Source organism: Acomys russatus, chromosome 8 (genome assembly GCF_903995435.1).
Source record: "Acomys russatus chromosome 8, mAcoRus1.1, whole genome shotgun sequence".
NCBI classification, from domain to species: domain Eukaryota; kingdom Metazoa; phylum Chordata; class Mammalia; order Rodentia; family Muridae; genus Acomys; species Acomys russatus.
This window is the reverse complement of record NC_067144.1, coordinates 72,276,999-72,407,795: the sequence shown is the minus strand read 5'-3', so window position 1 is coordinate 72,407,795 and position 130,797 is coordinate 72,276,999. Positions and strand designations below refer to the sequence as shown.

At 51.2% G+C, this 130,797-nt stretch overlaps 2 protein-coding genes across 2 annotated transcripts; both read right to left on the bottom strand.

Moving 5' to 3' along the window:
- Positions 1 to 16,975: 16,975 nt before the first annotated feature.
- On the bottom strand, positions 16,976 to 118,202 carry Dop1b (DOP1 leucine zipper like protein B). The gene is made up of 37 exons (XM_051150281.1): positions 118,060 to 118,202; positions 114,716 to 114,880; positions 95,965 to 96,146; positions 93,553 to 93,723; positions 86,593 to 86,782; positions 85,234 to 85,332; positions 84,551 to 84,674; positions 76,345 to 76,454; positions 75,743 to 75,857; positions 72,409 to 72,529; positions 70,493 to 70,612; positions 66,862 to 66,964; positions 66,026 to 66,217; positions 63,880 to 64,558; positions 62,327 to 62,598; positions 61,724 to 61,876; positions 60,281 to 60,381; positions 59,618 to 59,808; positions 55,241 to 56,870; positions 54,364 to 54,469; positions 52,446 to 52,634; positions 49,158 to 49,280; positions 48,666 to 48,800; positions 45,301 to 45,356; positions 43,400 to 43,504; positions 43,240 to 43,306; positions 32,430 to 32,574; positions 28,612 to 28,694; positions 27,610 to 27,719; positions 27,371 to 27,517; positions 25,748 to 25,809; positions 24,528 to 24,656; positions 21,987 to 22,123; positions 20,614 to 20,666; positions 19,913 to 20,074; positions 18,660 to 18,789; positions 16,976 to 17,242 (listed from the first exon to the last, which is right to left on the bottom strand). The coding sequence occupies exons 2-37, from the start codon at positions 114,851 to 114,853 to the stop codon at positions 17,006 to 17,008; spliced, it is 6,867 nt and encodes a 2,288-aa protein (XP_051006238.1). The 5' UTR covers positions 114,854 to 114,880; positions 118,060 to 118,202; the 3' UTR covers positions 16,976 to 17,005.
- Positions 118,203 to 123,790: 5,588 nt separating this feature from the next.
- Positions 123,791 to 129,054, bottom strand: LOC127192928 (carbonyl reductase [NADPH] 3). Its single transcript, XM_051150287.1, has 3 exons — positions 128,382 to 129,054; positions 126,928 to 127,035; positions 123,791 to 124,266 (listed from the first exon to the last, which is right to left on the bottom strand). Exons 1-3 carry the CDS (start codon positions 128,668 to 128,670, stop codon positions 123,830 to 123,832), a joined length of 834 nt encoding a protein of 277 aa, XP_051006244.1. The 5' UTR covers positions 128,671 to 129,054; the 3' UTR covers positions 123,791 to 123,829.
- Between the last annotated feature and the right edge of the window lie 1,743 nt (positions 129,055 to 130,797).

Below are 130,797 nucleotides of genomic sequence, written 5' to 3'. Positions count from 1 at the left end.
AAGCCTACAGGAGACAATCTGGCCAGCTGCCAAGAAGAGCCCCACCAGAGATAGCGTTGTCTAGTGACTGACCCGAAGGGTCCCACCGGAGATAGAGTTGATAAGAGAGTGGGTTTTAGGGCCACATTCCTTCCTGCTCACTGGAGATAGGGTAACTAAGAAACCAGACCCTTCCCTGGACCAGTTAGTGAGCAAAGAGAACAAAGAAAGCTAAGCCATGGCGGTCTTGGCGCCTTTTTCTGTAGCCTGTCACCTTTATAGACATTAGACCTCTTGATGTCACTCAACCAATAGGCGCTTGCCAGGCTCGAACTCCCTGCTTTGGGTCACTGGGAGGGATAGGAACCTATAAATTTACCCTCAGCTCAGTGTTCGGGGCTCTTTCTGGATACCACTGCTTTGGTGACCGTCAGGGCCCGGCTGGAGCTGAAAAAAAAAATTAAAAGGTCCTCGTGTGTATTGCATTGGTATCGAGTCCTAGTGGTCTTTTTTGGGGGATCTCGCGATCTGGGTACAGCAGCCTATGCGTCGTTATGTGTGTAGGACATGTGTGAATGCAGACATGTGTGCCATGGACCCACATGGGGAGGCCAGGGACAACCCTTGGGACTTGGCTCTCTCCTTCTGCTTCAGAAGATGATTATCAGGCTTCTGTGGCAAGCACTACCCACCGAGCCATCTCTCCAGCCCCCGACTGAACAAGTCTAGAAGTGGTGGTGGTCATTCAGTTCCAGAGATGGCGAACTGATAGGACCTCACAGGGCTGGAGCAGGGCCTTCTTTAAGGGGAGTCGGGGGAGTTGTGCCCTCATGGCAGGTGCTGGGGTTATTTAGCCTTGTTTGGTGAGTTCAGGGCCCTGTAAGTGGGTCTTAGGTACAGTGGTCACTTTGTCCAGTGTTTTTCCCCTTGGTCCAGACCATCTTGTCTTTGTCCCCAAACCTCTGACCTAGCAGGCAGTCCTGGCCATTTTTGGTTTAGAGTTTTAACAGAATTGTGAACTGTTGTATCTGGCAGGAATCCGGAGTGAATGACACCTAAGCCGTGAAGTAGCCTTTTGTCAGTGACTGTCATCTGAGACTTTATGGGGCTGCTCCTGCTAAGGTTTCTCTGGGTCTTTCAAGATAGCCCCTAGGTCAGATAAGAGGCTTTAGAATGTGGAAATTGACTTGTTAAAGTTTCCTTTTGTGTAACAATAAAAAGTTCTAGGAAGCTGTGGGGGGTGGGGTGGGGGGGGTTGGTGGGGTTGAGGGGGGCGGTCCTTCAGAGGCTGAGCCTCCAGCTGCTGAGAAGCCTGAATTCATCCTGTGGTGGCTCTTACCTTATCCAATCATCCAGCGAAACCTGGAAAATGCAGGAACTGTCCCACCCATCAGGCAGGATGTCTTAACTGACCTACCCTGAAATCACAAAGTGGGTTCTGATGTCATTGAAGGAAAGCTGAGCAGCAGCGTAGATGAGCCTGCCAGTGAGAGTGAGAAAAAGCAGGCAAAAAAGCAAACGCTGCTGTCTGTGCCCTTTCATGTGGGCTGCCACCAGAAGGCGCGGCCCAGATTTAGTTAGGGTGCGTGTTCTCACCTCAATGAGCTAAGATGCAAATCCTCACAGCTGGCCCTGCTGCTTGGGTTTTGGTTGATTCTAGATGAGGTCTAGTTGGTGACATCAGCCATTACACACAGCACGAGATCTGCATTGTTTACCAATCTGAGAGCATGACTACACACTTATAACACGAACATCTTAATGAGTCTAGTAAGGTCCAGTTGCACCTCGGAGAAGCATGGGTGGAGACTGGGCGTGGTGGTGCATGCCTTTAGTCGCAGCCCTGGGAAGGCAGAGGCTGTGAGTTCGAGGCCAGCCTGGTCTACAAATCGAGTCCAGAACAGTCAGGGCTACAAGCAAAGGAATGGGTAGACCCTGCTGGTGTGGTTTATAAGAAGCCACCTGCACTTGACCCAGGGTAAGTTATAATCTGAATCCAAAGGGCACATTTGTACTTGACCATGTTACAAGTCAGTTCACCAGAGAAAATGGCTGGTGTTAGTGACAGTCGTTAAGATCAGAAGTGGGGCTTAACTGTGGGACTGGTTTCAATCCCTGCAACCTATGGGTGTTATCACCAAAAATAGAGACAAAACAGATCTGATATGGAGAGATTTTTTTAAGGGTCTGAAAATTGCTGAAAGAAGGTCCCAGACTTAAATAATATGTAAAAACAAAGTTTATTCTGCAGAAAAAGCCTGCATACAGGGGTCAGCCAACCATATAAAATGGCAGCCACCCCAGTCAAAGGTGCACAGACCTTTTTTTAGGGAACTAGGGGCCTTCTAAGAGGGTATGCAATCTTCTGATTTGAGTGACTGGTCACTCGAGTTATAATCCAGAGGCATTAGGCATATATGGTCATATTAGCAGCTGATTGACTCAGATCTTTCCCGGCGGGGTCTTTCTGGGACCAGTGGGTGGCTTCTGTCACCAACCTTTTAACAATGTCCAACCTTCTCAATTTATAGTGTATGGATGAGGTGGGGTGGGGGTGGGGTGCACAGGGAGACTGAGAGGAAGACAGGGAGACAGAGAGGGAGGGAGGGAGAAAAAGAGAGATGGAGGGAGAGAGAGGGGGAGGGAGAGAGGGAGGGAGAAATGGAGAGAGAGAGGTGGGTTGGTTGTTGGTCCTTTGGGGTTTTTGTTTGTTTGTTTCGAGATAGGGTTTCTCCTGTAGTCTTGGCTGTCCTAGACATACTTTGTAGAGCAGGGTGGGGGTTGGTCCTTTTTATATCTGGTGCACAGCTGAAGTACATCTGGCACACACACATGTCCACCATGTCAGAGGTTGCTAAGCAACCTGGAGGCAGGTTAGTGAGGCTGCCAAGTGCTAACAATGGAGGCTTGGGGTCCAGGCACAGCCGGCCCTGTTGACCTGTCAGGCTGAGGGTGGTTAAGGAACTGGTTTCACTTTTCTAGCATCCTGAACACCGAGAGGCTGGCTTCTGCTGACTCCAGGACCTTTGTCCCTGAGGTTATTAAAGGAATTCCTGGGGAAACTGGAGTTGCAGGCATTGCCACCTTGGGGAGCTGATATTTTGGAGGTACCAAGATGGGTCAGTTTGGGCCAATGGATGTTTTTTTTTTCTTTTCTTTTTTTGTTTGTTTGTTTGTTTGTTTGTTTTGGTTTTCGAGACAGGGTTTCTCTGTGTAGCCTTGGCCATCCTGGACTCACTTTGTAGACCAGGCTGGCCTCGAACTCACAGTGATCCGCCTGCCTCTGCCTCCCTAGTGCTGGGATTAAAGGTGTGTGCCACCACGCCCGGCCTGGTTTTTTTGGTTTTTTTTTTTTGTTTTTCTTTTCTGGGACTATAAAGGGATCACTGCACTCCTAAGCAGACTTGGTTTCACAACCACACTGAGCATATGGCTCCTGGCAGCTCAGGGAGCTGTCACCCAGGCAGGCACCATATTGCCGGCTCCATTTCCTCCCTGGGAAGCCGGCAGCCCCAGGGACATGCTTATTCTCTAGGTAAGCAAACCATCCTCCCCACCCCACCCCATCCCATCCCCCATCGGCCTCTGCCTGGAGGCTGGGTTCGATCTAAGAGGGTAAACTGGGCATGAGTCCTGGTCTTTAATTCCCATACCCAAGGGATTATACCACAATTACAGGGCCCAGTCTTTATCTTCAGGGATCTTCCCGTTTGTTTTTTGTTTGTTGTTTTTCTGAGACAGGGTTTCTCTGTTTAGCCTTGGCTGTCCTGGGTTTGCTTTGTAGACCAGGCTGGACCTGCTTGCCTCTGCCTCCCTCGACATTAAAGGCCTGTGCCATCATGCGTGGCTAGCCATCTGCTATTGTCCTCTGCAGCCTCCTTCAGCTAGGTGTGGTAGATCCCTGGGGTGACACTGGTGACATTCACTACTGTGGGAGTGATGACCACAGGGTATAGATCTTTCCAGAGTATGGGTCAGGGTCCTCTTTACCCATACAAGGTCTCCAGGCAGTACCTTGTGTGCAGGCTCAGATACAGAAGACCACTGTCAGAGCCCTGGAGGAGAGGCAATCCAAATCTAGAAATGAACTCTTGGAGGGGTGTCTTGGTGACCATTGGGGCTGTGTCTGTTTTGATAGGACAGGCTTCCATCTATTCAGAGAAGGTACACTGAAAACTAACAAATACTATATAGCTCCCAGTTCAAAGTTGCTATGAGGAACATAAATCTTTGTTTGTTTGTTTGTTTTGTTTTGTTTTTTTGAGACAGGATTTCTCTGTGTAGCCTTTCTCTGTGTAGCCTTGGCTGTCTTTGGCTCACATTGTAGACCAGGCTGGCCTGGAACTCATAGGGCTCCACCTGCCTCTGCCTCCTGAGTCCTGGGATTAAAGGTGTGTGCCACCACACACCTTTTTTTTTTTTTAAACCAATTAAGACTCAGAAGCCAGGCTGGAGAGATGGCTCAGAGGTTTAAGGGCACTGGCTGTTCTTCCAAAGGTCCTGAGTTCAACTCCCAGCAACCACATGGTGGCTCACAACCATCTATAATGAGATCTGGTGCCCTCTTCTGGCACATGTACAGGCAGAATACTGTATAAATAATAAATAAATCTTAAGAAAAATAAAAGACTCAGAAGCTATGGGTTCCTTTCTCTGGGAGGCTGGGCTGAAAATCTGGTCACAGAGTTCTCTTCAGCCTTCTGGAGGCTAGCTGAAGGCTCTGTCCTGAGAACCAGTCACGAAGGCGGCCTTCTGGGGAGGGAGGGAGCGCAGGGCAGCTGCGTACGCTCAGCCAGGTTGAGTCAATGGAAATCTGCATCCCTTCCAGAGGGAGAAGGGAGCCTCTGGCTTGTGAAAGGCCAGGTAGCCGACTACACTTGATCAAAATAAAGACAAAGAACTAGATTTTAATTCACTAAGCTTAATGGTAAAAGAAAGACAAGGACAGGGAGATATGGGGGGGCGGAAATGGGGGTGCGCGCAAACCTCCAACCTGGGGGGGGGGTGTTAAACTAAGCATACCTGAATAGCAGGAGACACTCCCAGGACACTTCCAGGGCACCTTTGATGTGTTTTTCTTCAAAGAGTCAGCTTTTGACACCTTTGGTGTGGGTTAGGGTCTGCAAGGAACTAGCTCTTTAATGTATTTGGGTCTGGCAGGTTATCATCAGCAGGGCCTCCGCTCACCTATGTCCAAGCACTAAGCTTACCAGGAGAGAGTGTCTCCTCCTGCAGATGAGGGCCCACAAGAAGCCAGGTGCTGGGATGAAAATCTGTGTAGCTCAGAGAAGCAGAGAAATCACCCACCTGACCTTCCTACTCAGCTCACGGCCCAAAGGAAAAACCAAAAAGCCCAAAGCCCAAAACTTGCTGGCTCAGCTGACAGCCCAGGAGGAAAAGCCAAACACTAGAAGCCAAAGAGCTTGCTAGCTCAAAGCTTAAAAGCCTCTTCTCAGGATAAACTCCTCAACTCAAAGGCCTTTCTACTCTTTAATTCCTATCAGCTGGTTTCTTGCTCCACCTCTTGACTGAGGCTTAACTTAACTAAATCCTGTGTACAGAAAAACTCTTGAATTAAAGGTGTGTGCTAGGGCTGGCTGAGCCACACCATAATCACCTGTTTGCAATAAACAGGAAATGGGGTTTTACAGTTCACAACCAGGGGCAATTGCCCACAAACAAGCCAGCCAACTGGCAGAAAGAGGATCCAGTCTTTTTGATGGGTAGGCCACTGGTCTCTTGCAGGTTCCAGTGCCTGGGCTTTCCCATTTAGGGCGTAGGGACAAAGTGGCATCCACCAGTAACTGAACAGACTCGTCTTGACGAGCTCCTGGGAGCGCTCTGGGGTGCAGCCATGGCCTGAGCTGTCCCTGCCCAAGGGAGGGACAGGGTGCCCTTCTTGACTGTTTTGATTGGGCATTTTTCCAGTGTTCCTTTTGTTTACAGTAAGCACATTGGTCCTTTTCTAGTCTCTTTCCCGCCGTCTCCGCCGTCTCCGGCTGGCTCCCTCTCTGGGAGTTCTTTATTGGTCTCTCTGGGCACTGTCCTGCTGCTTGGGTCAGTTGCTTGTTCTGTGCGTCTTCTACAGCAGTGGTTCTCAATCTGTGGGTCCAGATCTCTTTGGGACGGAATGATTCTTTCACAGATCACCAAGGCCACCAGAAAACACAGCTATTTACATTATGATTAGCAATAGAAATAATTTTAGGGTTGGGGGTCACCACAGTGTGAGAAACTATATTAAAGGGCTGCAGTATTGGGAAGGTGAGAACCACTGTTCTGCAAAATGATGGTTATCGTAAATCTTTTTGTTGGGGTTCAGACTCGGGTCAAGCGCCTGAGCTGCCTATTTAACACAATAAAGTGGACCTGCCCTCCATTTTCTCCCAGCATCCCTCAGTCCCTGCCTATTACAGGGCATGGCTGGCATGCCCTGCCCCCTATGCTGATCTTTCCAGCCCAGCTTCTTCTCACCCAGAGGCTCTTCACTATATATTCCCGACATTTTGTTTCTCTCTGTTTCCTCTCTGTCTCTCTCTCTCATCTCTCTCTCTCTCTCTTTCCCACCCCCACCCCCCACCCCTTTGTGTGTGGTGTAGCCCGTTCTTTCTCTTACCTTCCCCCTCCTCTCTGCCTCCCTCAGCACGGAGACTTCCCTGGTCTCATTCCTTGGGAGTGGTGAAACTACCCGAGAGCTGACCCCAACAAACCTGCCTTTATACCTTATTTTATTTTTTGATTTTTCAAGACAGGTTTTCTCTGTGTAGCCTTGGCTGTCCTGGAAATCTGTAGTCCAGGCTAGCCTCAAACTTACAGAGATCAGCCTGCTTCTACCTCCCACATGTTGGGATTAAAGGCATGTGCCAACCCTCCCCCCCTCCCTCCATCCCCTGGATTTGGCTTGAATTGGTGGGCTTGAATTGGCGGAGATAGCCTATGAGTTTTGAGAAATCTTCAATACTGGGACTTAGTCATACTTTCAAACCCTTCCAACTTCTGAAGCTTTTTCCTGATATATGGGGCTGACTGCTGTTTGGCTGGCTGCTTGCTGTTTTTCTGGAATATCTGGGTCTATTGGGATAAAGAACTGTAAGTCTTTTTTTTGTTTTGTTTTGTTTTTTGTTTTGTTTTTTCGAGACAGGGTTTCTCTGTGTACCCTTGGCCATCCTGGACTCACTTTGTAGACCAGGCTGGCCTCGAACTCACAGCGATCCGCCTGCCTCTGCCTCCTGAGTGCTGGGATTAAAGGCATGCGCCACCACACCCGGCAAGAACTGTAAGTCTTGCAGAGGCGCTCTGGGATCAGGGACAGTTCTTGGGACACCTGTGCTCTCACTCACCTCAGACAGATCGGAGAGTTTCTAGTGGCTGTCTTCAATCCTCCCAAAAGGGACTAGAGAAAACTATCCAGGGCCTCCTTACCTTAGTTGGTGTTGGGGTTCCCGGCAGGTCAGCTAGAAGGGACAATCTGTTCTATTTGGGCTGCACTGCCCTCAGGTACTCCCCCACCTAGCCCAAGGGTGGCTTCCCTACTCTCAAGCCAGATTCTGTCCAGCTCCTCAAAGGTGAAGAGGGCGGCCAGGAGCTGTTGACCATCATTCCTGGTCAGCTGGTGGCTGTAGAGGACAGCCTCAGGAAGGCTAATGATGGAGGGTTCAGGAAGCAATATTGATATTGAACCAAGGTATCAATATCAAATCACTATGTGTGTTCTGTAGCTGTTTGGCCCCTTGTAGGGTCCAGCTTGACTCAAGGCCAGTCAGTCTGTGCTGAGGGTCTAGCTTGACTCAAGGCCAGTCAGTCTGTGCTGAGGGTCCAGCTGTATCTAAAAATATTCCACTACCCTTACCCCTGGAATATACTTACCCCTCCTAGCTAGCCTGCTAAATTCTGCTTTTACAAAAAAGATATGAAAAGTACTTGCGCCTGCTTTTAGAGATCGGCAGCTTGAAAGAGCTGTCAGACCTCGATGCACATCCACTCAGTAAAATCCCTGTGTGTATTGCATCGACATCGGACTCCGTTTCTCTCTGGGGACTCTGGGTATAGACTAGAGATCTCTCTGGAGGTCCCAGTCTTACCACGAGAGCCTGAGTGTCTTCAGAGAACGGCGACTCTGAAGTTCCCCATTATACAGATCAACTGTCTGAAAGGAGGACATAACCCATGCATAGGCTTCGCCTTTTCCAAACCTACTTTATTTGGTGTTCTTTAATGCGTGTACCTCCCTTCCAACCCACCTACCCTAGATAGGAGAGATAGGAGGTTTATGGAACAGGAAAAGTAGACCTTGTTGAATTCAGTTCCTGGGAGCGATTCCCCTGGCGTCGTGGGCAGGATATCAACAGACCAGCAATTCTACCAAAGTTGCTTCTGGAACCTGGAACAGTAGCCGGAACCCAGAGCCCCGAAGCCCTGAAGCATTCTCTGGAGCAGTTCTCTCTAGGAGCATCTGGAAGTGGACCGATGAACAGCCAAACAATACCAAGACCCAAAAAAGGCCCTGCCTCCTGTTTTGGGTTTATATACAGTCTGTATTAGGGTGCGTTTCAGCTGGCAAAAACCAAGTCCCTATCCCCCACAAAGTGGATCGAATTTTTTTTTTTTAGTGGTTTGAATTCTAAGTGGATAAACATCACCTGTTCTCTCACAAGTCTGTTCCCCATCCCACACTTGGGATCAAAACAAAAACATGTTTACATCCACTACACCCATGAAAGATGGAGAGCTGGGAGCCTTCAGGCCTTGGGCCCAGCAGAGGTGACTCCCATAAGGGGTTAATGGAGGCTGCCTTTGCCCCAAGGAAATTTCTCCTGGAGCCCCCATAGCCTGAGCAACTCTGAGAGTGTAGAGGGAAGAGGGGGCCTGTCCCCAGGAGCAGAGGAAGGACAAGGACTAAGAGAGAAGGGGACAGACTAGTCGAACTTGAGAGACTACCCTAGCAGGGCAGGGGGCACTATTTCCCCACTCTCCAGGTACAGTCATGGCCTACCTGTGGTTCTCCTCTTCCCTGGGCACTGATGGAGGCAAAAGGAACAGAGAATGAGGCGAGATGCAGGGCCTGGCAGGCCATAGGGCAGCAGAGATCAAACCCCAGGGAACCGCTTCAGGAGCAAGTTCAACTTCACTCAGGGAGAACAAAGGCTGTATAGCCCTTGGGGAGTGCGTGGGGGCGGGAGGGGGGCTTCCAGGATAGACACTCATAATTGGTTAAAATCAGGCACTTTAAGGATGCTTGTTTTTACATTAGGAGGCACACTCCTATCATATGAGAGGGAACACAGTGCCTAATTATGCCATAGGCACAGGAAGGGAGAGCTATCAGCGAGCTGTGTCAAGGGCCATATATCAAGTGTGGTGAGGGGCATCTATGTCTAAAGACACTCTCCAGATGGGGTCAGGCAGAGAGCAGGAGGCCCTGCTGGGGAGAGGGAGGCCTTCATCTAGCTCAGAATGGCTATCCGGACTGGGAGGACTGCAACCCCAGAAAGCAGGGTCCTTCCAACACCTACCACAGCACACATGGGGAGGGGGGGGGGAATGTCAATTTCCTCCCAGAGGGCTGAGAGAACAGGTGGAGGTTTTAGGTTTCTCTGGCCAAGCCAAGAGGACTTTGTTCCTAACAAGAGGGCACTGGTTTAGAGTCAGGGAGGTGGGGCTTGCTGGGAGAAGGCCAGCGCTCAGTTCATCTCCCTGGTCTGCCAGCCCTTCCCGGAAGTGCCTCTGCACCTCAGCAGGGTCTCGGTATTGTTCACTCCCTTTTAGATCTGTCTCTCCAACCAAGAGAACAGACAGAGGTGACCACCACAGACTGAACCCTGGGAATCCAGCAACATCTGTCACGACCCCCTCCCCTCCAGTGGAGTCTGTGTGACAAACGATACTGCGCAACCCGAGGCGAAGACCCCCACCCAGGGAGAGCCTCCTGGAATGGGTCTGGTGTTCCTGCCAGGAGTAACCGGTTGCAGCTTTTTTCTTACTTATTTGTTTTGGCATGTTCTGCCTTTACTTTTATATCAGAACTTTTCAAAGGTAACTGTGTTGCCAGGAGACACCCTAACTTGGGACTGCAACCAAGGGTCATTCAGGTCATTTTACCACAAAGCTCCGTTCAATTTGTTAATAAAAACATGGCTAAGGATTAATCATAGTTTATATTATGACTTAGAAATAAAGTGTTTAAGAAAGCTCCAGGTAGTGACGAGAAGAGCTAAGAAAAAAACTGTCTTGACTCACAGATGTTTGGCATAATGAGAGAACACTGACCTTTGATGAAGGCACATGCGTATGATACCAATCTTATGACTTAAGAATAGTGATTCAAGATTGATGACAACATTATTACTCTACATCCTGTATTTTGAACTGTATGAAAAATATGTAACCACAAAAACACTCCCTGTTCCAAAAACTGTGTATAAGCCAGGCGTGGTGGCGCACGCCTTTAATCCCAGCACTCGGAAGGCAGAGGCAGGCGGATCGCTGTGAGTTCGAGGCCAGCCTGGTCTACAAAGTGAGTCCAGGATGGCCAAGGCTACACAGAGAAACCCTGTCTCAAAAAACAAAAACAAACAAACAAAAAAACAAAACCAAAAACCGTGTATAAAAACCTATCTTGCTTGCCTGAAAAACACACTTAGATTCAAACACTCCCCTGAGTTTGTCTCTGTCACTTTGCCTATCTTTGCCCTGAACTCCCTTTCCCAAGGACCTATATCTGACTGAGACAGCCTGCGGCAAATACTGCATGTGGATCCCAGCCTTCCCTAAGTGTCCTATGCAGAAGGTGTCAAACAAACAAACAAACAAACAAATAAAACTCATTTTCAGAGGGGACAGAGCCAAGGAACTCTCTGTAGTTTCCTGTTTAAGGTGGAGGCATTGGGAGCCTCTGAGTCTATAGGAGCAGAGAAGATCCTGGGGGCCTGGAGTGTCTCAGGATGGACGCTTCATAGAGACTGTCTCCCAGCACTGGGCTAGGGCATCTGAGGTGCGTCAGTCTCAGTACTCCTGACGGCACCTCTAGAATGTTGGAGGTAGTCCTCCAGAGACACTCCTTTATTTATTTATTTATTTTTCTTTCTTCTTCTTCTTCTTCTTCTTCTTCTTCTTTCTTCTTCTTCTTCTTCTTCTTCTTCTTCTTCTTCTTCTTCTTCTTCTTCTTCTTCTTTTGGTTTTTCAAGACGGGGTTTCTCTGTGTAGCCTTGGCTGTCCTGGACTCGATTTGTAGACCAGGCTGGCCTCGAACTCACAGAGATCCACCTGCCTCTGCTTCCCTGAGTGCTGGGATTAAAGGCATAAACACCCAGCTAAGTTACATTGTTTAAAGAGCATACTTTCCAACCCATTTGTAAAGATTAAATGAAGCTTACATTTTAAGAAAAAGCATCTTTGTTTGCTAACTTTTTTTTTTTTTCTTAACAAGAGTTTCCTTTCGCAAATGAAAGTGTTCCTATGGCTTCCTGAAGTATGTACCTCAGCTTCAGCCACATGTCAACAGGCTGAAACTCAGGGTCACAAACATTCTGACCCCAGAAAAGGATAGTGTGAATGTAAAAATGAAGGAAAGGGCACACGTGCACCTAGGTATGGTAGAGGATGAGGTTTAGCTTTTTACTTTAAAAAAAAAAAAAAAAAAAGATTTATTTATTTATTACATATACAGTGCTCTGCCTGCATGTATGCCTGCAGGCCAGAAGAGGGCATCAAATCACATAATAGATGGTTGTGAGCCACCATGTGGTTGCTGGGAATTGAACTCAGGAACTCAGGAAGAGCAGTCAGTGCTCTTAACCTCTGAGCCATCCCTCCAGTCCTGAGAAGGTTTATTATGTTTTATTTTGGAGACAGGGTTTTCCTGTGTAGCTCTGGCTATGGCCAACTAGGTCCCATGTTTAATGGCTTCTTCCTATTTTCCTTCCTTTTTCTCTGTGCCTCTGGAAGGCCTCCTCAGTGCTGTGGCCCCAGGACAGGCCGGTTTCCAGGAAGTCACAGCTGGGTGGGGCAGCCCAAGAAACCAAAATTTACAAGCTTTCGCTGCAGCAGGGGCTTCCTTCCTGTTCTGCTTTCTCAAAGCTGGGGCTGACACTGCTCTAGAGTCTGGAGGACTTTGGTTTTGATCCCTGGGCCTGCTTCCGAGCCTCAAGTCTTGAAAATGTTAACAAGACAGTAAAACCATGAGGTGCTGGGCACCCTGCCAGGTCCCGGTAGGAGGAAGCACTGCATGTCAATATGCGCAGCCTTCACTCACACCAACAGCCTTCAAGTTCTTTGTCTCCTAAGCTCTGGGCTTTAGAAGAACACCAAGAGTGTTTGTTGTCATTTGTGCCTGTCACCCTCGGCAAGCACCACCTCTCTCCCAAGACACCACTTGCCTAGTGCAGTGACTCCTCAGGTCAGTTCCATCACTCTTTCTGGGAGGGATGGAGCCAGAGCAGTTGACTTCAAGGTGGGTACAGAAACTCACTCAGTGGGATGAAAAAAAAAATCTCAAAGGGAGGCATCGGTAGACTGGAGATGTAGCTCAGTTGGCAGAGTGCTTGCTTAGCCTTGAGTCTGAGCCCCACACTGCATAAACACGACAGAACTGCAGATACCTGTGATCCCCGCTGGTAAGAGGTGGAGCGTCTGCCAGGCTAGGACACGCCAACCGCAGACGACCTGAGTCTACATTGCAACCGTCTGCGCCTTTGCACCAGGGAAGACGTACACTCACATCGCCTCTGAGATGCTTTCTTCTCTGGTCCCTGGGATGAGCCTACCCAGTGGGAGCCTGGTGACACATCCAGATGAAGTCACATTTGGTGTTTGCAGAAGTCAGTCGTTATGGATTCTTGTTAGGTCTCAGGTCCTCCTTACGCCTAGAGGTCAAGCTAGACTTTGAGCTTCTGGTAGTTAGAGAAAAGCCAGCATTCCTCAGGGGACATCCATCCCCCAAAAGAGTCCCTCTTCCTTCATACAGACCCGAGCTTTACCTTCCCTGAACTACCCTCTCTACTCTGCTCTCTGCTCTCCTCTCCCTCCCTCTCGCTCTCTGCTTTTGGACTCTTCCAGATCCTCTGGATATCTTCTTTCTCTTACCCACAATAAAAATCCAGCCTAATAGAGAGGTCATGTTGGCAGTCTCTCTTTAACGCGCCCCCTGCATACGATATCAAGAAGGGAAAAGCTGCTTTTTTTTTTTTTTTTTTTCTTTTCCCGAGACAGGGTTTCTCTGTGTAGCCCTGGCTGTCCTGGACTTGCTTTGTAGACCAGGCTGGCCTCGAACTCACAGAGATCCATCTGCCTCTGCTTCCCAAGTCCTGGGATTACAGGTGTGTGCCACCATGCCTACCTAGGGAAAATCTGCTTATGTCAGGCTTTCTATTGCTGTGATAAAACCAGGACCAGAAAGCAAGTTGGGAAAAAGAGTTTATTCTGCTTACACTTCCAAATCACTGTTCATCACCAAAGAAGTCAGGGCAGGAACTCAAGCAGGCAGGAACCTGGAGGCAGGAACTCAAGCAGGCAGGAACCTAGAGGCAGGAACTCAAGCTGGCAGGAACCTGGAGGCAGGAGCTCAAGCAGGGCAGGAACCTGGAGGCAGGAGCTGATGCAGAGGCTGTGGAGGATACTGCCTACCTGTTTGCCGCCCATGGCTTGCTCAACCTGCTTTTTTTTTTTTTTTAAGATTTATTTATTACATATACAGTGTTCTCCTTGCATGTACACCCGCACACCGGAAAAGGGCACCAGATCCTCCCTGGGGTTGCTGGGAATTGAACTCAGGACTTCTGGAAGAGCAAGCAGTGCTTTTAACCACTGAGCCATCTCTCCAGCCCTCAACCTGCTTTCTTATAGAACTGAAGACACCTGCCTGGTGTCTTCACAGGCACCACCCACAGTTGGCTGGGCCCTCCCCATCAATCACTAATTGAGAAAATGCCCTGCAGTTGGAAATTATGGAGGCATTTCCACAGCTCGGGTCAAGCTGACGTAAAGCTAGTCAGCACAGTGCTAAATTTAACATCAGAGTTGACATTCGTGGTCTAATAGAAACTGATGCAATGATATAAAGAAAGTATTGATTTTCTTTTCTTTTCTTTTCTTTTTCTTCTTTTTTTTGAGACAGGGTTTCTCTGTGAACCTTGGCTGTCCAGGACTCATTTTGTAGACTAGGCTGGCCTTGAACTCACAGTGATCTGCCTGCCTCTGTCATCTGAGTTCTGAGAACAGGCGTGTGCCACCATACCTGGTGCATTTCTTATATTTATTCATTGTGTGTGTAGGTGTGTATATGTATGTACACACACACACGTGCGTGGGCAGTCCCACCACTGCATACACATGAGGTCAGAGGACAGCTTTCGGGAGCCGGCTCTCTCCTTCCACCATCTGGATGCTAGAGAGTAACCTCAAGTCATCATGCTGGGCAGCAAGCAGCTTTCCCAGCGGAGCTGTCTCGCTGGCCCCAGCCCAGGGGTTTCTTTCTGTAGTGTGCCCTCATGTGTATCTGTGCATCACATGTGTATCTGTACCCAGGGAGACGTGAGAATGGTGCTAGATCCTCTGGAACAGCAAACAACCATTTGTAAGCCACCATGAGTGTGCTGGGAATTGAATCTACGTACAAGAGCCAAGGTGTCTCTTCCGCCTCTGTTTTTTGTTTTTTCTTTTTCCTTTTTGTTTTTTCCAGACAGGGTTTCTCTGTGAGGCCCTAGTGGTCCTGGACTTGCTTTGTAGACCAAGCTGGCCTTGAACTCTCAGAGATCCACCTGCCTCTGCCTCCTCGGTGCGGGGATTAAAGGTGTGCACCACCACGACCAGCCCAGTTTTTTCTTAAAACAGGTCTTCACACTTAATTCTTCTGCCTCAGCCTCACAAATGCTGGGTTTTAAGGGTAAGCCATCACCCCACCCTGTTTCCTGTGAGACTAAGTCTCACAGTAACTCACTATGTGGCTCAGGCTGCCAGTGATCCTCTGGCATGAACCCCGACACCTGATTTTTGCTAGAGGTTTTGACTGTGATGTGACACTGGTTATTAAGCAAGGTGGGGCTATTTCCTCATACTTTGAATCCTATGTACCTCCAAGGATAAGCAAGTGTGAGTCACATACCTTACAGTTTTATATTTACAGTCTTTAGCGACTGAAAAAAAATCCCCCCTCCCCCGAGACAGGGTTTATTTGTGTTACAACAACTCTGGTTGTCTTGGACTCAGTTTGTAGGCTGGCCTTGAACTCAGAGATCCGCCTGTCTCTACCTCCCAAGTGCTGGGATTAAAAGCGTGCATCACCATGTCGGGCTTAGATGTATTTCAGAGATATAATTTTCAACTTATTTAGGCAGACTAGAGGTCCTGGGAGCCACAGTCCTATGTTGAGACCAAGGACATAAATTATTTTTTTACTGAGGAGGAGGAGGAAGATATAAGGGAGCACAAGCAGGATGGCTCCGTGCGTAAGGGCGCCTGCTGCCAAGCCTGGTGGCTGGAGTTCAAGCCCATGAACCTACATGACACGCTGACCTTTAACTTACACACAGTGCTGGTAAAACTCACAGATCTTAGTGTACAGGAGGCCGAGGCTCTGATGTCTAGGAGAACAGCATGCCTCATGAAGTCTGGAGGGGACACTCTGCTCTTGCCTAAAAAGTGTCAGCAGGCAGGCGCATGGCACTCACTGGCAGAGTTAGACGTGGCTCCACGCCAGGACATAAGTAAGGCAGCTGGCAGAAGACAGTGAGGCTTGGGCGCGGGAGACCTGATGCCGCCAAGCCAAAAGGATTATTTTAATACACAGCAGCGTCAGCAGAGCGGCAGGAGATCTGACGGAGCAGACAGCAAAGGGAGCCGCCAGAGCACCAACTAGGGTTCCAACTGTCAGTGTCTGAAACCACGCGCTCCTTATACAAGTGTGATTTCAGTGGGCAAGACTCGAGCACACCACAGAGATGCACTGAGGTGCTCAGGCGGGCTAGCCCTTCCACTGAGGGCAGGCCTGCTACGGAACCGAGGGTGCGTGTGCCTGCACTTCCGGAGGGCTGCAGTTACAGGAGTCACATGCTCTGTGGATACCCAGCAAGCACTCTCCTGACACAGCTGTATCCCCACACTGGGCTATTACTTTTTTTTTTTAAGTTTCAAACAAACAAACAAACAAACAAAAAAATCAAATTATAGTACCAAAGCAAGTACTTTAAAGGCCATTTGTGTGAAATGTTAAAAGTAACAATTTTGATAACCTTACTAAAAAAAAAAAAACAACCAAACTTCTTAACTCCTTTAAGTTATGTGTACACTGAATTGCACGGTACAGAAGTCAAGGACAATTTTCAGAGTGGGGTCTTCCCTTCCAGCACGTGGGTGGTGGGGCTCACCTCAGATCACTGGGCTTGGAGGCAGGCTCCTGGACCCACAAAATCATCTTGTCAGTACCCCCTTCTTATTAACTTTAAAAATACATTTTATAGCCGGGCGTGGTGGCGCACGCCTTTAATCCCAGCACTCGGGAGGCAGAGGCAGGCGAATCGCTGTGAGTTCGAGGCCAGCCTGGTCTACAAAGTGAGTCCAGGATGGCCAAGGCTACACAGAGAGACCCTGTCTCGAAAAACCAAAAAAAAAAAAAAAAAAAAAAAAAAAAAAAAAAAAAACAACAACATTTTATTTGATTATCTCTGCCAGCCTGGCATCCTGCCAGCCCAATAAACAGCTTGCTTAAAGTTTTAGAGAAATAGCAGAGGCAGACCTACGCATTTACTTCAGTAAAGAAAAGGCCTTACTCTTTACACATGGCAGGCAGTCTTGCGTGGTTCAATGATATATTAATTTATTTCCATTACATAAACGGAGGAAGAAACACAAACTGGGACTGAACTATATTACAAGGCATTTAAGAGAGGCATGTTTGGCTGCTGAACAGAAAACACCTGAACGGTCTCTGAGGGTTGCAGCAGAGTTGGCTCTGGTCCTCAGCTCCCCTCCTCTTTACAGAGCACGCTGTGCTCATCAGCGGCGGGGAGCTGGGTGAAGAAGCTCTCCCAGGGCACTAACACTCTGGATGCTCTAGGAAGTCACACTCCACGCACTCCTCCAGGTGACGCAGGACCCGGGGGCTGTCTGTGACAGGGAACTCCGGCACACCTGCAGGCAGGTGGCTCTGGGTTTTGAAAGCACAGTTTAAGGTCTGGAAGAATGGCATCAGCTGCCGGATGCAGGAAATGGAATGTCGGCGCAAAAGAGGAAACTCTTTCTTCCTGGCAGTCTCATCAGAAGTGCCAGTTTCCTGCAAAAAGACCCAAAGCCACCCAAGTGACCTGGCTGGCACTGAGATGCCTACAGCACACAGCTGTACAGTGCACACATGCACAGCACACACCTGCATAGCACACACCTGCACAGCACACACCTGCACAGCACACACCTGTACTGCACACACCTGTACTGCACAGCACACACCTGCACAGCACACACCTGTACTGCACAGCACACACCTGCACAGCACACACCTGCATAGCACACACCTGTACTGCACAGCACACACCTGCACAGCACACACCTGTACTGCACAGCACACATCTGCACTGCATACACCTGCACAGCACACACCTGCACTGTACAGTGCACACCTGCACAGCACACACCTGCACTACACAGCACACACCTGCACAGCACACACCTGCACTACACAGCACACACCTGCACTACACAGCACACACCTGCACTACACAGCACACACCTGCACAGCGCACACCTGTACTGCACAGCGCACACCTGTACTGCACAGCACACACCTGTACTGCACAGCACACATCTGCACAGCACACACCTGTACTGCACAGCGCACACCTGTACTGCACAGCGCACACCTGTACTGCACAGCGCACACCTGCACAGCACACATCTGCACAGCACACATCTGTACTGCACAGCACACACCTGTACTGCACAGCACACACCTGTACTGTATAGCACACACCTGTACTACACAGCACACACCTGCACTGCACAGTGCACACATGCACAGCACACATCTACTGCACAGCGCACACCTGTGCAGTGCACACCTGCAGCAGGGCTGTCAGCCCATGGCCAGCACAATGATCCTGTCTGTCAGGCTTTATCCTTAGCTCAGTCCAGCTCCAGGCTCTTCCACTCCTCCTAGCAGGCTTCTCCTCTCCTTAGACCCAGAACCATAGAGCAATGTCGGGAGAAAGTCAGCTTCCACATCACTGTTACCTGGGAAGCCTTACTTCCCAGCAACTGAATGAGGTGTCATTGACACACAAGAAAATGAGGACGGAACTTATAACCATCCCAAGTCTTACACTAAGAGAAGATATTTTGAAACCCTTAAAAAAAAAAAAATCAAGCAACTTAAGGACTTTGTTACTACATTAATCTTAATAATAAGCTTAATAATAATAATAATAATAATAATTTTATTTATTATTACTATTTTTTTTGAGACAGAGTCTTATTTAGCCCAGGCTGGCCTTGAACTCACTATGTGCCCGATGACCCTCAACCTCTGATCCTTCTGCCTCTACTTCCCAAGTGCTGGGCTTACTGGTGTGCACCACTCGGCTCAGTTTCCGTAGTGCCGTGGATCCAACCCAGGGCACTGTGCATGCCAGGCCAGCACTCGACGCCTGAGCCACATATCTGGCCATCCACATTATTTTTAAAAGGCAGGCACTTACCCCATACTTTAGTCTCAGAAGTTCTAGAACCCTGACAGTGTGGGGCCTGCATTCTTGCTGACTCTCCTCCAGCTCGGACAGGAAGGCAGGGTTCTCAGTGTCCACTTCTGGGACAAAGGCCCATCTGTAACTGCGGAGAACAAACAAGGTCAGCACACTCAAGCGGAGCTCAGGGAAACTGTTGCTGCAGTTTGGCCAATGTAATTTACACTCAGTGCTTAATCTTCTCATAGATGCATGGATAGCTACAACTCCATCAGTTTCCAAGTTTTATTAACCCTCAAAGTCCTGCTTTCCTCAGCTGTTACTGCTCAGTCCCTAGGGCCCCTCTAACCTCCTTGCTGTCTGTACATTTCTCATTCGGGAAGTGCAGGCCTCTCAGAGGACAGCGTATTCTCAGGAGTCCACCGTGGTGCAGCCGACTGATGTCTCATTACACGGATAAACCGCATGCTGTCTGCCCATCTGTTGCTGACGGACGCAGGCTGTCTCCAGCTTTTGGCGACCATACATAATGTCACCATTCACAGTGGCCGCTTTTTTATGTTTGCAGCTAAATTGAACAGAACTGGTTTCCTCAGATCCGATATGGTTATGCAGAGCCTGGCAACTACCACTCAAAATCCACCTTTCCACTAGGCTCCCCTCCACCAGCAGGGGGCAGTGTACTCTCACTGCCCTAGAGCTGTGTCCTGAACCCCACTTCTGCCCCAGCAGCTGCTGCTCTCTGTTCCCCTTCCTATGGGGGTGTGTTTTCTAGAGTAGCTACAAATGGAATGATACAGTGTGTGGCCTTTTCAGCATGGCTTCTTCCACATGACAACAGTGGACAGAGAGAACGCACACCTGTTTCACCCATGGCTGCTCTCTCTGTTGGGCCAGGCATGAAACTCAATGCAGGAACAGCTGTGCATGCCTGTGGGAAACTTGTGCCAAACAGGCCAAGTGACCTGGAGCGGATACAGCCTTCACATCTAACCACAGCGGGCAACTCCAGCTAGAGAGGCGCGGTGAGGACCACAGTGACCCAGTTCACAGGCACTTGGGAGCGAAGGCCACCTCGGCAGACAGTACAAACACTGAGGCCCACGGAGACAATTCACAAATGTGACTGTGAGCCATGCCATGAAGCCACAGCTGGCTGGGGAAAGTCTGCTCAGTCTGCTCCAGACAGTGCACATGAAAGGAAAGTGACATGTCAACAGGGGCGAGAGCCGCAGACTCCAAAGGCTGTGCGGTCCCATCTGACTTACATCTGAAACAGTGGCATCTTGTCGGGTGGGAAGGAAAGCGCCGTGTCCAGGAATTTGCAAGCCGAGAGGTACATGGCGAGATCTCCCGGGGACATAGCTGCACCTGAAGGCCCGTTCCCATCAGCAGCTGGGACTTTCACTCTGTTTATTTTGTTGCTGTTTCTATAAATTCAAAGGGAAATTTTGGTTATACATTCATTCCCATCTTCTGTACTTCATTTGCTTAGGAAAAGTCCTTAAGATGCCTTTCCCTGCTGATGACTCGTCAGCACACGGGGCAGTGACGCCTGTTTGAGGGGGTGTGAAGGCAGGAGGACTCACTCAAAGTCATCCTCAGTTAGGAAGCCAATTTGGACACACTGATGATATATTAGCGCCTGTCTGAAAAACAGGAGGGTGCTGGAGAGCTGGCTCTGCAGCGGGGCCCTGGCTGCCCCTCTAGAGGACCTAGCTTCGGTTGCCAGCACCTACACTGGGAAGCTCACAGCTGCCTGTGACTGCAGTTCCGGGAGGTCTGATGCCCTCTGCAGGCTTCCTTTCACACTGCATGGGCATATGTGTCTATGAATACGCAAGCACACATGCACACACATACCCTCTGGGAAAGACATAGGAGACGTCTTCAGACTAGCTGGTGCGGAAGCCAGCTGCTGCGTCTACAGCCTCACCTCCCAGCATGCAGCGCAGAGCTCACCACTTACCTCGACTCATCTTCCTCTTTCAGATCTTCCTCAAGTTGTACAAATGTCTGGATCTTAGGAAGAAAATGTGCATTCCAGTTACTATTTGAGAGAGGTCACATTTACTTAAATTTATCCACCTATAGAAAACTAGCCGGCCAGGCACCTGGCGCACACCATTAACTGAGCACTCAGGAGGCAGAGGCAGGCGGATCTCTGAGTCTGAGGCCAGCCTGGTCTACAGAGAAAAAACTCTGTCTCCAAAAACCAAACCAAACCAAGCCAAGCACGTAGCAGATGGGAGGATGGAGCGTATGGGAGGACGGAGTGGACAGGAGGACTGAGCGGATGGGAGGACGGAGCGGACGGGAGGACGGGGCGGACGGGAGGATGGAGAGGACGAGAGGACGGAGCGGATGGGAGGATAGAGCAGAAAGGAGGACAGAGCGGATGGGAGGACAGGGAGGACAGAGCGGATGGGAGGACGGAGCGGATGGGAGGACGGAGCGGATGGGAGGATGGAGCGGATGGGAGGACAGAGCGGATGGGAGGACAGAGCGGATGGGAGGACAGGGAGGACAGAGCGGATGGGAGGATGGGAGGACGGAGCGGATGGGAGGACAGAGCGGGTGGGAGGCTGGAGCCCAGGTAAGTCCAGCAGGGGGGAGGCCCTGGGTTTGATCACCAACAGCACAAGTCAACAAGAGGAAAAGTAGCAAACAATATAAAATGGCACTTAGGTAATGGGGCAGACCACAGAGAAAGCATCCTTTAGTGAGAGAAACTATGTGCTACCAACCTGATTACAAACAATGTTTAGATAAAGTCAGATGCCCACAGAGTGGCATATTATATGACAATGAAAAAACATTTCTTCAGTTGGGTGTGGTAGTGCATGACTGTAATACCAGAACTCAGAGGCAGGGGCAGAGGCAGGGGCAGAGGCAGGGGCAGAGGCAGGGGCAGGGGCAGGGGCAGAGGCAGGTGGATCGCTATGAGTTCGTTGCTAGCTTGGCCTACAAATCAAGTATAGGACAGCCAAGGGCACACAGAGAAACCCAGTCTCAAACAAACAAACAAACAAACATACATATATTTTTTCAGGGCAGTGGTGGCACACACCTTTAATCTCAGTGTTCAGGAGGCAGAGGCAGATGGATCTCTGTAGTTAGAGGCCAGCCTGGTCTACAGAGTTAGTTACAGGACAGCCAGGGCTACATAGAGTGACCTTGCCTTGAAAAACCAAGAACCAAAACCACCCAAAATAATATAAATAAATAAATAAGAAGGAAGGAAGGAAGGAAGAAAGGAAGGAAGGAGGAAAAGAAGAAAGAAAAATCAATAGCATTTTTCAACATGCCAACCCTGCCTCACCCTGAGGCGGCTGCACTCACCAGTTCAGAGACCATGATTGGCCACAATGAGGTCAGGTGCTGGGGAGAGATTCTCAGCAGCAGGACTCTGAAAAAAAGAAACATCTGCGCAGCAACCATGGATGTCTGTCCAACTCTGAGGTTGTCTGTCAGGCGCTCTAGGGAAAGAAGATTTTAGAGAAGTCACACATAAAATCGTAACTGTGACATTTGACGACAACCCAGTATTCAAAGGAGTCCTGGCTGCACATGCCACATACCCCTGTCATCCCAGGTAGATGCGGGCCAGTCTGATCTACAGAGTGAGTTCCAGGCTAGCCAGGCTATAGAGTGACCTCTACTCCTTCTGTCTGTCTATCTGTCTGTCTCTGTCTCTTTTATTTGTTTGTTTGTTTGGTTTTTGAGACAGGGTTTCTCTCTGTAACCCTGGCTGTCCAGGACTTACTCTGTAGACCAGGCTGGCCTTGAACTCACAGAGATCCACCTGTCTCTGCCTTCCAAGTGCTGGGGTTAAAGGTGCCACTGTGCCTCGTTGCTGCTGCTTTCTCCTCTTCCTTCCTCCTAGTCATTTTTTTTTTTTTTTTTTGAGACAGTCTCTCTCTGTGTAACCTTGGCTGTCCTGGATTCCCTTTGTAGACAAAGCTGGCCTTGAACTCAGAGAGATCCCTCTGCTTCCGCTTCCCAGAGTGCTGGGATGTACACTACCATACCAAGCTACCCCATCTTTAAAAAATATAAAAAGGAGGGGAGGGCAGAGGATGTGGCTTGGTCAGTCCAGTGCTTGTCTAGCATGCATGGAGCCCTTGGTTTTTTCCTTTACACCATATAAAATAGGCATGGTTAGTACACACCTGTCATCCACAGAGAGCTGGAGGCCAGCCTGGACTATATGAGACTCTTGGGAGATGGGGGGAAGGTAACGAGAATGTGTTTGTGCCATAAACACACAACAAGGTCTTGCTATGTAGCCCAGGCTAGCCTTCACCACTGAGAGCCTGCTGCAGCCTTTTCAGCGTGCCGCTGTGCCTGCCTTTTCCACCTGTCCTCTAGATAGTGATGACTGATCACAGTCTCACTGCAGTCCCCACGCCATGAGTCTCATCTCACTGTCATGCAGCCGATGACCGGAGCACTGCACACCTTTCACAGTGGGAGCACCCGAGCTCAGCCTCTGTGCACCACAATCTCCTTCAGGGCTGCTTGACGCTGCTTTCAACCAGGAGGGAAGGACTCTAGCGGTAGAGTCCAGGCTGCCCTGTTAGGACAGCAGACACTCAGGGTCAAGGCACTGGCCGTGTGCTGCTTATCAGCAGCCTCTGATTTATAACCCTGATTAGAACGTGGCCCCCCCACTCCTTGTCATATACACTATGTTGAATCACGCAATATGAAGTTTCCCACCAGCACCATCCCCAAAAAATACTCCTTCTAAAGCTAACCTTTCCTTTGTTGTTGGATTTGCTCTGGAAATCATTCTAAAGAGGGTCCCCCTCTGTCTGCTCCCTCAACATCCCTCTCACAGCACCCTAGCTCTCATTTCTCCCGCCTCTAAAAAAGAAAAAAAAAAAGATTTGTTTTTATTCATTTTAACTCTGTGAGCTGAGTGAGGTGGCACACGCCTGAAATTCCAGCACTCGGGATGCAGAGACAAGCAGATCTTTGTGAGTTCAAGGCCAGGCTGGTCTACAAAGTGAGTCCAGGACAGCCAGGGCTACATGGAAACCTGTCTTGAAAATCAAAAAGTTTAATGTTGTGTATGTCTGTATGTGCACATCAGTGCAGGCACCCAAGAGGCCAGAAGAGGGCGCTGGATAACGCCAGAGTTGGAGTTGCAGGCAGGTGTTGGGTGCCTGATATAGGTGCTGGGAGCCAAGCTCGGGTCTCGTAGAAGAGCAGATGCTTCTTTTAGGTGCCAGCCGCCCCCTCTAGCCGCCACACTGTAACCGTCACACTACACGTGTGGTACCCATGTGTGGGTACGTGTGTGATATATAGATGAGGTTTGTGTTATCACACCACCTGGCTCTCATCCCCTCTCAGTGGAATGACTCCTCAGAGCTGGTTGCTCGAAATGCTCACCCCTGCTGGAGAGAGGCTGCTGTGCACTTTTATTTACTTTTTGGGGCAATATAATTAAGTTTTTGTCTACTGAATAGTACAGGCATGTATATATGCAGGCTCACATATCTAATCCTGCCATCATGGCACACTACAGTAAGAAGGTTTCCAACCTAAGCAAAGCACAGCTTCTGCACAGCACTTGCAGCCCCATGGGAAGAGGAAGAGTGCTCAGACTGACAGGCCTGGAGCACAGCACACACCTCCCACTTAGAGGTATTTAGCCCCACATGAGGGGGTTTGGTACCAGTAGGAGGGACAAGTTTGGTCTCTGTTATGCTCATTCTCAGGGCAGATGTGGCAAAAAGTCCCTCGCCACATCCAAGCCCTGGGCTTTCAGGGTTCCCAGAACTGTGAGCCAAGACTTTTCTGTTCATAAAACACCCAGCACAGCGGCTCCTGGCGCTAGCGGGCGGGGCAGGGCAGCCTGCGGCTGGCTCTTACCTTGTATCAGGGGAAGGTAGAGGTGGTACTGGTCGGGCTCACCGCTGAAGACGGCAAAGGCCTGACGCCGTAGCAGCATGGCCTTCTGCTCCGTGCCAGAGAAGAACTTGAGGGAACTGCTCTGCATGTCTGGAGAGTGAGCACACTCAGTCACTTGTGTGGGGACTGCGGGCGGGTGGGGGGGGGAGGGATAATGGGACTCAGTCTGTGACGCTCTCTCCTCCCTTGGAGGAGCCAGAGCCTTCTCTGACGACAGCAACCATAGCCATCTCAGCCAGGAAGGGCGGCTCAGGCCTATAATCCCCGAGAGGCTATGACACCAGGATTGCCAAGAGTTTGAAGCCAGTCTGGGCTACATAATGAGTTTCAGGAAGTCTGGGCCATAGAGCAAGACTCCTTCTCAAGGAAACAAAATGACAAAACCCAAATGACAAACCACCAAACCCAATTTGCCCCCCAAAACAAAACAAAAAAATTCCACTCATTTCATTAATGACACACAATGTTGGGGAGTCGGGAAAGACCAGGGGTGTAAAAACTGCCTTCTAAGCTGGGCAGTGCTGGCCTGGAATGTTGGCATTTGGAGGCCATGGTTGGAAGATTGAGAGTGTGAAGGCAGCCAGAGTTACAGAGCAAGACCCTGCCTGAAAAACTAGATGTATGCGCCAAGCGTGGTGGCGCACACTTATAACCCCAGCACTCGGGAGGCAGAGGCAGGAAGATCTCTGTGAGTTCGAGGTCGCCTGGTCTACAAAGTGAGTCCAGCATAGCCTAGGCCACACAGAGAAACCCTGTCTCGAAACACTAAACAAAAACTAGAGGTATGCTTAATAAACTAAGGCAGACTTAAGACCTTGAACAAAAGGCGTCAAGCTGTGGCCAAAAGCTTGCAGCAGCACCTTTACTCACAGCTGTGAAACATAGGGCAGCCGAGGCCAACAGACTGGGCTGGGGGACTAACGTAGTCCTCATAGTCCTCGGGAAATCCACACACCCTCAGCTCTGCACTCGGCATCTTACTTGTTTGACGTGCCAGGGCATGGTGGCGCACGCCCTTAATCCTAGCACTGGGGAGGCAGAGCCACACAGCTGTCTCTGAGTTCTATACCAAGTTCCAGAACAGGCAGGGCTACATAGAGAGACCCATTAAAAAAAATGTCTGATGTGGTAAAAGCTGATTACGAGGGCACCACAAGTGTGACGATTAGCTTGGAACTTACTCATTAAATCCTTGAACATTGTTTTCTCATGAGTCAGAAGATGGTCAATAATGGACTTCCAGCTGGGTAAGAAGAAAAGCAAAATTAAACATGCAATTGATGATAATTTGATTAAAAGCATCGAGAAAATAACATGTCCCTGTAAGAGCTACCAAAGCTGCTGTGAGGGCTGGAGAGATGGTTCCGCGGAAGGCACGTGCTGTGCAAACACGAGGACCTGGGCACAAACCCTGGTACGTGTGCAGCCGCCAGGCCTAGATGTTCACGCCTGCATCTGCAGCACTGTGGAGACGGGGGACCACGGGGCCTGCGACCCCAGCACTGTGGAGATGGGGGACCACGGGGCCTGCGACCCCAGCACTGTGGAGATGGGGACCATGGGGTTTTTTAAGGCCGGGCTGTGGTGGCACACTCCTTTAATCCTGGCACTTGGGAGGCAGAGACAGGTGGATCTCTGTGAGTTCCAGGCCAGCCTGGTCTACAGAGTAAGTTCCAGAATAGCCAGAGCTGTTACACAGAGAAATCCTGTCTTGAAAAAGGGGGTGGGGGAAGTGGGGGGGTTAAAGAGGCCTATTTGGGGCTGGAGAGGTGACTCATTGGTTAAGAGCACTGACTGCTCTTCCAGAGGTCCTGGGTTCAATTCTCAGCAATCACAGGATAGCTCACACCCATCCGTAATGCGATCTGATGCCCTCTTCTGTGAGGCAGGTCTACACATACAGCGTCATATACATAAAATAAGGAAATAAATATTAAAAGTAAATAAAGAGGCCTGTGTAAGGACTAGGAAGGTGGCCGAGTTGGTAAAATGCTTGCCACACACACACGAAGACCTGAGTTTGAATCTCAGTGTATGGCGGTGCCTGCCCATGACCCAGTGCTGGCAAGGTAGAGGCAGGGGGATTCCTCGGGCCTGCTGGACAGCCAGGTTTCAGTGAGGGACCCTGTCTAAAAAATAAGGTGGAGAGTGACTGAGAAAGGTACCTGAAGTGAGGCTGTAGCTTCCACCTGTGCACACACGCAGGCACGCATGCACACACACATGCACACATACCAGGAAACCTGGGCTGGAGGAGGCATTGAGCAAAAGGCACAGAACACCTTGCTCAGTGTCATGTGCTATCGATGTCCTATCTCCCTGCAGTGTCCACGTCCTGCCCTCCATCCTGTCAGAGTTCCTGAACCAGGAAGCCAGGCCGAGATACTACCCGAGCCTCTGTGGCCTCTAATCTCTACGCTGGTTGAGCATTTTATAGGTAAGATAAACAGGTTCCTGCCCCTTCCATCTTGTCCTTCACCAGGACAGGTTCTCCTGGTCTAGTTAGAGTCTCAGTGTCCTGAGGGACATAACATCCTGTCAGCACCAATGTGAGTGCCCACGAGGAGGACATGCAAAGAGCTGAGGTGACACCATCACTCCACCTTCACTTCAGCACCGAGGGCTGTGCAAACCCAAGCACCGAAGATTCAGAGCACATGGTTTGATGTTTGCTGGTTTTATTTTTCAAGACACACTTTCTGTGTAGCCTTGGCTGCCCCGCCTGGAACTCAGGGATCTGCCTGCCTCTGCCTCCGGCGGCCTGGGGTTAGAGAGCACATGCTTCTGGAAACAGCCTTTCTTACTGAACACAAGAAGTATCCATCTGAAAGAACGCGGGGTCTAAGAACAGGTCGAGTACTTCCTTCTTCCATGCCCGCTTGGTATAGGCATAGCCACTCAGGGAGCTCAGCAGCTGGGCGCCGGCTCGGAAGCTCGGAGCATTGTATGCACTAAGGGAAGAGAAGGGTCAGGGTCAAAGAGAACCACCCAGTTTACTTCTCAGAGGACATGTTTCTGCACGTGGGTGGGATGCTGACGTCACCTGTGATTGCGCAGGTAAGGAAAGACGTAGTACAGCAAACGGGAGATCAACGGCACTGCCTTCTCCTTCTCATCACTTCGATAAACCATGTCCAGGAGAGAAGCCAGAACCTAAAAGAAATGAGGCAGAAAACAAGAAACAGAGCTGAAGGGACAGCTCAGTGGTTAAGAGCACTTCCAGAGGACCCAGGTTCAATTCCCAGCACCCACATGGCAGCTCACAACTGTCTGTAACTCCACTTCCAGGGGATCCAACACCCTCAAACAGACATCCATGCAGGCGAGATACCAATGCACAGAAAAAAAAGAAAGAAAGAAAGAAAGAAAAAGAAAACAAGAGATGGCAAGTGGCGGTGGTGCATGCCTTTAATCCCAGCACTTGGGAGACAGAGGCAGGGGATCGCTGTGAGTTCAAAGACAGCCTGGTCTACATAGGATAGCCAGGGCTACATAGAGAAGCCCTGTCTCAAAAAACAAAACCAAAAAAAAAAAAAAAAAAAACCAAACAAACAAATACCTCCAGCACCATCACCCCCTAAACAAAGGAAACAAGAGATTTCTGAAATGGCCATCAAAATTTCCACTTCCTATTCTAACTTGATCTAGAAGGTCACCCAAAGGTCTGTGTGTGTTGGAGACTATGGTACTTCTCAAAGAGGCCTCACTGGGGGAGGAAGCTCCCAGACAGTGTGTCCTTGCTTCTTGACCACCATCAAGTGAGAGCTGTGTGCCTCCACATGCTCCCCACGAAGCTGGGCCTCACCATAGCCCAGAGTAATATAGCCAACCAGACTGGGTGGAACCTTCTAACAACGTGAGCCAAGCAGACTTTTCCTTCCTTTAGAATGAATTTCTCAGGCATTTGGTTGCAGCAATAGGAGGCTGACTAATACAAGGTCAGAAGGGTGGAGCCTACTTGGCATCCAACACGAATACGTGCCTTTAAAATGACTCAGGTCAGTAAGCTTTTCCACAAGGGACCACAGGTCAGGTGCGTGTTTACCTCTGCCAAGAGAGAGAGCGCTTGCACGCTGTAGATGGACGGGGCAGAAGCTGACACCATTGCCGAGGAGGCCACAGCAGCATCTGCTGACAGAAAGAGGATATGCTTAGCTCTGAGGGGAGTTACCACTTCCCTCCCCCAAGGCGCTTTCGCTCTAACTGCAGGCAGTACCGTCAGCACCTGCTTTAGTGTCTAACTCCAACCTCGAAGGATGGGCAAGGTGGGTTTCTATTCACTGCTGTGAGAACTAAAGATCATGACCAAAAGCAACCTGGGGAGGCGAAAGTTCCCTGCAGCTTACAGCTGTCATCAGCCATGAAGGGAAGTCAGGGCAGTCACCTGGAGGCAGGGCACAAAGCCGAGACTCTGGAGTAGGGCTGCTGACTGGCTTGCTCCCTGTGGCTTGCTCAGCCTGCTTGCTTACACAATTTTAGATCATTATCCCAGGATGGCACCAGCCCTCGTACATCAATCATGTCAGCTGGGGCGTGGTGGAGCACGCCTCTCATCTCAGCACTCCAGAGACAGAGGCAGGTAGATCTCTGTCAGTTCAAGGCCAGCCTAGTCTAGAGAGCAAGTTCCAGGATAGCCAGGGCTGTACAGAGAAATCCTGTCTCAAAAAACAACCCCCCCAAAACAAACAAACAAAACAAACAAACAAAACCCAACAACAAGAAAGAAAATGTCCTACAGACTTGCCTACAGCCAAATGGAGGCATTTTCTCAACTGGGGTTCCTCTTCCCAGCTGTCTCTAACTAGGACAAAGAACGTAAGTGTTTGGATCAAGTACCCCAGCACCAGCTCACTGCCTCCAAGCCCTTTGGGGGACTAGCCAGGGTTCTGGTCTCTAAGTCCCGAGTCCATCTTCCAACAGCGTTTTGGCTCAACTGGCAGTGAAGACATAAGCTGAGAGCAAGCGTCTACAATGGCTGTGCACTGGCGGCTGTTGGCTGAGCAGCAGGGATGTGGTATCTGGGTCAGTTAGGGCTAACTGGAGCCAGCAACCTCATCCCTTGCCGAACTGGCTAAGGAGTTCTTTGAGGTATCCCGTTCCTGTCCCATGCGATGCTTCCTAGCTGTTGAATAAATACAGAGGCAAGTCCATTGCTGTGTGACACACAGTCACACTAAGTCAGACAGACACAGGGACTGAGTCACACATGGCCTTCCGGCATGCACACACTCAGACGCACACACGGCCTTCAGGCAGGCACACACGCAGACTCACACACGGCCTTGGGCAGGCACACGTCCAGATGTACAGCACAGAAGATGGAAACACAAGAGCATGGCTCAGAGAAGTCAGAGCCGGACTCGCTCTCACTTAAGGGACTCCAAAGGGGAGTGCTCCTATTTCTTCTGTCACGTGACATGCATGCGTCACTGGTGACTCAGAGCTCATCATTAATGTGTCCAATCCACACAGCATAGGAGACCTCCCTGCCCTTTTATACCTTGTCCTTAAATAGTCACCTTGCTGTACACAGCTCTCTTGAATGCATCCTTCCTGTCGAATAAAATCGTCGTTGCCTGACACCCGCCCTCCCTTATACAGCCACTTGCTGACCTTTAATAGTCGATTAAACGTTACACTTTTTTTTTTTTTGAGAATTCTGTGCGAGGACCGTATTTACGCCATTTCTACCTCCCTGTGATGTCTCCTTAACAAAGGCTACTATAAGAAGGTCCAAACTGGTCAAAACACAGGCAGGAAGTGTTGGTGGAGTGCACAGTCCCAACTGCTACATCCGTGACAAAGCTCCTTCGCCTAAGGCTGGGGTGACGCGGTGGATGAGCAGGTGGAAAGACTGTAAGAAGCAGAGGACCGGAACACCTGCTGCACACATGCCTGGGGAGCTGTGCGCACAAAACCTCAACCATATGGTGGCCCCAAACCCTGCACAACCGCACCCTGGACGTGTCAGTCACACAGAGGGAACGTCTCCAGGCCCTACCCCTGGATGAGGAGCTACAAGCAACCCACAGCTGCCAGGAGAGGGAGAAACCGGGAACGAGCCACCTGCTATGTTATCCAGTCCCACGTGCTCAGCTCCGAACACACACACACACACACACACACACACACACACACACACGAGTGACAACCCAGTAGGGTGTGTAAAACAGTAACTGCAGAACAGGTGGTGGCGGGGCTGATCTGGAGACACTATGTATTCAAATGTTAATTGCTTGTTCCCCCAAGATCCTTACTGTCCCACGAGCAAATTCTTTTTTTTGTTTGTTTTGTTTTGTTTTGTTTTTTGAGACAAGGTCTCTCTGTGTAGCCTTGGCTGTCCTGGAGTCACTTTGTAGACCAGGCTGGCCTCGAACTCACAGCGATCCGCCTGCCTCTGCCTCCTGAGTGCTGGGATTACAGGCGTGCGCCACCACGCCCGGCTCCACGAGCAAATTCTTACGTATCCAAAATGATGTTCTATGACCCTTGCCTCCCAAATTATCCTTGATTGGCGGGCAAAGGTGCCTACAGCCCGGGCTGCGCAGAAGTGAGGGCTTGAGGGCTTGTGGGGCCGCAGGAGGACCACGAGGAGGAGAGGAAACCACGATCTGAATGTATTATCTGAAAAAATTATTTTTGATTAAAAAAACATATAAAACAGGCATGAGCAGGTGCAGTCACAGCTGACAAGCACATGGCTTCCGGGTTGGGGTGGACTGGGCCCATGAACAGGCTAAAGGCAGTGTGCTCAGATGTGGGCTTTCACTTTCCACGCCTCCCGAAGCTCTTCCCAGGATAACCGGCAGGGAAAAGCGGTGCATACTGGAGAGTACACCTGATGTTCTGATGTCTAAAGTGTGAGGTGATCATAATCAGGGTCATTAGCATCTCCCCTTCCCCACAGCATAGTGGTCAAAGCCTTAGCGGCCTGTGAGGATGGCTCCATGGAAAAGGCAGAGGGCCTTTACCTCAGCCGTATTCTGTCCCCCGCACTGTTCTCGGATGTGACTTCGTGCCTCCTGACAAAGATTTACCTTCAGTTTATAAGACATGTTTGTTCTTGATGGATGTCAGATCAGAGATATAGAACTCAGTCTGGTCAGTGTGCCCTGAGTCTGGATCTGGCCTTGTGCCTTGGTTTTGTGTTTTCCCAGATCTAATCTATGGTACGCGCCAGACAACTGTGTTTAAGCTGCTCTGTCCCGAGAGAGGGCTGCTTTGTCAGTAGTTAGTATGTGCTTTTACTGACATTATGTACTTGTTTTCCTGAACTCAAGCAAGCTTCCTTGAATCATTGCTTTCTTTGTCACACTCATGTAAAAAGCACACGGAAACTGACGTCATGCGGACCATGGCTTCAGACTGTAGTCCGCCCCGTTCTTTCAGGTCTTCAGATCTCAGGTCTCAAAGACACAGATCTGCATAGGTCGACAAGAGTCAATAGAAAACTTCTACTTAAAAACAAAACTCAGCCCGGCGTGGTGGCGCATGCCTTTATCCCAGCACTCAGGAGGCAGAGGCAGGGGGATCCCTGTGAGTTCGAGGCCAGCCTGATCTACAAAGTGAGTCCAGTACAGCCAGAGCTACACAGAGAGAAACCCTGTCTTGAACAAAACAAAACAAAAACAAAAACAAAACTCAGAGCCCAGTGCCTATAATCCTAGCACTCTGGGAGGCAAAGGCAGGAGGATCACTGTGAGTTTGAGGCCAGCCTGGTCTACAAAGCAAGTCCAGGACAGCCAAGGCTACACAGAGAAACCTTACCTCAAAAAACTAGAACCAAAACCAAAACCAACCTAAAACCCCAAACTCAGACCGCTGGCCGAGGCGTTTCTTCCCAACCCTGCTCCCCCCACGTACCGTGCACATCGTCTTCGGCGTCGGATTCGTCCAGAGCGACCTGAGGCTGGGCTTTCACCTCTAGGTTTCTGCTGAGCCAGCTGGTTTGCTCCAAGGAGGAGCCAGCAATGGTCCCTACAGCTTCCAGGATTTTTTGAGTGATTTCCTGGAAAGCCAGCAGAAGCAAACAGGACTTAGTTGAGGAGAAGGGAAGTTCAGGCGCACAGGAGGGTCCGATATAAACAGGCCACAGGCTACCGCATGAGCCAGTGCTGCGCCTTTAGACTCCCAGTGAGCCATGCCGTGAGGCAAAGAGCAGCTGGGATGGCAGATTTTAATAATAGGTTCTCTACCTAAAAGCATAAAGTATGAACGACATAATCACTATTGCGACTCTGAAGCTTTTTCCTTCACAGACTGTGCACACCTGTGTGTATTGTACACTTATGGTATGCTGATTCTGACCAGCCACACTTCAAGTCTGCACTTAGCATATGGGGCTAATGACTGCCGTTCGCGACCAGCTGACAGACACACAGCACAGAGCTCGGGAGTCAGCAGGACGGATGAAGAAGACCGACCTCCTGGTTCTCCTGGACCATGCTGTATGGCGGTGTAAAGTGAAAACTGCAGGACGCCGCCCTGTGTGCTAAGCTGTTGGGTTAGCCCTACCCGCCCAGCCGAGCACTCGTGCCCAACTCTGCTCACTGGCGTGGTGCCGACGCTCCCTCTGCCATCGTCCTCACGCGGAAGCAAGGCCACAGGAACCAACTGCATGCTGCCGTCCTGCCTCCCTTCCACTCCTGAGGAGGAGAGCCTTTGCAGTGGTTTCTACCCTTCAGCTTTGTTTTCCTCAGCCTCTCTCTGTCTGCAGAACCAGAGTCCTCAGCTCAGCTCACTGGGACACACACTCTATTTTATGGGATGAAGTGCAGCCCTATTCTACAACCACAATAAAGCCAATTAAGGTCTTTGTAAAGCAAGCTGTGTGCAGCAGAGCATGTTTGAACACTTGGTAGGCAGAGAGAATATTCAGTCAGGGACACAATGAGACTCTACCTTAAACAAGCATGTCTTTAAAATAAAGTGCTATATAGTCTTCTATTTGCATGAGAAATATATCTTTTAATAGTAATAAGAAGCACAAATAAATAAATAAGCTGGCTCTTTTGGGTGAAGCCATTTACATCTAGAAGTGTCACCAGACAGGAGGCTGGCCAGGGTCAGGGCAAGAGCACTGGGCAAACATGAGGGTCTAAGTTCAAAACTCCAGTGCCCACACAGGGGCCTGTGAGCCCAGCGTTGGCAGGGTGTAGACAGCTGGGCCTCGCTGGAGGCCAGTCCTGCTCCAGGTCCAGCGAGAGGTCCTGCCTCAAGGGAGTAAGGCAAGAGAGTGTCAGAAGAAGACACCAATAGCCTCCTCTGGCCTTTGAATGTGTGCACACGAACACACACACACACACACACACACACACACACACACAAACAATAGACTCCAAAAAGGAGAAATAAACAATAATGACAACAAAATTAAAAAGGAGAAACACAGCTAGGTGTGGTGGCGCACGCCTTTAATTCCGGCAGAGGCAGAGGCAGAGGCAGAGGCAGGTGGATCTCTCTGTGAGTTTGAGGCCAGCCCGGTTTACAGAGTGAGTTACAGGACAGGCAAGGCTACACAGAGAAACCCTGTCTTTCTGATGCCCTCTTCTGGCAGGCAGGTGCACATGCAGATAGAGCACTCATACATTAAATAAATAAATAAAATCTTAAAAATCCCCTATAACAACCCAAAAGCAACAAAGAGAGAAATCACACACACACACACACAGACACACACATGCACACGCAAACACACACTGGAGTTGTAGCTCAGTTGGCAGAGCACATCCTGGAGGACTGATGGGTGGAGGATCAGAAGTTCAAGGTCAGCCTCAGCCACACAGCACGCAGGGCCAGGCTGTGATACCTGGTACTGAGAGGGCCCCAATGGTTAAAAAGCCTAGGCTGGAGTCATGTAGCCTCCAGGAGCACCTGCCAATCCCAGTTAGAGTCACGTAGCCACAGACAGGACTCCCTTAGAAGCCCTTAAAGGAGTCGGCAAGCCCCCCCCTCAAAAAAGAAGGAAGATTTTAGGTCAGTAGCTAGACTCACAGAAAGCCCCAGTAGATACCACTACTGCACGTGTCACCAACGGAGAGCAGCTGTGCAAACATCTGAGAACTTAACCTTAGTGTCAAATGACGTTCCCAGAAGCAGCCGTGCCTACTTTATGGATTCCACAGGGCTGGTGAACTCCCCGTGATGGTGGACACTGGAACGCTGCAGATCTGCAGCTAATTCATTACCTCCTTCCATTTTGCTCTGACAAGGTCGCTGTTGGGTTTCAGACCACACCAAAGTAGACTGGCCTCCCAGGTTCTCCCAGCATCCCTTGGTCCCTACCTGCTGCAGGGCCTGGCTGACATACCTCACCCTCTACCCTGAACTTTCCAGCCCAGGGGCAGGTGCTTCCCTTCAATATATAGTCCAGATATTTTGGCTCCCCACCCTTTCTCTCCTCTCTCTGTATCTCTCCTCCTCTTCTCCCCCCGCCCCTCAAGCCCTCATGGCGGCCGAGAGGTGCTTCCAATAACCTACACTGACATGCTATAACTTCATCTTGCAGTGATCTCATCTGAGGTGTCAGCCAGTCACAGCATCTCTCCCATCTTGCCCCTCTGCGGCTCTGCATGAGCCTATTCATTCTTCCTCCAGATGCCAGTTGATGAACTGACATGGGCCTCAAACTACCCCTAAGCAATGGATTCCAAACCATAATGGCAGTAATGTCATCAGAACCAGACAGTGGCCCCCACTGAGGACAGCAATCCCTCCCACAGAACCAGTGCTGACACCACAGGCAGACCACACCCTAGCCAGGACAGCCATGAGCATCTCCTGCCTGGGCCTCCATTACTGCTCTACTTAACCCTGAGGTGCCTGCCAGGGCTCTGAGGACAACCTGGGGCTGTGGAGCCCTTCATTGGCCCTTTTGGCTCGTGTAGTGGGACCAGTGGCTGAGCTTAGCTGTACGGGGCTTCTAGTAGTCTCTTTTCTCATTGCTGTGACCAAACATCTGAAAAGGAACGACACCAGGTTTGGGTGGGGCTGTCAGCATAGAAGCAGTCCCCCAGCACGCCTTTTAGGGGCCTAGAAACCTCTGACGTCATCACCAGGTGTGGGCCCCATAAAAAGGACCTGACAGCTCTCCTCACCATCTGTCTGTCTCTCTGTCTCCCTCTCTCTCTGTTTCACTCACTCTGTCTCTCTGTCATGGGTACCCCTCTTTTCCCTCTTTCTTCCCTCCCCTTCCCCATAATAAGCCTTTATACCAGAACTGTTGTGGTGGCATTTCACCCCCACCCCCACCCCAGGGTTTCTCTGTGTCTGTGTAGCCCTGGCTGTGCTGAGCTCACTCTGTAGACCGGGCCTGCCTCTGCCTCCCTGAGTGCTGAGGTTACAGGCGTGCGTCACCACACCCGGCGTGCGGTGGCATCTTAATCATTATTATAACAGGGGTAACTCTGGCTTACAGTTTGAAGGACTAATTCTTACATGGCAGCCATGCGGAGTTAGATGGGCGTACTTCATTCACCTCAGGAAGCAGAGAGGAAAGCAGAACGCGCAGGCCTGGCCATGGAGCCCTAAGGCTCTGTCAGTGACACACTTCTTCAGGACAGGCTCCCACCCCTAATGGTTCCACCATCTTCTGAATGGCACCACCAGCCTCCAGGACCCCGTGTTCAAAGACACATCCACAAGGCTTCTGTCTGAAGTCACACTGTCACACTGAAGTCACACTGTCACACTGAAAGAAGCAGGAGAACCTCCGCTGGCACTGGTTGGGGACTGAGCCCTACAGATTTGGTTACTCTAATTTAAAAAACCGTTTTAGTTGTTAAAGCAAAAATTATACATTCCTGGACCAGGAGTGCTTTCCCAGCATGCACACGGCCCTGGATTCCAATTCCCTCTCCCCTCGCATTGTAAAGCAACCAACAAAATTAAAACCAGAGCTAGGCATGGTGGCGCACACCTTTAATCCCAGCACTCGGGAGGCAGAGGCAGGCAGATCTCTGAGTTCGAGGCCAGCCTGGTCTACAAAGTGAGTCCAGGACAGCCAAGGCTACACAGAGAAACACTGTCACAAAAAATGAAAACCAAAACTAATAACAAAAAGACCCCAGTTATGCCACAGTACTGTGTAAAGCCCTAAAAATTGGCATCTGCTTTTAAAAATGGTCTCTTCCAGCTTTGGTTTCCAGTAGTTGGGCCACGCTAGGAGCCAAAGTGGGTGGCCTCCAGAGCCCTGGGCTGTGCCAAGAGGCTTACCTCAGTAACTGGGCTCGCAGCTCAATCTCTGGGTGCATTTGAGGGCTGTGGCCCCACCCTTTCTAGAATGCACACCATTGCTCTGGTGTACCAAGGTGGAAGCAACTAGGAATGTCTCTCCACTTACTTTTAGCCAAATTGCAAGTAAATCCACTTACTGGTTTACATAAATATATTACTTCAGTTTTCTCTTAATGTGGGCAACCATGCTAACCCAAAGCCAGGCCTGATGGCTTCTGGGAAGACTCTGGTAACCATGAACAATTCTTGATGGTGTCACTTTAGAGTTGATGCTAGCGGCTCACTGGCCTTGGACAAAACGTTGTCAAGAGACAGAAAAGATGAACCGCCTAGCAGCTCAGTCAGCCACGCTGCCAGGAAGAGCCAGAGCCCAGCAAGCTGCGAGGCCACGGAAGAGGCCCTCAGCAACACCTGAGCCGCCCGCAGCCTGTGCAGTACGCACCAGGTTCTCAGTTTTCCCAGCTGCCACTCATGCTGGGGTGGGCTTTGGTGATGCCTTTGAGACACTTCTGTTCCTGTGAGTCCCCCAGTAAAATGCACTGTTTCCCCAGGTTGGACTTTGGAGGATCCTTCCTTTGATCTGTCATTGGTGGTTCCTATCTGGGATGTGTGTTCACTTCCTCAGGAAACAGTCACACAATAAACTGAATTCTAGAGGATTGTGGTTAAGTGGTATTTATTGGGTTTTCGTTGTTGTTGGTGGTGGTGGCATTAAAAACTAGTACCAACACCCCGGGTTATATAAAAGGACTTTGTTGTTGTTTTTGGTTTTCCAAGACAAAGTTTCTCTGCCTGCCTCTGCCTTCCGAGTGCCAAAATTAAAGGCATATGCTGCCACCACCAGACTAAAAGGACTCTTAACAGAGAATTCATTAAAATTTAAAAAATTTACTTTTATGTATATGAGCGTTTTGCCTACATGTATGTGTGTGCACCATGTGTGCCTGATTCCCATAGTGTTAGGATTTAGTGAAAGACTATTTCAGCAGGTCTGGGCCAAGGTATGCCACCAAGGTCACACCATGCAACAGATTTATTAGGGGAGGGGGATTGAAAGGCCATCTCAGAGTGGGACATTGAGGGCGGGGAGCACAGGAGAGAGAGAGAGAGAGAGTGATCAGGGATGATGGGGACTTTTTGAAGGGATTTGGCGACTGGTGATGATATAGCTTAGTGGTGATATTGAGCCACTCTGAAGACAGCTGTGGAAGTGCCTGCTTTCTCACCCACAGGGACAGAAAAGGGGATTACACTCCCTGGATCTGGAGCTACACATGGTTGAGCGATACCACGTGGGTCCTGACAACCAAACTTGGGTCCCCTGCAAGGACAACACGTGTTCTTGATCCGACTCTCCTACCCCCGACAGCACTCTATAGTGTATTCTGAGGGAGCTGAGCTTCGTCCCCAGAACCAGCCACACACTCCTTAGACGCTGACAGCGAGGAGAATTAGAAGGCTGCAGATGCAGCTCCTTTGGGTCAGTAGCAGCCAGTCACCTCCGCACCTCTGCCTGATTTAACATCCTTTAAACTCTCAGACAAAACCAGCCGAAAAGCCCAGCACTTCATTGGCGAGCCTCTGGCCTAGAGCGGAGGCGCTGGCTTGCCGGTCACCTGCCCCCCTGACTACTGAGCAGGCCTTGCTCTATGGCGGTCACGTTCTGTGACAGTCGAAGTCCATCAATTGCTTCTGGAGCTGGGATGTGTTATTCACAGCTACCGAAACCCATGCTTCGGGGCACGGCCACTCATATTTAGCTCAGAATAAACTCCAATTCCCTTTGCAGCGAGAGCTATGTTTTGCAGTGGCTACTTGTGTTACAGGGTAATTTAAATGTTAATTATGCCATGTCACAATTCTGCAGGAGGGTAACTTTTGTTCTACAATGCTGTCACTTTAAGTGGATTCCAAGGAAACATAAAAGCCACTTCTCTTTACTCTCTATCACCAGAAGAGACCAAAAATGACTGGTTCATCACATCAGTGATGTCTTCAGAGGTAGGGGAAAGCCGCCAAGACGGAAATACCCTACTAAAAACCAACCAACCAACCCGTGATCCAGTGCTCTCTGCGCGTTACTGATCACGCCACTAGGGGGAGACACTCACTAGCTTCCAGCTTTGGCTCCTGCGGTCCTCAGCACTGCTCTTTAAAGGTGCTTTGACCTTCTAGAGTGAGCAGCTTAGATCCTTATTAATTTCCTGAGAGACTCCAAGCGCCTATGTAGTGACAGCTACCAGGATGCCACCGAGTTCCAAACCGCTTGGGACTGAGGAGCGCACAAGAAACCAGGGCAATTGTAATGCAGGCCAGGTAACCAGGACCTGCTTTCCAAACGTGACTTTGCACTTGCAGCTACCTGGAGAAATGTGTTGGGAGGACCAGAGCTCAGCCGAGAGCCCTTGTCCCTGCCAGGAGAACAACTCTGTCCAGGCTACAGTGAGCGAGGTCACATGTAAGTGGCATGTACTATCTCCTGGCTTTTTTCCTGTCCTTTCTAAACCTGGCAGCTAGGTGTGGGGAGGGCAGAGGCAGGAGAATTTCTCTCCCCTTAGTTTTGGTCAAAACTATAAGTGAACTCAAGTATGTATGGCACTGTCTTCTTTTTGTGCAGGCAGTGGTAGGCTTCATAGCCTAGCCTTACAGCGAGGGCTCCAGAGGCAGCTCACTCACCACTCTGCAGGACAGGCTGCTACCACGCCCTCCCGGAAAGCAGGAAGAAGCCACAAACATCCTCGGGGAGTGTGAAATCACTCTGTGCTTAAGCTTCGACAGTGAGTAACCTCATGCTCAACAACAAGCTCCAGGGTTTCGCTGTTAATGTGTTTTGTCCCTCTACTCCTGTACAGAGAATAACTGATAACCGGGTTTCTCACGGTTTGATTTCTCGTCTCCCTTCATCTAGAAAAGCAACTTCTATTACTTGCCTGCTGGAACCCCTGGAACAACATGCTGCCTATTTTAAGGCAATGAAGAGCTTATAGATTCTCATTCTTATTTTAGTGTGATTTGCCTGCAAGTATATCTGTGTGCCAAATGTATGCAGTGCCACTGGTGGCCACAAGAGGGTGCCAGATCACACATGGAACTGGAGATACCACCGACAGTTGTGAGTTGCCATAGGGGTTCTCTGCAAGAGCAGCCAGGGCTCTTAATCACTGAGCCATCTCCTGATACGAAAGCGGGGAGATCAGAGTTCAAAGCTACTCTGGGCAACTTGGCAAGACACTGTCTCAAAATAAAATTTTTAAATGGTTGGCGATATAGCTCAGTTACACACCAGATGGCTAATGCATGGTTAACCCCCAGCACTACAGAAACAATGACACCAGCCCTAGCATGGCGGCACAGGCCTATGAGCCAAGCACGGGGAGACTGAGGCAAGAGGATTATGAGTTTAAAGCCAACCTGAGCTCCACAGCAAGACCATTTCTCAAAAACCAAGGGCTAGGAGGAAAGAGACCCAGATTAGATGTCCATCAGCAGAGAAGTGCATAGAGAAAAAGGCGGCACAATGGAATTTCATGCAGCCATAAGGAAAAATAAATGGCGATGTTTACAGGAAGATGGATGGAACTGGAAATCATGTTAGGTAAGTAAGACTGTGTTAGCACATAGGCGGCCCCCACTGGCTGCCTTCAGGGCCCTAGCAACCTCTGACATCATCACCTGCCTCTGCCAGATGCACACCAGGTGTGTGCCTGATAAGAGGGCCTGCCAGCCTCCCCAGCTCGCTCGCTTTCTTTCTGTCTTTAAAATTTTTGTTTTGTTTTGTTTTTTCAGACAGGGTTTCTCTGTGTAGCCTTGGCTGTCCTGGACTCACGCTGTAGACCAGGCTGGCCTTGAACTCACAGAGATCTACCTGCCTCTGCCTCCCAAGTGCTGGGGTTAAAGGTGTGCACCACCACCACCGGTTTCTCTTTCTATTACCCTCTCTTAAACCCTCTCACCGTCTCTCTGTCGTGGGTGACTCCCTCCTCTTCCTCTCCTCCTCCCTTTCCCACAATAAACCTCCTTTAGGGCTGGAGAGATGGCTTAGTGGTCTTCTCTTCCAGAGGTCTTGAGTTCAATTTCCAGCAACCACACAGTGGCTCAGAACCATCTATGATGGGATCTGATGCCGTCTTCTGTCATGTACAGGAAGACAGAGCATTCATGTACATAAATAAATCAATCTTTAAAAATATCAAAAAACCTCCTTTATACCAGATCTGTTGCATGGCTTATTAATCATTATTATAACACTCAGAAAACAAATATTGTGAATTTTCTATAAATGTATATGTACACTATGTGTATATGTGTGTGTGTCTGTGTGTGTGTGTGTAGGTCATGAAACCAGAATGTGATTGTGAGTGGGGCAGACACACTCTTCAGGGAGGTGGGAGACGCAAGGATGGTGGGAGACGCACAGGAGGAGAGCAGAAAGTGACTGACTGGATAGGAAGGGAAATGACCCGGAGTGAAATCTAATGACACAGATGTAAAAAGACACCATGATGAAACCACTGCTTTGCCCATTAACCTAAGATGATGATGAAGATGATAATAATAATAATAATAGCTGGTCATGGTGGCACACGCCTTTAATTCCAGCACTTTGGTGGCAGAGGCAGGTTGATCTCTGTAAGTTCAAGGCCATCCTGGTCTACAGAATGAGTCCAGCACAGCCAGGGCAACACAGAGAAACTCTGCCTTGAAAAAAACAAAATAAAAAAAGAGAAAACAGAGGGCTGAGATGGGGTCGGTGGTAGGACACTTTTCCAGTGCTTGCCAAGTGCAAAGCCCTGGGTTTCATCCCTAGAGCTGCAGAAGAATGACAAACCAAACCAAACCAACCAACCAAACAAACAAACCAAAACACCCTTTTTTACTTTTGCTCAGGCCATAGGTTTAAGTAGGATTTGATCTCCTTGATGGAGAATCCTGTGGAAAATTACCTAACTCTATTCTAGGACCAGAGACCAAGATGCCCCAGCTAACTTATCTTAGCTTCTGCTCAACTGCTTGCTTGTGCAAACCTCCCCTGCAGCTGCTAAATGAGCTAACAGGATGGGGGTGGGGTGGGAGCGTGTCACTGTGCCTGGGCAGCACAGTACAGCTGGCTCTAGGGGCATGGATGCTGGTGAGCCGGCCCGAGGGCATGAGAGAGGGAGAGCTGGCTCTCCGCCTTGCTGGCTGCAGCACTGGGTAACCTAGGCCAGGGAAGTGTTGAAGAGCTCCCCCTGCTGGGGTGGGCCGGGAAAGCTGGCAGGCTGACAAACTCAGCTCCCACCCAGCCCCAGATGCAGGGCTGAGCAGGCCCACCCTAACATCTAACCTGGCTACGATCTGCTGGAGCATGTAAGCAGGCCAGTCCTGTAGATGCAAAGCCGCGGTCTCTCCATGACACAGGGCAACAACAACAGGAAGCCAGAGACGCATCCCGGTGACAGTCCAGTACTGACAGAGCAGCAGGAGCCAGAGGCCTTGGACCAGACCAGTGACTCACGGCAACGAACATTTTCGAGGAAAGATTTAAGGACAGAGGGGTGGACTGTGACACACTGTGACGTGCTACAGCTGTTTGGGAGGTTGCGAGGGCGGAGGGCTGAGGAGATGAGGGGGGCTGATGTGCATGCTGTGACCTCACAGGGACTCAACACAAAGTAGCTCTGTTTTCACAAAGACCCGTGGTGTAAGTGCTTGGTGCTACACTGAGGTCCCCAACACCTGAGTGTAGCCCCAGCTGGTGGAATAAGGACGTTCAGTTGACTATATGAACTGTGTCTGGGTGGTCATCTCTGGTGACCTCTCTGTAACAGCTGGTTTTGTAGCTAAGGAGCCCTGAGCATCTGTGGTAAACCATAAAGAAAACAGCCAGACTCAAAGTGATGCTCTAAGTGTCGGGACTTTTTTTTTTTTTTTTTTTTGAGATGGAGTCTCACTAAGAAGCCGTGGAATTCACCATGTGTAGTAGAACTCACAGTGAGTCCCCTGCCTCAGCACTCACAGTGACACCCCCCCCCGCCTCAGCACCCCAGTTTTAACATTCCGGCCTCAAGTGCTGTGATTATGGGCATGAACTGCCATGCGGCTAAGCCTTACTGCTTCTAGTATTTTAGATTTTTTTTTTTTTTTTTTTTTTTTTATGAACACGCAATGCTTTTATATCGGGGCAAAGAAAGAGAAGGTTTTAAGGAAGGCTTCCTGGGAGGGAAAGGATTCCTGCTTCACAGATGGCAAGTGGGACGGCATCTTACAGACTCCTCAGCAGGTGGCTCTGTCTGACACAAGAAAAGCCCCGGCCCAAACCTGCCTCATGTCCGCTGATGGCAGAGACTCAGGACATGGGCAAAGCCAAGCTGCAATTCTGAGTAAGGTGTATTAGCAGCAGTGGCACGGCTAGCGCAGCGCTGTGGACTACCGCCCTTCTAGAACGTTCTCACATACACACCTGCAGGTCCCTTTGGTCCTTCCGGTTTTCCAGGTTGGGTGTTCTGGTCACGAAGTCATTCAGCATGCTGTTGAGAAAGTCAGCTTCTGGTCACAATGTTACGGCAACAAAAGGTGTTTCTGCGGAAGACACTGTCTGTGTGAATGTGGAGACTTCATACCTGAGCAGCAGAAAATACCCCGGGGGAGCCAGGTTCAGCTGCACAGACTCCTTCAAGACGGCCAGGAGCGATGGGAAGGTCTCCTGCAGGTCTGGTGTGGGGAGCCTGTTTGAAAGGCAAAAAACAGGGAACAACAACCTAAGTCTGGCACACGGAAGTGCGTTTGAGATGCTGGGAAGCAGATGGGTGGGCTGCAGGCGAGCAGCACAGCTGGCTCGCTGAGGCCTGCCTACTTCAGTCTATTACAGTCTTTGCAAGCTCGCTTTTAGCACTAGGGAAAGCATCTGCAATTAGGGTACCCGGAGCTCAGCCCCTGACATTTGGGGTACTCTGGGTTTCACTGTCTGTAAATAAAAGCCTCAGCCAGCTGGCCAGCTTTTTCCGTGTTGGCCATGCGTCACGGGTGGTTAAGATGCAGCAGGCAGGAAGGAAGCTGATGCCCGCCAGTGACCACTGCCAGGCCAGCTCTCATGTCAGGCCTCTCAGGCAGTGGGAAGGGTGCTGACAGCACGGCTGCGCAGGCAGCCACTGCAGCACAGTTTGCCAAAGCACAGATGCAGTCGGGAGGGCGCCCCGGGGCCCACACTCCAGCGCCTACCTCGCTGCCTTTTGTTCCACCTTGGTGACTCCTCCCCTGTAGCAGAGGGATGATGAAAACCTGCCCTGAAGCTGCCACTGAGGTCAGCGGGCGTCACAACAGTGTCTACCCACAGAGCGGCGTGACTAGCCCAGAGGACTGCAAAGATGCCTGTGAGCCAAGACTGCTTGTTTGAACTTAAAAGTCAACCCACTGGCCACTGGGATTACAGTCCTCAGTTTACCTTTCTGTGGCCACAGACTGTGAAGAGTGGGTGTTGCTGAGGTATCAACTGTATGAGCCAAGGGGACTGCACTGGGTCATCAGGGTTATTTATAGTGAACCCCTGCCCCCTTGTGGATCCCACCCCCACAGTCCCAATGGACAGGCTCATGTGTTTCAAACACATGGTCTCCAGATGGAGGCGCTGTTTGGGAAGGCTGTGGGATTTTGGGGGGTAGGAGTCAAGGCTGTCTGAGGGGAGCCTCCATCTCTCACTTACCCCAACACAGTGGCCCTACCCAGGCTGTGTCAGGGGTGTAGCTACAGACGCGCAGCCAAGCGCTCTTTGCACACTGGGGAGTCCCCTGCACACCAGCTACAGCCCAAACTGAGATTCAGCTCAGTAAACCCAACCAGACATCACCTGGCAAAAACTGCAGGAAGCCCTATGCAGCACTCAAAACCATTTCTCCTGTTTCTACAAGGGGCCTCTTACACTTTTCTAGTTAGGGATCTTTTAAAGTCAATCTCATATCAGCCCAAACCTTGTAAAGCTTAATGGTCCTCACACAAAGCCTCGCTGACATAAAGTATTCAATGGGTGGCACATAGGAGTTCTTTGTTTTTTTGTGACAGGGTTTCTCTGTGTAGCCTTGGCTATTCTGGACTCACTCTGTAGTCCAGGCTGGCCTCGAACTCAGGATCCACCTGCCTCTGCCTCCCTGTGTGCTGGGATTAAAGGCGTGCACAGGTCCTGCTGTAGCACGAAAATGTTTAAAATGTCAACTCAAGGCATGGCAGCACACGCCTTTAATCCCAGCACTCGGGGAGGCAGAGGTAGGCAGATCTTGAGTTCGAGGCCAGCCTGGTCTACAGAGTGAGTCCAGGACAGCCAAGGCTACACACAGAGAAACCCTGTCTCAAAAAACACCAAAGTCAGTTCAGCTCTTCAGAAAAACAGAAGTGCAGATACTGAGGCCACGCCCATGCCAGGGAAAAGTGAGGACACTTAAGACTCTGTGAGCTAAAGCCAAGTTGCTCCTCACAGTCCCTGAGGTGGCAGCACCTTGCAACGCAGGCAAGTGGGAGGAGAAGCCATTACCTCTGGATGAAGGCGTAGCAGAACTGCAGCACAGGGATGTCCACCAGGGGAGACTTCTGAAAAGGAAGGCAAGCCCAGTCACTGCAGGAAGGTAGGAAGGGAGACAGAAAAGAACTCAACAGGACTGTGGCTGCTAGGAGCCCGAACCGTCCCCACAAGCTCAGGCTGCGCACACTGCTCCCCAAATGAAGTACTTTTGGGGAGTCTGTGGGACCTTTGGGGGGTGGATGAGGCCTCTCACTGGGGGGGGGGGCGGAGCCCTTTGGAAGTCATACCCTAGTCCCTGGCTGGGCCTCCCTCATCTCTATTCTTGGTCTGCTGTGACATTAAGTCTCCACACATGCTCCTGGTGCCACCGTGATCTGAGCGGCCCCATGGTGTCTTCTCTACCACAGGGGATGGAGCCTTCAAAGCTATGAGCCAGATATGCATGTCTCCCCTTCCTCAAGCTGTCTGACTGCTCTGATAGGCACTGCGGCCAAGTGACGGGAAAATAACAGTTGACACTAATACAATGGAGGTCTGAGCCATGGAATCTTTTGTGTAAAACCTGCTGTGCACCACTAGCATACAGCAGGGCAACAGTGCCTGCGAGGGCCTGACTTCCCCAGACAGAGAGCTGGGGTGAGTGTGAACCCTAATACACGCGCAGCATGGCCTCCAGACAAGAGAAGGGACCAGCCCTCGGTGTAAGAGCTTGCCCTGCCTAGCTCAGACTTCCTTAAGTCCAAAGTAGCTGGAATTATAGGAAAAATGGTTCCAAATACACCTCTTCTGTTTTTCTTAGAAATCAAATTAAGACAACCAGAGAAACACCACACTTTAATTACAGCAAAACTCAGTTCCTTTTCACACTCTCCAGCCAAGAAGGTAGAGTTTCTATAGACTTTCACGTAACGTGAAGAAATGAAATCCTAAGAGGCTCCACCGGCTGCGAGCGCACGTGCTGTGTACAGGGCAGGTGCTTTCACACACGACCTGCCTGACAGGGGCTCCTTGAGGGCCTTGCCACCACTCCTGAGTACAAACAGGCAAAGGGTGAGCCTGCCCGTCAGTGCCCTCAATCCTGCTCCTCTCTCTGGCCAACCTGCTTTCATATCTAGGCACAAGAGCGGGAGACAACTGACAACCAAAGTCCTGGGAGGCCCAGAGGCAGGGCTCTAACAAACACGGAGGGGTCTGTGTCCCTGCGCCTTCCGCTCCGTAAGCACCTGGCTGATTCTGTCTCTGCCCCAAGTGTTCTTAGTGTGATCTTCCTTTTCTAGTTATTTTTCAACTTAGAATCTAGATGAAACAAACCGAAACAACACAATTTCAGTCTACTCTGCTTCCTACTCACGAGGGCGCAGTTCGTGTGTGACTAGACAGGGTCTTGGTAAGGGCTCGTTAGCCCGTTAGAGCTGTCAGGGGCTTCATGGTGCATTGCTGTCATCCCTGAGAACTAAAGGTGTCTTCTGTAAGCACCCGCAGACGGACACTGGCTGAGGAGGACGGTCCATAATGCTCCAGATGGAGAGCCCGCCATCTCTAGCAGGCACTGAAGGCAGCCTAAGGTCAGTGAGCCTGGAGCTGAGCTGCCAGCTGGATGCTCACCGACAGGGCCGGCAGCCCGCAGGTTCACAGAGACAACACCTGAGGTAGAGTACATAAGTCTAGCTCCAACCTGGTGGCTGCATCCATGAATTTTAATTATGCTGCTTGGTGACTTTTCTCTGTGGGACATATCCCTCAGGGTTATTTCAGTATGTCTTCCCAGAAATGTGCAACCACATTTGCCTCAGACTAGGTATTTTCTTATTTCTTTTTAAGCAGAGTCGATTTACAGCCACACTCTGAAGCCTTCTGCTTCTCTGCAGCTCATAGGCTCTCTTCTTCCTCTTCCTCTTCTTCTTTTTATTTTTTATTTTTGGATATTTATTTATTTATTATTATGTATACAGTGCTCTGCTTGCATGTACTCCTGCAAGCCAGAAGAGGACACCATATCACATTACAGATGGTTACGAGCCACCATGTGGTTGATGGGAATTGAACTCAGGAGCTTTGGAAGAGCAGGTGGCGCTCTTAACCACTGAGCCATCTCTCCAGCCCTTCTTCTTCTTTTTAAATTTATTCATTTATTTATTACATACAGTGTTCTACCTGCATGTAACTCATGCAGGACTGAAGAAGGCACCAGATCTCATTATGAATGGTTGTGAGCCATCATGTGGTTGTCGGGAATTGAACTCAGGACCTCTGGAAGAGCGGTCAGTGCCCTTAACCTCTGAGCCATCTCTCCAGCCCCACAGGCTCTCTTCTTCCCCGACTTTGGCTAAGTTCTGGCCTCAGTGTTTTAACTCGCCCTTGACGGATTCTCTCTATAGCCTTTACTGCCGAGATCTCTCTAACTTCTCTCTCTCACACAGGAAATTTGAGTCAACTCTGGCCAAAGCCCTGTCAGTCAGATGAGAGAGCCTGACTCGGGGTTGCCAAGAGAACCCACTGTTTATCCCTGAAGGTCTGTAACCACAGCTCCACACCTGCCTTCCTAGAACGCCCTCCCGCAAGAGCTAAGGACTGTCACTGCTCCCGCTGTCCCTGAGTGTGCGCCTTCTACTGTTTTGAAATATTTCTCAGGCTCTGTGGGAGGGTCAGGCCTAACTTCCATGAACAACAGAGAGCAATTCCAGATGGCCTAATCCCATAAACTGACCCCCTCCTGCCTGCTTCCACGGTAACCCCCACCTCCCCTGACTCATCTGGGCCCGTGCTCACTGTCCATGCCTAGCCGCTCTGTCCCTCAGTCACCAACACACACAGATCAGAAACAAGCCCAGCACCTCCCCCTGCGGCCCACAGTGTTGCTCAATCACAGAGTCTGGCTTTGTGTACTTTCCACACCTTTCATGCTGGCAGTTCCTAAAGGCAGGTGTTGTTTCCTCTTTCTAGAAGGTGCTAACAGTTGAGCACTAGGCACTGTGTGTGGCATCAGGGACAGGCAAGCTAACCTCAGGTAGCTCCCACTGAGAAACAGCAGCACCAGCACGCATCAGACCTCCTCCAATGTACAGTGACAGCCCTTCTGTACAACCCAACGAATTCTCTCTTGCTCTTGTTTTGGTTTTTGTTTTTTCAAGACAGGGTTTCTCTGTGTCTCCCTGGCTGTCCTGGACTCACTTTGTAGACCAGGCTGGCCTTGAACTCACAGCAATCTGCCTGTGCCTCCCAAGTGCTGGGGTTAAAAGTGTGTGCCATCACGCCCAGCACTCACTTGCTCTTGATGCCTGTGTTCCCTCTGGGTCACCGTTTATAGGAGACTCACTAGGAAGGGGGCCTGTCACCCGCCTGCGCATTCCCCAGAGCCTGCTCCCTGGGCACCTCACCTCATCCCCTTTGATCTGCAGTGGCCTCTTCACCACCTCCTTCACCAGCTGCAGCACCGAATCTGTCTGCAGGGTGCTGAGAGCACAGACCAGATCGACAAGGGTGTGCTGGGATGCGCTTGCCGTGGGGACAATCTGTCCAGAGGAAAAGACTTCCTTGAACGCTTATAGGGGAAAAACAAAACAAAACAAAGACAAAACGGCACATATACAGCCCTCCACAGTGGCTGCCCCTGAAGGAAGAAACCGGATGTCACTGTAGTATGTCCCTATGTGCATGTCTGTGTGAGCGCACGTGTGTGGGGATGCTGTGAGCTGTGGCACATGTGCTACAGTGCGCATGAGCAGGGCAGAGGACAACTGGCGGGAAACCAGTTCCCTCCTTCCACCTTATGGGCCACAGGGGCAGGGGGTGGGAGGGGGACTCAGGGCATCAGCAGTAGGCATGGCCCGCACCGTACCTTCCCACCGCGCCCCCCACCTTCAACCCACCTTCGTCTTGCTGTGTCGCCGTGCCTGCTTTCTGCTCCACACCGTAGCAACCGCAGCTATCAGCTGAACCCCTAGATGGCCTGTCAAGGGGTTCAGCAAGTCTAAGATTTTTTGTCTTATGGTCTGGTAAACAGAAAAACAAATGTTAATTGCAAAGTAAAAGGTCTTCACTGAGTGGCATTGGGGCTCTTACCTGATGACACTTTGGTGACCCCCACAGTAAGAACTGACTCAGAACTCCAGTAGTGTGCATCACAGCTTAGGGCACTGGGAGATGAGCCCTCTTGTAAGCACGGGATGTGAGGGGGACCATGCTACCCCTGGCACAAGGAAGGCACCATGAGTGCTTGTGTACACACCTGTATGTGTACCTGTGTGTGCCCCTATGAGTGTGTGCACCTGTGGATGTGCCTGTTCGTGTGCATTCCTCTGCAGCACTGGAGACAGGCCCCAGGGTCTGAGCATGCTCAGCAGGTGCATTCCCACTGAGCTGCTCTCTCCCACAAGGAAATCCCATGGAAATGTTTATCTGTGGCAGCTGGGAGAAAGCTTAGGGTCATTAGGAAAGTTAATTTTCAATTTTTTAAAAATTTACAGATGTATTTATTCAACAAACACGTTAGCCAAACATCATGTTAGTCTTAACAGAGTTCAAAATCTTGACTTTCAGCAAGGCCCATAATTTCTAGTTTGGACAGGAACCTGGGGTTCCCTGCTTTTAAGGCCCAGGGCACATTTATTGGAGTACATAAACACATCAGTCCCACGTACAGGGTCATAATTTCATCATTGCAATCTGCCTTTTCCCCCACCATGTCAGCTGTAGTGTTACCTGGTAAAGTGAGCCGTGCCAAGGCATTTAAAGGAGGGTGCTTTTTTTTTTTTTTTTTTTTTTTTTTTTTTTTTTTTTAATTTTAGACAGAGTTTCTGTGTGTAGCTCCGGCTGTTGTCCTAGACACCCTTTGTAGGCCGGGCTGGCCTTGAACTCACAGAGGTCCGCCTGCCTCTGCCTCCGGAGTGCTGGGATTAAAGGCGTGTATCACCTTGCCCGGCCCTAATTTTCAAGTTTTAAAAGTATGTGGCGGCCACCTGTGGGAAAGATTAAGCTTTGTCACAGGTGGAAGCAATCTTGGCGGGCTTTACCCTTGGGGTACCCCATGAATACCTTGTGACAGACTGAGTGGAGCCATCCTGGGTCTGGAATTCAGGAAGCAGACCTGGGAACCCCAACTGGGCTACTGTTATTTTAATTGACTCTCAACGGGAGAAGGAGACCGCCCTTCTTATGTGACTCAGGCAGGTGAGGAGGAGAGAACAACAGGTTCAGCCCAGGCTTGGGCGCGTGTGGAGCAGCGAACAGGCCGGATCAGCACGCAGGCCAGAGAGACACCTAAGGACCCATCCTGTGGAATGGATACTGGAAGGTTCACTCTTTTGTCCCTTTAACCTTTTCTCCTTCTTGTGTAAGCTAGTTGGGTTGTATAATAAAGTTTAATTGTCAAAAAACAGAGCCAACAGCCACCAAATTGTTAAGCAATTCAGGATAAAGCTGGAACCTCATCCTAGCCATCTCTATAAACTCTGCCTTTGGCTTCTCCAGATTCTTGTAAGCAGCCACTCCCTGCCCCACAGACTCTGCTCTGGTTCAGCCCTCCTACCCTGGCCTCAGATCTGCCACTCTGCCCGGTACTGCACCCTCCCTGACATCACACACCAGCCAGTGTTCTGCTGAGCACTATCAGACCACACTGCCTCTCCTGAGAGTGTGCCGCCCTCTTCTCATCACTGGCCTCTGTCATGAGGGCAGGGCTTGGTCTAGCTGGCCCAGCACGAGCGGGGTCTGGTGCGAGGCAGATGCCACTGAGCACTGTGTCCTCACTGCTCGATTGCTCCACAGCAGAAGACAAAGCCTTTACCTTTACGGTAATCAGTGCACCTGCCCATGAGGCAGGAGAGCCAAGCAACAGCCTCCGCTTACAGACACGGAAGCTGAGGCCCACATAGAATGAATGAGGGCTACCAAGGGTTTCCTGGACCTGATAGGAGCAGGTTTCCATAAACAGCATGAGCCAGCACAGACATCCCTCCTGGACTCAGTTTTCCTGCAGAGATGTCACTACCTGTTCACCGTGAAAGGGCGCCAGTGACAGAGCAAAGCAATGATGTCCAGCTTGGTAAACCTAAGAGCTTGTTTAAGATAGAGTCTCACTATGTAGCCTGGAAGTTACTATGGCGACCAAGCTTAAACTCCAAGTCTCCCACCTGCCTCTACCTGCTGAGTGCTGGGGTTAATGGTGTGTGCTACCATGCCCAGCTTATAATCTTTTAAGAGTTCATTAACTCTGATTTTTACTTATAATTAGTATGAGAGAGATGTGTGAGATACGTGTGTGTGCACGTGGGATGACCCACAGGGACGTGGGTAATTTACACCACAGGAGAAAGGCCTCCTCAGGGAGGGGCGGAGCTCCACATGTTTACAGCTGGCTCTCTTATGCACTTTCTCTCTCCCCCCTCCCCACCTCAGAATGCCAGCATCTCAAGGGACCTCCTGGAGGTTGGCGGAATGTACTTTGATGCTAATTACTGCTTGCTGTCTTTTAATGTATCCCAAATATTGCTGTGTAACCTTGCCTAAAAACTTACTCCGTTTGACCAATAAAAAGCTGATACACCTAGGCAAGCAAGTGGGATGGGCGTGGCTAAGGTTCATAGGCTTTTGAAGACCAAGAGGATCTTGGGAGAAAAGACACATGATGAGGAGGGCTGGAGGAGAATTGCCATGGGATAGGAAAAGAGCCCTGTGGGCCCAGAGGAGGGACTCTCAAGTTGCTCACGGGAAAAGATGGAGAGCGAGGACTTTGGGATTATGGGTAGGTAGTAGCCCAAGCAGAAATTCTTAGAAGCTGAAGGAATGGGAGGGAGATTGGGAGCTGTTGGAGGGCAGCTTAGGAGGTAACATCCACTTGGCCTGGGTAAATGCTCATTCTAAAACAAATGAGGTGTCTGTGTTTTCATGACTGTAAAAGCGCGTTAGGTAATACCGCCACAGCCGGGCGTGGGGCGCACACCTGTAACCCCAGCACTTGGGAGGCAGAGGCAGGCGGATCCAGCTGCCTCCCAACTTGCAGCAATATTGTTTGTGCTGGGACCATGGGTGTGTGTCACTGTGCCTGGCTTACAGAGGGACAGAAGAAATGGTGAAGCCAGCGGGGAAAGCAGCACAGCCGGCTCAGCTGGCACTCAGGCAGCCGCACTCTGACAGACCCACAAGAGGCCCCTCCTCACCTTGGTGGTTTTAAAGTAGACGGAGGAGGATCCTTTCGTGGCTCCCAGGAGGTCCACGGGTCTCTTCTGGGTTTCCTCCTTCTTGAGAACATTCCAGATGAGGGCCATGGTGTTCACAATCCGAGGCAGCTCTTCCAAAATGGCATTCTTGGCATTTCTCAGGTTGACCGGGTCACTTATGGCAGCAGTCTGCAAGTTCAAATGGGCACACAAGGCTCACTGCACCAGCAAGTCCCCTTTCACCTGGGAGGACACTGCTGTTGCAACTTAGCGTGGGTCACCACCCATGCGGTAGTCTGGAAGTGACATTTGTCCCTATATGAGTCAACCTACTGCTTGTTTTTAGAGAAAGAAAACACTTCAAACTATAACTTTTTTTTTTTTTTTTTTTTTTTTTTGAGACAGCATCTTCCTATTGTGTAGCTCTGGCTGTCCTGGAACTCACTCTGTAGACCAGGCTGGCCTCGAACTCACCAGAGATCAACCTGCCTCTGCTTTTGGAGTACTAGGATTAAAAACTGAGATTTTTTTCAAATCAATCAAAACAGTAGTTGTACTTTAATATTATGTTTTGGTTTTTTCTTTTTTCTTTCTTTCTTTCTATTATTATTATTATTATTATTATTATTATTATTATTATTATTATTATTATTATTATTATTATTTTGGTTTTTTGAGACAGGGTTTCTCTGTGTATCTTGGCTGTCCTGGACTCACTTTGTAGACCAGGTTGGCCTCGAACTCACAGCGATCCTCCTGCCTCTGCCTTCCAAGTGCTGGGATTAAAGGCATGCACCACCATGTCTGGTTTTGTTTTGTTTTTTAAGAGCAGGTCTTTAAAAAAGAAAGGGGGGGGGGGTTGGTGAGAGTCTTATGTACTCCAGACTGGTCTCACACTTGCTACTTCACCAAAGATGACTCAATTCCTGATCCCTTCCCTCCACTGCTAAGTGCTGCGGGGCTACAGGCATTTACCACTAGGCCCAGCTTTTGTCTTAAGACTTAGCTAGACAGTATGGAGCAGCCACCTCAGGTTTCACCACATCAGGAGGTTAAAAAAAACAATACTTAGACTAAGGTGAGTGCAGGGTAAGGAAGACGGGCCAGTGAATACCAAGGTTGTTTGCTGTGCAAGCTTGAGGGCCCGAGCTCATGTCCGCACATGCTCATAAAAAGCAGGGCACAGCTGTGGATGCCTTGAGTAATTTCAGTGTCAGAGAGGACAGGTGGACCCTGGGAGCTCACCAGCCAGCTGGCCGGGCTAACCAAAGCAGACAGCTTCTGCTTCAGTGAGAGCTGTCTTAAGGCAAAAGGACGGAGTGCTCTTCTGGTCTCCATATGCACGTACACAGGCTCGCAAATGTCCCTGTGCATGCGCACGCGCGCACACACACACACACACACACACACACACACTCATCATATAAGCCTAAAATCAATCTGCTTTACATTTTACCTCTACTGCCAGCTGGGAACAGTGGGCAAAAGCTGAAGGTAGAGCCGGGCATGGTGGCGTACATGTTTACTCTTCAATCCCAGCACTCAGGAAGCAGAGGCAAGAGGATCACTGTGAGTTCGAGGCCAGCCTAGTCTACAAAGTGAGTCCAGGACAGCCAAGGCTATACAGAAAAACTCTTGTCTTGAAAAACCAAAAAAAAAAAAAAAGGCTGAAAGTATTCACCTACTTTTATTTCCTGTGTTTATATGCCTATGTGTGCATACACATTTGCATAGTTTGCATATCTGCATAACAAACATGCAGAATTCATACATATTTGTGCTCTCATTTGAATATCTTACATATATTTGCATGTCATTTGCATCATTCATATATTATTATACACTTAACACAGTCACAGCCTAGTACAGATAAACAAAACAAGCCGTTTGCAGCAGACTCAGGGGAAAGAAAATGTACCTTTTTGTGTTGGATGGGCTGTTCCAAAAGACAAAAATGGCTAATGGTTGTCAGACCTTCCAGAAGAGTAAGCGGGTAATCTGGAGAAATGTTTTCCTTTTTTGTGCTGTGGAGAAGAAATGAGAAACTGTTAAGATAATGGGTGGGGGGCAGGTGACGAATGGGGGGCAGGTGACGGGCGGGGGCAGGTGACGGGCGGGGGCCAGGTGATGGGTGGTGGGCAGGTGATGGCCTGAGTTGATTCCTGGAGCCCACTTAGAAGGTAATAACTGATTCCCAAGTTATCCTTTATAAATGTTAGAAAATATTAAAAAATGAGACGCTAGTTTTGAGAATTTTGAAGAACATGAGGCCATGAAGGGTTTCCACGAACGCAGAGAGATGTCATTATGTTTGATGGACCAGGGCTCCTGAAGTGAATGCACAGGTGTCTTTGGTGGTACTTCACGTTTACAAAGTCAATACTGAAAACTGGTTCAAGGTGCGTTAGCATCTCTCTGAAGCTGACTCTGGTTTGCTTATCTCTGTTTGGCAGCACTAAGCTTAGTAAAACAACTGTCCACTCGGAAACGGGCTAAGCAGCTGTGTGGAGTTTACACAGTTCTGTTGTGACACAGGGCTAGCACGGAGTACAAAACCCAGCACATAGCCAAGGATGGCCTGGGGTTTGAGGCAGTTGTGTGGGCTGAACGCATGGGTTTATAAATGCTACCAGGGGAACACTCTACCCGACGATGTGGGGTTAAAGCCAGGTTATGTAAACATGTACAGTCCTGCTGCCCACACTCACCGGCCTTCTGACGGGCTTGGATTACCTTCCAACTGGTAGCCCTGGCTACACAGGCATTCGCCTCGAGAAGCGTCAACGTCAGCATACCTGAGCGCCAACTTGACAGATTCGCTTTCATACTGCTTGGCCAGATCATCCAAATTTTTGCAAATCTGGATAACGAAGGGCGTCACCGTCCAGCCCAGAGACCTTCCAAAGTAGGGCAAGGAGTGCGTGACCAGGCTCACCCAGGCAGGGTGCATGCCGTAGCCATAGGCGGGCTGCAGACCTCTCACCACAGCTGAGACCAGGAGGCCCTGGGAGGTGAGGGGGTGGGGCTGCACGTACTGCATGGCCCCGATGGCCTGCTGGAAGTCCAGGGCCTTCTGCCACTCCCGGGCCAGGGCCGCCTGACTCTCGCCCTCCTCCTGCCCCTGGCCCAGGTGGTGCTCCAGGGTGATGAGTGCCTGCAGGAGCTTCAGCAGCTCGATCTGCAGCGGGTGCTCGCTCCAGATCTGGTCCTGCCCCAGGTTGATAAGGCTCTCCTCAAAGAGGCTGTCCTCCATCGGCGCCCTGCCCCTGTCAGCGGTGGCCAGGCCATAGCGCTTCTGGCTGGTGTACATGGACGCCGACAGCGAGAGCAGGACGAACTCCTGCACCTTGCATCTCTGCAGCAGGCTGTGGATAAACTCCACGTTCTTCCCTTCCGAGGACTTGGCCGTCAAGACGAGCTGTGTGGTGATTCTGATCAGAACCTGCACACTCTTGACCTGCACGTCTCGGTTGCCTAGGATGTCCCTGTGGCAGACCTTCAGGTAGCAGGGATAGTAAGAGCGCAGGAAGCTCAGGCACAGGTAGGTAACAAGCTCAATCAGCAGGGAGTGGGGGCACACGTTGGGGGCCTGGGTCTGCAGCTTGCCGTAAAAGCTCTGGCCGATGAGTGCCTCCTGGTGGCGTGCAAGGAGGTTGGAGATGAGGTTGAGGTGCGCGGTGGAGCTGGTGTCGATGCCGGTCTTGGACACAGCCTCGATGAACTCCTTGGGGTTGGTCTTGAGCACGGCCTCCAGCACGGAGAAGGCATAGAGGACCCGCTGGGAGTCGTAGGGCTGCAAGTACAGCAGGATGTGCTTGAACAAGGCCTCGAGTGTCTCCTGCCTCTCCCTCTGCTGCCTCAGCAGCCTCGACGTGGTGATGTCCTGGAGCTCCACGTCGGCCTCCTCGTCACTGGAGAGCGACTCGGAGGCCTGTGTCTTGTCTGAGTCGGCTCGCACCAGGCTCAGCTTGGCGCTGGACTTGAGGCTCTCTGGCTGGAAAGCCGCCAGCAAGGCTGCTCGCTTGGAGTACGCCCTGGCCCCGATGGGAATGGGTGCGCAGCAGTTCTCCCCGTGGCTCAGGTCCTGTGGCTCGTGGGAGGGGGATGAGAAAGTGGATGTGTTTTCGCTGTCAGTGTGGCCGGAGCTCGTGTCCGCAGACTCTGTGTGCTCGCTGCTGTCTGGGCCCCTGGAGGCCACCCTGTCTGGAAGGTCCACATAGTAGGGCAGGTCTTCCTCGCTCAGGTCACTTCTTGCAAGGCATCTCTCCGGTTCCTTCTCTACCTCCGCCCAGATGGCTTCTCGGTCCACTGTGGTGAACTGGCCGAGAGGCGGGTGCTCCTCGGAGGCGCCTTCTTGCAGCTCAGATGCCCCACACGCCTCTTTGAATGCAGGCTTCTTCCTGTTAAACCAACGGTGCAAGTCCTCTGGAAGTGACAAAACGACAAAAGACTTAAGACCAGAATGGCCAGATGACCAAGTAGCTCTGAGGTGATCTTTGGCTTAAAGCAGACAATGCTCCCTGGAGCTGCACTGGAGTCTAGAGTACATCATGGGCAAAACACAGACAGAGAAACATAAATATGCCCTGTAACTGGGAGGGCAGCTCAGTCGGGCATGTCAGCGTAGAGGGCAGAGGGCCCTGGGTTTGAGCTCTGGCAGCGTGTAAAGCGTGTATTGGCACACATGGGCATGTCAGCTCTTTGGAATATTCAGGAGACTGTCAAGTTTAGCTATACTGTTATGTAACAACATTTGGGTTTGTTTTTATCTTGAGACAAAGTCTTGTCACACAGCTCAGCCTGTCCTCAAAACAACAATACCCCTGAAGGCTGGGGCCCGAGTCATGAGCCAATAGCTGTTGTATACTTCTTATTTGTTTTCATCACAAATTTTGGGAGAAGGCACTTTGAAAAACTAGAAATGAGTTTGCCCCAGGACTTCCCTCTTCAGAAATGCATTCCACAGAAACATCAGCAGGTCCCAAAGCTCTGAGGGCGGGGCATGTCCTGAGTGGACACGTGGAGAAGACAGAAAGTGAGCCAAGACCCACAGCACGGTGTGGCAACCTGGCCAGGTACATGCCCGCCACAGGCTGCTCCTGGGTTCCGAAGCGTGTATCTATATGCGTGGATCCCTCTGTCCCAGCCCACCAAGAGCTGCAGTCACAGGTGTAACCCACTATGCCTAGCCACTATATATTTTAAAAAATTAGTCACAATAACACTTCTGCAATGAGAAAATATACAGCACTTTAAAATATCAATTCTTTTTAAAAGAGGTGAAAAATCAAAAGATTTTGTGAAAATTCTTGGTTAAGTAGCTTTCAACATGTCTATGCCATGAGCACAGCAAGGTCAGCAGAGGAAGAAAAGCAGAAGTGAGAGACAGACAGCCTGCTAGTGCACAGACCACAGCAGCATAGATGGACGGACAGACAGCCTGCTAGTGCACAGACCACAGCAGCACAGACAGACGGACAGACAGCCTGCAAGTGCACAGACCACAGACAGATGGATAGCCTGCAAGTGCACAGACCACAGCAGCACAGACAGACAGAGAACCTGCAAGTGCACAGACCACAGACAGACGGACAGCCTGCAGTGCACAGACCACAGCAGCACAGACAGACGGACAGACAGCCTGCAAGTGCACAGACCACAGCAGCACAGACAGACAGACAGCCTGCAAGTGCACAGACCACAGCAGTACAGACGGACAGACAGCCTCCAAGTGGACAGACCACAGCAGCACAGACAGACGGACAGCCTGCAAGTGCACAGACCACAGCAGCACAGACAGACGGATAGCCTGAAAGTGCACAGACCACAGCAGCACAGACGGACAAACAGCCTGCAAGTGCACAGACCACAGCAGCACAGATGGAACTGGTGCAGATGGCCGACTTCCCTTTCTTTTACTCTTTTGTACTTGCAGCGGGCAGACTGCATTAGCACCAGGCAGAAAACAGGAAGTAGTGAGGCAGTGGAGACAGAATCCAAAGAACCAGAGTGGGAAATCTTTCTGAAGGAGGAGGGGCAGGCACCAGCCAGCAAGACAGCCTTATGTGCCACAAAGCCGATGACCTGAGTCCCATCCTTGGAACCTGCACAGTGAAAGGAAAGCTCCGGTTCCTGCAAGCTGTCCTCTGACCTCTGCACGATGCCCTGGCATGTATGTGTCCATACAAGTGTGTGTGGGGGGGAGAGGGGGCACACATACTCACACACACAAACATGTAAAACAAAAGACAAAAGGAATACTACAACAAAGCACACCACGGAGAAGGTGTGGCTTCTGTTTCTCTAAGCGCCCTTTCTTAGGATGAACACTTCAGGCGGCCAGCTTTCCCTAAGGACCACCAGCAGTCACGTGTCCTTTCCCTCCACCCACCTCAGGGTGGCACTGTTTCTCTCTCTAAGACTAGGATGAACATTCCACACAAATGTTGACATTTTTAGTCTCCAGAGCCCACCCCAGATTTGGGGTGCACATCTGTGCAGAGTGCCACTGGGGACCTTGTTCACCACGGTGCTCACACACAGGCACCGCGCACCTTCTAGGTAAGGGAGGGGCTCGCTTTCGGGGTGCTGTGAGGGTGTTCTAACTGTGCACTAGAGACACCTGTGGGTTGTTTTCTATGATGACGCAATCAAGAACCCCTGTGCTTATTTAAATATGGGCTGCTAACGAGAAAATATTTCAATGAAAAATAACAAGTACATATCGTGACAGGGTGGAATGTGGTTTTTTTTAAAAACGTGTATGTACACTGTGGAGTGGTCAAACTGCTGATATAGCTCACCATTTCTTTTACAGTGACTAATATCTAGAATTCACTGTCACGGAGGTGAAGCAAGAACAGAGGTGGCTGCCAGAGGCCAGGCTGGGAGCAGGAGGACATGCTGGCCAGAGGTATGAAGGCTATTTCCTCAGAAGGGTAAATTTTTAGTGCGTATTGGACAGCAGAGTGACCACAGCTGGCAATGATACATTGTGTATTTCAAGTATTTCCTTTTACAACAAACTACTGACCTTGCAGTAAAAACGGCAGCCATACCTACACGCTCAAGTGCTTGTTGCCCCTGTGGACATGCAGCTGTGTGATGGGTGCCTGTCCCCTCTTTCCCCCCGACCCCTCCTCCCCTCCCCCTCAATCTGTGTAGCTGCTCACCAGCTGAGTTCTCCTGCTTGAGGCAGTGGATGGACGTCCTCTGGGTTTTGGGCTGGAGCAACAGCAGGAGCATGGGTTCCAGGATGCGTGCCACGTCCCCGAGGGAGAGTGCGCGTACCAGCCAGCCCTGGGCTGCGGCGCTGATGGCACCATCTGTGCAGGCCAAGCTATCCAGTACGACAAACAGGGACCTGCGGGTGGAAAGACGCCACTAAGTCCCCATTCTGCCAGCCCTGCATGTCTGGCATCATGGCCTATGCCAACACAGACACCCCAAGGCGCTTCACCGTGCTGCCTCACAGACCCAAGTGTGCACAGGCTGCATGGCTGTGGCACGTGGCAGAGAGGAGGCAGAGTACGATAAAGAATACATCTTAAGCGTGCAGTTAATGATGCACTATGGGAAACTGAGCGGAGGTGAGGCTGGGTGGGGCTTCCTCATCTCCGCAGAAGAGTCTCTCGCTCTGGGCTAACTGAAACTAGAGGGCCGTGGATGCCACGGCCTGCGCAGCGTGAGGTCAAGAAAGGATTCACGGCTCCCACATGTCATCCCCGCTTTGAGTTTCACTGTTGTCACCCCCTCCTGAGCCCAGCACATGACTAGGAGTCTCTGCAAAGCTCCCTAGGCTGAGGACGGTGGGTCACAATAAAGAACTGCCTCACCTGTCAAAGGAGCGGTTGTGGGACGTCACACGACTACCCTGGATCTCTCGTGTCAGGTGCCAGATCACAGAAAATCTAAACAGAGCTTCCAACCTCGTCCCCTTGATTAAGAAATAAATGGGAGGAACTGGTTTCATCCTGATTCTGTATCAGGAACTATAAGGCATTCATTCATTCATTCATTCATTCATTTATTCATGCTGGTGGCTGAGCCCTTGAATACTCCAAGCAACTGGCCTACCCAGCCATCTTTCAACTTTGTTTTATTTATTTTCCATTTCTGACACAGGGTCTGACTAAGCTGTGCAGGCTGGCCTTGAACCTGGGCTCCCCCTTGCTCCAGCCCCTCATGAAAGAAGGGACCAGGCTCAGCTCCAAGCTTCATATAATTCATGAATACAGGGCCAGAGTGATGGTCCAGTGGGCCGTAAATGCTTGCTGCCAAGCTTGGGAACTTGAGTTCAATATCTGGGACTGGCATGGGTAGGAAAAATAATTGACTCCTCCAAGCTGTCCTTTGACCTCCACATGGGTGCTGTGGCGTACACACACATGCGCAAATAAATGTAGAAAACGTTTAAATAACGAACGCAGTCGCCAGAGCAGAAAACAATGGCGGCCACAATGCTGCACCTTCCCGTGAGTTTCAGCCGGAAAAGGAAACACTGCATTCTCTTGCTTCCCTTGCTCTTCCTGCACAGCCCTGGCTGTCCTGGAACTCACGGACATGCTCCTGCCTCTGCCTCTCAAGTACAGGGACTAAAGGTGAAGTCCGCAGTTAAGATTTGGCACCAGGGCTGGAGAGATGGCTCGGCCGTGAAGAGCACTTGTGCAGGACCCAGGTGGTTTACTTCCTAGCACCTACACGGCGTTCATGACCATCCACAGCTCCGGTTCAGGGGCGTCCCGTGCCCTGTCCTGGCCTCTAAGAGCACCAGGCACACACAGAGCACACAGAGATCCACGAGTGCAAGCAAAACATACACGTAAAAAAGTAAATCTCTTTAAAAAGGGCTTGCATTATTAGCCAGTGTCCAGAAGCACACCCAAATCCCGTGGCCCAAGGAAAACACAGACACAGTTTCTTCACATCCCCTGGGAACGTCAGGCCTGTGGGACTTACAGAACAAGGACCCTCAATTGGCAGAAGATGACTTTGTACGACTATTAGTCTTACAAACAGCGCCAAAGGCTTGCAGGTCCTGCCTCTGGGGAATCAGGGCATGTTTCCATGGTGAGCTTCAATGTGGACACGACTGCATTTTCAGGACCCGAAAACAATGGCTCAGGCTCCCAGGGGTCTCCCAGCCCTGGGCCTCTGCTCATCAGGACATCCGCTGAGCCCAGAAGAGACTGAGTACGTGCAGTCTGCCTTGGGCATGTGGGGTGGGGCAGGCTCAGCAGCCAGTTGGCCCCCGCAGAGGACACAGGTGCAGGGCTCACCTTGTCAGGGTCCAGCAGGGCATGGCAGATGATGTCCTCACAGATGTTGGCCGTCGGGGCCAGGCAGTGCAGGCGGTAGAACAGCTCTACGCAGGTGATGTGGTGTTCACGCGTCTCCTTGTTCAGCTGGTCCCAGAGCACACGGGCCACCCTCTGCAGGGAGAAGGGCGCGGGGTGTGCTCGAGCAGAGTTAACACCCGCGCCTTCCCTCCTACGTGCACCTGGCCCCACAGCCTGCCTTCTATTTATATTTGCTACCTCAGACCCTTTAACACCCACTGTCATGTCACCAAGACACAGCAGTGACCAAGTGAAAACCCACCCGGAGCTGCTCATCCAAGACGCCTCAACTGCATGCATCAGAGTTGGTAATGTGAAAGCTACACGCTGAGAGAGACCATAGGCCACTGACCCTGCCTGCTGAGGGGTACACACTGTGAGGGGCTGGGATCTAGAGACAAAACAGACAGTCCCAGGTCCCTCTAACCCACCCCCAGTTGCCACTGGAACTGCACAGGCCCTGTGCCAGTCAGTAATTCCAGTCTTACACAGGTCGGAGGAAAAAGCCATCAGCCTGCATGCACACCTTCCCAGGGGGTATACCTGATAGAAGTCTGTCTTTTCTGCAATGACTTTCAGTACCGCCGGGGCGATGGGAGGAACCGTCACCATCTGTAACTTGCCAAAAAACGGGTTGTTCCCAGAGGTTTTGTAGCGCTTCATCTTGTCTTCAATGACGAGAGCGAGGGACTGGGAGTGGTTTATGACTTCCAGCAGTGTGGCAATGGCGATGTTCTGGAGGGAGCTGTCCTTCACGCAGCAGCAAATCGTCATGAGGGATTTCAGCCAGGACGGGAAACTGCAATCGCTGGCTCCTAAAAGGATGCCGGCCAGAGAACAGAAGCAAGCGGGTGAGACTGGTTCCCGGCAGGTGCCATGGCACCCACTCTGGGTGATGACAGGAGTCACCCGGACAGCAGTGTGTTCATCTGTAGCCAAACTACAGGGGTGAGATGGACTTGGGGAGGTCTTCCTACACAAAATCAGGGTGGCCCTCTGTTATGGTCTGGACCTGGACTGTCCTGATAGGCTCATGTCGGAACAACAGAATTCCCAGCTGGTGGCACTGAGCTAGAAAGTTTTGAAAGTTTTGAAGGCAGGCCAGTAGGATGTGGGTCTGCTAAGGCCTGAGGCTGCCTCTGCTGTCCGTCTCCCTCCCTCCTGATCTGATCTGCCACCTCATGTCCTCCCATTACTGTAGGTAGAGCTGTCCCAGCTGCTGTCCCTTCCCTGGTACCAGAGACAAACTCCAGAAATGCTCAGCTAAAACAAAGTTCTCTTCCATTAGGTTGTGTCTGTCAGATAACTTGTCACAGTTAAAAAAAAAAAAAAAAAAAAAAAAAGCTACACATCTCTAGTCCTCTGAGGTTGGCGTCCTCAGTAGAGGAGGAGTCTGTGTGCAGACAGACAGATGGATGCAGCTGGGATCCAAAGACAGCTGGCCACAGCAGGAGCTTGGAAGATACTGGAAGGGTCATACCCAGTCTCAGACAGATGGGGTGTGGCTCTGCTGACATCTTGACCTATGAGGCAGTAAGTTTCTGCGGTTTAAGCCATTCAGCTTTGTGATAGCCGTCACGGCAGACAGACAGCTATGTCTCTACCAACACCGGGTACCCTGTGTGAGTGACAGCTCTGAGAGGGCCAGGCAGGTTACAGGCACAGACCCAGGGAACCCACCAGCCATGGAAAAACGGGTGAGAAGCAGTACACAAAGCCGGTCAGCTACCAAGACACGGATGCAGCCGGCTACAGAACAGAAGGGAATGGGATCATGGATGCAGCCCGATACAGAAGAGAAGGGAATGGGATGGCTGGTACAAATTCCCTACCCAAAGGCTTGTCGTCCAACGTGTGTCTGATCCCTGGCTTTTCAGATTTGGGGATGTCTGCAGAGTTTACTGGGTGATTTTCCCTCATCTAAAATGACCCGGAATCATGCTTCAGTGTTGGAAGGTTTGGATTTCTGAGTGTTCAGACTGGAGGTTTTTTCTTGTCCCCTTCTGGGCAGGCATGACTATAGGCAGCTAAACATCAAGTCTCTATCACAGGACTCCCTACTGACTGACCACACCCTGGGAGGGCCACCCTCTCACCTGGGGTCTGGAAGAGCACCTCACACAGCTGCTCGGTCTCCTCCTCAGACAGATACACAGGGAAGGTGGCGCAGTCCAGCAGCAGATGGCAGGCGGCGGCGAAGGCCTCCCTACAGTTCTCCTTGGGGCCCAGCAGCTCTATGGCCACCTCGTCAATGTCCCACTCTGTCTCTGCATTCCTCCGTGGGCTGGTGGGCACAGATGACAGCGACTCTGAGCTTTTTGTCTTAAAGGGAGACCCGCGTGCTGTAAACAAGTCTGAAAGCATCTGTTTAAACTGGGGCACAGTGACAGGTGTGGGACTCCACGGGCTCTTCCTGCCGGAGAGGTCGATGCTCTGTGTCTGGCCTTTGCTGCTCTTCTCTGCGGGCTCTCCAGGCTTGCTCTCCTCCCCAGACACTGTCAGCGACGCTGCGAAAATGCTCTTGCTGGCCAAGCTGGCGATGAGCTCCTGGGTGCAGAGGGACGTCCTCTGCATGCTCCCGTCCTTCTTCCAAATGTCGTCTCTTTCCGCAGACACCCGAGGCACCCTGAGGTGCTCAGAGAGCTCTGGCGACGAGGCGCTGAGCCCAATGCCACTGTCCTCAGACTTCAGCGGGGGGAAAGAAGGCTCCTCCTCACCTGCAACTATGGCCTTCGTTTCCAGAACGATGTTGCTGCTTTCTCCTTTCACTGGACTCTGAAAGATAAGGAAACCCCACATCTCGTGCCTTTTGGCTCCTCCAGTGATTTGGTTTCCAGATCTGAAGTTTGTCTCTTTAGATTCTGGCCGTTCCTGCCCTGTCCGCCTCCCCCTCCCTCTGTAATGGCCGGCTTGGAAACACACTTACACTGGCCACTCACTAGTTACCTCTAGCAGTGGTCAACTTTGGGCTAAAACCAGGAACTTTCAAAGCTGGGCGTGGCGGCGCACACCTTTAATCCCAGCACTCAGGAGGCAGAAGCAGGAGGATCTCTCTGAATTCAAAGCCAGCCTGGTCTACACAGAGAAACCCCTGTTTTGAAACAAACAAAAACCCCAACCAACTAACCAACCAACCAACCAAACCGGGAGCTGTTCACCCCTTACACTCACTTTCTAGTGAAATCTAAGAAGGGAACAGCCACTCTGGTGTGGGCCTGAGCTCTCCTCAGAGTTGTCCGCCCCCACGCTGTCCACCTATCTGTGTACAGCCTTAACAACTTCTCTAAGAACTCTCACCCCTAAAGCAATCTGCCTCGGTGCTCCGCTCTAGCCCCAAAGCCTGTGCGGCTGCAGTGGCAGCATCTCTCAAAGTTTCAAAGAAGCAACCAGGCCACTTCAGTTGCAGCCTCCTGACAAAACTGCCTCCTCAGGAGACACCGGCACCTAGCTGCTGGCTACGTGAGGACGCTGTCTGCAGATACCTCAATCATGGAAACGGAGAGCAACGTAACCATTCAGTCATGGGAGGCACGCAGAAACCTACAAGGTAGATACTGCTATATACCAGGAAAGCAATGGTGTCCCATGATACAGCCAGAGAAAAAGGGACAGCCATCACAGTGCAGGCTATGATGATGTGCCCCCGAGACAGGTGCTGGAGCCCCGACTCCCAGGGCCTGTGGTGGGGCCTTACTTGAGCAAAGGCTCTTAGCAGTTGATAAGTGGGGAGGTGGGGAGGCATCTGGTGGCCTAAATCCAAACAGGGGGTGTTCTCATTTTAAAAAGGGGGATTTAGGTATGGACTGCACATATGCAGACCACCATGTGCATGTCAATGCAGAGATGGGTGGGGGTGGTAAAAAACGTGACAAGCCTTAAGTACCACAGATGGCCAACAAGTCCAGGAGAAGGTTGCAAAGGGGTCTGGGGCGGATTGTTTATTCACATTGTAGTGTGAGAAAACAAGCCTGAGCTCCAAATTGAGAAAGTTGACTTCTGTTATTTAATCCACTTTGTCAATTTGGGGCATACTCGGATGACTGAGTCAAGTCACATGCATACAAACTCACAACGAAAGGTCTGCCTGTGCTTGTTAGCACTGTCTCACCATTCATGGTGGCTCTGTGACAATCAGGGTCCTGAGCACAGTGCCTGCACATCCTCTTGTCCATGTCGCCGTCCCTGCTAATTACCTCCCCCCTCCTCGGAGGCATCGCAAAGGCCTTGATCGGGGGCACATACCGAGTTCCCACTGGCGGGCGCCATATCTAGGTAGGAGGGCGGCATCTGGACCTTGCTGAGCACCTTGAAGCACGTCTTCAAGGCATGTGTGAGCTCAGGTAAGCTCAGGGTCTCCACCTCCTCAGCAAGAGGCTCCAGCAGGCAGCCAAGCAGCTGTGGGAGGTACTGTGTCTGCACCTCGGAGTAGAGTTCCTGCAAAGCAGAAGCTCCAGTGACTCGCCATGGCTGGCTACGTAGGGAAGAGCAAGTGCCCCAGACTGCTCTGGACTTCAGAGTCTTAGTCTCCATTCATCCCAAGGATGAACACTCTTTCATCTGCTTTTACCTTCCCCTGGATAAAATACTGAAACTGCCATGGGCATTCTACATTAAGCAGCAAATCTGTTCCCTGACGCCTCTAAACCTGTAGCCCCAGTGCATCATCTGGTTTCCATACCTTAGCCTACTTACTACCAGGCCCAGAAGTTAACTCCTTTAAATAAAACAGCAAAAATAAGCCGGGCCTGGTGGGAGACACTTTTAAGCCCAACACTCATGACTAAAGAAACCCTGTTTTGAAAAACAAAACCAAAACAGAAAAAACAACAAATAAACAAGCTAGCAACCACGTAAGAAGCGTGGGAGCACAACTCGGTGGCAAGTGTGCACCTAGGATGCAGGAGGCCCTGGGTTGGGTCTCATGGTGAAAAAGAAATGTGAGATTATGCCTAGCTACACTAGAGACAGTCTTGTGCAGGCAGCACCACTCTCCCATAACGGCAGGGCTAACAAAACCAACTGACAGCACTAAGACGCGCTCAGAGAACAAGTCAGGAGCAAACACACAGTGAACTTACCAATGGGATAACATCCAGGAGGAACACGAGGAGGGTGCAGAGCTCTGAGATGGTGGGGGGAGGGCTGACACTGTCCCTGGTCGCAGTGGTCTGTTTCAATGGTCTACAGTATCCATGGGAGAGAAAATTAACCCTCTCTTCCACAGTCACAGAAAACATCGCTTCTTTGTCTTTGCTTTTTTTTTTTTTTTCCCTGAGACAGGGTTTCTCTGTGTAGGCCTGGCTGTCCTGGAACTCACTCTGTAGACCAGGCTGGCCTCGAACTCAGAGATCTGCCTGCCTCTGCCTCCGCCTCAGGAGTGCTGGGATTGAAGGCTGTTTTTGTTTTTGAGACAGGACCTCACTAGAGTAGCCCGGAGGAGCTGGGATTCCCAGTATGAGCCAGCACAGCTGCTCAATTTCAAACATGTGATGATTTCCACCAATTATTCTGTTTTCAATGCAGCACAAGCAGCTTTTGTGGGTGTGACACCTCGGTGTGGTGACAGACTGCCTAATGTGGAGTTGTATTAGTGAGTGTCCTGCTTGACTAGGTCTGTGAGGCAAACTGCTTCTGACTGGATCTTCATCTGTTCTGGTGTGAACTCACCAGTGATGTTGCCACGTGTGCCTGAATCCCCAGAACCAAACCAAATGCCCACATGCGAGGCTGCTTCTGGGTTTTGTTTGTTTGTTTTTGCAACAAGTTCTTACTACACAGGCCTGGCTGACACAAAACTTGGTATGTAGACCAGGCTTGCTTAGAAATCACAGAGATCCACCTGCTTCTACCTCCTGATTGCTAGGGTTAAAGGTGAGCCACCATTCCCGGCACATGCATATGTGACCCATGAGGTCACAGGCTCTGAGCTGTGTGACCTCTGGAAAAGCACAGCCAGCTCCGCTGACAGATCTCCTACTGGGTTTGTTTCTGAATTAGCAGGTGGCGCTGTCTGTGGAGGCCACATCACGCAGCCCAGTGAGGGGGCAGAACAGCACTGAAGGCAATGAGAGCTTACAGCCTCCTTCCAATTCAGTCTGATTTATGCTTGTGGTTCAAGATGTGGGCTCTCAGCTTCCTGTCCTGCCAGCACGGCTGTGTGTGTAATCCTGCCAGATGCGGCACTGTGTGTGTAACCCTGCCAGATGCAGCACTGTGTGTGTGTAACCCTGGCAGATGCGGCACTGTGTGTGTGTAACCCTGCCAGATGCAGCACTGTGTGTGTGTAACCCTGCCAGATGCAGCACTGTGTGTGTGTAACCCTGGCAGATGCGGCACTGTGTGTGTGTAACCCTGCCAGATGCAGCACTGTGTGTGTGTAACCCTGGCAGATGCGGCACTGTGTGTGTAATCCTGGCAGATGCAGCACTGTGTGTGTGTAACCCTGCCAGATGCAGCACTGTGTGTGTGTAACCCTGCCAGATGCGGCACTGTGTGTGTGTAACCCTGCCAGATGCAGCACTGTGTGTGTGTAACCCTGCCAGATGCAGCACTGTGTGTGTGTAACCCTGCCAGATGCAGCACTGTGTGTGTGTAACCCTGCCAGATGCAGCACTGTGTGTGTAATCCTGCCAGATGCGGCACTGTGTGTGTAATCCTGGCAGATGCAGCACTGTGTGTGTGTAATCCTGGCAGATGCAGCACTGTGTGTGTAATCCTGCCAGATGCAGCACTGTGTGTGTGTAACCCTGCCAGATGCAGCACTGTGTGTGTAACCCTGCCAGATGCAGCACTGTGTGTGTGTAACCCTGCCAGATGCAGCACTGTGTGTGTGTAATCCTGCCAGATGCAGCACTGTGTGTGTGTAACCCTGCCAGATGCATTATGTATGTAATCCCAATGTTCCTACAGGGAGAAGGGAGGTGGAGACAGCAGCATCTAGAAGCTCATGGGCCAGTGAGCTTGGAGGAAAGAGCAGCAGCCAACACAAAACAGCAGCACAAGTGGAAAAGAGGACCAACCAAGTGTACTCCTGACAGCCACACAGTCACTGTGATATTGGCGTGCAAGAGCGTGCACACACGCACATGTATGTAAACTCACAATATCAATAAAATAACTAGCCCAGGCCAGAGATACAGCCTCGAATCCCAAATACCTAAGAGGCTGAAGCAGGAGAGTAGCAAGTTCAAGGCCAATTGGGACAATTTAGTGAGACCCTATCAAAAAGTAAAACAAGCCAAGAATGGCAGCACATGCCTTTAGTCCCAGAACTCAGGAAGCAGAGGCAGGGGTATTTCTGTGAGTTTGAGGCCAGTCTTGTCTACAAACAGAGTTCTAGGACAACCAGGGTTATTACACAGAGGAATCCTGTCTCAAAAAAAATCTAAAAAACAAACAAACAAACAAAAAACTCCCAGCATTCATGAGGTAGAGGCTTTCTCTCAGCTTCCTGTCCTGCCAGCACGGCTGTGTGTGTAATCCTGCCAGATGCGGCACTGTGTGTGTGTTAATCCTGCCAGATGCGGCACTGTGTGCGTGTAATCCTGCCAGATGTGAGTTCAAGGCCAGCCTGGTCTACAGAGTGAGTTCCACGCCAGCTAGGGCTGTATAGTGAGACCCTGCTTCATAACAAACAGCATCAGGGCAGGGGTGTGGCTTAGTGGCAGAGTGGCTCTGTGAGGGACATAAGCCCTTGAAGCTCATCCTCAGGCTGAAGACAGAACACAGCACCAAGTCAAGCTGACCTCAGCTCACTCTGCCCTGCGCAGATCGGGGTGCGATGACAATCACCTCGGTAGAGGGGTGTGCCATGTGCGCCTGGTCTCAGGGGTGCAGAGGAGCAGTAAGCCCCCCAGGTCAGCCACGCCTGGGTCCTGATCTTGGCTGTTATTGATCTGCTGTGCAGTGCTGGACAAGGCCCTTCTTGTCCCTGGGCCCTTGCTGCCAATCAGATCACACATGTCAACACTGTGCCTGCTTCTCAAGAGCATGCCCCAAGAGTTCACACCAGGCTCTGTAGCGCAGGACACATGTGGCCACAGTTTACATGGGAAGCCTCCGTCATAGCCCTAACCTCTGAAGTGGGAGTCGGGGCCCACGTAGGATTCACCACCAGATTAGCAGCGGCACAAAGCTCATCACAATAGTTTAAAACGCAAGTGCTTTGAACCGTCACACGCTGACTTCAGACAGGATTTAAGACTGGAGCGTCCAAGTTCAGCAGTGGAGACTGTGCCTAAGCACCGGAGAGCTGCGTGAGGAGTGTGAAAGAACATGGCAGGGCTTTCTAAAGTTAGACTTAGGAATAAGAAAGTGGCCAGGATCCTGTGACACAGATGGTCTCTGTACTAGTAGAGTCCTATATGACTTCCTTCCAGCCCTGCGTCCATTGGACTCTGAGGCACAGGACCCTGGCCCTCCATGCAGCCAGAGGACTACCCGCCTGCTCCCCCGCTCCACATCAACCTTATTGGCACAGTCACCTGAATCACACATGGTCTGCATCACCGACACACTCACCTGAATCACACACAGTGTCCTCATCACTGGCACACTCACCTGAATCACACACAGTGTCCTCATCACCGGCACACTCACCTGAATCACACATGGTCTGCATTACTGGCACACTCACCTGAACCTCACACAGTCCTCATCACCGGCACACTCACCTGAATCACACACAGTCCTCATCACTGGCACACTCACCTGAAACATTCCTCAAAACACCGCGCCATGTAATCCCACAGGAAGTCTGTGCTGAGCGATGAGAACAGCAAGTTGACCGTCTTCACAATCTCGGAGGCGTGTCTGTTTTCTTTGATTGTGCTGCACGCAGCGGACAGAAAACAGCTAGACACAGTGATGGAGGACCGCGCTCCAGCCTCCACGGGCTCTGTTCCCGGCCTCTGACAGACTTGGAAACGCTTCCACAATACCCCTCCTCTTAGTAACAACTTTTAGAACATTTTTCGTCTACTCTGTGATAGCCTCATGACATATGAATGCACCACGATCAAAACTACTCCGGCCCCTCCTGTCCCTAACACGTCCCCTCCCACCTTCGTGTCTTCTTTTTTTCCCTCTTTCCTTTTTGTAAATAACCGCTGAGTCCACTTGTCACCACCAGCATGAGTGTGGGCAACCCGCCAGCAGCCATGACCCTGAAGAAGCCCACTCCCAGCTAAACAGTGTTCTCACTGACGGATCCACCCTCTTAGAAATGAAGTGAGAGTCAGAGTGGAAAGAATATGACTTTCTGCACTGGTCCCCATCCCTGACTGCAGGTTCAGCAAGTATTTACTTTTTCTGATGCTGGATGCCAAACCTGGGGCCTGGGACATAGCAGCCAAGTGTTCCACCACTGAGCTGCATCGCTAATGTTTTAAATGCGCTCCTGTGGCTAAGCGAAGCACTCTAGGGAATGACACGGGCATCCTCCTGTGGGTGAGCAAGGATACATGACCTCTTCAAAACAGGGAAAGCTGGAGACTACATGTCAGGTAATGTCATTCCATCAGAATTTATCAAAGACAAGTCCCTGATGAGGGGGCTCAGGCTCCACAGGACACAGTGGAGGGCTAGTCACAGCTGTACAGGACACAGTGGAGGGCTAGTCACAGCTGTACTTAAGACGCCGTGCGACTCCGTCTCTGGGCTGGGAGGTGGGGACACGTTTAAACCGGTAGGAGGGATCTGGGAAGTAGTGGGAACCTTTTATGTTTCCTTGAAGGATGGAAGGATTATGAAAGACAATGTCTTTGGTTTTTTAATTTTGTTTTGTTTTTGATAGCTTCAAACATTAGGCTATTCTACAAAAAAAGAAAGACAGAAAGAAAGAAAGGAAGGAAGGAAGGAAGGAAGGAAGGAAGGAAGGAAGGAAGGAAGGAAGGAAGGAAGGTAGGTTTCTCTGTGTAGCCCTGGCTGTCCTGGACTCACATTGTAGACCAGGCTGGCCTTGAACTCACAGAGCTCTGCCTGCCTCTGCCTCCCGAGTGCTGGTTTACTGGCATGCGCCATCACGACCACCTTCCCTCTTATTTCTTTGAGAGAGGAAAAAAAACTACCACAACACACTCCTCAGGACATTTACCACAAATAAAACAGAAAAATAACAATCTAGGCAGAAAGCAAATGTTTATGGGTGAAGTGTAAAGAGGTAGCTTGCTTTATTTATTTATTTATTTATTCATTTATTGACAAGGCCTCAAGTGGCCCAGGCTGGCCTTAAACTCACTATGCAGCCAACGATGACCTTGAACAAATGGTTCAATCTGCCTAATGTCTCCCAAAGACACCCCCTTCTGGCCCCTTGGCCCAGCCCTCAGCATCTTGCCTTCATCTCTCTGAACTTCCTCTGCCCCTTCTCCTTGGGCCTCACCCCTCATGCGCAGTAGATCAAGCAGCCTTTGCTGAATGACTCTCACGCTGGACCAGGGACACCCCTAGCACAGGCTCGGGAGACGGACTGGACCACGCTCTCCTCACATTCCTGAGGAAGGAGCTGCCATGGGTGCTCTGACTGTGGTCTGCCCGCCTCTCTAGCACTTCATGATCCATAGTGAAGAACAGAGGGGAAGGACCACAGAGGAAGGCGTGTGCGTGCAGAGGCCGTGTGCGCTTACCTTGTTAGCAGATTCCCACTCTGAGTGTAGCTGAGCTTAAGGTCAGGGCCAAGGACATTGTGGCAGTAAGAATAAAAGGCCCTGATGACTTCCAGAAACAAATTCTCAACCACTTGAGGTCCTGAAATCAATAGAAAACAGTTACAGAAGGACTAATAATATACTTAAATGCTGTTTGTTTTGAGACATGGTCTCTAGCCCAGGCTAGCCTCAAACTCTCTGCATAGCCAAGGATTACCATGAACTTCTGATCCTCCTGTCTCTGCTTCCTAAGTGCTGGGAAAAACAGACTCTTGCTACCAGGCCCAGTTTGTGCAATAAGAGGTGGGTGGAATCTACTGCTGTCTGCATGCTAGGCAGGCTTTCTACCAATGGAGCCATGTCCCCGACCCTGACCTTCAGATTTTAAGCCACTAGCAGGACACACGTAAGACACAGGCCTGGCCTCCACACACCTGGCCTCCACACACAGGCTGTTAGGATGCACAGGTGCAGCCAACGGTGAGGACACCAGCAGCAGGAACAACGTCTGGGGAAACAGCCGGCGCGACTGCATAGTTCACTATGTGTGAGACACAGACCAGACCCTTCCCACAGCCACACGAGCAGGGGCTGCGCGGCCATCCCTGACAACATAGTGACAGATCATGAGGGAGCTGAGCAGGTTGCCCACGCTAACTTCCACTGGGTGAAGACCGTTGTTTTTGTTTTTGTTTTCCGAGACAGGGTTTTTCTGTATCACCCTGGCTGTCCTGGACTCACTTCATAGACCAGGCTGGCCTCGAACTCAGAGATCCACCTGCCTCTGGCTCTCAAGTGCTGGGATTAAAGGCATGCGCCACCACGCCTGGCTCGGGTGAAGGCAGTTGAACGATACATGTCCCAAACCTGTGAACTGCTTACACAAACATCACTCAGTAGAAACAGCCACAGAGAAGAGCAACTTCTGAGCTCTCAGCTCTTTCAACCAAGATACCAACTCAGGACAATGTCAATCCTGAGACGCTGATGAAGAGCCGATGGACTGCGCCCCCGGCACATCAGCACAGCTTCCTGGCCCACTGGGTAGAGCACAGGGCAGGGGTTTTCAAAGCTGACTTCTTGTGAGCAGGCCCACTCTCAGCAAAGGAAAACTCTGCCTTTTTGCTGTGCAAATGGCAACAGCACATTCATGTTTCGTGAGTTTGTTTTTCAGTGCTGTGACCCTCACTAAGCAACTGCTCTACCGCTGACCTACTCTCTGAGCCCCACGTTCACTTTATCTTTGACGCTTTTCATAGAATCACAATACATCTTTGAGAGAACTGTTTCGTGTGTGTGTGTGTGTGTGTGTGTGTGTGTTTTATCTACTGGAAGGGTGCCGGACGCTCCCCACCACAGGCAGTTTTGCAGCCCTCTTCCATGGAGGAGACAAGACAAGGCTAAAGGGCAGCTGCAGAAGAATGGACAGGACCCAGGACACAGTGAGTGAACACTGTGCTCCACTTCCGTGTAGTCAAGTCCTGCCTACCTATGCGCACCTGAGGGTATGTCCCTCAGACAACTAAGCCATCAGAGAGCAAACTCAACAACCATTCTGCATGAAGATAAATGCCCTCCCTCTTCTGGCAAGTATGACTGTGCTGTGGCTAATGGCGCTGTTCTTGGCTCTCCACTGGACAGCCGTGACACAGAGCACACCGGGCAGTTTGAATACCTCCCCAAGACACACAGCAGGTGCCAGCGCTAACACCACTGACTCACTTCTTAGGCTGAGGCTTGACTTCCTGGAGATGGAGTTATGTCCATGTACAGAGAAATCTACTTTGAGGCACTGTTGGTGGCTGGAGGTGGGAGGGGAGGGAAAGAGAACCCGAGGCCAGCAAGGTACATTTAGGAAGAGAGGCTCACACTGTGGGCTGGTTAGAGCAACAGGGGCTGCACGCCTCAGCAAAGATCTTATCTGCTACAGGACCCGCATCTCAGGGCAGCCGTGCTCAGCACTCTCCCGCAGCAGCTCTTCCTGGAAGGGAAGGCTTGGGCACAGGGGTGGGTGTGGGTGTGGGTGGGGGTGGAGTGGGGGTAGGGTGGAGGTGGCCTCCCTCTGTGAAGTGGGTGTCACAAGAGGCTCCACCTCTATGCTGGAGACTCAGAAACACATGATACATGCAAGTCACCTGGAACTGAATGACGGCTGGGTAAACCTGCAGGCAGGGCCTGGAGAGACGGCTCAGTGCGCGAAGACATCTTCCACCTAACAACCTGAGCGACTCCCAGGCCCCGGATGGTGGAGCGCTTACTCCTGAAAGCTGTCCTTTGACCTCAGCATGTAACCTGTGGTATGCACAGCACACGTGGGAACACACATGCATGCACAGTACATAAATACATGTAATCATTTTTAGGAATCTAGAGTGAGTATGGTGGTATGTCTAGAATCCCAGGACTTCGGAGGCAGAGGCAGGAGCTGATGGACCAGGGCCACCTGGCTACATATCCAGTTCCAGGCCTGCCTGAAGGGCACAGACAGACGGTCTCAAAAGACCCAAAGCACAAACACACACACAAGAGCATCCCAGAACCGGGGGGAGTCCCTTCCATCTTGACAAGGAACCAATGGCTTATTTTTGTTGTTGATTTTGCTTTTTTTGTGTTTTTTTATTTCAAGACAATGTGTGTGTAAGAGAGGTCAGGGGTCACAGTGTGTATGTAAGAGGGGTCAGGGGTCACAGTGTATGTAAGAGAGGTTAGAGGTCACAGTGTGTATGTAAGAGGGGTCAGGGGTCACAGTGTGTGTAAGAGGGGTCAGGGGTCACAGTATCTAAGAAGCAGAGTCTAGCTGAACCTTTTTCATTTTATGGTAAAATGCTCTCATTTTACAGAAGAGCAGCTCACTCCCGTGTGAGGTCCCATCACAGTTATAAACCAAGGCTCACTAGCAGTCATGACACTGGAGTGAACAGGGTCAGACAGCAGAAAGTGTGGGCACCTGCAGGCGCCTGAAAGAACTTTTTTAAAAAACTTATTTATTTTAATTTTATGTGCATTGGTGTTATACCTGCATGTATGTCTGCATGAGGGTGTCAGATCTTGGAGTTACAGACAGTTGTGAGCTGCCATGTGAGTGCTGGGAATTGAACCTGGGTCCTTTGGAAGAGCAGTTAGTGCTCTTAACTGCTGAGCCATCTCTCCAGCCCCCTGAAAGAACTTCTTAACCTACAGCCCAAAGCCAGAAAACCGAGCCGTTCGCTTTCGAGACTTCCAAGTGTTCATCTGCTGACTGCATCTGTGCTCAAGCCCTTGGAAAACATGTGACCCACATGTATGCCGGCGGCAGCGGCTATTCCCATGTTACCTATCTCCGGTTTGTCCAGGAGACTGACGAGGATGCGGAAAGGCTTCAGATATGCATGATGGCACTCCTCTATGTCAGCGTCTGAGAACTTCTGGTGCAGTATCTCAGCCAGAGCCTGTGTGTGTCCACAAAGCATACATTAGGACGTGGTCTGCGGCAGGGCCAGGGTTAGAATGTAAATGGCAGCATTTGGCACTGTTGGTTGTCTTCGCTGAGAAGCCAGCCCCAGGACCACACCGTGTCTACCCTGAGGGCTCACAAAGAAACGCACCGAAGAACTACATAAGGAGCCAGGGTTGGGCTCAGTGCTCGAGTGCCAGCCTAGCACGCATGAGGCCCTGGGTTTCATGCCCAGCACTGTAGGACAGACACAATGGTGCACACCTGTGTTCTCAGCCCCTTGGTGACAAAAACAGGAAGATTGGAAGTTCTCCGTCATCCTAGGCTATGCAGGGATTCTGAGGCTAATGTGAGAAACGTGAGACCTTAACTTAAAAAAAAACACAAACAACAGAAACCCAAACCAAACAACAGAAAGAATGAAAAAGAAAAAGACTGTCATGGGATCGTCGTTAGATTTCTATTTTCAGAAATGTTCTTACCTCAACCAAAAGATCCTTGGAGTATTTATCAAAAAAGTATGAGGACTGGTCTTCATAAGAACGTGAGATGTCAGATTCTGGCACAATGGTATGCCCTTTAATGTCTGACCCTACAAAAGAATAAACACCACAGGCTGTAAAGACAGCGTGTGTTTACAGGGATATCTGCAAGATCCTCATGCCGCCGTATTTTAGTAAATACAATTCCTTCAACAGAAAAGCCGAGCAGATCCAGTCATTTTCCCTTCCCACAGGGTGCACGTGTTAGGCAGGTGTCCTACAGCTGAGCCCCGCATCTGACAGCATTGTCCTAGCTGAGGACAAGGCAGGCAGAACCTCTGCCCAGCGGACATCAGCCTAGCCTGCCCACCACGCACTGCACAGTGGACATCAGCCTAGCCTGCCCATCACACACTGCACAGTGGACATCAGCCTAGCCTGCCCATCACACACTGCACAGTGACATCAGCCTAGCCTGCCCACCACGCACTGCCCAGCGGACATCAGCCTAGCCTGCCCATCACACACTGCACAGTGGACATCAGCCTAGCCTGCCCATCACACACTGCCCAGTGACATCAGCCTAGCCTGCCCACCACACACTGCACAGTGGACATCAGCCTAGCCTGCCCATCACACACTGCACAGTGGACATCAGCCTAGCCTGCCCACCACACACTGCCCAGTGGACATCAGCCTAGCCTGCCCATCACACACTGCACAGTGGACATCAGCCTAGCCTGCCCATCACACACTGCACAGTGGACATCAGCCTAGCCTGCCCACCACACACTGCCCAGTGGACATCAGCCTAGCCTGCCCATCACACACTGCACAGTGGACATCAGCCTAGCCTGCCCATCACACACTGCACAGTGGACATCAGCCTAGCCTGCCCATCACACACTGCACAGTGGACATCAGCCTAGCCTGCCCACCACGCACTGCACAGTGGACATCAGCCTAGCCTGCCCATCACACACTGCACAGTGGACATCAGCCTAGCCTGCCCACCACACACTGCCCAGTGGACATCAGCCTAGCCTGCCCATCACACACTGCACAGTGGACATCAGCCTAGCCTGCCCATCACACACTGCACAGTGGACATCAGCCTAGCCTGCCCATCACACACTGCACAGTGGACATCAGCCTAGCCTGCCCATCACACACTGCACAGTGGACATCAGCCTAGCCTGCCCATCACACACTGCACAATGACATCAGCCTAGCCTGCCCATCACACACTGCACAATGACATCAGCCTAGCCTGCCCATCACACACTGCACAGTGACATCAGCCTAGCCTGCCCACCACACACTGCACAGTGGACATCAGCCTAGCCTGCCCATCACACACTGCACAGTGGACATCAGCCTAGCCTGCCCATCACACACTGCACAGTGGACATCAGCCTAGCCTGCCTATCACACACTGCACAGTGGACATCAGCCTAGCCTGCCCATCACACACTGCACAGTGGACATCAGCCTAGCCTGCCCATCACACACTGCACAGTGACATCAGCCTAGCCTGCCTATCACACACTGCACAGTGGACATCAGCCTAGCCTGCCCATCACACACTGCACAGTGGACATCAGCCTAGCCTGCCCACCACACACTGCACAGTGACATCAGCCTAGCCTGCCTATCACACACTGCACAGTGACATCAGCCTAGCCTGCCCATCACACACTGCACAGTGACATCAGCCTAGCCTGCCCACCACACACTGCACAGTGGACATCAGCCTAGCCTGCCCATCACACACTGCACAGTGGACATCAGCCTAGCCTGCCCATCACACACTGCACAGTGGACATCAGCCTAGCCTGTCCACCACACACTGCACAGTGACATCAGCCTAGCCTGCCCATCACACACTGCACAGTGGACATCAGCCTAGCCTGCTCATCACACACTGCACAATGACATCAGCCTAGCCTGCCCACCACACACTGCACAGTGGACATCAGCCTAGCCTGCCCATCACACACTGCCCAGTGACATCAGCCTAGCCTGCCATCACACACTGCACAATGACATCAGCCTAGCCTGCCCATCACACACTGCCCAGCGGACATCAGCCTAGCCTGCCCACCACGCACTGCACAGTGGACATCAGCCTAGCCTGCCTATCACACACTGCACAGTGGACATCAGCCTAGCCTGCCCATCACACACTGCCCAGTGACATCAGCCTAGCCTGCCCATCACACACTGCACAATGACATCAGCCTAGCCTGCCCATCACACACTGCCCAGCGGACATCAGCCTAGCCTGCCCACCACGCACTGCACAGTGGACATCAGCCTAGCCTGCCTATCACACACTGCACAGTGGACATCAGCCTAGCCTGCCCATCACACACTGCCCAGCGGACATCAGCCTAGCCTGCCCTACACACACTGCACAGTGGACATCAGCCTAGCCTGCCTATCACACACACTGCACAGTGGACATCAGCCTAGCCTGCCCATCACACACTGCACAATGACATCAGCCTAGCCTGCCCACCACACACTGCACAGTGGACATCAGCCTAGCCTGCCCATCACACACTGCACAGTGGACATCAGCCTAGCCTGCCCATCACACACTGCACAGTGACATCAGCCTAGACTGCCCATCACACACTGCACAGTGGACATCAGCCTAGCCTGCCCACCACGCACTGCACAGTGGACATCAGCCTAGCCTGCCCACCACGCACTGCACAGTGGACATCAGCCTAGCCTGCCCATCACACACTGCACAATGACATCAGCCTAGCCTGCCCACCACGCACTGCACAGTGGACATCAGCCTAGCCTGCCCACCACACACTGCACAATGACATCAGCCTAGCCTGCCCACCACGCACTGCACAGTGGACATCAGCCTAGCCTGCCCATCACACACTGCACAGTGACATCAGCCTAGCCTGCCCATCACACACTGCACAGTGGACATCAGCCTAGCCTGCCCATCACACACTGCCCAGTGGACATCAGCCTAGCCTGCCCATCACACACTGCACAGTGACATCAGCCTAGCCTGCCCACCACACACTGCACAGTGGACATCAGCCTAGCCTGCCCATCACACACTGCACAGTGGACATCAGCCTAGCCTGCCCATCACACACTGCACAGTGGACATCAGCCTAGCCTGCCCATCACACACTGCCCAGTGGACATCAGCCTAGCCTGCCCATCACACACTGCCCAGTGGACATCAGCCTAGCCTGCCCATCACACACTGCACAGTGGACATCAGCCTAGCCTGCTCATCACACACTGCCCAGTGGACATCAGCCTAGCCTGCCCACCACGCACTGCACAGTGGACATCAGCCTAGCCTGCCCATCACACACCGCACAGTGGACATCAGCCTAGCCTGCCCACCACACACCGCACAGTGGACATCAGCCTAGCCTGCCCACCACGCACTGCACAGTGGACATCAGCCTAGCCTGCCCATCACACACCGCACAGTGGACATCAGCCTAGCCTGCCCATCACACACTGCACAGTGACATCAGCCTAGCCTGCCCATCACACACTGCACAGTGGACATCAGCCTAGCCTGCCCACCACACACTGCACAGTGGACATCAGCCTAGCCTGCCCATCACACACTGCACAATGACATCAGCCTAGCCTGCCCATCACACACTGCACAGTGGACATCAGCCTAGCCTGCCCATCACACACCGCACAGTGGACATCAGCCTAGCCTGCCCACCACACACTGCACAATGACATCAGCCTAGCCTGCCCACCACACACTGCCCAGTGACATCAGCCTAGCCTGCCTATCACACACTGCCCAGTGACATCAGCCTAGCCTGCCCATCACACACTGCACAATGACATCAGCCTAGCCTGCCCATCACACACTGCACAGTGACATCAGCCTAGCCTGCCCATCACACACTGCACAGTGACATCAGCCTAGCCTGCCTATCACACACTGCACAGTGGACATCAGCCTAGCCTGCCCACCACACACTGCACAGTGGACATCAGCCTAGCCTGCTCATCACACACTGCACAGTGACATCAGCCTAGCCTGCCCACCACACACTGCACAGTGGACATCAGCCTAGCCTGCCTATCACACACTGCACAGTGGACATCAGCCTAGCCTGCCCATCACACACCGCACAGTGGACATCAGCCTAGCCTGCTCATCACACACTGCACAGTGACATCAGCCTAGCCTGCCCACCACACACTGCACAGTGGACATCAGCCTAGCCTGCCCATCACACACTGCACAGTGACATCAGCCTAGCCTGCCCATCACACACTGCACAGTGGACATCAGCCTAGCCTGCCCACCACACACTGCCCAGTGGACATCAGCCTAGCCTGCTCATCACACACTGCACAGTGACATCAGCCTAGCCTGCCCACCACACACTGCACAGTGGACATCAGCCTAGCCTGCTCATCACACACTGCACAATGACATCAGCCTAGCCTGCCCATCACACACCGCACAGTGGACATCAGCCTAGCCTGCTCATCACACACTGCACAATGACATCAGCCTAGCCTGCCCATCACACACCGCACAGTGGACATCAGCCTAGCCTGCTCATCACACACCGCACAGTGGACATCAGCCTAGCCTGCTCATCACACACCGCACAGTGGACATCAGCCTAGCCTGCTCATCACACACTGCACAATGACATCAGCCTAGCCTGCCCATCACACACCGCACAGTGGACATCAGCCTAGCCTGCTCATCACACACTGCACAATGACATCAGCCTAGCCTGCCCATCACACACTGCACAGTGACATCAGCCTAGCCTGCCCATCACACACTGCACAGTGACATCAGCCTAGCCTGCCTATCACACACTGCACAGTGGACATCAGCCTAGCCTGCCCACCACACACTGCCCAGTGGACATCAGCCTAGCCTGCTCATCACACACTGCACAGTGACATCAGCCTAGCCTGCCCACCACACACTGCACAGTGGACATCAGCCTAGCCTGCCTATCACACACTGCACAGTGGACATCAGCCTAGCCTGCCCACCACACACTGCCCAGTGGACATCAGCCTAGCCTGCTCATCACACACTGCACAGTGACATCAGCCTAGCCTGCCCACCACACACTGCACAGTGGACATCAGCCTAGCCTGCCTATCACACACTGCACAGTGGACATCAGCCTAGCCTGCTCATCACACACTGCACAGTGACATCAGCCTAGCCTGCTCATCACACACTGCACAGTGACATCAGCCTAGCCTGCCCACCACACACTGCACAGTGGACATCAGCCTAGCCTGCCTATCACACACTGCACAGTGGACATCAGCCTAGCCTGCCCATCACACACTGCCCAGTGGACATCAGCCTAGCCTGCCCATCACACACTGCACAGTGGACATCAGCCTAGCCTGCCCATCACACACTGCACAGTGGACATCAGCCTAGCCTGCCCATCACACACCGCACAGTGGACATCAGCCTAGCCTGCCCACCACGCACTGCACAGTGGACATCAGCCTAGCCTGCCTATCACACACTGCACAGTGGACATCAGCCTAGCCTGCCCATCACACACCGCACAGTGGACATCAGCCTAGCCTGCCCCATCACACACTGCACAGTGACATCAGCCTAGCCTGCCCACCACGCACTGCACAGTGACATCAGCCTAGCCTGCCCATCACACACTGCACAGTGACATCAGCCTAGCCTGCCTATCACACACTGCACAGTGGACATCAGCCTAGCCTGCCCATCACACACTGCACAGTGACATCAGCCTAGCCTGCCCATCACACACTGCACAGTGACATCAGCCTAGCCTGCCCATCTTCTGCAGCATGCTTATAAGAACTGGAAAGATCATTTTCACGTCATGGCTTACTCGGCCAGCAAACCTGAAATTAGGCAGACCACCTGCTGCCTGTCGGCACGCCCTCCTCTTCCTCCTCTCCCTTCCTCCTCCTCCTTTTTTTGACAGGGTTTGATTGTGTAGCCCTGGCTGTCCTTGAACTCACTCTGTAAACCAGGCTGGCCTCAAACTCGGAGATCTGCCTGCCTCTGCCTCCTGAGTGTAGGGATTAAAGGTGTGCGCCACCAACTCACTAGAATGCCATGTCCTAACAGATGAGTGCCTCTCAAAATCATCCTTTTCTTTAACAACTCTTACAAGGGGGCTGCAGACACATGCCTCAGTGGCTGAGAGCACATACTGTTCTCTTCCCAGTTTCCAGCATCCACATCAGGAGGCTCACAACAGCCTGTAACTCCAGTTCCAGGGAATCTGGAAGCTTCTGGTCTCTGTATGTACCACACCAACATGCACAAACACACTACATACACACATGCACAAATACACTACATACATACACACACAAATATACTACACTAACATGCACAAACACACTACACACACACACACAAATATACTACACTAACATGCACAAACACATTATATACACATATACAAATACACACACACATGCACAAACACACTACACACACACATGCACAAACACACTACACACACACGCACAAATACACTACACACACACACACACACACACACACACTTTTTAAAAAATCTAAAATTTCCAAAGAGAACTGGCCGGGGGGAGGGGATGGCAGGGTGCAGCCCTGGGTTTTTTCACCCCCAGTCCTGTGTGCACGGCTTGGTGGTGAACACCTGTAATCATAGCACTTGGGAAGTGGACGTAGGATAAGAAGCACAAGGCTGCTGTAAATTCAGGGCCAGCTGGAGATACATGAAACCCTGTTTCCCACCCCCTAAAACAGAAAAGTCCATTAAGAGCCTGTAGTTATTTATCTTAAAGCCCATAGAAGCTTCCTTCCATCCCCCGACCCCCTGAAACAAGGTTTCTCTGTGTAGCCTTGACTGTGCTTTGTAGACCAGGCTGGCCTCGAACTCACAATGATCCGCCTGCCTCTACCTCCTAAGTGCTGGGACTATAGGTGTGCGCCACTGCCCCCAGTTTGACTTTTTTTTTTTTTTAAGGTTTATTCATTTATTATTTATACAGTATTCTGCCCTCATGTGTGCCTGTATACCAGAAGAGGGCACCAGATCTCCTATAGACAGTTGTGGGCCACCATGTGGTTGCTGGGAATTGAACTCAGGACCTTTGGAAGACCAGACAGTGCTTTTAACTTCTGAGGCATCTCTCCAGGCTTCTTTACGATGACTTTTGCATGTGACCTGACTTCAGTGTGACAGGACCCCTACACTGATGGTTAAGAAAAGCTGTGGGAGGGGGCTAGGGGGAGCTCTGTGGTAGCAAACTTGCCTAGCTTCAGCCCCTCTCCTGCCTCAGCGCCCCCTCCCTTGGTTAATACAAGTGCTCTATCACACCTGGCTCTACAATGCCTTCTCAGTAAGTACCACTTAGTACCACATTTCTGGTATTTCCAGCTCTTAAAATGGAACTCAGCTGGAATGTTAAAACCTCTCCACTTACTCCTCTTTTTTTAAAAGAAAAAAAGAAAGCTGCAGATAACCCTGCCTCCTGTCGGGATCCACCCTCCACTGACCGAGGCCCTATTAGTCAACACTGTCTTTCTGAAATCCACGACTCAGAAACAGTATCACTGAGTGTAGCCCGAGTCTGCTACTTTGTGGGTCCCTCTCTCTTCCACCCTTTCAACCCCCTAACACTAGAGAAGAGAGAGAAAAAAGGATGGAAAGGAAAGAGCTCCCTGAATAAAGTCAGAGGTCAGGAAGCGGTGGTGTTGGCATTAGACCATATGCCTCCTGCTGATCAGAGCAGTAGGGTCCCTGGGGCGAGTTTGAGCTTCACTGTCGGGGTATCTAATCTCTTCTGGTTTCTTCTTTCACAAACCACGGCCACCAGCAACCAACAGCCCCTTCCCCCCAACAACTAACAACACCCACACCACCTATGGGGCCCTAGCATTTACATGCCGTCTGTAAAGTCCCCAGGGTTCCAAATGTCACCCAACTGCAGAAACTATCTGCAGCTGGCAAAACCACGCCTCTGCTGGAGCACGAGGCAAATCCTAGTCAGCTGCTGCAAAGCCGCCCCATGTCCCGCACCTGGGTTAAAATGGGAACATTCTTATAGTATCTCTGCCTTTCTTGTTTTTGTTTTTTTTAAAGAAACCAACATTACATAATTCTCACTACAGCTCAGGCACTGAGGCTCAGGCTCACACGCGGTTCAGTACCTAGTAACCAGGCATACAGTCTTCTATTGAGGGACATGTCCCTTCTCAGTAGGGTCTGGGTGGCAGCTGAAAGAAGGTGTATGATGTCACGCCTGGGCAGGGAGATGGCGCTCTCCTCAGGATCCTGTTAGAAGGACAGAGAAAGCATTACTTCATGGAATGCTGAGTCGGCTTCCGACTTCTCTAATCAGTCATCTGTCCCTAAAAGGTAGCTGCCAAGAGGATGGCTGTCCCCACGGAGCTCACCAAAGCAGTCTGTCAAGGTCTGCTTGCTGGGCTAGGTGCTCAGAGCTGATATACTCTATCCTGGAGGGATGGGCTGGGGTGCAGGGAGCTAAGGGAACTTCCGAGACATTATCAGATTCCCAAGGTCCCCTCCTGTGCTGTATAAGCAGGGTAGCTGCTGGGGAGGAGAGACTCTCTCTCATGGATCTCACAGGGGGCCCAGGGGAGTTCCTGCATCTCCGCAATGAGTCACCAACAGTCCTGTTAGTGACCTGAATAAAGCTGTCACCTCACCAAGCTGGGTTTAGGTAGCATTGGTCTTTCATTGGTACCCTATCTGGCACAAAGAGACTTTTGTTCACCAATGACTGCCGGGGCTGAGCAGGCTCCATGGATATAGCACCTGCTCTTCACCTGTCAAGGAACAGGAAGCATCCAGAAGGGCCAACAGGACTCACCAGACAGGTATAAAATGGGAAAAAAAACAGAATGATTTCCAGATTGTTCCTTTGCACCAGAACGTTGGCGTCCACTAGTGCTGCACACAGGGATTTCACCTGCAACGACAAATCGAGTGCTTGTTCCGAAGATCCCAACACCCTCTGCGTCTCACCGTGCTGCCATAGAAATGAGGTAACTTGGGCTGGGAGTGACATGGCATCAGGTAACACAGGAGGCTGGGAATGGGGCACAGGGCTTCAAGCTCTAGGGCCACCGGGGCTACATGACATGAAGATGATTACAGCTGGAAACCTCACTGCTTCACCTGAGAGCTGAGGGGACAGACTACATGGCCAGTTCAAGATATTAAACTCTGTGATCTCACACAGGATCCAACAGGGACCTCGCATAAAACTAAAGGGAGACACAGGGTCCAGCAGATCCCAAGGTCAGGCTGTACCTACTGAGGTCCTCTCTCAGTACAGACAGGAGGGTACAGGTGCACCAAGGCCGAAAGCCACAGACAAAGGCTTGTGGGAACGTATAAGGTTATGAGAAGTGGTGCTGAGTCTGAGGAGAAAACAGGTGCGTGATCGGCTGGGAGCAGGCACTAGGAAGGCCCTCAACTGGGACTGTGTGAGTTACATGTCATGCAAGCACAAGGCAAGTGTGAGCAAAGCCATGCTTTACAAAAGCAATCTCTTAGCAACTGGTAAAGAACAGGTCAGAGTGTGGTGGAGGTAGCCATCGGGAGGACTGCTGGCCTGAGGGAGACTTACAGGGCGGTGGAAAGGGGGAACAAACATCCCACACTCACGGGGCGGGGATGAGGGACATCCTATATCCCATCACAGCCAGAAGGGCTCTGCAATTCTGTCACGCGGTCCTCAGAAGCAATTCCTGCTCTAGACGTTGTAACCCACTAATTTATTCTGGAAACACTGATCCCAAGTGTGGGCTCGCTACCAGGTGGCGACAGACGGCACACCACCAGGCACAGGGTCACGGTTGGCGAGGGTAAAGCCTGGGATGCTCCCATTACCACAGTCAAGAGAAGGGCTGAAGCTGCCGGGGAAGGCAGGTTACCTCGAAGAGCCCGGATTAGGAAGCTGGGCAACCCCGACATTTAGGTGTGATGGCAGCCAAAGAGCACCAGAGCAGAAAAGACGGCTAAGGGTCACGGGAGTGGGGTGGGGGGTGGGGGTGGGGGGTGGGAGGGGGAGGAGGCTTCTGAGCACCTGTGTGCACAGCCATGGGCCACTGAGGAGCCATGCTGCCGGGGCAGGAGAGCTGGCTCAGTGCACAGAGTGTTTGGCTGCTCTTCCACAGGACGGAGAAGCCACGTCCACATCCCTGGGGGGGAGCGCGGCACCTACCGTGAGCTGGTAATCTGTACCCAGCATGTACTTCTGCTCCTTGACCGGTGTCTCCCTGCTCATGTGGGTCACCACAAACAAGGAGGCGGGGAGGCGGATGGAGGGGCTTGTCAGAACGCTCCCCCACAGGGCACCATAGAACACCTCCCGGCCCACGACCAGAGACAGTCTCAGGAGCAGGGCATCGGTCCTGTGGGTGAAAGGCGGCAAGGTTTCAGGGATCCTCCCACCTTCGGCACTGGATGAGCCCCACCCTTGAGGTCCTGCCGCTGCCCCCCATCCCCGAAGAGCATGACACTCATGGGTTCACCCTGGCCAGGAAACCTCATCTTCTAGCTGCTCCAAACCGCTGTCACCTCTAAACTGCTGTACTTTCCCACCCAGCAGCTGTCATGCTCAATCCTGATTTGCTAACACAAGTGTGTCACCCAAAGGTGCGGAATCCTACCCAACATGCAACCTGTGACCAGTCACACATGTGGCACACAGAACTTCTCTGAGGATGGGATTCAGCCTGCTAAGCTTGGTGACAAGTGCCTTTACCTGCTGAGCCATTGTCCCTTTTATTACATTTTTAATAGATTTATTTTAAGTTATGTTACATGTCTGTGGTGTTTGTGTGTGCGTGTGCCTACAGAGGGTATGGGGGGGGGGCACCAGATGCCCTGGAGACAGAGTTACAGGAGGTTGCAAGCACCCAACACACAAAGTGGGAACCAGACTCCAGGCTTCTTACACTTGATCTTAGCCAAAAGGCCGAGGAGAGATCTCTAGGCCTCTTAAAGCAGGTACTGCTTTTAACTGCTGAGCCATCCCTACAGCCCCACAAAATTAGTCCACATGTGTGTGAGCATGCGCACATATGTGTGTACACGTGTGTAGTGTGTGTGCTTGTGTGTTCAGTATGTATATGTGCACACATGTACAGCAAGAACAGGGAGGTCAGAGGACAACTTGAACAAGTTGCTCTCTCCTCCCCCATGTGGGTCCTGGGTATCTAGACTCAGGACATGAGGCTTACCCTAACTGTTGGCCACTTGGCAGCCCCCTCTATTTTTTATACAGGGTGTCTCTGGTATCCCAGCCAGCTTCCTGTCTCGGCCTCCGGAGTATTGGGACCACAGGTGTCAGCCATCAGGCCTGGCACACTTCTTATCACTACTTAATCTCCCCGTGACAAGTGCCACTGTCAGTGCATCAGGCCTGTTTTTCCACAGATGCCAGAACAAGGCTCTGCTCTGCGGTGCTGGCACTGAAGACCGCCCTCAGGCTGCTGACCCAGCGGAGAGGTCACCTCACGACTAAGCTGGCTCATCATCTGCAGGACTCCATTTAAGAACCTGAGAGGCAAGAAGGCGGGGGCCAGCTCTGAGGGAAGAGCAGCTCACAGAGTCTCTCAGCTCAGCCCTTCTGTGTTCAGATCTCAGCTGTGGGACCTGGGACAGGCCTGCTCTCAGCAGGATCTACCCGCCACACAGGGCAGAGCCAAGAGTCTGCCCCATGGGGATGGTGGTGCACAGGGAATGGGAGTGTCTGCGTAAAAACTCAGTACAGGGCAACAGAGTGGGCACACAGGCCAGTGCACTGGATACCCCAAGTGCCCCAGTTCCTTCATGCCCCAGGCCAGGTGAGTGTGACACACCATTGGCACCAGCAAGACCTGCCACCTGAAGACCGCCCCACACCAGCCACCTTCAGCTTGCTTTATGATTTCAGAAACAAATAAATAAAAGGAAAGGAAAATATTTGCTCCAAATATATACTACATTTATATATTAAAAACTGCCAGGCGTGGTGGTGCACACCTTTAATCCCAGCACTTGGGAGGCAGAGGCAGGAGGATCACTGTGAGTTCGAGGTCAGGCTGGTCTACAAAGTGAGTCCAGGACAGCAAGGACTCACAGAGAAACCCTGTCTCAAAAAACAAAACAAAACAAAAACCCTAAGAATGAGTCTGGGTGATTAATACAGAGACTCACAGCTGAGCAAAATGCCGCGACTCAATGACTGTGGAGTGTTCTGCCCACACAGAGCCCCTGTGTCACTCTCCTCCCCTGAGGCTCCGGGCAGAGAAACACTGTAGGAGCCTGAGGCTGAGAGCAGTGCTGGGACAGCAGCTTCTTAGGTGACAAGGGCTGTGAGCTCATCAGCTCACAGAACCTGGGGTTACCTGGTTAAGACAGAGCTTTTGCTGATGAGGCCCCCCTTCCTGAGGGGCTATGGGCACTTAAGTTAGCTGCTGGGGGTCACTTTCTGCAATGGCATTGCTCTGCTCTTCAGGAAGCCCTGTCCAAACTCCATGGGTGGCAAACAAGAAAGACACGAGAGTAGGAGGGGTCTTGTTGGGAAGGGGCTGAGAGGGTCAGCGAGCACAAGAAAGATTAAAATTCATTATGTAAATATATGAAACTGACAAATAAAAAATTAATAAGAGTTTTAAATGAAACCTTATTGCCTCATAAAATATTTGTAGGAAACAATACATCGGATCTTAGAAAAGCAAGGATGAGAAGGTACAAGCCAAGCCAAGGGTCTGGGGAAGTACACAGACAAGCCAAGGGTCTGGGGAAGTACACAGACGGTTCTGTGGCTGAAGGCATTAATTCATCTTCTATTAAAAGCAGACCATACAAACAAAGCTTGGCTTTGCTCAGCTCTGAAAACACAGCAAGAGCTATAGGACCAGGCAGAAGCAGCACCCCGCAGCTGAGTTATATGCTCAGGATTTGCTGTGTGCCTGGGACACAGTCCCTCAAGGCAGCCTCTGCACTGGAAGTGAGGCTCCCACGTAAGGGAGAGACTCCTTACCAGAGGATTGCTTTAGGAATCCCCTTCCCTGACCTAGAAAAAACCCACTGTGAGCACCAGACACACACACACACACACACACACGCTCCATACTGTTCCTGTGTCCTTTTGGTCACAACACACCATCCCCAAAGTCAAAGCCATAGGATGCTGGCAGCTTCATAGCTTCAGCCCACGAAAGGCTCCACCATCTTAATCTATGAAACTCACTTTTGTTGTTGTTGTTTGTTTTCGGTTTTTGGGACAGGGTTTTTCTGTGTAGCCTTGGCTGTTCTGGAATTCACTCTGTAGACCAGGCTGGCCTCGAACTCAGACATCTACTTTCTTTGCCTCCTGAGTGCTGGGGTTAAAGGCATGAGCTATCACACACAGGCAGAACCCTAAACTTCTCATTCACAATCAACTGACAGTAACCATCACCTCCACAACCCTCCACACCCATTCTCCCTGGCTGCTGCCACTCTGTCCCTTCTGCAGACACAAGCTCCATCAACTGACACTGGCATTCACAGAATGTGGAGCAAGTGAGTGGCCTGCCTACAGATGGCCTCACAGGCCCCAAGCTTCTCACAACCCTGGCTCTGCCACTATTTGCCTAAATGGACAGACAGGAGGCCGAGTTGTCACAAGCCTGCATAGCTTGGTGTGACCCTGCGACACAGAACAGGCAACACAAATATGCATAACTACCATGAGGTATTCAAATTAGCATTTCTAAGTGCAGGAACAACCCTGCAGTCCCGGCTACTGGGACACGGAGGCTGGCCAGCCGGTCACAGGAGCCCGGGGATGGAAGACCAGTCTCCGGAACAGAAGAATCGGGTTTCCCAACCTCACACTGCTGACGCGGGGCTGGTGCTTTGTCCTGGGAGCAGCTTATAAACTTAGGATGCCTGCAGCACTGTAGGCCTCTACTATTTACACAGCAGCAGCCAACCCACCCCAAAATCCTCAGCCAGGGACAGTGCCAGGTCCTGCCGAGCTTGCCCTGCAGGGAGAGCAGTACCACCCTGCAGGTGAAGGGCCACTGATTATGCTGTTGCTGTGGAGACAGGGTCTCACTATGTAGTCGGGGCTATCTTCAAACTCAGGGTGAGCCTCCTGTCTCTATCTCCCAAATATTGGGAATGCCTGTGTGTACTTAGGAGCCACAGATTTAAATGGTCATTTCTAGTAAGTCAGGTCTCCTACCCTTTTCCTTTTCCTCCCTGTGGACTTCTGAGGAGAATGTCACTATAAACAGCCTCGACTGGCCAGAAGTTGCTATGTAATCCTGGCTGGTCCTGCCTCAGACCCTCCGGTGCTGGGATCACAGGCATGTGTCACTACACCTGGCCTCACGTTTCTGCAGTCCTACAGCCATCAAGGCACTCGCCTCCCTCTACTCCAGGAAAAGCGCTAAGTGAGCATTTTCTCCTCCTAATCTTGATCTCTTACCATATCAAGGCACAGATGTACAGCTACGGGTACCTTCAAATGGACTCAGGGACAGGATCAGGAAGTAAGTCTCAAAGGATTATAAGGCCAGAATGAGGACACTGTCCACATTGGCCCAGAGTCCTGTTTGTGTTCCCTGAGAGCCCCAAACAGGGAACAGTCCCCCCACACATGAAAGTAGTGTGTTCTCATCTTCACAGCTGGGCCTAGCCCAGCCCTTCACAGCATCCCCAGCATGGACACTGTGACCTTAGCCCAGCCCTTCACAGCATCCCCAGCATGGACACTGTGACCCTAGCCCAGCCCTTCACAGCATCTCCAGTATGGACACTGTGACCCTAGCCCAGCCCTTCACAGCATCCCCAGCATGGACACTGTGACCCTAGCCCAGCCCTTCACAGCATCCCCAGCATGGACACTGTGACCCTAGCCCAGCCCTTCACAGCATCCCCAGCATGGACACTGTGACCCTAGGCCAGCCCTTCACAGCATCCCCAGCATGGACACTGTGACCCTAGCCCAGCCCTTCACAGCATCCCCAGCATGGACACTGTGACCCTAGCCCAGCCCTTCACAGCACCTCCAGTATGGACACTGTGACCCTGGCATCTTCTTCCTATCTGTGCATGAGAATTACTGGCTGGGGCATTCTGCTCTGTTCCTAGCGGCCTAGCGGCCTAGTTCTTAGACTTTCTCAGACTAAAACAGAAATAGCACAAGACCATCATGCAGGGTCAGCTCACTCTCTGTGCCTGTACACCACACGCCCAGGGGTGATAAAGTCTCTGAGCAGCATCTACCGCGGGAAGCTGATCACCACTTCCGGGTGCGGCAGACACCAGGGTGCCGGCTAAGTCTATTCAATGATTCACGCAGCTACCCAGTTCTGGGTTCAATGTCAAGAAATCACAATGTTGAGAGGAAAAAACCACTAATATTAAACAACATTAACAACTGTTCAAACAAACTCTCATTTATCAGCCAACAGAGCAAACAAAAGCCACTCCAACTTTTAACATGTTTCTAGTGTGAGTAACACAGATTTGAAGGGCAGCAAGAGACCTTTGGGGAACTAACCAATGTATTAATCTCTCAGAGAATGTAAAAGCTCAAATAACTCATATTACAGACACTTGTGGTTACACACAAACACACACACACACACACACACACACACACACACACACATCTGTTATCACAACCAGAACTTGCAGGAAGTCACCCTGTGTCGTGACTACTCAGTCCACATACTCCCAAATCTCACCCTGTGCTGGCCACCATGTGGGGCGCCAGGCCAGATTCTTTCTCCACAGAAGTGACAGTAATTTTGGGAAACTGAGGACTGAGCTAAGCAAAGCCTCCAGCAGGCCACATGCAAATTTCCGCATAGGTTTGTCCAAACCCAGTATAGATGCAAATGTAGCACTGGCCACAACACTCCAGGCTACTGTGAGCTTAGGGGACACTCCCAGTACAGCTGGGGCTGACTTGTTCATTCCACAGAGCCCAGGCAGTGCCCAATGCGTGCGAAGGTGATGTGACCAAGGCCTGGAACAGGAGAGGCAAGGAGAGCGTGGGGCCAGCACACAGGGGTGTGTATGAGCAGTCAGCAGGCACCACAGACTGGTCACAAAATGGGCCCTGTCACCAGTGGCTAATCCAGCAACATCTCTCAGAGTAGTCAACATGGACAGGAATTCTCTGTAAGTCCTAAAATAAAAAATTAAGTTAACTTTAGAAGGGCTCTGCGCACGAGCAATGGTCTGCACAGCCGCACGCCTGCTGCTGAAGGCTGTTAAGAGCCCTGCTCTGGCCGCAGGTGGCGGCACATGCCTGGGACCCTAGCACTTGGGAGGCAGAGCTTGAGGCTGCGGATTGCAGTTACTGTGACACCAGTTGGGCTCCATGACGTAGCAAAGATCCCTGTGTTGGGTCGGGCATGGTGGTGCACGCCTGTAATCCCAGTACTGAGGCAGAGGCAGGCGGATCTCTGTGAGTTTGAGGCCAGCCTGGTCTACAAAATGAGTCCAGGACAGCCAGGGTAACACAGAGAAGCCACCCCCCACTCTCAGTAGCCCAACTGGTGTCAAAATACACACACACACACACACACACACACACACACACACACATCCCTGTGTCAATAAAAAGGATGAAAAGGAGACGAGAGAAGCCTGCTTTGCAGCCAGCTGGCTCCTCTAAGTGCTGCCTGTTAAGGAGCCTCGCTTTGCCTTACTGTTCAGAAGCTGAAAGCCTGGTTCTGGAACCTGAACCACATCAGTCGGACCCCCAGCTTTGCTGCTCCTTGTGGTGGGACTAGAACCCTGATCATGTTCCCTGCCTCCACCAGAGGAGGCGTGGATGTGCATCCTCCACAGACTGTGACACTGTGGACCACTCTGGGGACAGGACAGACTAGGTGCCCAGCCTCTTCTCAAGGTCTGGGCCTAGTATAATCTCTCTAGCCTTTGACTTCCCCTCAGGTAAGTGCCACGGTGACGTTCTTGGGAGCATGGGGACTCTGTTAAGTGTCGAGCACAGAGAAATTTGGACCAGCTCGCCTCCTCCACACCTTCCAGCCCTGGGGTGGGGGTGGGGTGTGTGTGTGTGTGTGTGTGTGTGTGTGTGTGTGTGTGTATTTCTTACAATGAAGCAGGAGACCCCAGACCTGGACATGTACAGGCAGCACAGCACCCCAGAACGACGTCCACCGACCTGTCGTAGATCTCGGAGCCCTCTTCCAGGCCGGGCAGCAGGCCCACCAGGAAGGCCTGTAGGCTGGGCAGGAGCAGCTTCTGCAGCGGGAGGAGGTACTTCTCATACAGGCTGAGCAGCACAGGCCGAACGGACACAGCGGCGTAGGCCAGCAGGGGAAACAAGCCGCAGCTTTGAGAGACAGGAGGGGCAGGTGAGACGCGTGGCCACAGCTTCCACACTGCCAGCCTGGCCACAGCTTCCATAGGACCAGCCTGGCCATAGCCTCCACAGGACCAGCCTGGCCACAGCCTCCACAGGACCAGCCTGGCCACAGCCTCCACAGGACCAGCCTGGCCACAGCCTCCACAGGACCAGCCTGGCCACAGCCTCCACAGGAACAGCCTGGCCACAGCCTCCACAGGAACAGCCTGGCCACAGCCTCCACAGGAACAGCCTGGCCACAGCCTCCACAGGAACAGCCTGGCCACAGCTTCCACAGGACCAGCCTGGCCACAGCCTCCACAGGAACAGCCTGGCCACAGCCTCCACAGGAACAGCCTGGCCACAGCCTCTACAGGAGGTTTGGGGTTCGGCTTTGGAACATTTATGTGCTGGAGATGAAACCCAGGGCCTCACACAGGCAAAGGCAGCACTCTGCCCTCGTCCCAGGTGGGAATTTTAAAGAGCAATAAGACCATTTAACCGGTGATAGATCCACATTTGGTCACATGACACCATTAAGTAAAAAGCAGTCAACTAAGGTCTCTTATGCTCATGCATGGAGCCGGGATGCAGGTGTTTTTGACGGTGACCTACCTCTTGGTGATGGCCTGGTGGCTGTGTGAAGGTGACCTACCTCCTGGTGATGGCCTGGTGGCTGTGTGAAGGTGACCTACCTCCTGGTGATGGCCTGGTGGCTGTGTGAAGGTGACCTATCTCCTGGTGATGGTCTGGTGGCTGTGTGAAGGTGGCCTATCTCCTGGTGATGGTCTGGTGGCTGTGTGAAGGTGACCTACCTCCTGGTGGTGGCCTGGTGGCTGTGTGAAGGTGACCTACCTCCTGGTGATGGCCTGGTGGCTGTGTGAAGGTGACCTATCTCCTGGTGATGTCTGGTGGCTGTGTGAAGGTGACCTATCTCCTGGTGATGGCCTGGTGGCTGTGTGAAGGTAACCGATCTCCTGGTGATGGTCTGGTGGCTGTGTGAAGGTGACCTATCTCCTGGTGATGGTCTGGTGGCTGTGTGAAGGTGGCCTATCTCCTGGTGATGGTCTGGTGGCTGTGTGAAGGTGACCTACCTCCTGGTGGTGGCCTGGTGGCTGTGTGAAGGTGGCCTACCTCCTGGTGATGGCCTGGTGGCTGTGTGAAGGTGGCCTACCTCCTGGTGGTGGCCTGGTGGCTGTGTGAAGGTGGCCTACCTCCTGGTGGTGGCCTGGTGGCTGTGTGAAGGTGGCCTACCTCCTGGTGGTGGCCTGGTGGCTGTGTGAAGGTGACCTACCTCCTGGTGGTGGCCTGGTGGCTGTGTGAAGGTGGCCTACCTCCTGGTGGTGGCCTGGTGGCTGTGTGAAGGTGGCCTATCTCCTGGTGATGGCCTGGTGGCTGTGTGAAGGTGGCCTACCTCCTGGTGGTGGCCTGGTGGCTGTGTGAAGGTGGCCTACCTCCTGGTGGTGGCCTGGTGGCTGTTTGAAGGTGGCCTACCTCCTGGTGGTGGCCTGGTGGCTGTGTGAAGGTGACCTACCTCCTGGTGGTGGCCTGGTGGCTGTGTGAAGGTGGCCTACCTCCTGGTGGTGGCCTGGTGGCTGTGTGAAGGTGGCCTACCTCCTGGTGGTGGCCTGGTGCTGTGTGAAGGTGGCCTACCTCCTGGTGGTGGCCTGGTGGCTGTGTGAAGGTGGCCTACCTCCTGGTGGTGGCCTGGTGGCTGTGTGAAGGTGGCCTACCTCCTGGTGGTGGCCTGGTGGCTGTGTGAAGGTGGCCTACCTCCTGGTGATGGCCTGGTGGCTGTGTGAAGGTGGCCTACCTCCTGGTGATGGCCTGGTGGCTGTGTGAAGGTAACCTATCTCCTGGTGGTGGCCTGGTGGCTGTGTGAAGGGGGCCTACCTCCTGGTGGTGGCCTGGTGGCTGTGTGTTTTTCTCCCCATGCATATTTGGCTTGCCACTTTCCTATCAACATTTTTTCCTGTAGAATTCCACGTAGCTAAGACTGACGGAGCTTCCGCTGTTCCTGCCTTCACTGCATTCCTGCTACCCTTGCGAGCATGCACTAACACATCTGGCTTCTCAGTGCTGGGATGGATGGAGCCCAGTGGCTCTGCGTGCTAGGGTGCTCTAGCGAGCAGCGGCAAGCCTAGCCCCTCACTTGTCACCGGCTGTGAACTGAGACACAGACATGGCCAGGCCCGGTGAAGAGTGCGCTAGAGCAGGAAGCAGCTGTACCTGTACAAGAACAAGTCCTTGGCCAGCCATTTGGTCCCCACGATCTTAAAGATGATCTCGTAGGTTTCCAGGGCCTTCAGGTGCACACCACTGGGCAGGGCGGGATGCAGGCACTGAGCTAGCCTCTTGCTGATGATGAGCCTCCGTGGCAGCAGGGAGTACTTCAGGTTGCTCTGCAGCGCCTGTGAGACAAGAAAAAAAACCGAGTAAGAGGGCAGCGTGCCGCTTACAGAGAAAAGCAAATCTGTGGAGGCCAGAGCACAGCGTGGGACTGTGAGGCCGACAGAGGGGTCATAAGGACATGCATGGGGCCTCCAGAGGCTCTTTGGGGGCCCTGAGTGGCTGAGAAGGCCCTGCAGATGCTGGGAAGGAGGCAGACAGCCTCTTGGTGGCTCAATGGCACCCCAGGCAGACAAAGGCTGTGTGCACCTCTATCTCAGGAGGGCAGAGGTCCCACAGAGATGAAGGGACACTGGCTGCAACCAGCACAGACAACATCCTCTCCCTACGAGGAACCTGCTGTGTGCACAGAAGCCCCGGGTGTTCGCTCAAGGAGGAGAGGGGTCTCGATCACCCCAGCTTCTTCAGCTTGGCTATCCAGCATGCTGTGCTGGGTGAGGCTCACTCATACATGGGGGACGGCAGCTTCTGGCATCTTTACCAACTAGGGATTGTGCTGGGAATGCAGGAGAAACCCACTGTAACTCACTGAAATAGGGAACAACAGTACCCCAAGCAAGCAGGACACAGAACCCTTCTTTGTATCAGTTTCTTAAGCTATGAACATAGCTCAGTGCTAGAGTGCTTGCTTGGTGTGTGCAGGGCCCTGGGTACTGAAAACAAACAGGAAAACCTCTTCTTTATGGCGCTGAGTGAGCAGAGGCAGAGCGACCACGGCTGGGAGGTTCCCAGCGACTGCCTTATAACCTGCCTGACGAAGCTGTGTGTCAGCTCACAGCCCCAGGCTATTTAGCACGTACACATCTGTACTGAGAGCACACAGAGTAAACTCCAGGTTCTCTGAGAGCCATCCACGGGCCCCCTCAACACCGCTGTCGCCTGCCTGGCCAACACCATTTCCACTTTCTTTTTATTTTTTGGGGTGTGGGCATGTGCGTTTGCACAAGTGTGTGGAGACGGCCAATGCTGGGTGTCTTCCGAAATCCTTCTCTACCTTCTAAACAACAAACAAGCAAAACCACTTATTTATTTGGTGTGTGGGGAGCACACAGGTGGGAAGTGAGTGTGTGAAGATCACAACACAATTTGCAGGCGTTTAGTTCTTTCCTTCCACCATGGGGACCTAGGGCTCCAGCTCAGGCTGGCCGGCTGGCCTGAGGACCTTTATCCTCGGAGCCCTCTCACCAGCCTTCCACCTCATTTCCCGGGACAGAATCTCTCACTGAAGCTGGCACTGGCTAAGCCACTGGGCTGGCTGGCGAGCAAGCCCCTGGGGTGCCCACCTTTACGGGGTGCACTGCTACACCTGCTTTTCCACGTGGCTCCTGGGAGACCGATGCCAGGCCCCCATGCCTGCATTGCAAGCACTTTGCCCATGGGGACATCGCCCCAGCCTGTTACTCCGTCACAACACAGAGCAGGGTTGGTTTTCTGCCTACACTCTGCAGTGCCTCACCTGAGAACCCCCACACCCACCTCCCTCACTCTTCCCCACGCATGACTCAGCTTAGTCTCCTCGCAGGGTGGCAGCTGGTCGCCCAGATAGGGCACTTCCTGCCCACAACTCTGGGGCGAAGAGCGTCTTATCCACCTCTGCAGTCTTCAGCGTGCCAGCCTGCAGTGCTTGACAGCAAGCAGCTGGCCGGAATCTGTGCTGTATTGGATGTGTTACCACCCCAGGTGAGATTGCCAGCCCTGGGCCCTCGGGGCCATGACAGTTTTCTGCTTCTAAACAAAGATATTGCTTCCACTTCTAAAACAAGTGGAGCTAGGGGGGTTGATAAAGATGAGAATATTTTTCATCAGAAGTCTGTGGTCTACACGAACTCTCAAATTTCATACAACTATACCTTTAAGAAAAAATAGATAAACTACAGATTGTCAAGAGGTATCTTTTTTGCCCGGCATGGTGGCTCACACCTGTAATCCTAGCACTCTGGGAGGCAGAGGCAGGTGGATCACTGTGAGTTCAAGGCCCGCCTGGTCGATGAAGCAAGCCCAGGACAGCCACAGGCTGTCAGACAGAAACCCTGTGTAAAACAAACAAAAGAAAAAAAGAAAAGTATCTTTTTTGTCTGTTTTTTTAGACAAGGTTTCACTGTGTAGCCCTTGCTGTCCTGGAATTTATTCTGTAGACTACCAAGAATATCTTGAGCCTGCCCAGTTGTGCACACCTCTAATTCCAGCACTCGGGAGGCAGAGGCAGGCAGATTACTGTGAGTTCGAGGCCAGCCTGGTCTACAAAGTGAGTCCAGGACAGCCAAGGCTACACAGAGAAACCTTGTCTCCAAAAACCAAAAACCCCTAACCACCACCACCAACAACAAAATCAAAAACCCAACCAACCAACCAAAGAAGCATCTTAAAAGGCTGGGGCCATAGTTCAGCTGGTAGATTGTTTGCCCAGCATACATAAAGTCCTGGGTTCAATCCCTTGCAAGGCACAAAGCAGACACAGTGACACATGCCTGTCATCCCAACACTAAGGAGGCAGGGACAAGAGGATCAAAACTCAAGGTAATCCTAGACTACACAGAGAGTTCAAGGCCAGCTAGGATGTGAGATCCTAGCCCAAGGTGGAGGGGCCGGGGGCGGGGAAGTATTTTAATTCATTATTTGGGAAGGGTCTAATATTCTAAAAGGGAGAGAAGTCCAGTAAAGGAATTGAGGTGGCCACTTAAGTCACAAGCTGTAATAAGAGGGTAGGAACACACCGACAGAGAAAGCAGAGAGGAAACAAATGTGGGCGCTGACCAGGAAACAGCGAGTTTCATGGGGGTCATTTTCAAGCACACAGAAGAACATGCAAAGAAGCCAGGAGGCAGATGAGTGGAGGGCTGGTCCTACACACTTCGATGCTCTCTGTGACCAGTGGCTGAGGGTGACAGGGAGCCCGACGCTCATGCAGACGCTGCCGTCACTGTAACAGCTGTTCCTGACAACATGGGTTTCTCTTTCCAAGTCCACACCAAGGCCCGTGTATGTCCCGTGTATTCTAAGGGCCTGCTGCTGTACAAGGCAGGCAGCAGGGGCTCATGAGCACGTGCACAGAATAGGATGGCCATGAGGTATACTCAAGCCAATATGGTCCATGGACTATGAGACTGGCATTTCCCCAAAGAATCCGATGACCCTAACCAGCCAGAACCAAGTATGAGGAAGAAGATCTACATCCTCTGTCCCTTCTACCCTTCTTTCTCTCCTACCTCGGGTTGGGGGAGGGGGCTGGAAGGGAGGTAGAGGCAGTAAGGAACCCAAAATAGAGTTTTTTTAGAAACCCTAGCACCTACACCTCTGTCTCACAGCCACAAGGGAGCTTGGGAGCTATGACCCATCTTCCTTCAGAACAGTTACTTCTGACACTTGAGACTCTAAGCACTGTCACCGTGCCTAGCCAGTCACTGTCACCTCTGCCAATAACACACCTCAGCTCCCATCTGCACAAGTGTCTGACATCACGACATCCGACCTGGCTGAGAAAACTGTGAGGACATCAAGTGTGCTGGTGTTACAAAGGGAGCCCAGGCCAGGGGTGGCTGCCCTCTCGCGGGTGGCCAACCTCCTCCACCTCTGGTGCAGGGGGAGGAGGCGATCTCCCGTATACACTTCCAGTCCTGGAGACATTTCCCTGCACTAACTTGGGGCCCCCTGTGCCTAACGCCCATTCTCATCCCTCACACCGGCCTCACTGGCCTGGGTGGGGAGGGCTCTTTCCCTCTGCTGCGCTTTCCAACCCGTGTGAGAACCCACTGCAGAACAGGGATCTCAGTGAGGAAGGCTAGTGAATGCCCCCAGGGCAGGTCACAGTTGAGTAGGTCACACTGGGGTTTGTCTTCAGGAAGCTGCAAACCCAGATTGTTTGGCCAGTGCACATGACATACACAGCTCAGGAGAAACAGACTACAAATACAGAATAAGGTCAGAGAACAGAAAAGCGGGGAAGGGAAAATAGTTTTCAAAATCATTTTCAGTCAGATCCGTGGGAAAGGAAAGACTACAATTAAACATGAAACTACACTTCCTTATTTATTTCACTCACGAACTATATAACCCTGAAACTACAATTAGAAAATAATTACAACACCCTTGACCCCATTCACATCCATAGTGCAGCAGGCTGACCTGGAGACAAACTAAGCGGGGCGAAGGTGTGATGTCTTCCCCCTGAGTTGTATATTGTCTGCTTAGTGTACAGAAGGTCCGGATTGGATCCTCAGTCCCCAAAATAAATAAATAATAAAACAAGAATAAAACGTAAGTTTGAAAGAAAAACAGGCTGAATTATAGCCTAGCTTCATGACTAGAAGCCAGGAAGGACCTCATTGTGTCCACCCAAGGGTGCCTCTGTGCCTCACTTCGCTCCTTCCAACCTGACACAGCCTGACTGCAGGGTCCTCTCTAGACTCAGCTGCATCCAGAAATGTGGACCGTGAGCTCAGAAGGTGTGCTCGCTCAGTGGGGACAAGTGTCTGCTTTACAGGCACGAGGACCTGAGGCCAGATCTAAAGCCCCAACATGACACGTAAAGCTCACGTGGCCACATGCACACTGCAGCCCTAGCCCCAGGGTTGGGTACGAGGTTGGGGGGGGGGGGAAGACATGAGGTTCACTTGGGTTTGCTGGTCATCAGCTTAGCTCCTTGTTCTCGTTCAGTGGGAGACTCTGATTCAACATCTCCCTCTGACCTCTGTGCGGATGCACTTACACATATGTGTATATGCTATAAACACACCATGCACAACACACACACATGCACAGACACACATGCACACAGAGACACACACACACACACACACACACAGAGCATAGTACAGAGTGCCCCTGTAGAAGACAATGGTTACTGCAGAGAGCCACATGCTGTCTGTATGAAATGTAAACAAGCCAATTTAACATGTCTCTCATCAAGCCAACAACGCACAACAGCCATCGCAGTAAACACTGCAAGCCTTGCTTTGGAAGCCTACCATCTTTACGGGGATGTCCATTTTACAAAGCAACAACAAAGCAGTAAGACTAGGTCAGGCTGGCCAGGTTACCAAGCTCCAGCCTGGGTCACAGCCTTGCCAAGGCACACCAACAGCGCCCTCTACACCAAACAGAACAAGAACGGATATTGAGTAATAATAAACTGGCCACATTAACGCAAGTCAGGACTGACAGCACCAGTGCTAACCCTAACTTGAGATAGATGGCAGTGACATGGTGTGTGTGTGTGTGTGTGTGTGTGTGTGTGTGTGTGTGTGTCTGTAAAGAGACAAACTGGCCTCTCCGAGAGCCACTGCTGGGAGCTGGGAGCCCACAAGTAAGCACACTGGGAAGTGACACTTGTTTCAACCTCTGTGTAAACAAGAAGCTTCCTTCTCAAAAGGTCACAGATGAACAGCACCAGGCCGCACTGTCAGTGAACTCTAGCCCAGTGATGCAGAGATCGCCAGCTCTCTGTGAGGCGTCCGACCCCCACCGCCCGCCATGCTCACTCGGTAAAGCTGCCGGAGCGGACTGTATAGGTCCATCCAACTGTTTATCTATCTCAAGGACAAAGATACATGAGAAAGCCAAAATTTTCTTTTTAAAGGTCTTAAGTCAGGTATGGTGGTGCACGCCCCTCAGTCCCAGCACTTGGGAGGCACAGACAGGCAGATCCCTGAGTTTGAGGCCAGCCTGGTTTACAGAGCAAGTTTCAGCACAGCCAGGGCTACACAGAAAAGCCTTGTTTCGGGAAAAAAAAAATAATTCTTAAGTCAGCTGCAGTGGCTCAGGCCTATAATCCTAGCATTTTCAAGGCAGAGGCAGGAGGATTGCCTGAGTTCAAGGCCAAAGGGATCTGTTCTAAATGACAACAGCTTGGGCTTTCTGAGCTGCTGTTGGGGCAATGAGTGACAGCAGAGTAAGGGTTTGGACAAGGATTGTCACAAAGGCATGCAGGAGGGCGGAGCGACCTGACTGCTGCAGGCCAGGCCCACTGACCCAAGCTGGCAGAGAGGTAACCCAGAGTGGGCTCTGTCAAACACAAATGCTGCCACAGAGAGCTCCGGAAGCCAAGCGTTTGTACCAGCAGGATTGGGTCTGAGTCAGGGCTCCTCCTCCCATGGCTGCCAGGCTGACACAGGCTAACTGAGCACCCCCTGAGGCTGTTTTCTCACACAGAGACTGCGGCCACCTACTCACAGGGTTGGCTACATATGTCAAACACTGAAAGGGGCTGGGACACACAGAACATCCATTTCTCTTCACCAGTGCCTTAACACTTAGACGCAGACGTGCATACACACACCTCTGCATGTGCACATGCACACACAGGTGCCCGCTATACACACACACACCCTATACATGTATACCAGCATACAATACACGATGACATCCCACACATATCATACATGTAGACACCTTACAAAGTCACTCCTGCACATGCACACACAGCAACGTCCCTTCACATAAATAGTCCACACATATCACACACACACACACACACACACACACACACACACACACACACATCCTACACATGCATACACACCACACATCTCTCCAACATTGTAAGACACACATGCATGTGCATGAGTGCATGAAAGCATGGACACACACGCGCGCGCGCGCGCGCACACACACACGTACACACACACGTGCACATACACATCATGAGTAACAAGGTCTTAAACCGCACTCCAATCCCTTGGTTATGACAACACAGGAATTAATGTGTCAGGACAGAAAACTTTTATCACTTGTGAGACAAGCTCTCACTGTGTGATCCTCCTGCCTCAGTCTTCTGAGCACCGGGATTACAGATGCATGCCCCCAGGATGAACTAATTCTTGGACCCAACACAAGAAACACTCTAAGCTCAAGTGGCGAATATGACACTGCTTTTCCCTTCTCCCCTTCTGAGTTTACTCTATTTAGACTCCTTTTTCTTTTTTTTTTTTTTTTTTGGTTTTTCGAGACAGGGTTTCTCTGTGTAGCCTTGGCCATCCTGGACTCACTTTGTAGACCAGGCTGGCCTCGAACTCACAGCGATCCACCTGCCTCTGCCTCCCTAGTGCTGGGATTAAAGGCGTGCGCCACCACGCCCGGCTTTAGACTCCTTTTTCTTGTGTGAGTGTGGCTTACACGTGTGTGGAGCCACAGGCTGACATCAAGTGTCTCTTCTATCTCCTTCTGCCTTATCTGCAGGGACAAGGTCTCCAGCTCCCAGGTGCAGCTAGGCCCGCTGGCCAGTGAGCCTCCTCAGCCGTGGGGTCACAGGCAGGTACTGCTTTACATGGCTTCAAGGGAGGGATCTCGCACCCAGGCCCTCAGACTGACACACCACGTGCTTCACAGCTGGAGGCGCTGTGCCCAGCCCCTGTGTTGCGATTCCTGACGTCAACCCCTATCTTCCAGGGCTCTCTCTGTGGGGCTTCTCCCACATTTCTAGACTCAGGGTCTGCTTTTGTTGACAGCACTTCACACTCTGGCCTCCTGACAACCACCAGGGGACGTGGGCCTCACTAATACAGGAAGCTGCTGCTGGGAAAACCGTCCACACAGGAGGAAACCCCAGGGAGCGGCAGGGACACACGGAGGCAGTCGCCCACCTAGGGCCTAAGAGCTTACAGACTCTGCCGTGCTGGCCATGGTAGCCGGACGCTAGGCCTCTGAGTTCCTCCAGAAAGGAAGAAATTGGGAGGGAAGACAGGAAAAGCCGCATGTTCACAGCATGCCTAAAGCTTCCCTGCTCGAGATGCAGAATACTGGGAAGTATTTAAGAACGAAGAGCCACATGCTGCACACTGGAGAGCAACAGGAGGCATGCTTCCAGCGTGGCATCTGGAGAGCCACTTTTTCTTTTTAAACATACTGTCATCTACGTGCAAATGACATGTGTAACAGACGTGCAGCAAAGCTTATATGAAATCAGTTTGTTAAGGCCTGAGCCAGGAGAGAAGAAAAACACCCTGGGAACAGAGAGTGGTCACAGAGCCTAAATAGGCTTTAGTGCCCAGTGCTCTCCGGAAATCACACAGGAGACTGCGGCTGGCACTGCCAGTGGGACTGATGTCAGCTCTCCCACCCCCACCCCCCGCCACCTTCCAGAGATCTCGGGAGCCTCACACCCAGCGGGTCCTCCTCAGCTGGAGCTGACTGGCTGCAGAACAGCTGCTGAGAGTCTGGGTCAAGCCACAGCGTGCTCTGCTCCCTCCACGCACACAAAGCTCTGGAGTGGGGCCGGGGAGATAGCTCGGCCGGTAAAGAACGGTTCTTGCCAACAAGGCTAAAGAGCTGAGGCCAATCCCTGTGATCTCTCATCGACGCACATGCCATAACAATGACTGGTCCCCCATGTGTATATATGTGAAAATAAAGTACATGTAGTAAGATTCTGAAATGCAGGCCAGCTCAACCATGTGAAAGGTCTTGTAGCCAATAACCAACCAGGAGGCAAGAATCCCAAGGGATGTAATTCAGAGTCCCAGACTGGGGTGAAGGTCACGGTTCTCCCTTGACCCATGGCTGCCTCGATGTCATCGGCTTTGGTCTGGTTTGATCCTATCCTGGCCCTTCCTTCTCTATGCTGCTTGCTTTCCTGGATCAGGAGTCAGGCAAGAGAGGCAGAGGAGGAGGACTCAGGCGAGGCAGACCTGCTCTGTGTAGAGCAAAGGCCCCAGCTCTGTTCTCCCCGAAACCCGTGCTAGGACGCTGAAGGCTAAGAGCAGGGCACTGTGGTTGGCATACAGGGCACTGAAAGGCCACGGCTCCTCAGAAGCACAGCAAGGTTCTGAGCTTAGCATCCACAGTGACTCAGGAAAAGCCCTGGTCTGTCCAGCCGCTGGGCTACCAGCCAGCTACCACTCAACACAGACAAAGGCAACACATTCTGAAACCAAGACCTCTGACATTTGAGGCAAGGGCTCTGCCACTGAGCTACACTCCCGGCGAAGCTCGCTCCTTCCTTGTTTCTCTTTTGGCAGCACTGTGGGGCTGAACCTGGCCTGGTGTATACTATGCCAACGGAGCCCCACCCTCCACTCCATTTTGCATCTTTTAAGGACACACACAACTGTCAAATGTGTCTGCATAGGCCCATAGAGGATCTAGTCTCCAGCTCAGATGGGCTTGGTTGGGGCACTATCCAACCACGAAACTTTAAATAAGAAACCAGTGTAGACAGGCATGGTGGCGCACGCCTTTAATCCCAACATTCGGGAGGCAGAGGCAGGCGGATTGTTGTGAGTTCGAGGCCAGCCTAGTCTACAAAGCGAGTCCAGGACAGCCAAGGCTAACACAGGCTAACACAGAGAAACCTTGTCTTGAAGAACAAAAAGCAAAACAAAACAAAACAAAAAAACAAAAAAAGAAAAGAAAAGAATGTAACTTTTAAAACCAAAAGTCTAGGGCAACTACTTGTCCTTGGGAGACATTCAGGAATACCTGGAGACATTTATGACTCTTTCTAGTTGTGGGTGGGGGAGGGGGGAGGCTGCACGGGCATGTAGTAGACAAGAGGCCAGGATGTTAACACAGAGTTTGCAGGGCACAGAAGAGCAGCACCCCGCATGCTCACTGCGACAGCTGAGGCACTCCTCAAAAGAGTGACCATGCACAGGGTGAGCCGACTCTTAACCCGTCACTTCCTGTCCAAGGCTAGGATGTCTGCCCCAGGCGTAGGCATTAAATTCTTATAGAAATAAAAGAGCAACACAGCAACAACAACAGCAACAATAACAACAACAGCCCACTCAAGGGAACAAAGCAACCAAACAGTAAGTGCCTGCAGCCTTCCTGCCACATCTCAGGGGTCTTGGAAGCCACAGGCCACATCTAAAATCATCCATGCCATGGAAAGTGAGTCATCAGGACTAAACCTGAAAACCTGGCTACCTCAGGAAACACTCCCACACAACCTCTCTACATAGCACGGGTCATCTTAACCAGAAAGAGAAGGGGCTGCCTGTCAGGTGGGCAGCCACCTGCCTCACACTCAGAAGTGAGGAGTCTGAATTGAACCCAGCTGACTCCACACCAAGCTCATGCCTTCCACAGCAACCCCAGGAGACTATGTTCTGACACACCAGGTATCTAGCTGGGGGTCACCTGAAACACTAATAAGAAGGGATTTGCCACCTGCATAAAAAGGAACACTGTACATATAACTCACGTGCACGCACACACACACTCTTGAAGGTAAGTTTTATTTTAAAAAATAATGTGCGTGTGTCTATGTATGGGTGTGTGCATTTGACTGTAGTAGTCTTCGAAGCCCAAGGACACTGGATACCCTGGAGTGTGAGCTGTGGGCGGTTGTGAGCTGCCTGGCATGGGTGCTGGGAACGGAATTTCTGCCCTCTGACGCAAGAACAGTGTGTACTCTTAACTGCTGAGCCACCTCTCCAGCCCAGCGCTCCACATGAAATGACACGCAGAGTAACGAAGGAAGACGCTGATTCTCAGTGAGACAAGCATCAGAAGGAGGGTGCAGGGGGAGACAGTGAGAAACGCCAGAGGCCCTTCATGAGGACCACTGAGTGATGGGGACCTGCCCAATGACGTCACCCGCTCTCCCACAGTAGAGGCTTACTGGACCATCTGCGCAGCCAGGGGACATTTTTCAATGTGCCTGCAAGGTGTGAGTGCCATTAAAACGTACCCAATGCTGTTGGGGCTGGAGGGATGCCCGGTGGCTAAGAGCGTGTTCTGTCTGTACAGAGGACCTGACTTTTATTCCCAGCATCCACGCTGGGCACCAGCTCACGAGTGCTGGTGACTTCATCTCCAAGGGATCTGACAACCTCTCTGCAGGCATGTGCACATGCATGCATGTGTGTGCATACACGCACATGTGTGCACACACGTGCAGGACTGAGACAGCTATGTCAAAGCTGTCAGTTTGTTTTTCTGTCTCTTTACTTCATCATGGCTATATTCTCCTGGCTGGCCTACAGGTCTACCTCACCTGAAGACGACATAAGCCATTAATTACCCTGACAGACCGTTGGTAGCCACTTCTAGTTGTGTTACCACATGCAACAATGAAAGCTACCTTTATGTTTTACGTCCGTGGGGTTAAACTTTTACAATGACCCATATTAATGGTCTAATCGTCTATCATGTGGGAAACACGAAAGTCATGATGGACTCTTCCCTCATTCCCTGTGAATAGTGGCTCAAGTCTGCCCACACCAAGTGTTGAGGACAGGGAAGGGCTCCGGATCCCATAGCCACCACGGTGTAGAGTGAAGCGCCGCCCTAGCAAGCTGTTTGTGGTTTCTGGGGGGCAGGGACATTAAATGTGGGGCCAGATATGGCTCAGTGGTTAAGAGCACTTACTGTGCAATCCTGAGGAATGGGGTACGGAGGTCAGCATGCTCGTTAACTTCCTTCCGGCCTCCACACAAGCACAGGTATATGCACCTACACCCACACATGTGCACACACACCTAATAATTAAAACACATAGTCGGACAGTAGTGGCGCATGCCTTCAATTCCAGCACTCGGGAGGCAGAGGCAGGAGGATAACTGAGTTCGAGGCCAGCCAGGTCTACAGAGTGAGTCCAGGATAGCCAGGGCTACCCAGAGAAACCCTGTCTCGAAAATAATAAAAATAAAAATAAAAATAAAACCAACACACATAGCCATTGGAAGGAACTCAACTGTCTACTGCCAGGAAATGGACCCACAAACTGCGTGGGTGGCCCTTACTCAGCAGTGTAAGGTACAAGAATTATCAATACCTACAACTCAGTTGACCTTCAGAATGACTCTGTGGAGCAGAAAAGGCCACAGCAAGAGTGACAGAGATGAGTCCATTTAGACAAAGTTTACTTTTAGGACAGTCTTAGGTAGCCCAGGCTAACCTTACCTCACTATGTATCTGGAGGCAAGCCTGGAACTCTCGAGGATCCTGCATCTACAGCCCAGCTGCTGGGATTACAAGCCTTTACCACCACATCTGGCTCTGTTTATATAAAACTTTTAAAAATGTAGTCTCAGAAAGAAGGGTGACAGGTGTCCGCCGATGCGGATATGAGATACTGAGAGGGAACTTCTGGAAGTGAGAGACACACAATCTCGATGGACTGCATGCATGTCAAAACCCAGCAAACAGCACTGTGCAGGGCTGGTCAGCGGTAGAGTCTCCGTTTGTTTAATTATGTTCAGGTTACTATCTGTCAGTATGGCTTGGCTGGGGTGTGGGGCCCACTAAAGAGGACAAATAGGAACGCCTATATCAGACTCAAACACCAGCTTGAAGGTTGGTGTTCCTGTCAAAACAGTTGTCTGGATTGGAAAGCTTTAGCCTCGCCCCCTTTCGTATCGTCTCCTTTGGCTGTCTCTACAAACCACTGTATACTGTGTGCTTTAAACAACACACATTTACCTCCCAGTACCAGGGACCAGGACCAAGGGACAGCTGCCTGAGGTCTCTTCCTGCCTGTGTCTTTACGCGGGATGCTTAGAGGGAGGGTGACTTCTTTTCCTCTTTCAAGGCCACAGTCCTATCAGATAAGGGCTCGCCCTATGACCTCATCTGACTTAAATTGTCTACTAATGACACTTTCTCCAGAGAGTCACTTGGGGGGGGGGGGTTGGAGTCTTCAACAGAGCGATGTAATGGGTCACCAGCTGTTTCCTGCACCCAGAACTTTATACTGCTGGATGACGCGCTGCTGTGGTTTGGTTACTGCTCACTGGAGAGTTAATTGTCCATGTGAACTTGGTCAAACTTCCATCCCTCCAGCAGACTGGCAAGGATGAACTACAAAGACATTCTTTCACGCACACACAGAATAAACAGAGTATCCCAGTTACAAGTTGTTGAAAAGTGTTAAAAGGCTCTTCTGCAGACAGAAGGCCTTCCCAAATAACATCCCAATCCTGTCATGTTTAAGTGGCTCACACTGGGCAACAGAGTCAGCAACGCTGCCTGCACAGCATCTCAGCAAGACCCGGTAACCTAGGGTAACAACCATTTAAACCGCAGTGCTGGGCACATGCACCAGAGCTCAGCAGCTGCCGCCACACGTTGGAACCAGGGGTTTGGGCTGATCACTATCCGTGGCCAGCATTAGAAGGTTGCCAGCAAACAGCTAAAACCACAGTTCCCAACAGCGGTGTCATGTGCTAACAGTGGAGAGGCTAGGGATGAAGAGACGGTCCCGGTGTCCTACAGCTGTGGGGGGCAGGAGTGAGGGGTGCTGGGTTAGCTGGTCAGGGTTGGAAGGGATCCCACACTCTTCACGGATCCTCATACACATTTGCGGGATGCCCCGCAGTGTCAAGTTCTGAAGTGTAGAGTTCTGGGTGCAGAGCTCTGAGGCACTGCACTGGTGCTCAAGTCATCAGAAAGGCTGCCTGTAGAGAGCAGCGGTGCCTGCCCTAAGTTACAAAAGTCCCTGCCTGCCCAGGAAGGGTCACCGCACAGGCAAAGGGCTCCACAGGGCTCCTGAGTACAGGAAGGGTTCAAGGAAGTAACATTGTAGCCTCTGTTGGTGAGTGAGGAAAAACCACCTGGGCATCTGTGAGAAAAGAGTTTTTGAAGTGATATGGACGACATCTGGACTTCACGATCAGACCCACTAATCGCAATGTGAGGCCCTACTACACACCCAGTACCGTCAACTGTGCTGCATGGGGGACAGGCCCTTTCCAAGGTGGTTAGGATTGGGGGGAGGCTTTTGGGGTGCTCTTGGTGTCCCCATAAGACAGAAGACAGAAGCAATCAAAAGAGGGGCATGGGAAGGATAAGGGGCTCCCCGCTCAGAGTCTGCGTGAAGTCTCGGGCCAGTTGGACAGAGAATTTCAACACAACTAAGTTCACCATGGAGGTTGCCTACATAGGGACAGTTTTTCTTCTTCCATGGAGAGATTTCCTATAGGAATGTTAAGGCAGCATTGTAGACCAGGCTGGCCTCCAACTCACAGCGATCTGCCTGCCTCTGCCTCCCTGAGCGCTGGGATTACAGGCGTGTGCCACCACACTCGACTTTAATTCACAACTTTCTGAGAATCTCACGAACAACATCATGAACTCAACTCCTCAACTCCTGCGTCTTACTACAGTAAGGACTCCTTGAATTCCTGTGGCCTTGGGTTTTTGTCTTAAACAGCCCACAGTCCTGTCCCACACGCCTCAGGAGTCACCCTCTGATCCCATTTTCCTAAAAACAAAAAATAAAAAGAACCTCCTTAGAAACCAATGGAAACATTTAACTTTGTGAGGCACCAAATCATACGCACAGTCGCTACCAAGACACGTGAACACACCTCTTTCTTGACTCTTGAGTCTTTCTTAACTCTCAGGTACAAACTGACTTTTCCTTGGTGCCTCTCTTTCTGACCCTAATGCGCAGCTGAAATCTGTGCTAAAGCCTTTTCATAGTAAACTCCAGCCCAGTCAGGCGTGGTGGCGCACGCCTGTAATCTCAGCACTCGGAGGGCAGAGGCAGGCAGATCTCTGTGAGTTCGAGGCCAGCCTGGTCTACAAAGTGAGTGAGTCCAGGACAGCCAAGGCTACACAGAGAAACCCTGTCTCAAACAAGCAAACAAACACAACAACAAAAACAAAAAACAAAACCACTCCAGCCCTGTGGCATATGGACTCAGGCTGAAGTTCTCTTCTGCTCTAAGCCAAGAATCCTGGCTCCGCCTGAGTAGAGGTCTCCTGAGTAGAGGTCTCAGCAGAAAGTCCCCAGCTGCAGCCAGAAAGTCCTCTGCTTCCACCGTCTACGACACTGGAAGACATGCGACAACCAGGCTATGACAGGACTGTCCCTCACCCCTTGTTTCTCCCTAATTCTGCTGAAAAGAGCCCAGGCCTGGAGCCAGGCATTTGGAAGCAGTGGTGCCCAGTCACTTGTCCCTCACTCGGGACCTCAGCCTGGGGGATGGAATCGACATGTTAGGGAGGGGCTCCCTTCTTCAGTTATCTTAGTCTGGAAACTCTCACACAGATATGATGAGAGGCTTGTCTCAAGGTTGGTATTAACTGCCATGTCTGGCACGGCTAACACTTGCTGTGGTCGGGGTGTCTCTTAACAGCAATAAAACCTAGGACACCTACAAAACACTCATCTACATTTAAACACACACACACACACACACACACACACACACTCCCTGTCTCTCCCTCCCTGTCTCTCTCTCTCTTTCTCTCTAAGGGGACTCTCTAAGCACTGACTAAAGGTGCTTGAATGCAAACCTAATGACCTGAGTTCATCCTTAGGACTCACGTGGTAAAAGGAAAAAACTGACCCCGTCAGTCTGTCCTCTGACCTCTATATATGTACTGTATGTTCTCAAGCATGTACATGCACGTACACACACACATGCACGCACAATGAGTTATAACTTTACATACACTAGGAAGGCTATTATTTAAAAAAAGAAAACGAAAAAGAAAAAGAAAAGAAAGTCACTCTCGGTAAGGATGAGGAGAAGCTGGAGTCCTGGTGTGTCGCTGGGAGCCATGAAAACTGACAGAGCTGTGAGAGCAAACAGTGCGGCAGAGGACTGGGGCTGGGCACGGAGCTCAGCGGCAGAGTTCCTGCCTAGCCCGGGAAGGCCCTGGGGAACAACCCAGCACCTTAAGAAAATAAAAATAAAAGAGGGCCTGCAAGATGACTCAGTCGTAAGGAAGCTTTCCACTAAGTCTGATGACCTGAGGTCAACACATCGGACCCACGTGGTGAAGAAGGTAACTAACTCCCATGAGTCGTCTACTGACTTACACACACACACACACACACACACACACACACACACACACACACACCTGCCGCCACCCCCCCCCCACAGACACAGACACACAGTGGCACGAGCTCACCTACACAGGCATACAAAACAAGCAAAGATATGTAAAAAAAAAAAAAAAAAAAAAGAAAAAAGAAAAAGAAAAGAAAACAACAAAACAAATACAGAAATTAGCACAACAATACTATTCACAATAGATAAAATACTTGTCAAAGCTATAAAAATGCAGTATGCCCAGCCGGGCGTGGTGGCGCATGCCTGTAATCCCAGCACTCGGGAGGCAGAGGCAGGCGGATCGCTGTGAGTTTGAGGCCAGCCTGGTCTACAAAGTGACTCCAGGACAGCCAAGGCTACACAGAGAGACCTTGTCTCGAAAAACCAAAAAAAAAAAAAAAAAAAAAAAGCAGTCTGCCCAGAGAGGCCAGCCTTTAGCCTTGTAAAAAGAAGGGAAGACTTGATACAAGTAGCAACAAGGTATCAACACATGGGTGAGCCTTGGGGACGCTATGTGAAATAAGCCAGGCACAGAAGACTGCACAGTGTATAATTTGATTTATATGTAAGGGTCCTAGTGAGAGATAGCAGAAAAAATGCCTGCTGGGGGAGAGACTGCTTGGCAGCACAGCTTCCTTCTGGACACAGTGGCAATGGCTGCATGACACTGTAAATGTATTAAAAACCACTCACTGCATACTCTAAAGTGGAGAAAATGTGTTTTATTTCAGTTATGAAAACCAGCCAGATGCAGTGGTATACCCCTGTAACCCCAGCCCTGGGGGGAAGATGAGAGAAGGATTCTGAGCTCAAGGCCAACCTAAGTATATGGTGAGTTCAAAGCCAGCTTGGGCTACATGAGACACCGTCTCAAAAACCCACGAAAGGGGGCTGGAGAAATGGCGTGGGGTTCCTCACATTTGCTGCTCTTGCAGTTTGATTCCTGTGACCCACATCATGTGGCTCACAACCACCTGAAACTCCAGCTACGGGACGATCTGCCACTTCTGGCCTCTGCAGACACCTGCCTTCATGTGCACACAGCCCCAACACACGCACGTGCGCATACACATGCACACACCACACTTTAAAATTGAAAATAAATCTTTTTCTTTTAAAGGCAGATATAATGAACACTATTGATTTTTTTCTGAGATTAAAAAAAAAAAAAAAAAAAAAACCACAGTGTTCTTTTCTGTCTTTCCTTCAGTTTGGGGCTTTTCTTTGTTTTTGAGACAGCCCCAATAGCTCAGGCTGGCTTTGAGCTCATGCTGTGCTTGAGGCTGCTGTCAGCTCCTGGTCCTGCTGTAGGTCCCTGCGCTGGGAGGCCAGCACATGCTCTTAGCCACCACATAACTCAGGCTGTTCGTAGTAAGCATCCAGCAGCACGCAGACGTGCCTCTGTCTCCAGCTGCCGCTCTCACAGTAACTCGCCTCTGAGATGCACCTAAGGGTTACCACCTTCCAGCTTTTCACCCGAGCATTCCTCAGCTGGGGCTGTCTGACCGCAGAACCTCATGCTCCTGTGTCCTATCTAACAGACAGACCTCGGGAGTAGAAATGTGTCTGTCCCATTGAGCACCTGCCTGTGACATTTCCATGTAAATGTGCCGTGCAGGAGAGCAGGAGTTTCCTGCCAGTGAGCAGCAACCTCCTATCTCACCAAGCCATCTGCCAGGCTGAGCTGTTGGCCCCACCCCCAGCGTTATGCTGGGACTGGAGCCCAGGGCCTTGGGCATGCCAGGCAGGCTTTGGGAGGGCCTCTCTGGCCTCAAACTGGGGGTGTTGAGATGGACACATGGGGAGGGGAGACACAACAGCTGCCCAGGTGGTGTATCAGTGGGGTTTGATGGAGCCCCCTGACCTGAATAGAGAAGGGGATTCTTCAGCTCCCACGTGACACTCATGCTCCAAACCCAAGTGCTGGCCAGACAGCCTGAGAGGGAACAATCTCTTCACGGCCAGCGGCTGTCTACTATGCCACACGGCTGGCACTGGGCACCTCAGAGTCCCTCCCCTCCGTGTCCTCCCTTTGCGCAGGACAGGAAGGTCACATGGAGATAGCTGGAACTCCATTTGATCCGCTTGGACTGTCCCAAAACAAAACCCTTTCCCCACATCCAAATGCGTACATACACGCATCCTTCTCTCCCTTTCTCTTCCACACTCACACATACACTCTCACACACTCACACACACTCTCTTACACACACACGTACACACTCTCTCACACGCACACTCTCTCTCACACACACACACATTCTCTCTCTCACACACACACACACACACTCTCTCACACACAATTATTTTGCTTTCTATTCTTCTAAAAGTTACCAGTCAGCAATGAAAAGGCCCAAAAAGTACAGGACAAAAGAAACAGAAAAATGCTCATCAGACAAAGAATAAATTTTGACTAATTGGGCTGACAATTAAAATTCTGTCAGTACACAGACTTAAGGGAAAAAAGGTCACTCACAGCCAGGTGTGGGAGTGTACACCTTTAATCCCAGCACTTGGAGGCAGGGACAGGTGGATCTTTGAGTTCGAGGCCAGCCTGGTCTACAGAGTAAGTTTCAGGACAGCCAGGGCTACACAGAGAAACCTCGTCTGGTAAAACCTAAAAGAAAAGGCCCCACCATATTAACGCTATAAAATCCCAACATGGTAAATTCTGTGTTCAGTAGCAGCTGGAAGTTATTCGCAGTGACAAGAAGTAAGCATGGGTAAGTCTGGGCCACGGAACCCCTGGTTGTCCCTTCTTGCCTGTTCTTCTAGCTGTTCTGACTGTCTGATGAGACAACTGCGCCCCCACCTCCGCACCTTCCGAACAGGAAGTGCCCCAGTACCTTGTTGAGCTTGCCAAGCGAAGAGATGAGATCCGCCCATTCACTGGAGGACTCGAAGTTTCTTAAAGCCTTTTCGATAACTGAGGAGTAACTCCTGTATCTGTAGTCAGTCAGCAGCTCCTGCTCCTCCGGGTCCATCTTACATCCTCACAGTGAAGGAGGGATCTAAACACGAAACCAGAAAACACGTGAGGGAACTGCTCGCAGGCAGAGATCCTCCCCAGCCCAGAGCTGCAGCGAGAGAGCTGTGTACACAGACGCAATGTGAATGCTCACTGGGCAATCCAATGCAAATATTTAGCGAGGTTCCTAGGCCAGGCACAAAGTAAATAGAGATAGAGACTTCCCGCCCTCACGGATTCTGAGGGGCACAAGAGCACTGGGCAGAAAGAAGTAAGGATGCTTGAATCTGCCTAGTGGACAAATCTAATTCTAGGAGAGAAACTAGCCAAACTACGTCCTGCTGCTGGCTGGCAAGTGTGAATGCTTTCAGCCTGAAAGGCCTGTCTGTCTAACAATTCAATCCTCTACAACTAGACCAGGAGACTGGAAATATTACCCACAAAAATCAAGTAAGAGGGCTGGCAAGACGGCTCAGCGGGTGAAGGGTTCTGTGACGGGAATTCTGGCCAGAGGTGGTGAGCATGGCTGGAGTCCCACAACAGGCAGCGAGGCAAGAGAATTCGGAGTTCAAAGTCATCCTTAGAGACACAGTGAGCTCCAGACCAACCTCAGATGTGTGAGAGCCTGAGGGTCATGATGGACAGACATAGGCAGGTTCAGTGGAGGGGGCGGGAGATGTTGTGGGGTGGGGAGAAACAGAAACCATAAGCCAAGGCCATCTGGATGAAGTAGCCAAGGTGGGCAAGCCTCTCCCGATGGTAAGCAAGCAGCTTAGTGGTTGCCTGGGTGGACCAGAAACTGACAGAGACAGGGTCCCTGAAGTGTGGTTATGGCAATCATTGCTGAACTCTGTAAATCTTCTGAAAATTGCTGAATTATACACCTGGTGAATTTTTTGGTCTGTAAGCTGACACTTAAAAAAAAAAAAAAAAAACCAAAAACAACTCAACTAAACTCTGAATTGTATCCAGTCAGCACGCTCTTCTCTCATTTTCCCACTTTGCAGAAAGTGGCCCTCTGTGGGCTAGACATGTTGCGTGCCTGCCACACTCAACCCCAGCCCTGCTGTTCTGTCTTGTCTGCCTTGCTGTGCCAAGCCCCCTGCCCCCTGCTCCCCTGCCCCCCTGCCCCCTGCAGATGTCCAGCATCTCCCACTCTCGCTCTTCTCAGGCCCTCACACAGCATTCCAGAATCCTCTTGCTGCCCTCTGGAAAGCTTTTCCTACAGTACTAATTCCCTCCCTCACAATTCTGCTCCTTTCAATGTACCGGGCATGTTCCAAAACAGACTCATCCCACCACAGGGCTGTGCTGCAGTATGCAAATGAGTCCACAAAATTCATTTTCCGGAGGACCTGTTAGTGTCTTCTGAAATAACAGGCTTCACGATTTGTGAAAACAGAAGGAAAAGGTGATAATCAGAGAGAGGCAGTGGTTTTATTTTGCCAAGTCAAGTCTGCAAAGTTTCTATACCCACAAAGTCTATAGCTGAGCTCCCCCCGCCCCCGCCCCGTTTTTCTCTAAGGAATTTTCAGTCCTGAAAAATCCCACACACAGTTCGTTTATTAAGTGTCCCAGTACTAAGGAGAGAAACTTGAGCAAGACTGGGTCTCTAGTCTGATGAGAAAACTAAATAGTTGCAGCTGAATTCCCACATGGTGGGCTGGAGTACTGAGTCTGGGCTGGGGTGACTGCTCAGTTTGAAAGACTGAATTCCATCCTCCAGAGCCCAGATAAAAAGGCTAGAGGTGGTAGGGCACACACTTAAAATCCTAGCACTGGGCTCTCTGTCCATAAGCCTGGCCTAACTGGGCTCCAGGCTCAAGGAGCAACTTTGCCTCAAAGTAAAATGGATGGCCTTCCTGAGAAATGAAAACACCCAAAGTTTGCCTCCAAAACACACACACACACACACACACACACACACACACAGAGTCTGATTTGGACAAGAAGAGAGGAAGGAGGGGCTATCAGTGGAGGAGTCCTCAAAGTCCACAGATGTGGACTCTCCTGTTACCAGGAAGAGCTGCATCACTGATAAGATGGGTGTTCAGGACAAGAGTGCCTGGCTGCCCTGGGCAAGGAGGCCCTCGGCCAGGTATGAACTGGCACAAAGTGCTAGCTGATACAACAGCATGGCTAAGAAGCTTAAAAATTATTCAAACAAACACCTTCAAAATGTGGGGCATGGGGAATTGCAAAACTACACAGCTTCTATGACAGCTCCACGCATCTTTCACTTATGAAACACACTGGCGTCCCATAAGGGATATCACTGCCGAAAGATGGGACTATTAGCAAGTGGTGGTATATGCAGGATCCGGGCTCAGTTCAGGGGAAAACTCTGTTACACAAGTGCAAGGATGGCCAAGTCACCCTCCATGCCGCTCTTCTCGCAAGCTGTCCCAGACTCCTTCTCTGGGAGATGCAACAGTTCAGTAAACTGATAGTGCTATGGAAGCCCCCAAACAATTCCACACAAAGGAAACAGCCGTGTGTGTACACGTGCACGTGACAGCTTTGCCTCCGTAGGAGCTTTCTTACCTTACCCATTCCTAATTTCTTAGCTCAGGTGAAAACACCAAAAGCCATCTGCTAGATCTGGGAAATCGATCGTAAATGTGCTTACGAGGAAGGAGTAAGTAAGAGGAACACAGTTAACGCCGCCAGCAGACAATCAGCAGATAATGTCCCTGCAATCTAAGGCGCACCAACCCTCTCCACCAAATGGCCCAGTTTTGAATCCGGTCTTTCGCACTAAGATCAAATGGCACGAGGGAGGGGGGGGGGCCAGGAAGACACCTGACACCTCACAGGAATAGCTTTAAATGTGGGGTGTCCTCAACAAACAACCACAGACAGGTTTCCCGAGAGGGAGACTGCTGTCACCGGGCTGAGCACTTCCTCCGCGGCTAATCCGCAGGCGCAGGCCAGACCGGCGGGTGCACGCACGGAAGCTGGGAACCCCATCGGGGAACCGGGAAGCCCTGACCAACAAAGACTGAGCTTCTAGAACCGCCCAGGGCCGGCTAGGCGGAGACAGGTAGTCATCCCACCTCCACCCGCGGCCCGAGGCCCCCTCGCAGGGGCATTGCCAGGCGCGGAAGGACAGGTCTGATACCCACACCCACGCGCGGCCGTACCCGCACTGCAGCAGACGCGCCGCCGCCGGAACCCTCCCTGCGCATCCGCCGCTCCCGGGCCCGCGAGGACGGGACTTACCGGCGGCCGCGGACCTGGGCGGCGGGCGTGAGGCGGAGCCCGGAGGCTGCGGGAGACGGCGGCTCAGAGCCCAGGCTGGGAAGGCGGACGCGGAGGAGGTAGCAGCACCTCAAACCCAGCCGCCGCCACTCCCGGGAACCAGGCGGCTGGGGGCGGGGCCGGAAGGCGGGGCCTCGGGAGGGGCGGGGTCCTAGGCGATGGAAGGACTAGGGCCGTGGTGGGTGGGGTCGTGACGTTAGAACGTGGGCGGAGGGCGGAGCCTCGACGGTGTGGTGCCTCTCTTCCTAGTGGGCGGTGCTCTAGGTGTGTGGGCGGGGCCTTGGCGGAGGGTGGGTGTGGCCTATGCGGGATGAGGTTTTGCCCTTAGTCTCCTAGGGCGGAGACCGAAGGTGGAGACTTGCGGGAGGAGTGGGTGGGGCCTCGGTTCGCTAGGCGGGGAAATCCTGCTGGCTGGATGGTGGGTGGGGCCTCCGAGGGCGGGGCCGAGGGGTCAAGAGACAAGTCTGGAGGTTGCGGTCGTCCAAACTGCTTGGAGTCCGTGGTGGGCGTGGCCTCGCGATGCACGGAGGCGGGCGGGCGGGATGTGGAGGGGGCGGGAAGGTCGTACATAATTGGGCAGGTCACCCTAGGCTTTCCTGATACAACCAGATAGAGGACGTCACTCAGGGCCTGCCCAGAGCTCGCCACAGCTGCTTCTTCCGGCCCTTGATGAGGGTTGTTTCCAGGCTTTGCGTCAGGACCACACTCACACCCTCCTCCGAGGGGAGGAGTCGGGAATACTAATCCCAAACACCTGGAGCATAAATGGGGGTATGGGGTTAAGGTGTCGCTGCATCCTCAAACAATATCTCTAAACCCACCCAACCTGGCCTGTCAGCTACGGATCAAGAAGAGTGGTGGGGTCCGGGATCGCAGGTTTCACCCCGACATTGACCCTACCTTGATTACTCCAGCAGCGGCACCCAGACAGTTGAAAGAGCGCCACCTACTGATGTAAATTGGTGAGCCACCATGCCTGGCTTTCTGTTTGTTTTGTTGGTTGATTTTTTTTTAAGATGGGGTTCCTCTGTGTAACAGCCTTGGCTGTCCTGGACTCGCTCTGTAGATCCAGAAAATGGTGGTTGCAGTGGTTGTCTGGGGCTTGGCAGTTGATGAAAGTTTAAAAAGAGTCATCTGCGCTGGGTAGTTTTATGTCAACTTGACACAAGCTAGAATTATCTAAAAGGAGGGAACCTCAGGGGGCAGAAGCAGAGAAACCTGTGGAGCATTTTCTTAGTGATTGATAGGGGAGGGCCCAGCCCACTGTGGGTGAGGACACACCTAGGCTGGTGGTCTTAAGTTCTGTAAGAAAGCAGGTTGAGTAAACCATAGGGAGCAAGCCAGTAAGCAGCACCCCTCCATGGCCTCTGAATCAGGGCCTGCCTTCAGGTTCCTGCCCGGCTTGAGTTCCTGCCCTGACTTCCTTCAATGATGAACATGAAAGAGTAAACCAAATCCTTTCCTCCTCTCATGGTGTTTTGTCACAGAAATAGTAATTAAGACACCGTCCAAATCCATGTAGTAATCATTTATAATGCTCAGTGGATATTTATATATGTTTCTTGGAGAAATATATGTGGTTTATATCAGATTCCAAAATAGAAATATCCAGGTGGGAGAGAGGGTAAAGGCACTTGCTGCTAAGACTGAGTTTGATCCCAGGAGGAGAGACCCAGTTTCTAAAAGCTCAGATTGTAGCACAAGTGTGCATACACACACAAAATAAATACACGTAACACAACCAAACCCAAATGATGGCCGCAGACAGGAAGGTATACGTTAATGAGTAAAGTCCTGGACACTGATCTTTGTTCCAACCATTTGCTGGATCTACAGAGCGAGTCCAGGACAGCCAAGGCTGTTACACAGAGGAACCCCATCTTAAAAAACCAACCAGCCAACCAACCAACAAAACAAACAGAAAGCCAGGCATGGTGGCTCAGGCCTTTAATCCCAGCACTCAGGAGGCAGAGGCAGGCGGATCTCTGTGAGTTTGAGGCCAGCCTGGTCTACAAAGCAAGTTGAGGACAGGCAAGGCTACACAGAGAAACTGTCTCAAAAAACAAAGCAAAACAAGTCACACCTAAAACCATTCACCAGCACGGGCAGTTATGTAAAACCATGTGCGTGTCTTGTATTTATACCCAGACATAAAGAGGTTAAAGTTTGACAGAATCAAATTTTGTAAACTGTTTTTTTAAAATAAGAACAACTCAATTTATAACCAGGATTGATAATAAATATACAATATTTATAATTGGCAGCTAGGCAATAGTGGCACACACCTTTAATTCCAACACTCAAGAGGCACAGGCAGGAGGATTTCTCTGAGTTCTTGGCTAGCCAGGTGTACAAAGTGAGTTCCAATTGGTGTGCTTCAGACTGGGGACTAGAGCTCCAGGTCCTTCCAGCACTCCTCGGTCCCTAGCTGCTGCGGGACATGGCTGGCCTAGCCCACACTCTGCTTTGAGCTCTCCAGGGCTTTTCCTTCCCCTTTCCCATATAATCTGCACATTTTGTTGCTCTTGCTTCATTCCCCCCATATCTCCTCCCCCCCTCTTTCTCTCTTCACCTTGCAGGGCAGCCAAGAGCTGCTTCCAATGAACCTACATTTAGATACTTTAACTTACCCTACATGAGAAGCAGTCGTCTAAAGTCCTCGTTTCTGCCACCCCTCCCTAGCTCCTCCTTTTTTTTTTTTTTTTTTTAATTATTATAAGAAAAGGGAGGAATGTTAGTTCACAGCTGATCTGCTAGCCTACTAGACAATCTGATCTCCCTCTAGGCTGCTTAGCAACCTCTGACATCATCATTTGCGGCCTGCTATCAGGTGTGTGTAAGAGGCACCGAAAATAAAAGGACTAACTGGCCACCTTTCTTTCTTTCTCTCTCTCTCTCTCTCTCTCTCTCTCTCTCTCTCTCTCTCTCTCTCTCTCTCTCTCCCTCTCCCCCTCCCCCTCTCTCCCTCCTTCCCTCCCTCCCTCTACCTCCCTCCCTCCCTCTCTCTCCCTCTCTCTCCCTCTCTCCCCCTCTCTCCCCTCTCCCCCCTCTCCCTCCCTCCCTCCCTCTGCCTCTCCCTCCCTCCTGCTCCCTCTGCTCCCTTCCATGCCCTCTCTCTCTCCCTGCCTAGGGTTTCTTTCCCCCTCCGTGTCTGGGGTGCCCCCCATTTCTCTCTCTCTCCCACTGTCTGTCTCTGTCTCTCTCTCTCCCCTTAGGGCCCACACAGGTCTTAACTCCTCTCCCCTTCTTTTTCCCCAGATAAATCTCTCCATGTCATATCTGTTGTGTCTCTATTTATTCTTAATGATAACAAAGACAGCCAAGACTACACAGAGAAACCCTGTCTCAATCCCCCCACCCCAAGAAAGAATTAAAATGGGAGGGCTGGGTGGTGCATCAGCAGGTAACAGTACTTGCTGCACAAGTGTGAGGACCTGAGTTCAAATCCCCAGCACCCATGGAATGCTGGGCAGGCACAGCAGCCCACTGTGATCCCAATAGTTGGGAGGCAGAGCCAGGATCTTCAAGCAAGCTAGCTGGCCTAGCTGAACTGGTGAGCTCTGGGTTCAAGTAATAAATCCTACCTCAAGATATAAAAGATGGAGAAAGATAGTTGCTGTTAGCATTTGGCCTCCACACTCAGGTACACACATGTGCACATGTACTCACTCACACCCGGGTGAACATGCATACAAATACACGCACATGAAAAATGGTTGTCCATGGCTATAATCCTAGCATGTGGGAGGTAGAAACATCAGGGCTAGGCTGGGTTACATGAGACCACCCCCCCCACCCCATCTCAGAAAAATATGAACTGAACTGGGAGAGCGATGCACAGTTAAAATCCCAGCACTTGGTTGCCAGAGGCAGGGGGATCAGGTCTAGCCTCGGCCACATAGCTACTCTGAGGCTAGCGTGTGCTAAAAGAACAAAAAGGAAAATGACAGTGTTGTCAGTGAGCAAGGCTTACTGCGCTAATTACCTAGAGAGATGCAGGGAAACACAGCCATGACACACAGACTGGCTGGTTACACAGAGCCTTGTCAGTAGCTCCGGCATCACGCACAGCCTATTAAGCAACAGGCCTTTAGTTCATGGTCTTTCTTTCCTTTGGGTTCCAAGCCTGACTATCATTTTCTCTACCATGCACCATGAGACATTTCAATGCATTTCTATTATGCAAGTTTCTTTTGACTGCCAGCAACGGTTCAATTCATCCTGGTTAAGAAAAAGAGGCATTTTAAGCACATGAGAGTATCTTAAAGCATCTGTTAGGTGCCCATGTCCTCAGGAACTGTCTGAAGCAAGGGAAGGGGGGTATGTGTGGTCCTCAGGCCACTTTGTAAATGCTCCTCTTGAGGGCTGACCTAGTTTTTGTACCTTTGGCTAGGGCTTGCCTGGGTCTGTCCCTAGGGTCACAATGGTTGGCGGATATGGCCATTCACTGTCTAGCCCTAAGCCAGTTCAGCCAGTCTCGCTTTGGTTAGAGCAAGACCAAATCGCCTAGCCTTGTCACTCAACTATGGGTACCCAGAGGAAGTCCAGCACTGTTAGAGTTTGCGCGGGGTAACCATGTAGTAGATATACAAATCACACCACGCGGCAGATCGACGTAGGAGGCTTTATTGGGAGGGGTATGCAGAGGTGTGAGGAAAAGAGAAAGAGAGAGGGGGGAGGAAGGGAGGGAGGGAGATAGAGGGAGGGAGGGAGAGAGAGGGGATGGGGTGAGCCCCCTTCATAAAGTGACCTGGCGCATGCGCAGAAAGTGCACAGGTAACGGGAACCTAAATCCTGGCGGTGACGTGCTTCTGGTGGCAGTGCCGTGCTTCTGGTGACTCCGACTTATTTGAGGGTGGTCCTGAGGTTTTCCTGTTTTCCCATGGTCCTCAGGGCCTTTGGGGTGGCTTGTATATCACTGCCTAATTACTAACAAGCACACCTGAGGGCTCGCTGTGGTTGTAGCGCTCTCCTGAGTGTTGCAGTTGGCAAGGGTCTCCTAAGCTTCTGTGAAGCTGGGGTTGGCTGGAGATTGAAGGGGAAGTGGAAAAAAAAAAAAAAAAAAAAAACAAAAAACCACAAGGCAGCTGACTCTTCCACTTTCTGCCTGTGTTTAAGCAGAGCTGCCATGCTCAGTGCCTCCTCCATGCCCGCCCCCCACCCCTTGCCTCTCACCTTCACCCCTCACCAGCAGCAGGACTGTGGCTGCAGAGGAATATGCCTGTGGAAGCTAATCAGAAGCTTGCAGAGACCATTCATGTTGCAGGAGCCACAGCCTGGCTGAAAGGATGTTGGATTTAGTCATGAAATAAAAGCAGGCTGAGGGGTTGTTAGGAGCACGTGCCGCCCTTGTATGGGCCCTTCATGAGCACCTATAGTTCCAGTTTCAGGCCTCTATGGGCACCTGGCATGCATATGGCGCGCACATGCGCACGTGCGCACAAACACACACACGGCACTTGCACATAGACATAAAATAAAAATAAACAACACACAAAATAAAAACAAATAAAACTTTTTTTTTTTTAATTTGAAAAACAAAGCAGGCACATTAACTGGATGAAGGAGCTAAGAGAGTCTGGACACAGCAAGCCGTTCAGATTTAGCCTGTGGAAGCACACAGAAGCGAATGGACCATCCTCCTGGGTGTGCCGAAGACTCAGACGATGCTAGCCTCCTCTCATCTCTCCCACTAACATTGATTGAACCATTAAGCCCCAGAGCAGATGTTTCACCATGTTTGCACAAGTTTGTCTCGGACTAGCTGCCCATGAGGCTCAGTGGCATCTGGAGGCAGGAGGGCCAAGTAAACAGGGGTTTCCGCCCCCTGCTCCACAGTCCTGGAGCCCTGGTCCCTTGCCATGTCAGTCTTCACCCAGCCCGGGCAGCAGGCGTTCAGCAGAATCCTGTCAGCTTTTCTCTTCTCATCCAGCTGCCGGGCCAGGATCCTCGTAAGGACTGTGACCCCCAGCTTGGACACCCCGTAGGCCGAGTCTGGCCAACCTTCCCTCTCATGAACTTCGTTTTTTGTGTCCTCCACAAACTTTTTCATGAGGTCGACCAGGTCCCCCTCGGTAAGCGTGTCGCATCGGAACCTTTCCTGAAGGTCTTCGCTGCAATTCTCCAGAGCTTTTGAGCCCTGCAGGCTGCTGACATTGACCACCCGACCTGCAACAAACAACACCCACCGGGCAAATGCATCACGAAGGGCTTTCACAGGGCCAGCTAGGCTGCCTGCACCACAGTCACAGTGCAGGTTGAGTTTAATTGCTGATAAAATAAATAAATTAAAAAAAGGCGGAGCCTAGAGGCAGCTCAGCAAGTAAAGGGACTTGCCTCCAAGCCGGGTGGCCTGAGTTCCGTTCTGGGGCCCCAAAGTGGACAGGGGGAACCGACTCTTGTGGCCTGTCCTTTGGCAGCCTCAGGCTTACAGACAAATGCGCGTCCAGAAACACCTCCCACCTTCGTATTTTTTATTTTTAGAAAGAACAGGCAAGTAGCTCCCTCTAGTGACTTAATTGTTGCTTAAGCATTTTTGTCTCCTGCAAGTAAGTAAAACCTGTTCCTGGAAAGTAATGTGCTAAAAATCTAAATAGAAAGTAAGAAGCCGTTTGGGTAAGCACCATGTCTCTCGGTGAACGTAGTGTAGCAAAATCACATATTCTAGGCATACTATAAGACAGATTTCTCCCAGGGCAGGAAGTCGCAGAGTTGATTCAAAATACGGCTCACCTGGTTTTGCACCCTTGGCCAGTAACCGCAAGCCCCCAGGGCTTCCCTTTAACTTTCAAAACAACTTGGCTTATGTTCAATGCTATAATTCTTTTCGTTTTTTTTTTTTTTTTTTTTTTTGGTTTTGTTTTCAAGACGGTTTCTCTGTGTAGCCTTGGCTGTCCTGGACTCACTCTGTAGACCAGACTAGCCTGGAACTCATAGAAATCCACCTGCCTCTGCCTCCCAAGTGCTGGGATTACAGGTGTGTGCCACTGTGCCTTGGCAATGCTATACTTTTTTTAAAAACGATTTTATTTATTTATTTTTATGTATTTGAGTGCTCTATCTGCATGTACACTTGTGTGCCTTAAGAAGGCATCAGATCACATTATAGATGGTTGTGAGCCACTATGTGGTTGCTGGGAATTGAACTCAGGACCTCTGAAAGAGCAGACAGTGCTCTTCACTGCTGAGCCATCTCCCCAGCCCAATGCTACAATTCTTATTTCAACAGAATGAATTTTTTTGAACGGGTGGTGTAGGCCAAGCTGACCTCCCAAGGGCAGGGATTGCAGGTGTGCAAGTGTGCACCCAGATTGCTTGTAGACCTCCTATGAACCCATCCCACTAAGAAAATGGCTGACGAGCGAGCAGGTGGGTGGGCAGGGGTTCAAGACCACCTCTCCACACTGATCAGATAGTAAACGTTTTACAGCTAAGCTGGGCATGGTGGTGCATGCCAGGAATCCCAGCATTCAGGAAGCAAAGGGGGCATTAAAAGTTCAAGGCCAGCCTGGTCTACATGCCAGATTCAAGGCCAGACAAGACTATAGAGTGAGATCCTGTTTCAAAAAAAAGAAAGAGAAATTCTGGCACCCTGAGTTAATTCTCATTCAAAATGCTAAGTTTTAAAAATTAAGATTTTAGATCTATTTATCTTATGTATATGTAGGAGTATTTGCCTGCATGTATTCATGTGGGCCACATGCATGACCTGTGCCTGACGAGGTCAGAAGAGGGCATTGGATCCTCTGGAACTGGAGCTACTGTGCTGTGGGCTATGGGAAGGCTGGGAACTGAACCCATGTCTTCTGCAAGAGAAACCCGTGCTCTTGATTGCTGAGCTATCTCTCTAGTCCTGAACATTACATTTAAGGCAGATCACTGTAAGTTCGAGGCCAGCCTGGTCTACAAAGCAAGTTCAGGACAGCTAACACTACACAGAGAAACCCTGTCTCAGAAAACCAACCAACCAACCAAACCAAACCAAACCAAAACAAACAACAACAACAACAAACAACAGCCACAGGGCTTTCTCTCAGAATCACAGTCAACCTTGGCAAAAGAAACTCTTCCGAGAAGTAAGTTCCCCTCTACAGCAAGTTGGCCACTTCACACGTGAGAGTCTGCGTTAACTAATCTCTATCTCCCAGTTCAGGCCCAGGCTCTGTGGATGACACAGTCCTCAGGTGTATGATGTTCCAATGACACCACGCGCTGCTGGGTCCAACGGTGGGCACCGGTAAGCATGAGAAGGAAATTATCAATCTAAACCTCATGGCCAGGGGTAAGGTGTCCCTCCACAAAGAATATTTCTTTTTGGATTCTCTCAGTCAGCTTACAACATTTAGAAAAAAAGCTTACACATAAGTTTCCTTCCTTTCTTTTTTCTTTTCTTTCTTTCTTTTTTTTTTTTTTTTTTTTGTTTGTTTGTTTGAAGTTTTAAATAAGAAGAAAGGAATAAAAAGAATGTCACAATGCCACACAAGTCAGGTGGGCCTATCCTTGCAACATCAAGGGCGGACCCTCTGAGACCACCACAGACTTTTGGGGACATGCTGCATCCTGTGATGGACAGTTGAGCTCCTGACACAGACCCCCATGAACACTGATCTGTCCTGCAGAGTTCTGACAGCCACAGCTGAAAGGCTCAACTACACAGCCAGACACTGATGATAATAATAATAATAATAATAATAATAATAATAATAATAATAATAATAATAATAATAATAATAAGGCAGTTTTTACCACACAACAAACAGCAGTCCTGGGTTGCTATTTGAGGGACCTGTGGCTGCTTCCTGACGGGCGGTAGGCCTACACTGGACTTACCATGTGGCTTCATTATGGGGAGTAGCTCAGTGCAGACATTTCTAGTGGCGAAAAAGTTTGTCTTCAGTGTCACCTCAGCCTGAATGTCGAAGGGTGTTGGATCATCCGCTTTGAAGAGCATAAGGAAAAAAAAAAAAAAAAAAGAGGAATTACATTTCCGTGTGAAACTCATGCAAGAAGGTGGATCCTAACACATAACAGTTAAAGGAGAAGCAAGCCTACTTTAGAAAAAGTCTTGCTGAGCATGGTGATAAATACACTGTAAACACACACATACACATGCATGCAGGCATGCACACACAGAGGCACGTACGCACACACACAATCTATAAAATCTAGAAGTCGATGGTTCTAAAGCTCTCGTGAACATAAGGAAAGAACTTTCTGGTCCACATCCCACGTTCTCTTGGAACACCTCAAGAACACCTAGTTTGACCTTCCTATCTGAAGCTTGAACCGCATAGGAGGTTCCTGGGGCTTGGGTGAAGACGCTGCCTGTGGAGGGGCTGGTCTAAGACCTCAGCTTCTGTGCGGACGGCTAATGCTCAGGTTTGCACACGCACTGTCCACACGTCAGAAGCAGGGACTCCAAGAGCCACAATTCACCGGCCAAGAGTTCCTAGGCCCCTCCCCTTCCCAAAAGTTTGGAAGTCGGGGTAGGACTTCCTCAAGTAGGGCCAACTGCATAGAGACTTCTGTTCCGCAATTGTCGCCTTCCCCTGTCAGTCTCAGAGTTAGAAGTGAATCTGGCACGTTGGTGTCTGTTCCAGCAGATGACAACTGGATAATTTTTGCTAACTGAGCATTTGTTAGAGTAAGTGATCTTGGTTTTTATTTTATTATTTTATTATTATTATTATTTTGCCTCTAAACGAAGATGCTTTTCAAGTCTCACGTGCAAGTTTGATAACAAACCTAGCTCCCAGGAGAATGGAAGCAGAGCTCGCTTCCTTAATGCTAGAGCCTCTCAAAACACCCCATTAAAGCCAGTAGGAAACCCACTACCGTGCCAGCGCGCGCTAATTGTGTCTCCGCAACCCATTTCCTGTCCTCAGCAGATGTCTCCTGGCATCTATGAATGTGCCCTTGTTTTCACGCGAAGCGAAAGCTCCAACCGCTTTTGGAAGACCCCTCTCTGAGAAAAGCCTTCGTGCGTGGGACAGAAAGCTGATGAGCTTGGCAAGGCGTGGTCCCCTTCCAGGAGGCCGATTTTCTTGCAAACAGGCACAGCTTAAAGTTCCAAGGAGGGCCTCCGGCAGCGCACAGGCCAGCACAGGCCGCCGGCCGGTTGGGCAGGCGGGGTGTGGAGTAGGACGTCTGGGTGGGCCCGCACCCGAGTCACCGCACGCGGGAACCCGCCTCGCAGGGCGTGAGCCGGGCGCACCCAGACGGGATGGCGCAGCCCAGCACCCTGGGAGAATCCTGGGCACTTTCTCCTGGAGCCCCACACCTACTTCTAAAGGCGATGCCCGCGTTGTTGACCAGCACGTTAAGTCCCCCGTACTCCTTGCGCAGAAAGTCGCGCAGCGCGCGGATGCTCTGCAGGTCGTCGATGTCCAGCTGGTGGAAGCGTGGGCTCAGGCCCTCCGCCTGCAGCTGCTGCACCGCCGCCCGGCCCCGCGCCTCGTCCCGCGCCGTGAGCACCACGTCCCCGGAGAACTTCCGACACAGGTCACGCGCGATCGCGAAGCCGATGCCCTTGTTAGCCCCGGTCACCAGAGCAACGCGGCTGCAGGACGACATGTCGGAGGGACACACGGGCCAGCTGACTGTAGGGCCGGCTGGGCAGCGGGGTCACGCGTGGTCAGAATCCTGGCGTAGGACTAAGTTCTGGGACCCGGCGCAGCGACTGCTAGGGAGCAAGGCCTTGGGAAGTCGGTCCCTCCCCTCTGAGGAGGGGCCGTCTGTTCCCCAAGGGTCCGCCTCCTCCTGTCAATCGGCCTGTGTAGAGATCCCGGTTCAGAGCTGAGAGTGGGTCAGGGACAGGCGCTGCTCCAGAAGGAATTAGGGAGGGGTCAGCGGGACTCGTGGCAATTGGATTGAAGCAACTATTTTGGGGAAACCTCAAAAGGAGGAAAACAAGTGCTACGTAATTTTCTTGGGCGGGAGCCCGTCATTTTCTGCAAAACCCAAATGCTTGCTTCTGCTGAACTCACACCGAAATTACTTAACACAGGAGCTGCGGTAAAGCCGATTCCCCGCAGCTCGCTCAAGGACTTTAGGGAACACAGCCTGGACGTAGACTTAACAGGTGTGGGCGAGCTCTGCGGTTCTGGAGGTCTCGGTGCGCCCCCACGTGGGAAAAGGGGCTCATGTTTACAGAACTGTTTTCTGTTAACAGGAGCCGGCAATGTCGGGTTTTCCCCAAGTGCACTTGAGTTGAAAGCTCTGTATTGGTCTGGGTCCGCGCGAATCGTCTCCCAAGGACATTCTGAACCCACTAACAAAGTTCCAGGCGCGGCTAACGCGTAGGCATGCAACTAGACCTCCTCCCAACTTCAGTGGAATCCAGTCTGCTGATCCCCTTGGCTAGTGATAATGAGATTTAAGGATAACTAAGTCCTCATGGTGACTCAGCTTTTCCTAAGCCGATCTGGTCGAACTGCCCTAGCCTCTTGTTCCCGGCTCCACCCACTTCTTCAGATGATCCCTGAAGTCAGGACGAGGAGTTCTGTCGGGGCTGGTGTGCCTGTGATGGATAACTCTAGCTCGGCCTAGGAGACAGACCCTCTGGGCTAGTCTATGAGGGAGTGTCTCAATCCAGCTGACTGTGGTGAGAGGCCCACCCTGAGGGCTGGGATGGCGGACTGACTAAAGGAGAAAGTGAGGCTGTGGAGCTGGCTCAGTGGGTAAAGGTCATAAGGACTAGAGTTCAAATCCTCAAGGCTCACATAGTGCAGGGCAGGATGGCTGGTGTGTAACCCCAGAAACAGGATTCCTTAAAGCACCATGCCTCAAAGAACCAGGAAGTGATGCATAGAAGAAGGCACTTGATGCCATGCTCTGGCATCTGCACACATGAGCACCCTCCCCCACACACGGTGGCACATGCATGCACATGCAAAAAGAAACGTCATCGTGAGCTGCGTGCTAGTGTACTCTCTCAGCTCCCTGACTACAGACACAGTTTGACCATCTGTCTTAGGCTCAAGGCCTTATCATCCCACAATGATGCTCTGGACCACCCCCACCCCCCACCCCCAGCTGTGAGCCAAAAATAAACCCATTGTTAAATGGCTTTTTCTTTTGGTTATTTTGTCAAAGGAACAAGGAAAGTAACATTATGGGTGCGGTTCAGGGAACAGCTGTTTTCTGCTTTCTTCCCTAAAGCCCAGTGGGGAGCTGGGGAGTGTAGTTCGGTGACAGAGAGCTCTAGTCTAGCAAACCCTCGTGAATGAGAATTCCTGAAAAGAAGCTGTGTCTGGCTGGGAACAGATGGCTCCTGGAAGGCGTTTCTGTGTCTGCTGAAACTGACGGGCCAACAGGAATACCAAAGCTTGGAGAGACTGGGATGTTGTAGGCTCAGAGGGTAATTGCTTTATATGGGGCTAGCTTTAACTTCTGGAACAGCCACTCCTTGCCCGACTTTTCTGAACTAATACCTCATGATAGCAACTACAAACCTCTTACAACTACTGACTCAGCAGAACCCTGGTCTCCACCAATCCAGAGCTAAGATTGTCAGCAGACAGCAGGTTGGGCCAGTAGAACATCTTCCCCCATCTTGATGTACCTGCCTCTCCACTGTCCCCACCACTGTATTTTAAAGTTGCCTTGGCTTAGAACTTCCTTTCTCTGTAAAACTATAAAACCTTCGTGAAGCTGCTTCTATGTTCCCAGGCATGGTCACTCAAAATGGCTCCAAGACAA

Bases quoted from the DNA above. Each gene is read 5' to 3' on its own strand.
- Dop1b (XM_051150281.1), bottom strand. From the start codon at position 114,853: ATGGACCCGGAGGAGCAGGAGCTGCTGACTGACTACAGATACAGGAGT. The intron at 86,783-93,552 runs GTCGGTGGACGT...TTTCACCCACAG, and splicing joins GGCTCCGAGATCTACGACAG to GACCGATGCCCTGCTCCTGA. The intron at 20,075-20,613 runs GTAAGTGGTGAG...TTGAATTTATAG, and splicing joins AAAGAGGAAGATGAGTCGAG to AAACAGCAACAAAATAAACA.
- LOC127192928 (XM_051150287.1), bottom strand. From the start codon at position 128,670: ATGTCGTCCTGCAGCCGCGTTGCTCTGGTGACCGGGGCTAACAAGGGC. The intron at 127,036-128,381 runs GTAGGTGTGGGG...TGCTCTTCAAAG, and splicing joins CGCGGGCATCGCCTTTAGAA to CGGATGATCCAACACCCTTC. The intron at 124,267-126,927 runs GTAAGTCCAGTG...TGTTTGTTGCAG, and splicing joins CCCCATAATGAAGCCACATG to GTCGGGTGGTCAATGTCAGC.